At 43.4% G+C, this 144,179-nt stretch overlaps 1 protein-coding gene across 2 annotated transcripts; it reads right to left on the reverse strand.

Moving 5' to 3' along the window:
• Positions 1-7,867: 7,867 nt before the first annotated feature.
• Positions 7,868-49,852, reverse strand: HLF (HLF transcription factor, PAR bZIP family member). 2 transcript variants are annotated; one of them, XM_066585922.1, is made up of 4 exons: positions 49,585-49,852; positions 47,773-48,108; positions 13,789-14,009; positions 7,868-10,760 (listed from the first exon to the last, which is right to left on the reverse strand). In XM_066585922.1, exons 1-4 carry the CDS (start codon positions 49,697-49,699, stop codon positions 10,545-10,547), a joined length of 888 nt encoding a protein of 295 aa, XP_066442019.1. In that variant the 5' UTR covers positions 49,700-49,852; the 3' UTR covers positions 7,868-10,544. The 2 variants fall into 2 exon arrangements, with proteins under 2 accessions (XP_066442019.1, XP_066442017.1); XM_066585920.1 differs by having other exon boundaries at positions 7,868-10,763.
• Between the last annotated feature and the right edge of the window lie 94,327 nt (positions 49,853-144,179).

A 144,179-nucleotide genomic window follows, 5' to 3' on the forward strand; every position in this document is an offset into this window, starting at 1 on the left:
AACTACTTTTTAATCACTTTTTATTCCATTCTTATGAGGGCTTATTCAGATGACCGTATATCGGCTGGGTATTCACGCCTGGCGGATATACGGTGTCCATCTGTACAGGGGGAGGAAGCTGGAAGAGTCGGGAGCAGTGCTCTGAGCTCCCACCCCCTCTCCAGCTCCTCTACACCCGCTCTCCGCCCTCGGCACTATTTGCAATGGGAGGGGGTGGGTCAGGAGCAGAGCTATGTCACGGAACTTAGCTCTGCCCCGCCTCCTCTCATTGCAAATAGTGCAGAGGGGCGGAGAGGGGGCGGGAGCTCAGTGCTTCCAGCCTCCTCCCCCTGCAGAGAGGGACACCGTATATCGGCCGTCCGTGAATACCCCGTTAATATTCGGTCGTCTGAATAAGCCCTAAGAAGCAAAGTGTCTAAAAACAGCAATTCCAGCATTGTCTGTGGGACACAGCTGCAGTACCATACTGGGCCACTTCTGGCCAGATGCAAGCCACTTCACATTAGCTGATCGGGTGGTGCTAGACGTCAGACCTCACTAATCTGCTATGGATGACCTGTCCTGAGGGTGAGGGCAGGTCAACAACCTTCTAGACCAAAAAATCTCTTTAAGGGCTCCTGCACACTTGCGTTTTTTTCACATGATTTTGCTGCTGTTTTTTCACACGATTGTCAATTGGACTTTCTAATGTTAAAAATGCACCAACTTGCAAAGCGTTTTTAACATTAGAAAGTCCCATTGACAATCGCGTGAAAAAAATGCAAGTGTGCTGGAACCTTAAAGGGAACCTGTCACCGGGTATTGGCACCATTAACTTAGTTAGAGGGCTCATACGGTAGGTTCACTGAAGTCTGGGTAGGTATTTCTCATACCCCCAACTGTGCAGCCGGACTGCATACACTGTAGGTGCGCGTTCCCATTGATTGAACCGGCTGCACGGTTCGCACTGACATTTGGGGGAGCCAGGTAAGTATAGAAAATACCTCCCCGGACTCCTGTCCCCGTAGAAGTCTATATAGTAATGTAAACTAATAGCTACGGCACATATTTTTGGTGGTTTCTTGGCGACTCGTTTTAAAATCCATCTTCAGTAAAGAGACTTCTCCTTCTCCCCACGATCATACATTGCAGCAACACATGTTGTTTCCCAGGTCAATGTATCTTGTTCCATAGGACAACTATCCATTGCACTAAATCTCTGCGATATTTACAGCAACCTTATCTCCTGAGAGTATCAGCTGCACAACAGTGGTTGCAAAAATGAGTTTATGTGGTACCTTGTGTGCTTTCTATACCAAAGATGTACAGCAAGAACTAGAACTCCGCTACAACAATGTTGGGCCTCATTCACATTGCTGTCTGATTTTCCATTGTTTTCCATTAGAGGAGCAGAATAATGAAAATGACAGCAAGCATATGATAGACACCACTGACTATAATGGGTCCAGTAACTTAGCGGGATAAATAGTGCTGCATGCTATTCTGGTCATTTTAACCCCTTAAGGACCGGGTGTTTTGGTCCCACAGGACCAGACACATTATAGGGATTTTACCCATGTGGTGGTTTTACTGCCCTATTTTATTTTCTTCAGCTTTCAAAACTATTTTTGCAGCATTTTTTTCCGTGACATATAGGGCTATTTTTTTACTGACTTTTCTTCCTCGCTTTTTAGTTTTATTTGACATATAAGTTGTATAATATTGAACTATAGGGCGCATACGGCGGTGATTTTGGTTGGAGTCGGCGGTGGGTCGTTATCATCTTTGTCCCCCATGATGCCCTCTGGGCGGGGAGGTCATTTACATTGTCCATTTTTTTTCATTTCACACTTTTCTACTGTAGCTGCAGCATCCATAGGAGCCCAAGTCATAGGGGAAAACATCCGCCTATAGTGACATCAGTCACTAACAGAGCTGATCATGTCTGACAGAGGACCATCATTTGATCGCCGGATCGCATAGTGAAAGTAATACTTTCCCTTTTTAGTACATAGTGCTCTTTGAGCACTATGTACTCTGGAAAGGAGAAGGCAGAAGCGGTTAAAACCCCTTCTCCTCTGGGTTCTCAGCTCTGTTTGACAGCTGAGGACCCAACCTGCTCCTGCTTGATTACAGGAGTAGAGGCTTTAATCCCACGCCAATATTAAAGCCCAGGACCAAGAGCTGTAAATTTGTGGTAGTTGGTCCTTAAGGTGTTAAACAGGAAACAATAAGAAATAGGAAACATGTTGTTATATCTATAAGGTTCTGTGAGATGATGGTTACGTTCCGGCCAGGAGTTGCCCTTTTCCTGCCTTGTGAATATTCCTAGCGTTAATGTGAACGAGCCTTAACTTGTGTTTTGTGGTCGTTGTCAGTATCGGATGGTTCTCTTAGCGCTTGTTGTCTCTCTTGTTTCCTTTTTATTTTCCAGTATCTTCTTAAATATCGTATCTATAAGGAAATCCTTGTCAGATATAGCAGAGCTGGGGCTAAAGTATTGATAAGAAGAGGAGACCGTACATCCGCTTTAAAAGTTTATTATACCTTACAAATAAACAAAGGGAATGACTGGTGCCAACAATCAAAAGAATTCCGTGACGCAACATAAAAATACAATTAGCGGTAAGCAGTAATTATTGATGGTGTTGTCTGTCGCATACAATGGTTGATCTCGTAAATTCCAATATTCCTATACATTTTGAGTGAGGATTTCTATTACCCTAAAACTCATATGTCATTATATACAAATTAGTGTGGTAGCTTATGTGCCGGAAACACTCAGAAACCTTGTGCTACTAATACCGTGTTTTCCCGAAAATAAGACAGTGTCTTATATTAATTTTTGTTCAAAAAGGTTTACCATTTTTACATGTATAGCTGCCTGGACACTATTTAAATTGACTTTTTAAATTAACTGTTAGCAGGGCTTAATTTTGGAGTAGGGCTTATATTTCAAGCATCCTTAAAAAGCCTGAAAAATCATTTTGCATCCTCAAAAATGCTGGAAAATCATGCTATGTCTTATTTTCAGGGTATGTCTTATTTTCAGGGAAACAGGGTAGCATTTTCATAGAAAAATAGAAGATTTTATAACTCAACGAATGAACTAGTTCCTAGAGTCCTGCTATATTCAACATATAGAATATCTTCAAAAATAAATAAGAATTTGCCTCATAAAGTATTGTAAGTTGTCTAGTACCGTACATAAGCCAAAAAATCTTCAAAGACCTTTATACACAGCAAAAGGGGTTCGGGTTTCTAATGTCACTCTCTCTCCAAGCTGCTTACCATCTGTGGACACACAAGGCAGCTGCTTCCTGGCATTGAGAACAACTGCACTGACACCTATGATCTATAGGACATTGACCTTATCGATGGATCTACAGTTGAGTTGAAGATGCTACTGGATATGTATAGAAAAGGTGATGCCTACCTACAACTAGCCATACTTTTGACCCAGTAGAGCTGAATACATGATAAATGGGACATGAGAACCACAACAAATCTAACACACAATGCTGGCAACACCTTTAAGGGTTCTAAAAATGGAAATACCAAAAATTGTTCTAATTCATCCAATAACATGTTCAATTCATATGAAATAATGGTATTATGTGATGAGACTTGCAGACTGGCCACAGACAGCACACTGTTTCTGCCTGATAACTGAGTTGATATCAGCCCATTAGTGCCTTCCCATCATCTCAAAATAGATTTATATATCGTTGGAACTCTCTTAAAACTTGAGGTATCCTTCCTTACTGCATTTAAAGGGAAAGGTTGGACCCCGGCTGTGCCAAAGTATCACAAGGTACAAAAGAAATGTCAAGTAGCAATGATCATCTGAAGAATGCATCATGTATATCTCACTAGTTATATCTATGGATTAATCTGTTAGGTTATAGATGGTAATTAACTGTCATACAAAAAGTTCAGCCCTTTTTAAAAATTGCTATTATTACAGTAAAATTCCTTTAATCTGACATCCCAAAAAGTTTATATTCCATCACTTGTTTCCGTTACAGAAAAAGAATTGTGATTTTAGCTAAATCAAGGAGATTGGCAGAGACTACCGATTCTGAGGCTTCTCTGGGAAAACAAATGGATGGTAGCATATCTTATGTTAACAATCTGTTTTCGACTCTTTTCTGGACAGTCTAGATAGTCAGGCACATTAGATCTGAAGTGGCCAAAATTTGAGAGCAAAAAAAGAGAAAAACGGCCATTGCAGCCAATCAGAGCTCAGTTTTTTCTTAGTTAAATGGATCTTGAAAGTTAAAAACTGACTTATGATTGGTTGTTGTGGGATAGTATTTAAGGGGTTTTAGTTAGATTTGATAGATTAAATCATCTGCCGTTGTCAAGTGCAGGAGAGATCATCACCACTTATTGGCTGAAAATTGGGAAAAAAGTTGGCACAGGCAATTTCAACTGATATTTATCTGTTTTGTATAGCCAGCTTTACATGTAAGGTTTCCCATCATCTTTTATCACCATCCAGTTATCTGATAATTCATCATGCATCGACATTTTAGTTTTGACCCATTGATAACTGAATACTAAAAAAACTTTTACTGTATTTTAGACCCTGATACTTATTAAGCCTAAATACTTTATTTAAAGGGGTTTCTCCACAACTTAAAATTGCTCCACAACCCCTCTGTCCTTTCTGGTTGCTGCTGACCAGGACATGTGACTACTTCAGCCAATCACTGGCCACAGCAATGACCCTCTACAGCCAGTGATTGGCTGCAGTAATCACATGTCCTGGTCAGTAGCAACCAGGAAGGACAGAGGGGTGTGAAGCAAATTTTAATAAGTCATCAGAAAACATATTTAATTTATTATTATTGTTTAATTTTTTATTATACTTTGGCATTTTGATCATTGGAAGAAAAAGTGTCCTTATTGCCCATTCAGAGTTTTTCATTCATCATTTCAGTATAGAAAATTAAATCTGAAGACATAGTTTCTCTGATGTCCACCTGCTTCAGGTCCGAAAAGTAGAGCAGACCAAAAAAAAATTGCCTGTAGCTGCCAGTTATGACTCAGTTTCTAAACTGTATTTAGAAACATGATCCGTGGTCGGTTGCAACGCCTCTACTTTTTGTCTCTATGAGGCCTAGTATGCTTGATGTACTGATACAGACTATTCTATAAAGGACTATACCATTCTAAAGATCAATGCTAAATTTCGAATGTCTGGTTTCCACCAATATAAAGTCTTCTACAATAGGATATGATTGTCATTAGCATTGCACATCCCACAATGTATACACTAGGCAGGCGGCTGAGAGAAGTTAGGTCTTTACATGATAATAAAGCTGTGGCACCCACTATACCTGTCTATGATCACTAATACATATATAATGGTATATGGATGGTCTTCTGGAATCAATCCATGGCAATAACTTGGTATTTGTATGCAATGCTATAGGTGATAAGTATGCAGCATGCCAGTGTGATATCTAAAAGACATGCTGTGCCCCATTGTGACTGGCCGCCTTGTATTTGGCACTAGAGAAAGGACATTACTCATTAGGAATGGAGAAAAGTGCGGAGGAATCCTAAACGGTCCCGATCTGTACTGTACCTTCATTAATACAAAGCATTAAGATTGAAACAACACTGATACATTATTTAACATTACTTCAATTAGTAACCGAATAATAAGCAGACAGTTTATGGATCAAGTAGTAAATGCGATGCAAGAAAACAGCCTGCCTACTCTAAGACCAAGCCCGTGTATATACAAATGTAGCAGGCGGAAGTTGTAATTTAATATTTAGCATCATTTTGCATCAGCATGTCTTTGAGATATAAAACCCTTGTAATTTGCCTATTGGTGAGCAGATTAGAAACCCTCTCTATTAGCCAGAATGGGGAGAGTGCATCGAAATCCATTGTAATACTTAATATGTACTATGCTGGTGCTGGAATCCTCATTGATTACTGGTTGTCCCAATAGAATAATCTGTCATCAAGTTATTTTGGGGGATCCTCCTAACAAAAAGTGATTGTAAAAAGCAGAAAACCTTTTTGATAAAATGTTGGTGTGGAGAAACTGAGAATTTGTACCATGATGGGCAGCAACTTCATACAAGATATTTACCTACTATGAGATTGGGATGAGACATTGGCTTGAGTTTGCATCGAGGCTTCTTGAGACGACAATGAATAAAGAGATCAGTACTATTTTCTTCTATGCCCCATGATGTTTACCCTTGATCATGTTTTCTATGAACACTACATCAATGTCATCGGCATTTGAGTTTGTCTTTTCAATTTTCTTTATTTCAGACTTCCCATTTTATTTAGTACCCTGAGATACTCATGATGCGAGTATGAGTTGTCCACATCGGGAGGTGGCAGTCCATTTACCTGGATTCCAGTGTATGACCACATAACGCACTGGGATATTACTATGCATCAAATGACAACCCCAGCTTAGCTACATCAGAAACATTGCTATACAGCATACAAACACACAAAAAAGGACAATAAAGGTATCACCAGTGATGCCGTATATTGTTCCTATTGTAATAATCCAATTGTCACCTGAAGCTCAAGTACTTATTGATCAGTGCAAACAAAACTCCTTCCTACTATATCACTTGCCTATTGTCTAAAATCAGTAGCTTTCCATTCTTTTACCTTTAACATTCTTCAGCTGACCTACGCAATTACCCTACGAAACGATAAGAGACCATTGTTACCTTAACCCTTTGCAATCCAATTTTCGATTCAGGGTTTTCTAAGGGGCTTTCTCTTTCTGCTATTTCACAATGGTGCCATCTGCTGGCTAGAGCCAGTACTGTGGTATGGGACATGCTGGAGAGGCCCCCAACAACAGAGCGGCCAGTAATATACAGTAAGAATACCCTGCTGGACGTCTTTCGACATCGGAGCTGTACAGCCTTCAATCAGAATGACTTCAGACGTCAGACAGTGGATTGGAAAGGGTTAAAGGGGTTGAATCGGGACTCAAGTGGACAAGTGTGGTGCTGTTTCCCAAGGTAAAAAATAACAGACCAAGTTTTTTAGTTTTTTTTTTAAACCCCTTTAAATCCAGGTTTTACATATTTAAGAGACTTTGTACAATATTTTGACTATTAATATATTCAGACTTTATATCTCTTCTGTACTTTTATTAGAATGTATCTCCCGTGTAGAAGATGTCTTTCGAAACACATATGTAGAAGTCATTGTGCAAAATACTTTAAAACATATTAACTGTAATCTGTACATAGGAATAATATATATCTTACAAAGGTCTGCTGAAAAACACCAAATTATTTCGATGAACCACAGTATAAGACAACACCATGACCTTCCTTATATTACATGCCCCCTTTACATTCATTCCTTCAGAAAAGCAAACTGGGACCTGATGTACATATACAGTATTAAGAAACAAAATGATGGATACGTCCTATATTGGCTGTTTTTGATAGTCCATAGTCTGAGCAATGTATCGAAGAAAAGGGGCCATATAGTGGGGCCATTCTATTGGTAAAGGTGCATGGCATCATAGCCCACTCTATCCTGGGACAAGAGGGTTTGGCACTTATTTGCAACTCATACATGTCCCTTATAGGATAGAAGGATGATATGTGCCTTAGGACAGTTTGTCACGGTTGTTGGGTCTGCATGGAGAGGTGGAGCCCTGTCAGGTTACCATTAGAGATGAGCAAGCATGTTCGGTAAGGTCAGTTACTCGAGCGAGCCTCGCTCATCCCAAGTAACTGCCTTCTCCTCCGAGCGTGCTTGGGGGGGGGGGGGCGGCGGGTAGCAGGGGAGAGAGAGATCTCTCACTCTCCCTCCCCCCGCTCCCCTCCGCTCTCACCCACTGCCCCCCCCCCCCCCCCCCCGAGCACGCTCGGAGAAGAAGGCAGTTACCCGAGATGAGCGAGTCTCGCTCAAGTAACTGACCTTGCCGAGCGTGCTCGTTCATTTCTAGTTACCATCTCCCATGAAGAAAGGGCTAAGAATGATGTCATTTTCTAGCAGTCTGAATTAGCCCTCATTTAATCATAATTGAGCTTTCATACCCAACTGTAGAGTGGCCAGCTTTGAAATCTAGGATTACCAAGGACTATTATTAATATGACTACAGTAGTATTACCATGACATAGTTTAAACACTAATCTCCATCATAAAACATAAGTTCACAACACACCGGGGCACAAGTTTGCTTTTCTTTCCATTTACATTAAAAAATAAACTTGTGCAGATTATACGCGTTTCACAGCTAGCAGTTTTAAAATGACGTCACAAAAAATACAAAGAATCTGAAAACACTAAAATCACAGAGTTTGTTACAAAAGTGAAAACTGTACAAACAATTATTGTGAAATGCAATATGAAAAAGGCTTTGTCGAAGGCAGAAAGTGGAATGAATGTTACTTACAGTTGTAACCTATTTCTCCCATTTAATTAATGGACTTCTGTATGGGTTAATGTCTCTAATAGTAGGGCGTGCTTAGTGTATCTTCAAATCGTGGACTGCAGAATACACAAAATTACTTGGCTAGGGCAGATAAATGGTGTTAAATACATCGAATTTGACATTGACCACCCAACGATATTATTAACGATTCCTCAATATTCTGGCTTTCGAAGTTTTTTACTGTTAACATATAACTATAGGAAATTTACCCTCTGGCCAGAGTCGTCACTATACCCCCTACTCGATGCTGTAGACTTTATTCCGGTTGATAAGCTCCTTTCAGTTTACAAACATTGTCCCTATTATTGAACTTTAGGAGGTATTCTGGGACTAAATATTGATGATTAATCCTCAGACTAGTTCATCAATATCAGATTGGTGAGGGTTCAACTCCCAGTACCCTGATGATCAGCTGTTTGAAGGAGCTAAGGCGCTCAGGACAGTGGTTGGTGCAGCTTCTTTGGTGGATACCAGACACAGCACCATACGTGTTTTAGCCATTTTGTGACTAACGAACATGATGTTACAGGCCAAACAGAGGCTATAGCACTCACCCCTAGTTGATCAAAAGGGGTTCTGAGAGCCAGACATCACTGATATGATATTAGTGAACTTTCCTGAGGGTAGGCCACCAAAATCTTAGCTCTGCAAAACCTCTTTAAGTTTCAACTTGTTGTGTTTGGAAAACCCATTTTTACATTCTGTGTCATGGCATTCTGAGTTAACAGAGGTGGTGATCATTTGTTTCGGATCTTCATGAATTGAGCTGAGCAGACAATGCCTATGAAGAGCCATCAGGTCCAGGTTCTGTGTTACTTATTGATTTAAGTTGGTACAATGTAATACTTAATATGTACTATGCTGGTGCTGAAGGGTAATTAAGCCCTCATTGCTGAATTCCTCATTGATTACTGGTTGTCCCAATAGAATAATCTGTCATCAACGTATTTTGGGGGATCCTCCTAACTAAAAAAGATTGTAAAAAGGAGAACACCTTTTTAATAAAATGTTGGTGTGGACTTGAGAAACTGAGAATTTGTACCATGACGGCAGCAACTTCATTTGAGGTATTTACCCACTCTAAGATTGGGATGAGACATTGGCTTGGGTTTGTATTTTCCGTTGGGGCTTCTAGAGACGACCATGAATAAGGAGATCAGTACTATTTTCTTATACGCTCCCTGTTGTTTGCCCTTGATCATCTTTGTATGTAAACTACATCAATGTCATCGGTTTTTGAGTTTGTGTCCTCAATGTTCTTTATTTCAGACTTCCCATTTGAATTAGTACCTTGAGATGTTAACAAATCCTGAAGATGGTAAACCACATACTGAGTGGTATTAGGACACATTATCTTAAAGCTGTCCAAGAATGTGCAAATTAATACAACTACATAATTGGAGTCTGTATACTTTATGTAAATGGAGATTTGCGTGTTTAAGATTATTGCTTTAGGCATATAGAAAATGTAACAGTAGACATAGGCTCCTATGAGTCCCATGGATTTCACTTTGTTTGACCAAAAAAGGGCAAATAGGCTATAAAAATCAAATAATGGAAATGCCATAGTGAATATTCTTGCTAAACAATGGTAATACAGGCAGGAAAGGAAAAAAATATCATTTTTGACAGTACTTTTTTTTTTTTGTAAAATCACACATATATACAGATTTGTTGCCAACTTAAAGACATCCAGGGAATTATGGCAAGGAAATGTAATTCAGTGAACAAAATCTAGGATGGGGAATGTCTTGTGTAGTAGTCTATGCAACTCTTGATGTTAAGAGGAAGTTCTTCTTGCTCCAAGATTTTTGGGTGTCACCACAGTTTGAAATCAGAGCAGATGTTGACGGTACTGGAAAAACATTTGCTACAGCAGATTTTGACATAGTCAAGGCAAGCCATACCCTTTTATAAAGCGCTTTGTAGTAAGGAAAGTGCTAAGACCAATAAACAAATAGAAATGGAAAAAGAGAAATAATGGTAAAAAAGAGACATTGCAAGTCTTTATCTTCTTCCAGTAAAGTGCTGATGACAGAAGTAGGTTGGTAAGTGTTTAGTGCTACTCGGCAGGAATGAAGGTGTCCATGTGTCTCCATGGCCAGTCAAGCCCTTACGCTGGCCCGTGACGGGCTTCATACTTCGACAAAATGTTTTTGCATTTGCCCAGCTCTTTCCGGAGATCAGCGACCTCCAGCCGTAAGGCAGAATTCTCCTTCTCGAGGAACGAGGCTCGGATGGCAATCTGGTTCTCTTTTAGCCTTCGTGCGTCTCTTGATCTCTTGGCAGCCATATTGTTCTTTTTACGCCTTGCCCAGTATTTTTCATCCTGCTCATTTGTTCAAAGACAAAATTCAACATGTTAGATTTTGGGATACAGGGGGAAAAAATGACAGAAAACATGGAATAGGGGAAGCTATAATAGTGCTGCAGTTGTAGTGATTACATCTGGGTCCCAACATTCTAGTTTATCAGCTACATAGAAAGGTGTGTTATAAAAGGTGACACAATAATAGCCAGGTCTATATCACTATACAATGAACATATTTGGCTATGTAGATTTTATAGAATGGCACAATTAGGTAAAGTTAAGAGGCAGGTTGGGAAGAGAAGGCCTAGATATTACTTTTGCATTGGAGACCATCTAAGGTATGACATGGTAACCCCCTACTGTAGTAGGAACGGACGCTTCATTACATGCTTCCATAGTTCAGGACTTGCCATTGTCTAGCAATTAAAGCCTTTAGAATTCATTCATACTTCAGCCATTCTCTACTGTGAATAGCTATTCCCCATATTGTACCCCAAGTACAAGACCAACCTGAACTCAATCTTCTAGTTAGTATATTACTATATTAATGTTGTAGATGGACTGTTATGATCAGCAAAGCAATGTTGACCTTGAGTTATTCTCTGTAATAACTTCCATTATCATATGAGATATACACATATAATATACATGAATCATATTATATATATATATATACATATTCTATAAATCATATATAATCATATATCATGTTAATGTGCCTGTCACTGTTCACTATATGTAATTGCTATAAATCAATTCATTATGCGTTCACATGAGCCATGTCCATCCCTATTTTAACAAATTGCAACAGCAAATCTTTTAATCCTGGCCTGCGCCAGCCAAGGTTGGCAAGACGAGATCACGTGCCCTCCAGAGGCGATTGACCGGCTTAATCTCCTTACCCTCTCCCTAGAATCAAACCGCCAATCAGCCCGCTATACGGAGAGCCAGGATTAAGTATTCCAACAAGTGACCAGAGCAACTGATGTGATTAAAGCAAAACGGAGGCTCTTTGTTACATTGGCAGGGATGCTTCTCTGGCTCACTGGTGGTATAAGATAAAATCATTTTAATTAGCTTCTCTTTTCCTTATTGCAGCACATGAATCAATGTTGTTCCAAAGGAATTGGCTTCACGTGCAAACAAGAAGTGGAAGACTTTATGGAGACACATATCTGAGCACGTACTTCATGTATGAACCATCCTGAGATACAGTATGTCATTAAGGAGACTCTTCTGTATGTAGAGGTGTCTACATCAAAGACGTCCTACTAGGATTTAGTAACCTTATACCAAACAACAGTGTAATCACAATGTATCCCACTGCAAGCTTTATGCTATGGGGGTGCTGCTAAAGTTGGCCCTCTTCTTCATAGCTTCTGCAGTTATCCATCTGCAGATCTCCCGAAGCATAAGAAGAAGATCTCATCAAGAAAATGTGGATTGAGATGTCATTGCAGGAAGCCTGGATAGACCAGAGGGGAGCAAACAAGACTCCAGATGCAGAAGGTGCCCATCCATTTTTTAAAATTGATCTGTAATGGTACATCTGCAAGCACCACATGCTGCTGCGCCATTTCCTGTGGATCTCGAGCGAGTATTGCCATTTTCGAGCACATGCCCGCTCGTTTCAAAAGATTTTGGGGCCGGTGGGGCGCAGGGGGCGGCGTCGGGGGAGAGCGAGGAGGAACAGGGGGGGAAGATCTCTGTCTCTCTCTCTTTGCCCCGGTCCCCCATGCTCACTCCTGCATCTCACCGCTCACCCCCGTCAGCCCCCAAATCTTTTGAGACGAGCGGGCAGGTACTCGAAAATGGCAATACTCGCTCGATTAATTTGCCTTAGTGAGTACGCTCGCTCATCTCTATCAGCCTTCCATTGGATTGACTGCTACTAGAAAAATATTTATATCAGGATGGCCAACTTTATTACCACCCGAAAAACTGGGCATGATGAAAAAAAGAGTACCCTCCACCAAACTGGGTACTCATTTTACCAACCTTAGAAGGATGGAAGGCTGAGTCAACCTTGAGCTGGCTACCTGAACCACACGGGGATTGAACTTGCAACCTTCAGGTCGTGAGCGAGAGCTTAGGACTGCGTTTCTGTTGCCTTAGCACTCTGCTCTACACGAGGCATACTCATAGATAACGCTCCTTTGTGTCTCCATAGCGATAGTTACAGTCTGTATGATTATTAATAACTCCCGGGAATAATGAAGAGAATAATTCAAAGGCACCAGTGAGCATAAACTCCGGGGATTACAATATTCTGCTACAACACATGTGCCAGCTGATAGATATTTATTCCTTCATCAAATGCCCATCAGAGAACTCATTTGGCAATACATGCAAATACATGCATCCACAGGTTCATGATTGGAGACACAGTACAGCAGAGCAGAATGTTGTAAAATGGGACAGAATGGTAGATCTCGGGCTGTTCACAGTTTTTGCAGGAATTTTTTTTTAGCTAAAAACTAAACACAAACTTTTGTTTTTTACTTTTTAGGTTAAAACAAAATCAATAAAAAAAACTTTACAGCTCGTCTCAGGTTGCATTCAGATCTCCACAATATGATTCCATACAGACGTTGACTATTTAGTGCCAAGACTTAATTGGATCCTATTAGAAACAAAGCAAAAACTTTCCCAAAGTTTTGTGTTGATGAAGTTTCCTGCTTAGTCCTGATGGGATCCAGTCCTGTTTCTCATACTAAATATTAGCCTTCAAACAGATTTAACCCTTTGCAATCCAATTTTGGATTTAGGGTTTCCTAGGGGGCTTTCTCTTTCTGCCATTATACAATAGCTCCATCTGCTGGCTAGAGCCAGTACTGCAGTATGGGATATGCTGGAGAGGCCCCTGACAACAGAGAGGCCAGTAATATACAGTAAGAATACCCTGCCGGACGTCTTCAGACATCGGAGCTGTACAGGCTTCAATCAGAATGTCTTTAGACATCAGACAGTGGGTTGGAAAGGGTTCATATGGTTTTTTGAATGCAGCCAAAGTCTAACAATATCTTGTACACCGTTTCCAATTTACCTTCAAATCCTCTGGAATGAAGACCTTCCGGGCTTTCTTAATCATTGGCTGAGGCTTTAGCTCTTCGTCTGAAAACTTGCGTTTCCGAGGGTCAAACATCTCTTCACCTGGGATGCTGGACAGGGCAAGATCTGCTGGATCTGGCTCATATCGTACGGCCACTTGGATTGTTTCTGGATCTATTGGACTTGGGGTGTTGCGGTTTCCAGGCAAAATCTGACCTGAAAGTTATTAACCAAATTAAATAAATTAGATTGAGTTCTTTTTCAAAGACAATAAAAATGTTGTATATGTACCATTATTAAAGCAAATAACAGGTTTCCACATATTATATATGTAGTATGACTTGCTGTACTTTGGAATTTTAGTTCTTTTTTGCTCCTTATATACTATGGCTTAAAGCATACAGTCATTTTATAGTCCTGAGTAGTAATATGGCCACCATAGAAGTCTATGGGGCTTCTGAATTCATACACAAGCATAGGAAGTTTTTTTTTCCTTCTAGATCTATATTGAATTTGACAATAGAAAATGGTGCCATGATGCATCAGATGCCATATTTTGGCATTGTGTCTATGGCAGAATACTGTAGCTCTGTACATCGATGCTATTTAGAGACATTATAAAGGTGTAGTAGGAAACAGTAAGGACTCCTCATACTGCTGTAAGGCTTCACACATGTCTCCTACAGACCAATCTGCCATCTTTAATTATATTTTATGGAAAACATTGAGCTATTCTGTTGAACAATATATTCGGTGACACATTAAGCCAAACTTAACCTCATATTAAAGGGTAATTTTTAGATGAACCCTTTCCAATCCAATTTGTATCCTAGTTTTCCTAGGGGGCTTACTCTTTTTCTGCCATTATACAACAGCGCTATATGCTGGCTAAAGCCAGTACTGCATGATGTGACACATTGGATAGGCTCTGACAGCAGAGACTGGCAACGCACAGTAAGAGAACCCCAACGGATGTCTTCCAACATTGTAGCTGTACAGCCTTAAATCATAATGTCTTCAGAGGTCAGACAGTGGATTGAAAGGGTTAAAGAGGACCTGTCATGAGATAAAATCAGTCGGGCTGGCTGCATAGCTCGGCAGCCGCAAACTCTCTGGTTTTACCCATTTTTTCTTTTCGGATTCACCTCTCTTTGACCTTCTCAAGTCTGGCTTCCGGTGTCAATATGTCAAGTGAGTGATCCCCATGATCACTCTCAGTAGGTGGTATCCGACTGTCATCAAGTTCAGTATCACTCATTGACAGTGAGTGGTGGGAACCTCCCTTTTGACACAATGACAGTGCTGGGAGCCTGTCCAAAGAACTCCTCCCAGCAAAGGGGGGTGAGCGTGAAAAAAAGTGAGAGGGGCCTCGGCTGCAAAGTTATGTTGCCACACCCTCAGATTTTATTTTGTGACCGGTCCCCTTTAAATGTATGTCTTATAAAATATACTGCACATAGGCAGAAGAAACAACATGAATGTCATCACTTGTAAGTGGTAGACGTAAAATACATTCCCTTGTGATTTCCAAGAAAAGCAGCAAGCACTGTGACAAATAGAAGTCGGATGATAATGGTCTCTTTCGAGTCCGTCACCAGCTGAACAGCCTAGGCAATATGAATAATACGCAGAGTCTCAAAGTGCTCCGCTCGTCTTTACAGTACATTTAACCAGGCGGCTGTTCTATTTTCTACCTTGTTGCTATGGGATATTCTCCAGTCGGAAAATAGTCACAGCTGATATTTTTGTATCTATTCCGCTTTATTTTCTCATCCCCTTAATACTTATATGTTATGGCTGCGAATAATGTTCTAATTACGTTTTACACCTATTACATAAACCAGGGGAAATTACATTTCTCTGTGTTTTATCCGGGGTCAAACTGGCTCACCGGAGTACCGGATGTTCTTGTGCCAGGCCTGCGCCCCTAAGAAGACAGGGCTCCAAAAGTGCAACAGCTCCATTTGGTGCTGATTTTGCATCCTCTCACTTGCTGCTAGGTAATGATGGGTTGAACCACAAATAAAGCCCCTTTTACATGGGACGATTATCAAGCAAACCGTTCATTAGGTTGAGCGGTTTGCATAATAATTGGGCAGTGTAAACACATGCAGTGGAAAAATGGTTAGCAATAAATTGCTGATCAGATCTCCCATGCAGACCCTAAAATCATCATTGCATCTATGGACGACTTCCTTCTTACTGTGAATGACAGGTCTGACATTGACTTGCAGGGAGGTTGCCTTCCAATAGGTGGTGCTGTAGAGAGATTGTTCTATCTTCTCATTTGCATAAATTCCCCAGAAGAGCATGCATGGCTTGATAAGTCTCGTCACACCCTCTAGGTGCTCTCCCTAAGGTGAAACTATACCCTCCCTGACCTATATCATTGACCTTTCACCTAGCCAAGCCAAAAACTTTCTACACACTGATGAAAGGCAAAAGTCCTGAAATCATCTCTTTGTGCATGGTTTATCTTTTCCTTCTAAAAGAAGATTGAGGCTTGTTAAAAGTTCTGACGTTGTCTTGCAGGAATGCTGCCTTCCAATAGGAGGCAATGTAGAGACATTGATCCATCTACCTATTTGCATAAATTTCCTAGAGTAACCATGCTTGGCCTTGTAGGTTCCCTCACTAGGTGCTCTCCCTAAGGGAAACCATACCCTTCCCAACCTACAACTGTCCTGTCATGTGCCGTACTCCTGGAATCATTGCTTCGATCACTGAGCTGTGATGCTGATTGCCCAGCTTGTGACCACTATGGTCACTGATTTTGCAGTGGTCTCATGCTAGCCATTTCTAATGTAAGGACCAGTGGGGTCACTGGAGCTCCATTGCTGGATGACTTAGGAAGAGGCGAGTACTGCTCCTTTTACCGTTCTAGGACCCCTGCAGCTGGATACCCCTTTAATAAATGTTCTTCCAAGCTTTAAGGGTAACTGTATATTCACACATGACCAAAATTCCATTACTGATAATCAGTTGTATTGATTTGAATGGGGTTGCTTGGGCAGCAAGTGCATGCCACATACCGATGAATGGGACCACATCTGCTCTGTTTTAATCTAACCCTAAATATGAAGATGTCATATATACAATCTTACTATTGAGTAATCATCTTGTGAACATCACACCACAGAGGAGCGTTAGAGCAAGCAATACCAGTGTCTGCCAGTAGAGGACAGCAGTCAGTCAGCTTACCGCTCAGCCACATCAATGAGCAGAACTGTCATTAAACAGCTGAAAATCCTGATTAAAAACCCTTTATTCTGGAGGCAGCAATCAAACCGAAAGGGTAGAGAAAGCAGCCTGATTAAGGAGTCGTCCAAGTGCTTGATTGGCGTGACTCTGAAATTTGCCAGTGACAGAAATAGCTTTGATGAAACCACATGATCTCTTCAGAGATTGGATACATTTTATTTAATCCTAGTTTAACCCCTTCTACGCCACAATAATGGCAATTTAGAAGACAGGAAATGTATCTCGACACAACCAACGTAATGCAAAAGTATGGAGGATGCTGCCTTCCCTACATTGGCTGTATTAGAAAACTAGGATATTGAACGTATTGTCAAGACTGGGGTTAAGTAAGCGTTGGCGTTCCATCCATGGTGCCAATATTCTTCACTATTTTTTCCTCTTGAGGCGCTCTTCTGATTCTACCATCTCATAGGAATGTGGAAGACTGAACGAGAAGTGAACGATTCTCAACGATGATCTGCCTGTCTAAACAGTTCACAAAAGAGCGAATGAGTTAGCGGTGACGTCACAAATGAGAATCGTCTCTTCTAAAAAGGGGCATTAGTCTGGTTTTATTGGCTGGAACGGTGTGGCTAAATGTGGAAATCAAAAAGACGCATCACCAAAGATGGATCCAAAAACATGGATTCCATACAAAAGCCATATATACATTTATCTCCCTAACGGCATTGGTCGTCATGGCTCTTCCTTAGGTACGTCATGTTTCCTTACAAAGGACTACAGGAACAGCTGGAGCTCTCAATATACAATTACAGGGAGAATCCTCGTCGTTGGATTTAAAGGGCATTTCTCCCTCAAATAAAAACTCATTCATGAATATACAAAAAAGTTTCAAGTGAACTTTTTGGAAATACCTGGACTTCTACATTGATTACTAATAAAATATTGTCCGATTTAAAATGGCCAAGCCTTTAAAGAGGTTTTCCAACCTTGCAAAATTGATATCCCATCCTCAGACCTATTTACATCTGAGCACGAAACGGTTTGTACTCAGAACGCCATATTATTGATAATGGCCATTCTGAGTACTGCAGGCTTCTCTCATTCGCTTCAATTAGATAAGCTTGTAGTACCTAGAACAGCCGCTATCCATAATACGGTATTCTGAGGTACAAGCATGATTCTTCTCGGAAATAAACACTGAAGAAACAGTGGTGTTTATACAAGCATCATGGCCCTTTCAATCAACTGGCATTCTGAGTATCGAACCCCTGCTAATCAGATATTGATGGCCAATCCTGAGGATAGGATATCAATTTTACAAGGTTGGATAACCCTTTAAGCCCTATTGAGATGCTGTGGCATGATCTAAGGAGAACTGTGCATGCAAGACACCCCAGAAATATTGATGAACTGACAGAGTTCCAGGGAACAATAGTCTAAAACTCCTAATTAAAGGCATTGTCCAAGTTAAACCTTTTCTGTGAAAACAGCTTCCCCATGGCAAAGACATAATAAAGAGCTCATACTTACCTCTCTATGTTCCTTGCAAGTCTCCCTCCGGCAGGTCTGGATCTTCCCTGTGACGTATTCTTTACAGGCCACAGTCAGCCTGTAACGTCCCATAGATAGGCTGCTGCAGCCAATGACAGGTGAGTAAGAGCTGTTTGCTATGTTTTGCCATGGGAAAGCCGTTTCCACATAAAAGTTGTAACTTGGACAACCCCTTCAACATTCTGCAAATCGTATTTTTAACAAGAAGAAACATTTGGTGGAGGTGTTACTAAAGGAGGATTTATAGGTTATCACATTTGAGGGTTCACTTACTTTCCTCCCTGCACTGGGGTTGATAACTCAATAAAAATACATGACCGGTACAATTGTTTGTGCATCATTTGATTAGTTATATCAAGTTTTTTAGATAAGAATCAGGCCACATTTTATTAGTAATCAATGCCGAAATCCGGGGAATTCCAAAGGCTTCATTTACGATTTCTTGAAATTCTACCTCACTGAGTCATTTACTTTTCAGCCTTTTCTTATAACTACTTTTGTGAAAGTTAATAGACAACTGACATGACCACCATTACAGACCCCAAAGGGTCATCACCCAGTTTTCCTTAAGGGGGGATATAATCGTGGAAATGCCATATGATTATGATCATGAGGGTCGGGGGGATCTCAACTCTAGAATCGTAGTCAATCCAAAGAACAAAAGGAAGGCACAGTTACCTATCCCTAGCCTAAGAACTTTACAAGGAACCTTCTACTAAAGCTACATAGATGATTTGTTTTACCCTGCTTTTCCTAATAGAATCTAATCCACATGACAGAAGAAGACAACTCAGGACCTCTATGTAACCGAGGATTGATGTGTATGTTCTTGTGAAATATCTTAGAACGTGTCCATCAATTCAGGTATTGCGGTTTAGTTAAGAATTTCTGTGCAATGTAAGTGTATTGTCAGAGTCTTTTTTTTGCCGGGTCCAGTCATTCAGGGTGCAGCGGCTAAAAGTAGTTCGCAATCCTAAATTTAATTTGTAATCCTCTCTAATGTTAAATCTTTACATGCAGGAACAGGAGCAGCACAGCCGATAGGAATAGGCAGACAGGTGGCAGATTAGACGAAGCTTATCAAGAGGGTACATCCAGAGAAATGCCACCCAGCAGTGAGAGATCAGAGGGCCATGTGTCCAAATTATGTCCCGTCTTCACTGTATGTATATGTGCTTTTTTGGTGAATTTGTATGTTTTGTATGTCCGTGTTGCATCTGCACTTACTGTGTTTTTCATACACACAAAAAAAACCAAAAAAACGCAAAAGGCCCAATGAATGTCACTTTTTTTTCTACTGTCTCCTGGCAACATTTGAAAAAATACAGTGAATACACATGTAAATTTAGTTTTTATTGCCTTCACCTTCAATGGCGATTTAGATCAGTGGATACAAACTAAAATAGGGCATGCTCCGATTTGTTTTTTTTACTCACAGTAGTTTGTATACTCTGATTCCATTCAATGAGTCAAAAGCGACCCGACTGAATATGGACTAAAAATACGCCAGTGTGAATGGGCACCAGTTGGCATCAATTACTCGGGACATGGTGCCAATGCTATAGTAGTCAGAATGACTATGAAAACAAAGAGTGGGATTCATAGGAATGCACAAAACCTAATGGGCTTAATTCATTATGACAACCCCTTTTCAAAAATTAAGCAAGGATACCTGACACATACAAGCCTTCCCCTATGGCGCATAGAGGAAGTCCTGACAGGTCACTCCCCATGCCCCATAAAGTCCAGATGCTTCATTAGGATATTCTAATGTGACAACCCTTTTAATAGTTCTTCAAATGCCCCCTAAACTAGTAAATGACATTTTTTCACACAAATAATTTTTTTGATCTGCAGATCGGTAGGGATCCCAAGTAGCAACCCCCCGTAGATTGACTATTGATGACCTATCTTCAGTAACGGTTATCGATTGTTGAAGTCACGGACAATACCTTTAATCAGTACAAGTTGAATCAAGCATGCCCTTTTTGGTGCAGTGTTAGATTTTCATAGTTTTTTTAAAGGACTAAATAAAAAAAAACATGAAAAAATCTCATTGTCCTTTATGATCCTTGTCACCAAAACTGCATCAAACTGTATAATGGGACCAATAACTGTAATTTTATAGTAATAAACACCATCATTCAACAAGTATTTTTAGGAAGTCCTATTAGAGTTAACAGAACTTCTGCTTTGGAGGCACCTTATATAAATTAGTAGTAAATTATGTGAAAAAACATTTACCGTATATACTACTATTAATGCAAGTGTTCACACTGGGTTGAACAATCCAAAATATGGTAAAGAGAAATTGAAGAAATTTCAAATTCCCCGAAGTTGCCCTGAGTTCCTGCCAGTAAACCATAGTCAATACAGTGTGTAAATGAGACACAGAGAGTTTATAGCCTACTGATCAACTGGAGCAGAAGCCACAGAGATGTTAAACTTCTTAGTCTCAGATGGAGCAATTAATTACTATAGACTTTGGAGCAAATTAGACCTCTCTAGGAGCCAGGTAATAGGAGCTGTCAGATATCAATAGAGGAGCCTCCAAAAATATACATGCCAAGCAAGTTCCTAGGTGGATTGGGCACCTGGCTCATGGGATTCATCTAGGCCTTATCTAGAACTGCTTTTTAAGAATTATCTCTAAAGGTATTAAAGGGACAGAGTATACAGTGGTGCCTTGGGTTAAGAGTTTAATTTGTTCCGTGACGGAGCTCTTAACCCAAAACACTTGTAAGTCAAATCAATTTTCCCCATTGAAATGAATCGAAAATTACTGCAGGGGTTGCCGGTAATGCTCTTAATGGGGCCACCGGCAGCAGAAGGGGCGGCCCCATTAAGAGCAAGGCTTGTAACCCAAGTTTTTGCTCTTAAATCAGAGCAAAAATTCAGGAGAGAGCCTGCTCTCAAGTCAAAAAGCTTGTAAGCTGAGGCACTCTTAACCCATGGTATCACTGTATATGATAATGAATGAAAGAATATCTAAATATAAGCTTCTTGAAAGAGAACACTTTGAACTACCTCTGGTGCCCGATTCTGTAGCACCTGTCCTGTGTGTCTATGTCATTTTAGATGTATTTCTGTTCTTGTCCCTCCGCTCTATCTTGGTATCCATTATTTAGAATCAAGATAGAATACATAGACGCGGTGGCAACAAAGCCTGAACCGCTGGTACACTAATAGAACAAGCACGTGACTATATCCGAGGGTCGAACCTCCTATGATATCCAATACACTTAAGGATCCACATTTTACTAAACAGACTTTACTGCTTATATCCAGTAAATGGTTCTCAGACTGTTCCTCCAGAAATATGATAAGATACCAGGATGTTTCTGAGAAAGCAGATAAGGACGGCTCACTTACGCTACCTAGATCGCTTGCCGAGGCATCTATCAAATAAATGCCCTCATTTTGTCTTTTGTCAAAGATCCGGGCACGTGTCAAGCCTATGAAACTAGAGACGTGGATAGAGCATACATACAGTGATAAGAAGATAACTTATTATCAGGTGGAAGAGACAGGCCTCGGCTCAGTAAATCCGTGCTCTTCGACATATGGAAAATAGCAGCTGGAGCACCAGAATGCTCCACTTTATTCGTGGTCTGGAATCGCAACAATGGCCGTAATGAACGACTGCGGTGTATTTTCTATACTTAGTAGGATTGTCCCTAAAAAAAGATATAGCAAACTTGAGCTTGACGTTTAACGTAGCTTAACTACTAGAGATGAGCGAGCACCAAAATGCTCGGGTGCTCGTTACTCGAGTCGAACTTTCAGTGATGCTCGAGAGTTCGTTTCGAGTAACGAACCCCATTGAAGTCAATGGGCGACTCGAGCATTTTTGTATATCGCCGATGCTCGCTAAGGTTTTCATTTGTGAAAACCTGGGAAATTCAAGAAAGTGATGGGAACGACACAGAAACTGATAGGGCAGGCGAGGGGCTACATGTTGGGCTGCATCTCAAGTTCCCAGGTCCCACTATTAAGCCACAATAGTGGCAAGAGTGAGACCCCCCCCCCCCCACTGTCAGCATAAAGATCGTTCTCCTCTGCCACAGCTGTAACAGCTGTGGCAGAGAAGAACGATGTTAGCCCATTGAATTCAATGGAGCCAGCAATACAGCTGGCTCCATTGAAAGCAATGGGCTGCCGGCGATCGCGGGATGAATTGTCGGGAAGGGCTTAAATATATAAGCCCTTCCCTGCAATTCATCCAGAAATGTGTAAAAATAAAAAATATATATATATACTCACCTGGTCCCGGCAGACGGAGTTCAGCGCGGCCAGCGGCAGTCCTCCTGAACTGCTCTGAACAGCTGTGAGTAGTATTCAGCAGCCGGGGATTTAAAATCCCCGCCTGCTGAATGAGCTGCCTCTAATTGGTCACAGCCTGACCAATCAGAGGCAGATTCCACTCACACACCCATTCATGAATTTATGAATGGGTGAGTGACTGCTGCCTCTCATCTGATTGGTCCCGCTGAGCCAATCAGAGGCAGCAGTCACACACCCATTCATAAATTCATGAATGGGTGTGTGAGTGGAATCTGCCTCTGATTGGTCAGGCTGTGACCAATTAGAGGCAGCTCATTCAGCAGGCGGGGATTTTAAATCCACGGCTGCTGAATACTACTCACAGCTGTTCAGAGCAGTTCAGGAGGACTGCCGCTGGCCGCGCTGAACTCCGTCTGCCGGGACCAGGTGAGTGTATATATATATATATATATATATATTTTTTTTTTTTTTTTACACATTTCTGGATGAATTGCAGGGAAGGGCTTATATATTTAACCCCTTCCTGACAATTCATCCCGCGATCGCCGGCAGCCCATTACTTTTAATGGAGCCGGCTGTATTGCCGGCTCCATTGAATTCAATGGGCTAACATCGTTCTGCCGGGACAAGGTGAGTATATATAAGTATTTTTTACACATTGCTGGATGAATTGCAGGGAAGGGCTTATATATTTAAGCCCTTCCCGACAATTCATCCCGCGCTTGCCGGCAGGCCATTGCTTTCAATGGAGCCGGCTGTATTCCCGGCTCCATTGAATTCAATGGTCAGTGCTCGTTTAATCGAGACGAGTACCGCGTGGTGCTCGTCTCGAGTAACGAGCATCTCGAGCACCCTAATACTCGAACGAGCATCACGCTCGGACGAGTATGCTCGCTCATCTCTATTAACTACAAAGTATTACAATGCTGTGAATCAAGTTAAGATGCTCCAGTCGTGATTCCTACATTGGTATCTAGTGTTTGAAGGAACATCTCATAAGCAATACCTTAATCATCTTGTATCTTTTCCATTAGCTTGCCACTCACGTGGGACCAAGACCTTACATTTTTGTGTAAATGGGGAGAAATATGTTCTCTTCTAGAATCTTGATATTTTACTGTTAACATGCATTTGCTATTGCCCGTGGGTTGTACATCAAGAGTAGAAGGGCACAGAGAGCTGCTAGCGGGCTATCACCAACTGGAAGCTGGGAAGTGCGCAGATCTCCTGCAGAGCTGGTGATTGGCTGAAAGAATTAGCCTACAGGTGTGAGATATGATTGTGGAGCCTTGCCTGCAAAAATGAAAGTTGAGGGCTTGCCGTTTCCTTTGTTCTCTCCCTCCTCTACTTGGAATTGTTGGACTCGCTGTGAAAGAACACGGTTATCGGGTAAGCTTTGTCAACAACTTGTTGTATGGGAGACGGAGCTTGATTATAGACTATTGAATAGGCCCAATTCATAGGTAAAGACTCACACTGATGGCCCTGATAGCATCTGTCCGTGAGCATTAGCAACACTTTCCCAAGTTAATTGTACTTTTGCTTGCTTATCAGTTATTAGGGTTCTCATTTTCTCAGCAGAATGTCTGGTCCCAAATCATTTGCTACATTTCCTAGAAGCCTCTGCAATACCTCCACTGTGGGCCTACTTCAAGATGAGGAAACAATATGGCTGGAACCAGGCCATGAGGCACTGCTGGTGCCACCTACCTCCTGTATATAATGATCATGAAACAATGGTGATCCTCATGAAGCTGTGTCTCTCTTCCAGAGGTGATGCCCGGTGCCTCATGGACAGCCATACACCTCTATTGGGCAGGATGAATCTCCAGCCTGAGCCCATTGCCCTAATACATTTAAATGAGGTCTTTATGACCATCTTTCTACCCTCTCTTCTTCTATGAGTCCTCCTTTTCTTCAATTCTGCTCTCTTCAATGAGGAACATTATGAGAGTATCATCTGTACTCCACAACAACTGAATACCCAAGACCTAGTACCTCTCGAGTAGACCTGGAATAATCTGTCATTGCTTTATGAGACTTCTTGACTTCCTTCCTGTTCCCATTTTCCTCAGCATCCCTAACTCAGGTCCATTTTTTGTTGATTTTAACTTTGGTTAGAAAAATGCTAAATGTATTAAAAACTTGAAGGCAACTAATTCATAGGCCAATCAATGAACACACGGCCATGCTTAAACCTTCTGTCTTTACAACTGAGGTAGGATGACATGTAGCAAACGTAGCAGTGTAGAGTTAATATATGTGTAAAGATGTAGGTCAGAGTATGCTCCATTTACTTCAATAAATTCCAGAAAATGCCACTCAGGAGCTGTTTAGGAAGTCTGATCCGTTAAGCTGAAAAATTTGGGCTAAGTCTGTGCAAAAACAGCCTGTTATGAAACACAGTTTTTTTGGAGCATAGTGAAAAGAGCAGAGGCATGTAAAGGAGCACAGTTCGATAATGCAGACCACACGGTCACAAACAATTTTGGATAAAGGAACTGATTGACAAGTTGACTTTTCCACCCTCCATTATAAGGGCTTATTCACATGGGCGTATGTCGCCCACTTATTACACTCCTAATACGTGGTGCTAAAAGCCCATTGGCTTCTACTGAACAACTCACCCCTGCGATTTTTTTCCATGTGCGTACTATGCACCAATATAGGCTATGGAGATTTAACATACGCAGGAAATATGCATGTATTTTATGTGCAGGACTAGTACATGCATTATATGCGGGACACATGTGACTGCATGAGAGCGCCCCCTGGAGGTTGTGGAAGAAATTGCTATTGTACAATGAAAGGAAGTTATAAAATGGTATGAGATATTGTCAGTGTACTATCAAAATTTGAAGACTTTGTGGATATCAGTTGTGCTGCCACAGATCAAGGCAATGAGATAAATCACATATCCCCGTGCAGATATTGTACTGAATTTCATGCGCTTATATGGAAGTCCATATAATATATGGGCAACTCAAGTTCATGAGTTGCTATTTGGTGGTCCTCTGCTATGGATCATAGAGGAAGGTACCTAGTAGAGGAATCCTCATCTATTGCATCATCTAATAGAATGGATGAACAGATGTGGTCTTTTTGAGAAAATTCCTGAAAAACAATTCACCCATTCGGCCAATCAATTTGTTATATCGTTGACTGGCATTCATTGCTATGCAGATTGGTACAATTACAACAATTCCAATATCCTATTTTTTTTAGTTTTTCCACTTTTGCACAAAAAAAACCCTTTTTTATTATTTTTACTACATTGTATTCAAACTCCCATTTCTGTTTTTAGCTGTAGTTTATATATGGCTTTTTTGATTACTTTTATTATTTCTTTAGAAGGCGAAATGAAAAGGAAAGGGACTTGTCATTTGTATAGCAGCAACTTATTCCACAGTACTTACAGGTTATTTGTGAAAGTTGTGAAAGTAAGTTCAACTGGTGGTGAATCATGAAAGTAGACTGTTGGTGCCACTAATAGATAGGCTCTTATTTTTTAGGATGATGCTCCACATTATTGTCATAGAGAACCTTATAATAGTCCACAGCAAAACCGATTATTATGCCACTAGTCAAAACTCTCCAGTTTCCATGGAGACAATGAAAGTAGAAACATTTCCCAGACGAATGTTCAGCTTCTTTTGTAAAATTAGTTGCTGATAAACTTGACAATCTTTTCTTAACTGCTTGTTTGCCTACATTTTTAGGTACCCTGACCATGGAAATATCTGGTTTTTTATATACATAGATATAGCAAACTTTAACTTGACTTTTTAAATGGCTTTTTTTTTGTGTTAAAGGGGATTTTTAGGACTATGATATTGATGACAAATTCTCATTGAATTAATATGAGAGGGGGGGGGGTGTAAATCCCCGACACCCCCAGGTACGCAGTGATTCCTGTTTGCAGGAGTTGCTGTGCACCAGACCTAGCTCCATACTGTACAATATGCATTGGTATGGTGCTGCAATCTCAGGCCCATTCAAGTGAATTAGAGAAAGCTGCTCAGTGCCCCGAGTTGTGCTAGTACAATCAATATTCTACAGGTCTTGAGAAAGCGTTGGGTGAAGCGTAAAAAAAAGCGTTGACAGATCACTTGTAAGTTGGTTCCCCCATATATATACTTGATAGAGCACTTTAAATAAAGGTTGCTATTAGTTCCAGTTGGGAAATGAATTCTTTTATGGATTGCATAGCCTGCAAATAAGTAGACGATCGTATTGCAGAGGCAAATAAAAAGTTCAGTTGTTGATATTAAAAAAAAGTCTGAAAAACTAAAAATATAATAGCACAATTTATTCTTCACCTGTATAACCTGAGCAAGTACTTAAAGGGGTTAAGCCAACATGCACAACCCCTTTAAGAATGCAGGGCTCACATGATTGACCCAAGTCTTGCTCTGGCAAACGGATGATTTTGCTGGCCAAGTTTTGGCCAGCCTGGCACTTCTAAGATGAAAAAAAGTTTACAAAAGTCTACAGCTCCTGTGCAAATCTTTGCATTTCCATGGTAACAGACAACAAACTCTGTGTAGTCCGATCTTGTAGTCAGACTTGCAGCTATCTGTGCCTTAGTTTTTTCTAATATATATTTGATAGTTTAGCAAGACGTAGCGAACAGATAAACGGGAATATGATCACTAAAGTTGGGTTATACTTGACTGAGATGACCTTAGACAATGTAACAATTCCACTTTCCAGCCTATAAGGTGTATTGGCTCAAAAGTCTGATCCATTATGGAGTCGGGAAGGAATTTTGTTCCCCCAAGGGGTCTAATTGGCTTGAGTTTTTTTTTTTGCCTTCCTCTGGATCAACAAGGGGTTGGTGGAAACAGGCTGAACTAGATGGACACCGTCTCCCTTTAGTCTAACGTACTATGTTACTAGGTTACTACCATATGTTACTATTTCTGCAAATTGTTGAAAGTGCAGCCTGTGTGAGTCAAGGAAGGAAACAAGGAAGACCAAGGAAGAATAAAATACAGCAAGCCCTAAAGCGCTAAACAAATATATTGCATTGCTTCAGGGCTAGAGACAAGTCTGTGTTACCCTGTTACTTACTATACAATCGAGTACATATAGTGGTGTGTCTAATATACACATGTGGCCACAAACCTATCGATGTAGCGCACACATAATAAGCGGCAGAATAGGAATATCTTATTGGATTAAGAAAATTGATTGGACGGGTGAACTTTAACTTCAACTCCATATCTGTTCTAGAACCTACAGTATGTGGTGAAATAAATCCACTCAGCAGGCTGGACTTTGTCACATTTTCCAGCATTTGTATGAATACTTTTCGCCATGATCTATTTACCTACGCTCTGTAATTTGCTATTTCTCTAGACACAAAGACTAAAGAGAAAACAATAACTTTTTAATTAAAAAAGAGTTTAACTCTTTCCAATCCACTGTCTGACCTCTGAAGACATTATTATTTAAGCTGTACAGCTCCGATGTTGGAAGACGTCCGTCGGGGTTCTCTTACTGTATATTGCCAGCCTCTCTGCTGTCGGAGTCTATCCAACGTGTCACCTCATGCAGTACTGGCTTTAGCCAGCAGATAGCGCCGTTGTATAATGGCAGAAAAAGAGTAAGCCCCCTAGGAAAACCAGGATACAAATTGGATTGGAAAGAGTTAAAGCGTAACTAATCGTTTAACTGTTTAAATCCTTATTCGGCATATAAATAATTGTACCAGACTCTGTAAAACAATGGTCTGTGCAGCCAGAGGTGAATCTAAAGGCTTGTGGGCCAGGATGCAAAACTTCAGCATGGGGGCCCTCCCACAACTGTCCTTGGCATCATAAGACTTGATGAAAGTCTTGATGGGCTTGGCATCATAAGGCTTGATGGGCTTAAGAAGCCCATCAATACAACACTAGCAGGCGGGGACATTGCTAGAATCGTAAAAGAGGCTAAATGTAGGCAGCCCCAATGTAAAATCTGTAACAAGGCCCCCCAACCATCCATGTGCCATTTATACTACTTCTTATATGATAGAGAGGTCTGTGGGCCCCGGTAAGGTTCCAGGGCCCGGTAGCAGCTGCTACCTCTGGACCCCATATAGCTATGCCTCTGTGTGCAGTGTATGCATTACTTGCAAAAAGAGCAAGCAGTTTTTACAGAGTACATACATGTACTTTGAGAGGGAGCGTTGTGCATCACTAGATCTGTAGGTTTTGAACACCATTCTACAGTTTCTATGCAGATATAAGCTACATAAAAAGCTGACTGTGTAAATGTATCACTTTACTGTCCTGGCAGCAGGAATGCAGTCCTGAGCTCTCGCTCACAACCTGAAGGTTGTGGGTTCAATCCCTGCTTGGTTCAGGTTGGCGGCTCAAGGTTGACTCAGCCTTTCATCCTTCCGAAGTTGGTCAAATGAGTACCCAGCTGGCTGGGGAGTGAAAGATGACTGGGGAAGGTAATGGCAAACCACCCCACAAAAACAGTCTGTGACGTCACTCTAGCAGTCAGGCATGATTTGGTGCTTGCACCAGGGGACATTACCTTTACCCACTATTCTTTCAGGGGTGCTGTTTCCCCTTGTGGAGACTGGAAGTTAGCGTGAGGAATCTTATAGGCAATACTCAACGAGGAAAGGTTTGCAATTTAGTTCTTTTCTAGAAGGAAGACAATTGTCTATCTCGTGCCTTTTATATAACGCTAACTCATAAGTCAAGGTCCAACCCATTAAAGAGCCTTGAAATATGACTTGAGGTTTTAGCAGAGCCAGAGTCTCCTCTAAAAGGAAGAGACGCCACCTGAAGACGGGTTCTTCAGGTTACTAATTGGCTGGGTGAGAAGCTCTCTGGTACCGTTTCTTCTTGTGGATTTCTTAGATCATTCCGCAACTGAATATCTGTAGCAATTGCACAAAGATTCCAGCTGCACCTAAATGATGCGGATTTGGCCGTGTTTTCAGTTGTGGAACAGCTGCGTAATTCAATCCTTGTATTCCAAGGGTTGAATTCAACAGCGTGATTCCGTAGCATCAATAGAAACAATGGGGAATCAGAATCCGCAGTATTTTACAAAAGTGCTGCTGATTCATCACGGAAAATATCTGTACATGTGAAAGGATTTTATAAATCCCCTTCTCATGGCTTGTATCGTAGATTTCACAGCTTCCTTCACACTTGTCGTAATCGCTGTAAGGGAAAGCCTGCAGAAATTATACTGGAAGACGGCAGTGGCCACGTCTGCACCAAAATGGGGGCATTTGGCCACAGATTTTGTAGCAGATCTGCTGGGGATTTACCTCTTGTATATCAAGGGTTGAATTCCGCAGCATAAGGGTCTATACACACAAGACGGGTTTTCTACTGGATTTTCAAACTATTTCAAAAATCAGTCCAAAAATCGCATGGAAATAGAGCCTGATCATTTGAATGGGTTCATTCCCACCAGCGATTCTTCACTCGGACTGATTCTCGGAAGAATTCTCTTGTACATCAGACAGCGTATTTGTGTGCTTTCCCAAACGAGCTGCATCTGAGAATCTTGGAATGTAATCACAATTGTCCATGTCCATAAAGTCTAAATAGACAATCAACATGGCAGCAAGTGTTTAGTGTCCAAGGGGGGAAAAGTATTACATTGTGCCTATTGAAATATACTCATTGCCAAAAAAAGTCAAGCATCTAGAAGGACTTGTCGCTTTGCTTCAAAACTCGGCATGCAGGCAATTGGTTGAAGGACGCTTGATCTCTCAGCAACCATTACATGTACTGCCTTTGACACACATTTTTGCCTCCATTTACAGCTGTGTTGTGAATTACGAAACTGGACTGCTACGGAGTGGAACCAGGTTGTCTTCAGCAACCAATCCAGGTTTAGTCTTGTCACTGACAATGGCTCTGTTCATGTCTGGAGACCTCACGGTGAGCGCCTCAATCTGGCCTTTGCTGTGGAGCGGCACACTGCCCCAGCTGTATGTGTTGGTCTGGGGGGCCATCGCATACGACAGTCAGTCACTCCTAGTAGTGGTACAAGGGACAATGACAGCTCAGCGATATGTTCAGGACGTCCTGCAGCCACATGTGTTCCTCTCATGGCGGATTCCAAGAGGCATTTTCCAGCACGATAATGCTTGACTGCAAAGGTGTCACAGGAATGTCTCCACAACATTGTCACACTTCCGTGACTGCCCAGTCACCAGATTTATGGCCAATAGAACATGTATGGGACCATCTGGGATGTCAACCTTGACAGCCTACAGGTATACATGATCTAGAGGCTCAGTTACAGCAAATGGGAACCACTATGCTGCAGGATATCATACGGAAACTGTCTGCCTCCATGCCTGCCCGTATCACATCTTGCATCTAAGCTAGAGGCGGTACAACAGGGTACTAGAGCCTTCATGCCCGCCCGTATCACATCTTGTATCCAAGCTAGAGGTGGTCCAACAGGGTACTAGAGCCTCCATGCCCGCCCGTATCACATCTTGCATCTAAGCTAGAGGCGGTACAATAGGATACTAGAGCCTCCATGCCCACCCGTATCACATCTTGTATCCAAGCTAGAGGTGGTACAGCAGGGTACTAGAGCCTCCATGCCCACCCGTATCACATCTTGTATCCAAGCTAGAGGTGGTCCAACAGGGTACTAGAGCCTCCATGCCTGCCCGTATCACATCTTGTATCCAAGCTAGAGGTGGTACAACAGGATACTAGAGCCTCCATCCCCACCTGTATCACATCTTGTATCCAAGCTAGAGGCGGTACAACAGGGTACTAGAGCCTCCATGCCTGCCTGTATCACATCTTGTATACAAGCTAGAGGTGGTACAACAGGGTACTAGAGCCTCCATGTCTGCCCGTTTCACATCTTGTATCCACATGAGGGTGGTACAATGGGGTACTAGAGCCTCCATGCCCACCCGTATCACATCTTGTATCCAAGCTAGAGGCGGTACAACAGGGTACTAGAGCCTCCATGCCTGCCTGTATCACATCTTGTATCCAAGCTAGGGTGGTACAGTGGGGTACTACTATAGCTTTCTTTCAAGGGATCAGTCGTCCGCAATAAATTCTCCTTTTGCTCTGATATTGTAATCACTTACTTATATCAACGTTACAATCACACAGAGAAAGTTCACTCAATTCTGACAACTCCTTGTAGGTACATTTCTCGACAATGTACATAGGCTATCTATACATTGCAGTGTCGTTCTGCGTCCTCCAGACAGAGATGATCTTTGTAGCCCCTTTCACCTTAATGATTGCGGTCCGGCGCTCCAGCCCATTACTGAGGCACGCAGCGTAACTCTACATATTCTTTAGAATGTTTCCAAAGGTCAAGCTTCACAAATCCTGCTAATTTTCCCTAAATATCCATTTGTTCTTCAGTCTGGACGCACTCGCATCTGCTGTATCCAGCCAAAACCTGAATTCATTACTGATAGATTCTTAGCAGGGTTTTCGCTTGGCAGTGATATTTTTATAAGCATGGAACCATTTAAGGAGAGATGCGGCTGGAAGGTCTGGAATCGTGTGGTGTGCAGAATCAGTCAGACTTTCTGCAGCAATTAGTCTGAAATGAACAATCTTTGTGCTCCAGGCCAACCTGCCATGAGTTCTTGTACATGAATGATTTCCCCTGACCCAGACGGACTTTTTGGGGACCTTTCACACGGGGTAGAATTGTCCACAGGACGCAGCACAGATGTGGATTTTGTCAATTGCTTCACAGGACCGTATGCACACTGCAGCATATTTGCGCATGAAAGGGGTTTGAAGAGGTAACTGCTTTTTGCACATGCAGGGCCAGTTTACAGGCGCACACCCTCTCCATGGATTTAATGGCTATTTAAGCCCAATGAGGTCCACATATGTTCTTTTCCCCACATTTTGCGCAGTGTCACACCCTTTCCTTTGTGTATTTGTGCACCTCCCATAGACTTCTATGGGACTTTTGTGCACAAAACGCAGAAGAATAGAGGGGGTCTTATTTTTTGCCGTGCGTGATGGGTTCCATTCTCTGTGTTTAGTGCGTGAATATTTTCCACACGCAAACACGGTCGTGTGAAGAAGCCCTAAGTGTGGATTTTGTTGAGTTTTGAATTGTGGAATGTGGAATTTCTTGCTTTTTTCTGCAGACTTTAGTTGCAGAATTACATGTACATTAGAAATCTGCAGGGCCAATTCAGCATGACGTCCTTAATTCCGCAGTAGAAAGCTTGGGGTTTTAAAGTAAAGATGTACGAATTTTAACCCCTTCGTGGCAAGCCTATTTTGTGCCTTAAGGGTTAAAGAATTTTCATCATCACATTGGACTATTTTTTCAAGGGGACTTGAAGATGCAATTACTCGATCACTAAGATAGTACACTGCATTACTTATGATAGTACACTGCATTCTAGTTAGCCTATGACAGCAGTGTATTAGGCTCCTCAGGAGACAAGGTCTAATAGGTTGAGTTACATGGCAGACGTGGAGGCTGCTATGGGAACCCATTGGAACTTCGCGATCGCATTGCTGGGTGCCAATGGGTGACAGAAGGAGCCCACTGTCATCTGCGTACATGCAACAGTTGCTATTGATTGTGGCATGTAAGGAGTTAAACTGACAGTTTTGAGGTTGCTCCACTACTGGGTGCTAGAGCAGGAGACTGGCTGTCAGTAGTCGGCCAAGCCATCACCTTAAATAGATGTATGTGCAGGTTTAAAGCCCATTAGTGTGGTCAGTAAACAGGCGTATTGCGGTCTCTAATGGGTTAACAGGTGCGGATTCAAGCCCATAGGGCAATGTGACACAGGTATGTCCCTGCGGACAAATTCCATCCCGTGTGAAAGGTCCTGGTAGCTCTTTAGGGCAGAGTCATATATCTTAATCTGACCCAAGTAAACAGGTTTCCTTTTCTCGCTTCATTCGCTAATCTCCAATCAGTTTGAGTAGAGGATCAGATGTGACGTCTCGGTCTAAGTATCAGCGGCGGCCTGAGGTTCGCCCGGGATTTGGTCTTTGCCTGGATTTAGTTATCTTACACATGGCATCGTGAATATATCCGTCAAGTAGCTATGGAAAAACATCTATAATATCGATAGGAAAGACCTGCTATCAGTACTGATGGCCCCCGTGGAGGAGACCCCGCAGATGGGGATGTATGGGGCCCACATCGGGCCGTAAGGGTACTTTCACATAAGCAAATTAGTTTAAGGAATTTCTGCACCTCAGAAGTTCATTGCAAACATCTTCAGGTATCTTCACACGGGGGGTTGAAAATCTAATTTTGTTCGCCATTTTCATGCGCTTTCCGATTTTTCAGTGCGATTTCCATTTTTTTTTTTGCATGCGTTTTTCACGCACGTATAAAAAATGTTTCCTAATTCTCTTTTTTTCCCATTTATGGTCACTATGTTGCATGCAGTTAAAAAGGATCGTACTCCCATCGTGCAAGTGCGATCCGTTTTTTTAAAATGCAGCCACAGACATAGATATAGCAGAGGAGCAGATGAGGCCGGCGCTTATGCACTTCTTTCATCTAAATCTGATGGCTGGGATCCGAGTAGCACATGTGCACTAGCTTTTGGCCTAGCCACCAGCTACTGTTGTGTTCTGAAGAGGCGGTCTGTTGCCCTGGCAACGAGCAGTAAACAACCAGAGGACAGAGGAATCAACAGCTGCAAGATCAGGAGAACGGAGCATCTTGGAAATAAACATCTTATGGGTGACTGCACTGTTTAGCAATTTTGAACGCAATGAAATAGGATTCCAGAGATGATAACACCTCACTAACCCCTTAAGGACCTGGTCTATTTTGGCCATAAGGATGCAACAATTTTTGGGAAATTTTCACTTATTAATCGCCATAACTTTTTTATTTTTCCATCGACATGGCCGTATGTGGGCTCGTGTTTTGTGTGGCAAGTAGACATGAGCGAGTATACTCGCTAAGGCACATTACTCGAGCGAGTAGTGCCTTAGCCGAGTATCTCCCCGCTCGTCTCTAAGGATTCGGGGGCCGGCGGGGAGCGGGGAGGAACGGAGGGGAGATCTGTCACCCCCGCCGGCCCCTGAATCTTTAGAGACGAACGGGGAGATACTCGGCTAAGGTACTACTTGCTCAAGTAATGTGCCTTAGCGAGTATACTCGCTCATCTCTAGTGGCAAGCTGTAGCTTTTATTGGTACAATTTTTGGGTAAGTATTGTAAAATTTTTAAGAGAAAACACATTAATTGTGTTTTTTTCTTACAGTGTTAATCTTACAGCATAGATGCCATAATACAATTCTTCTGTGAGTCCGTATGATTACGACCATACAAAAATGCACATGTAAATGTGCTCCCAGTTCCAATATGCTGCCCAGCTCCATGAAAAAAAAAGGACATATCTGGAACCCATTAGGCAAATAGCCATTCAAGTTGGGGTGCGTTGTGTCTGCTGCGCACAAAGGACATGCCTTGTATGCGTAAAAAGTGCATTAAAATATGCAGATATGTGTGCCGTAGAGCTCTAGGGGTCCTTTTAGATAAGCGACTGTGCGAGTGATGTCATCGCTAGGCAGATACATGGTTGGCTCGTTCAAACAAGAATCGTTGAGCATCATTCCATCTTTCACATTTGCTGTATAATAGTGTTGAGCGAACATGCTCGCTTCCCTATCAATACATATTCATTGCTTTCATCGGACACATAACATTAACCCTTTCCAATCCACTGTCTGACGTCTCCCTGCATTCTGATTGAAGCTTGTACAGAAAACATCCGACAGGGTATTCTTACCATCTATTGGCAGCCACTCTGCTGTCGGAGCCTCTCTGGCGCACACACACTGGCTTTAGCCAGCAGATGGCACTGTTGTATAACAGCAAAAATAGAAAGCCTTTTAGGAAACTCTGAATCCAAAATTGGATTGGAAAGGACGCTAAAGGACTTAACGCTAAAGGACATAAGTTTATATCCCGGCTGGGAGATACTTAACGCAACAAGACGTAAACTTACGTCCTATGGATGGCGTGGGTTCAAAAGGAACCGAACTGCCACTTACTAGCTTCCAACTGCAACAGCGGGGATCGATCCCCACTCTTAACCCCATACATGCCACGATCAATGTACATTGCGGCATTTGAAGGGTCCGCAGTGGTAGTGCGCTTCTATGGGGACCCTTGGTGAGTAAATGCATGCGAAAATAAATAAGTTCTATGCTCTGCATTTTGTGTGTACGAACGCAACCGCAAATACGCCCGTGTGAAGGAGCCCTTAGTATTAAAACAATTAGATTGTAAATAATACCTTCTTCACATACTACAACTCTGTCTTAAGATCCGCGACTGTTAATAACTCACCATTCCTCGGGTTAAGTGCTTACTTCCCATCACATGGATTAGGTGTTTATAAGTGGCAGCATCATCGGCTTATTAAGTACATAAACATTTACTGTAACCATTACTATTACTGTACATGGTGTACTGTACAAGGTGTCTACTGTAGTCCTCCCGTGATTCACTCCTTACAGTGAAAGTTGGTTCTAGCACAAGTCATGCCACGTGATAGGAGATCACCAAGTTCACTCCCACACCCGGGGCACAGAACGTACCAACCTACTGCCAGCTAGCTCCTACTCGTACATCCAGATGTAGAACACAATCCGTAGAAGTGTTGGAGCTGGCGCCTTGCCGGGGCACACACTGTACAGGAAGTACCAGCGCTTCCTCCATGCTCCTCGTGCAGAAGCTAATTGCTACTTACAAGCAGAGGCCTGTTTATCTTTAATATACAAACACCCTTCATGCCAATAAAAAGTACACTGAGTAATAAATGTCTGCAGATATCAGCTATCAACAGCCCCCTGTAATAATTAGTGCTTTGTAGATTTATAGACCTGCAGCCAAATTACGGATTTGGACCCTCATTTGAGTTGTACATTGCTAATTAACATAATAAAGAGTTTTATGCAAATGAATAACAAATCTATTAAACTTTCTAATAAACTTTAAGCTTCGATTACTCACAACTTTCAAACTTTTTCTTGTAGTCATAGAATGGAAGCACTCTTGTTCATGTCCAGAGGCTGAAATTTTAATACTTTAGATATGTATTTAGAATAATTAGATCTCATCTACAGATACCCTATACCTACATATTGTAGGGGTTTTACTATTCATGAACTATCCTCAGAGTAGGTCATCAATAGTTGATCGATGTAGGTCTGCTGCTGAGGATCCCAGCTGGAAGCAGATAGCGCTGTGTGTATTGCAGTGGCCCGGTTTAGTACTGCAGGCACAGCTCCTATTGAATTCGATGAGACATGTGCCTGCAGTACCAAATTAGGCCACTGCAAAACGAACAGCGCTATCTGATTCCAGTGCTCTCCACACTGATAGTAGGCACAGCAATCTGCAGATCAGTGGGGATCACAAGGGTCAGACCCTCCAAGTGATCAACTATGGATGACCTATCTTGAGGACTCAATGCTCAGGATCAACAGCGATGAGCTGATTGCCTGGCCCGCTGTTACTGCAGCAGACTGGGCATGTATCATAGGGAATGAGAGAGGAAGTGGGCTAGCTGGTTTCACTTCCATTGAAATCAATGGGCAGAAGTGTAATAGCCGGCTTCAGCATCCACTGATGTCAATGGAAGTGAAACCAGCTAGCCCACTTCCTCTCCCGTCCCTTATGACACAAGTCTGGCGCGCTACAGTGATAGCAGGCAAGGCGATCAGCTAATCGCCAGAGATTGCAAGTGGCAGGTCCATGTAAATTAAATATTGATGACCTACCTTGAGTTTTTGGAAAACCCTTTAAAATAAAGCCTAATGGCTGTTAAAGCCTATGCTATCCAGATTTAGATATTATACCTAAAATCACGGCAGTGTCTGAGATGCTACCTTGATATTCTTGATGAGGGTAAACACACAATCTGCGTGCCAGGGAACAAATCTTTGCTGTTTTTCTCTCATTTTGTAGAACATTAGATACCATGGCAAAGGTTCAGTGAGAGTCCAACTGTGACTGACTGATTTCCCTTTAAGGTATTTGTTGATTATGCACAGACCAATGGTCATTAGAATAGATACAATCATAAATCACAGGGGGGAGGCACTCAAGCTTCTTCATGTTCCGCCAAGTTACAAGTTTTGGAACTGAACGAGCCGCCTTATCACATGCAAAGTATTAATATGCATCGTTACACAAAGCGTTACAGGGAATTTAGGATGTAGAGTACTTCCAGTGGTGCATTATGGGTACAGATTCAAATTAATATGCATACATGAATTTTGGGACCCAAGTTCTGTTATAATAATGGTTCCATTCACAACAAGGCCGTAATATTCTATAAGCAGAGTCTACAATGCTATCAACTAGGCTATGTAAGGGAACCTGGCAGCAAATGTCCAATAATCCTACAGCACCTCCACAGGGGAGATGAGGCATTGCAGTTCCAATTCAAGTCAATTGACTGTCTGTGTATTCCATGAATGTGATGGGTTCTCCACAACAAAAAATATTTTTTTCACAGCCTTTCTCCTCCCTGGCTAAGAAAAGCCCTAAATGGACTTTTTACTATTAACTCAGAATTCCTTAATGGTGTTTTTAAAAAATAGATTTTTGTATACAGGCCACCTCTTGAAAAAGTAGTTAAACTTGCGTTGAGCCACAGATGAACCTACATATCAGGGAACTGCATACTTATAGTAGCATTTCCATAATAAACTTCTGTTATTAGAATTCCCCTATTTATGCATTTAAGGGACCGGATAGTAGAAAAGGGAAACAGTCAGAAGACTGAAGAAAATCTACATGATTGTCAGATGAATATAAAGCCGTAGAGACCCGGGCTTCTACTAAAAAAGCACTAAATCTAATTTATTCTAAATTGTAAGCTTGTATGGCCAGCATTCCTACCCAATGTATCTGGTAAACCAGTGTTCCTCAACTCCAGTCCTCAGGGACCCCCAACAGGTCATGTTTTCAGGATTTCCTTAGTGTTGCACAGGTGATGTAATTATTGTCAGTGCCTCAGACATTGCTATAGGAGATCCTGAAAACATGACCTGTTGGTGGTCCCTGAGGACTGGAGTTGGGGCCCCATGTGGTAAACAGTTGTTTATTGTGCTACGTAAAGTTCTACGGAAGTTGAAGGCACCATACAAAAAATTCATAATAAGAAGATCCCAATTATTTTACATAATGCATCATTTTCCGAGTCAACGAATTACTAATGTAATTGAACAAGGCCTTTACTTATCATACATCAGCAACCAGTAGATGCTACAGTCCTAGCAGGGGCGTAACTATAGAGGATGCAGGGGATGCGGTTGCACCCGGGCCCAGGAGCCATGGGGGGCCCATAAGGTCGCTCTTCTCCATATAGGGAGCCCAGTACTGTGAATAAAGCATTATAGTTGGGGGCCCCGTTCCTGGTTTTGCATTGGGGCCCAGGAGCTTCAATTTACGCCTCTGAGTCCCAGTATAGAGTAATGACAGGTAGTAGGTTGCACATAACGTTATAGAATTAGACCTGCATGTTCTGTTTCTGACATAAAACTGACTGGTGTGTACAGATGCACAAACTCCTATCAGTGACCCGCCTTGGCTATAATAAGAAAGGCGTTATTGTTCTTTGAAGTATTTGTCCACGAGATGCTTGCTGCAGGATAAATTCACTTTTCTTCTACTAAAGACTAATTGAACTGAATGTACTGTGAAGGCCTTGTGACCAGGGTCAGACGCTTGTGACGCAACACTATAGCCCCAAGGGACAGGATTATTCCTTTAACTAAGTCTTGCTTGTTGATCCACCACTACAATAAAACTACTGTTTTGTATTCCAAGACTGATATGACGGGATAAAATAATAAGCTGAAGAATATGACCCCAACCCTTCGTACTGCGTTGGCAGGGGCAGGCTAGAGTTCTCTCCTTTGATAAATGGTTTTAATTTTTAACCAAGTCGTTACATATATTATATGACTATATGTCTCGATGTCAGATATCAAACTGAAGACTTTTCAACCTACTCAACGCATAATCTTTACATATAAAAATGAATTTCTGTTGGCTGTTCTTTATGCACGGCCAAACGACTGGACTAGTCTGCACCAAATTTGCCGTATAGGTAAATCAGGCACTTCTGAAAGTTTTTGGACAAGGTTTCAGCTGACTAGATTCTACAGTTTGCAACATTATCAGAAAAAATTGGAATAAAGCCAAACAACTGGACCAACCTGATTTGACTGGACCAACCTGAGCCGACTGGACCAACGTGCCCTAACTGGACCAACCTGCACTGACTGAACCAATCGGCACCAAATCTGCCACCCAGCTAAATCAGATGCTTCAGAATGCTTTAGACTGGGTTTCAGCTCTTTAGGTCCTACTCTACTGGACATATTCACAAAAAATTAGAATACAAAAGCAAATATGAAGTGAAGCTTGGTCTACAACTTTCCAATTTACTTTGTGGCTAAGTTAGTACTATGAAGAAAATGGCTTAACGTAAGGTACATTTGCAGTAGTTTGCTTGTAACATGGCTAAGAAAGGGGAAAAAGACAGGAACTGACAGTGTTGGTCTTAGAAGTCTTGGGAGTAGAGATGAGCAAGGTTTTCAAGATCTTGGTTGGAGGCAATGGTCCTTCTTCAATAGATGTAGCTCAGTGGTTAGTCCTGTTGCCTTACAGTGTTGGAGTTCTAGGTTTAAAATCTGACCAAGGACAACATATGTATGGAAATGGAAAACTCCATGCAGATTGGAAATTTGGACTCCAGTACTGCAAGGCAACAGTGATAACCACTGCACTCCCACCAATCAGCAAGTTATCACCTATGCACGTGATACATGCGTGTTCACTGCTTATCTACGGAAGAAGGCAGGAGAAATCCATTTGTCCTTCTTGTATTTTCCTTTTGTGTGCGTGAAAACGCAGCAAGGACTAAGTACGCTGTAAATACAAGCAGTTTTGATCCATGAAAACGCGTTTTTCACGGAACCGAAACTGCGTACCCCCGTGTGACTGAGCCCTAAGGCTCTCTACATCTGCAGGACTGTTAAGTAAGAGAACCTATATAAGCATACAAGTATTGTATGCCTCAGCATGAAATTGGAGGAATATGGATATCTGTGGAAAGTCCTATCACTGCACCATATAACATGCAATATTGCCTCATGCAATAACTCTGAGAGTAAAAACCATGCACAAACGCCAAAGAAGGAAACACATTCTGGGTTGTGAACTCAATGGAATGCTTATATGGATGAACAAAAGTTTTTATTTATCAAAATACATATTCTACATGGTTTTCTCTATGAAAATACAGAACCCAGAATGCATTGCTTAGTCTTCTAAACCGGGTATTGTAGTTTTTATTGACATATGACCCATCAAGGACCCCTTAGAATAACAATGCTTTGTGTGCCAGGCTATGCACATGACAATGGTAACAGGGCCTAGATGTGTGGGGAAATGCGGTTTCTGAAAATACTTTACAAATCCTTTGAGGTCATCTGCTCCATTGTATATGAACAATTCCAACAATAGAAGAGTAGTGTCAAGGGGATAAAATAATAAGATCAAGCGTATCTCAAAATAATACATTGGTTTGTTGCCAATACCATGCTGTATCCCTCGCTTATGTTAAATAATAACAATGGAAGTGCATCTTTTTGTGCGTTATGGTCGTGTTTGCTCTACATGACTTTAATATTTTTTTAGAAGCATGTCAAATTAAAGGTTAGCATTAGGGATGAGCGAGTATACTCGCTAAGGCAAATTACTCGATCGAGCAGTGCCTTAGCCGAGTATCTCCCCGTTCGTCTCTAAAGACTCGGGGACCAGCGCGGGTGACAGGTGAGTTGCGGCGGGGAGCTGGGGGAGAGAGGGAGAGAGATCTCCCCTCTGTTCCTCCCCGCTCTCCCCCGCCGGCCCCCGAATCTTTAGAGACGAGCGGGGACATACTCGGCTAAGGCAATACTCGCTCGAGTAGTTAGCCTTAGCGAGTATACTTGCTCATCAATATTTAGCATTCAATTTTTTTTGCATTGGAAGAGTTGGACCTCCTTTTTTGCATCCTTGCTGCGCCTGGTCAAGCGTGTCTGTGCTCTGTACTTGGGCGAGATTTGTTGGTGTTTTTCCTTTTTCTCTCTTGTTAATCTGCAATATATAGGCTAACTAGTTCCTTCTACGCATCGCAAACACTTTCATGCTGTATCAGTCTTATTAGTTCTGCTTTGATCTACAGGGAGCTTTCAGGAGGCGCTAATGAAAAAAGTTTAGCCATGGCTTGTGTGTTGCCTCTGCTCCGCGGCCGAGCAGGAGTGGCCGCTGTAGGACGCTGCACAGGGTAGAGCCATGTGTACCGAGCATGTAGTAATCCGTACTCACATGAGATGAAATGTGAGCAGACGTGTTTAAGAACTATGCGCTCACACATGTCTCAATTACAAGCTGGGAAAGTAAACAGAGGAGAGGCGTGTTAAGTGTGTGCATACACCTGTTAATTATCCTACCCTACAAATAAGGCTTAAAAAGGGAAGGTGTTTGGACTTCATTTTTTTTCCCGCAGCGATAATCTGTTTTGAAAATTTACAATTAATTGTTTCACTCTGTTGGACACTGGAGTATATTTAAAGAGAGATTTATATATAATCCAGCCATTCTTAGCGATGCATAGAGCTATACTTAGTGGTGATTAGTGAGAGTGGTATCTTGGCTCACAGCTCCGTTAAGCCTTGTATTGCAAAAGACAAAATGATTTTGCTATAAAGGACAATAATGTATATGAATACAGTGATTATATATATATTATATATATATTGGTCTCGGAGTGTTCGAAAATTGCCCTTGCAAAATTCTACTGTTTTGCCGATGCTAAAAAAATGAGTTGAGTTGTTCGAACACAATACTTAAGGGTTGAAGGTACTGACTTTAAGGGTGCTTTTACGCCAAACGATTAGCATTTAAATAAGTGAACAAGTCAGAGTTAGCTCGTTTGCGCTCATTCATCCTGATTATATGGACTGATACATCGTTGGCTCATTCAAACGAGAAATCGTCCAGTCTTTCACATTCGCTGTATTAGGGAATGAGAACTACTGAACGAGCGCTGGTTAAACTGAACAAGCCAACGTTGATTTATATGCCTACATAAGATGAATGATGAGCAAAAAGCCAACGATTATCGTCTGGCAGTTGGTTCACCTTTCGACTGAGCGATTATCGTTCACTTTCGCTCATTTGAATGACAATGGTTCCCTCTAAAAGCTCCCTTACTCACCTTCACCAGAGTCATCATTGTACTTTTCCTTAGCCAACGTAAAGATTCTGTTGACTGTGGCCAAGGTCGAGTAACTTGTTGGCATTCCCTTTGGTACCTATCTCAAGGGGACTTGTGCCTCACCAGCTTCCGCTAGGGGACTCGTGCCTCACCAGCTTCCACTAGCTACACTCCTTGATCCTCATTGCCCATAGGCATTGTCATTCCAATATTGACAAAAATGAAATTGTCATGGTTTAAGTTGTGCCTACAGTGTAAAGCAGTCTTTCCTAAACTCCAGTCCTCATGGACCCCCAACAGGTCATGTTTTCAGGATAAAGTAAGAACACCTGTGGAAATCATTTAGGCACCGACAATAACTACATCACCTGTGCAGGAAATCCTGAAAACATGACCTGTTGGGGTCCATGAGGACTAGAGTTTGGGAAACACTGGTGTAAAGGGAATCTCGAAATCCATTCAATATCAATTCACTTTCAGCTGGGCACTTTAACAAACTGGCTGTCAACCTCTGTAATGGCTTCCATTAGTGGTTGACACACAAAGTTTGTTTTGAAGACCAAGAAAACTAAGTTGTATTTCAGAACATTTCATATAAGAAGATAGCCCAGGGATTTATAGTTCCAGGTATTTATTTTATCTTAAGGTGAAATTTCTGTCTTGCCTTTTCAGGCTTTACAAAGATGATTCTCCCAACAAATACGCCAACACTCAATATACGATTAGGTTTTTAATAACGCTAAAATATAACTTCAACCTTGAAACACAGGAAACTTTCGACAAAAAATAAATTACTTTGTGAGCTGTTAGTTCCCATAGAAGCTACAGAACTACAGTTTATCACAAGGACAAATCACTTTGAAATCCATTCTAATGTCTCTGTACAACAATAAAGGCAACATACATATATCTAAAAGGTGCCAGATATACGTAGAATGCACAGTGGAGTTATACAATGCAGTCTACAGAGGTCACAGTCTTTATGGATGTATATTTCATATCAGCTCTAATTTCTGTATCTCAGACAATCAGCATTCATGAACATTTCTTATGATACTGTACTAAGAAGGGTGACAATTAGAGATGAGCGAGTATAGTCGCTAAGGCACATTACTCAAGCGAGTAGTGCCTTAGCCGAGTATCTCCCCGCTCGTCTCTAAAGATTCGGGGGACGGCGGGGGGCGGGGGAGAGCGGGGGGCGGGGGAGAGCGGGGAGGAACGGAGGGGAGATCTCTCTCTCCCTCTCTCCCCCCCGCTCCCCGCCGCAACTCACTTGTCACCCGTGCCGGCCCCCGAATCTTTAGAGACGAGCGGGGAGATAGTCGGCTAAGGCACTACTCGCTCGAGTAATGTGCCTTAGCGAGTGTACTCGCTCATCTCTAGTGACCATAGGACAGCATAGCCCTTTGAAGTTACTTCATCAGTGCCGATTCCGTGAGAAGGCTACCCTCTATCTGAGTGGGCAATAATGTGCTGCACCCAACACATTTGTAAATGATGTCACTGTCTATATGTTATATGACTCATAAATTGCATAACAACGTCTTAGTCAAAAGTGCACGTTAATTTTATGAGTGATAATTAGCTTATAATCGCAAGTCTCTGGGAGACCTAATGACTTGCCGAAATATCAATGCTTAGGTTTTAGGTTTGCATTTGATCCAAGAATTGTAAAGTTGGCAAGGGGGCATCATTTGTAGGTAAAAGCTTTAATCAACAGCGTAGGAAGGGATTCTTTACAGTAAGAGTGAAAAAGCTGTGGAATGTGCAATTGTAATGGAAAAGTTTAGTAGAAAAAAATGTAAATGACTGACTACATATTTATCTTATGACTGTTCATGCTGAGAGTTGTAATTAGTGATAATATTTGACTTCTTTGAAAAAGGTTTTGGCCGTAAATATATGGGAAGGGGAGATGGGTTGGGTTGGGATGGAAGGTGTTGTTTTGCCTTGCTCTGGATCAAATACGCATAGTGGATCTGAGAAAAGATACTTAGGAAATGATTAATATGATATCAGATATAGGCAATAATATTTCTTAACTATTCTGTGATTCGGCTATATGACAAGGGTAAAGAATTGGCAACGTTGTAACTGTATGTACATGTGACATCATTTCTTGCTCATTATTGGCACAAGCAGCAAGATGAATCCACATTTATCTATATTATATGACCCAACGGCAACTGTACATATTCAACACACATTTGAAACAAGCATGTCAAAGAGGAAATCCACTTACAAGTGACCTTCTGATAACTCATAGATGCATCTCAGAAGATCAGATCTATTATACTTAGAGGCTTTCATCACAGCCCAACATTCTAAATGCCCAAACAATTTACTTTAATATTGTGTCAGATATTTGTAGTGAGTGAAGTTTCAGAGAAGGGGTGTAGGCACTCTGTAGGGAATGCGAGTCAAAGTGGCGGGCTGCACTTGGCTCTCCCCACCTGCAGCATGTTGACTGACAGCTCTTTGCCCATACACATGTTGGGAGAGGAGCTGTCAGTCAACATGCTATGGACTGGGAGAGGCCTTTATGGCCCACCTGTTTGACTCGAGAGCTCTTTTCCAGAATAGCATGTACATAGGGACAATAGGCATATCTGTCCTGTTATTTGCCGCTCATGGTTTGTGCCACATGAACGTACTGACTGGTCCCCCTTTACATTCTTCCTGGATATGTTGCTTGCATTTTTCATTGCTTTCTGTTGACCTCTTGGAAAGCATGGCTAAGCCCTAGAGACATTAAAAACAACTACTTGTACGACAGTGTCCTAATGCTCAGCACATCTTGCCACCTCTAACTCAAAAGCATCTCTTGAATCCACTCTTCCCTTAATTTCGAGTCAACAAGGATACTAGTGCATGCCATTATCATCTCCCACCTAGACAACAACTGCATCCTTCTCTGTGGCCTCCAATCTAACGCTCTTGCACTCCTTAAAGCTACACTCAACTCTGCCTCTTCCACCTATACAAACTGCCAATCCATTAACTGGTTAATCATTGTCCACAGAATCTAGTTCAAAATATCCATGGCGTACAAGACTGTCCACAACCGTCCACCCCATACATATCTGACCTCATCTCCCAAAACCTCCTCACATAATCTCTGGTCCTCACACAACTTCCTTCTCTGCTCCCCTCTTATTTGCTCCTCACACGACTGTCTCCAAGATTCCTCCCATGCGGCCCCATACTTTGAAACTCACTGCCCCAAGTGATCAAATTCTCTCCAACCTTTTAAAATCTTCAAAACAACCTGAAAACCTTCCTCTTCAGAAAAGTCTACAATTTACAATAATCCTGCAACCATTCTACTACCCGATGGCCGGCCTCTACCTTATCCTATTGTCTCCTTCATCCTTCCCTTGTAGATTGTAAGCCCTCAGGGCAGGATCCTCTCTCTGCACTGGTCGGCCACTTATTTAGTCATACTTATTCTTGTTTTCTCTTATGTACTGAAGCCCTTTTCGTATGTGAAGAGTCCTGGGATTAGTGGTGCTTTAATATAAATCATAGAAGATATGATGGGATATTTTGCAGCTTTTAGGACACTAATGAGTAACAAAGTCCTTAATCTATCGAAGGACATCTCATAGATGTTGAACCTGATTCTCAAAGCCTATTCAAAACTTTTTTTCTGCTGGCATTTACTACATCGTTATAATTCAGTGTTGCATTACCCACAATGATGATAGTTTGACCAGCGCTTTTAGGATAATTGGCTGATAACACATTGTAAGTCAGACTATTCTCGGCCAAGCTACCGTATGTTATGAAAAGTCTAAATAGTCAAGTGATGCTTGAGTTGTTTCGATGCACACAGCTATTTAGAGTCATGTCTTTATAAGGACACGGTGCTTCAACAAAGCCTGGTGGTTTCTACATAAGAGTGTGGGTGCATATTCCATGGTTACCGACAGCCTTGAGAAAGATACATCTCTCAAACACATGGTCCTCAAGCTAAGAAGATGATTCTTTGTGAAAATCGACAGGTATAAATGGAGCGCAATACTTATCAGAATGGAAGAAGGTTCTAAGAACAAACAATGGCTTTTTTTTCTTCTTTGAAAAGTTACACTTAATTTTAGGAATAGTTAAGAGGCGCCTGGGTCAGTCTGGGAACAAACCACCATCGATTTTCAGAAAGAAAGGGCTTTATGGAATGTGTGATCTCTTTGGTACTGGTGAGAGATTTGGGGTATTCGTAATCGCACACAACATACTAATGGTCATTGATCTGTAAGAACCTTTAGTATGGTGCATGAGATTTTCAGTAAGAGCTCCAAAGGGGTTTGAAGACTCTATATAAAGTTTTTTCATAATGGTCGTCCAACGTCACAGACTTCACCAATGTGATCTTCTCAAGTAGGATTTTCCATAGGTTCATTTCACTGGAATCCCCTTTAAGTACAATTAAGCAGAGTCTCATTTTACTTCTAATCAGCTCTTGAAGTGATTTCTGCTATGACCTGCTCTTCATATAAGTGAGGTGTTGTATTTGAAGTAATATCAATGGCATAACATATAGTACCTTCTCTGTAGACATGTAGCCTGCACACATAGTGAGCTAATGAACAATGGAGCATTCTTGCTTCTCAAAGACAAATGATTTTACAATTGGTCAGAACCACCTATTGTGTTAGTGTCTTCTACAATCTCAAGATTAAGAAGAAGAAAATATACTTACCAGGTCTTACTGGACTGTGCATACAATTCTGGGGTACCAAGCCTGGTAATAATGATGTGGATGCCCGACTGCTAAGATCAATGACAGAAGGTGGTGTCACCGGAGCTTGTTGGAGACTAGGCTGATGAGAGCTCAGGTCATGAGAGGACTGGCTGGGTGGAATACCGTTCTCTGAGAGAAACTCTTCCAGGTCCATGTACTCCAGCTGGAAGGTATCTCCATCATACGGCAAGGTCTTATCCCAGAGCGTTGGCCCCAAGAAAGCCGACTGTGGGACAGTTGAACTTGTGGTGTCATCTTCAAGCTTCTTCTCTTTGTCTTTTTCTTTACAGAAGGCTAAGTGATAAAGATGGAATGATTTAACATGGGATAAAGCAAGGCAAGATGTCCAAATAATGGAAAAGTTGATACTTTCTCTGTTACATCATGTAAAGCAACTAACATAATGGACCATACTGGAAGACATAGAACATCTATGAAAACAACAAGAAACATAAAAATATCACAACTTCCGAAGTTACTTTTCTGACTCGGACTAAATGTTTTTGGGAGACAACTTTATCTGTCAACAACAAGACTGACATTAGGAATCCTAACTCAGAGATCAAGTCACACATCATTAAGATGTAATATAATTGTAGCATTCTGTAAGTACTTATTAACATATTTTCTGGGATACAAAAAACATAAATCCCCCTAAAAGGCTGAGAATGGAAGTTTTTGGGATTGTGTCCGCATTACTCTTCAGTGTTGATGGATGGCTAGCTAGAATCTCATTAAGTGATCGGTCAAGTGGAAATCATGTGTTTGCATGCTGCGCTTTACCCTCTTGTGTGAACTAAAGGATTGCTGTAGAGACCATGTAAGGTGAGGGTAGAACTATAGATATTTAGAAAAAGCAAGAACTAGAAAAGGCAGGTATGAAATTGGTGGCTATTTTCTGCATTCATTCGTGTAGCGTGTAACTTGTCAACTTTTAAGAAGCAAATGCCTTAAAACATGAAAACTCTAATAGAAAGAATATACAACATGTATTTACAAACATTCCTATTACTTTACATTCTGATTAACATTACAAGAGACACATGTCTGAGGAAGTGATATACAGTCCAGGCATATTTCATACAGATAATACTGAGATGAGTTTCTCGTTCGGCACAACTCATGATGATGCTTTACATTATATTAGCTTACCTTAAAGTTACCAAGATAAACTAGCAAAGCTGTCATAAAGAGTTAAATAACAAATTTAGCTCTGCTACATCTTTATCCTCTATATCTATTATGGCAGACTAGTTGGACCATGTGGATTTATTTCTGCCATCAGTCTTCTATGTTTCCCTTAAAGGCTTTACCCACTGACATTTATCCCTTATTCACTGAGTAAGACATTAATGTCGGACTGCTGGGGGTCTGACCACTGGGACCCCTGTAAATCCCGAGATCAGTGCACCCTGAATCCACCATGAGAATGGTGCACATGCGTGACCACCACACTCCATATACTTCTATGGGATGGAAGAAGATTGCTGAGTGCATCGATCTTCGTTGTATCCCCTAAGAGTGAATGGAGTGGTGGTCTTTATGTGCTCCATTCTTATACAGGATCTGGAGAGCAGAGGTTCCAGCCATCAAACCCCCAGCTGTCCAACTTTTATTCCCTATGCAAGTGTATAGGAGATAAATGTCATTAGGTGGAAAACCCTTTAACATTTAGTGCATTCTGCGACTGCGTTATTAAATCAATAGCTAGAATAATACAAGGCTAATCATAAATATTCATGCAGTTAACAATTCTTAAACTTTAGTTACCATCTTCGTGATGTAGCGGTAGTTTCAGAGGGTTCTCCAGCAGAGATTTTAGCACCCCGTACGCTGGTGGTATAAAAGTTGGGTTGAGCGGTAACACCCTCGACATCTTCTCCATCTTTGATCTTGTGCAGGGATTTCAAGGTGGTGAAGCCAGGAAAAAGCAGGCTGAAGTGGGCACTGGATAGTACAGATAGCTGTGCAGCCCGGTGACCCGTCACACTGCTGCTCCTGACTCTTCCACTGCCAATCCAGATCTGTGCTGCGAGGCTCTGATCATCCCCATCTCCATGTGCAGCAGCTGACAGGCGTGACATCACAACCCCTCCTCCCATCCTAAAAAGGACAAGTTGGGAGTGTTCTCATACTGGTCCACTTACTGTACCTGGATATCTTGCTTCTAGTTGCCAACTCATTGCTTTTTTCCATCACACTTGCTGCTACTGTACTTGCACATTGCAACTTCTATGATTGCTGCTGTCATGTATCCTGCACTGTTGTGAACATTCTAGACACAATGTATACAGCTTGTTGTATCGTATTGGCAACATTGTATCACTGATGGCCCGAAATGTGCCAGTTACTGCATGCCTCCTTATTGCTCTTAAATAGCATGATTTACTGTATGTTTCCAACCAGTGTATGTACTCCGGGGGTGCATGCCACGTCTCGGGGTGCGCTAGTACTGTCCTTAATAGTTGTGCCACAAAGAGCGTTAAAGCTCAAAAGGCGTAAAGGAACCATTGCTCTAATATACCTGAAGTCCAACAAAGAAGTTCTAGTAACAGGATAAGAGAGTGCTTAAGGGCGGCTTCACATGCAGCAGTTTTTGGAAAGCACACTTGCAGTTTTTTGAGCCAAAAGTGGGTTAAAACAGAAGAAGAACCATAAAGTACGGACTTCTGCTTCCCCTTCCTGCTGGATCCACTTCTGGCTTTGGCTCTAAAACTGCAAGTGCGTTTTCTAAAAAAATCATTCTTGTGAAGCCGCACTAAGGCCACTCTCCACTTGGTACTTCTGCACTGGGCGCTGTGTTTTTGCATGTGTGTGCGTATTTTACTGTATTCTATGGCCATACATGCCCTGCGTATTTGCACCTCCCATTGATTTCAATGGACATTTAAGTTTAATAATTGCACTATGTGTTATTTTCATGCGCAATACGGACAAAAATAGAGCATGCTGCAGGGGGGTTTATGTACAACCGGATTGCACGCACCTGTGACACGACTCATTGACATCAATGCTTCACATTTACAGAAAGAACAAAATTGTGTCTTGTCTTATGTGAGAAAAAAAGTCTTTTTTAACCAAAAATAGATTCTTCGGAAGCCGCATTACAGCCTGTTGTGCCGCAGCTCGGCTGATGTTTGCCTTTCTGGAGAGTATATCATCCATATTCGGTACGTGACGACAGTTAGGGGGGTCAGATTACCGGCAATCAATATCTGGGGATCATTTGCTGCTTTTAGCTCCTTGCCGCAGGTGAAAGGAATGCAGAAATGTTGCCTTGAAAAACGTGTAGAAGTGTCAGCGAGTGACACGGGTGAGCGGCACATGTTCTCCCTGCTTACCCCTCCCATGTTATAATGAGGACTGTGATCATGTATCAGGATACAAAGTGTACCGGACAAACTCCACCTGACTCACCGCTCGCTGAGCTGCACCTTCCTAGACACAACAAGCAGGACCCGAGCCACAGAAAACAGCGGAAGCACGGCTCGGAAGAGCTTACCTAGAGTGAACTGCCGTGGTTTCTGATTCAGGGCGCCTTCCTTCAAGCGTATTTGCGCACTAATTTTTACGCAAACAAAAATTGCGTGAGGGAACGGCAGAGAGTTGAATCCATTAAATTCAATGTGTTCGCTCTCATTGTTTTTTTTGCACATGCATTTCTTGCACGCACAAAAAAATAGAAGGGCTCCGCAGAAGTCTATGGGGGTGCGCAAATGCGTATGCCATATGCAAGGGATGTGCCAAACACAGCGCAAAACCACAGGGAAAGGAGAACACATTGAGGGCGCCCACCCACTGGCGTTTTTTTTCCCTGCGAAATTCGCAGCATTTTTTTTCTGCAGGGGTCTATGGGACTTGTAATGTTAAAATCGCGATCGCGCTAAATCGTGTGAACATGTCCTGAATGCACAAAAAAGTACTGCAAGTTGCGTGTGCAATATACAGAAAGTAGAAGCTATTGATTTTAATGGGTTAATTTCCATCCGCGTATTTGGCGCATGCAATTCGGTCACGCAAAAAAACTGCAGCATGCTCTATTTTCTTGTGCCTTTGCAGAGGAAAAGAACACATCCTGAACTCATTAAACTAATTGGCCATTTCAGTGGCTGAGAACATCGGTGGGAATTTATTTTGACGCGCAATTGTGCATGACTTGTGCGTGCAAAAAGTACTGTAAAAAATGCAGTAGCATACGCGAATATGCAACGCCCGAGGCGCACAAATGCAGGGCAAATGTGCTCACAAATATGCACACGCTTATAGGAATTAAGCCTGAGGTCTTATTTAGACGACCGTATTTGCGCAGTTATTTTCGCACATTTAAAAGTCGCACATAAAACGCAACCATGCAAAGCTTTTTATTTCAATGGCTTTATTAATGTTTTTTCCACTCAAAATATTCCTGCGAGAAAAATTAGGACCTACTGGGTCTTTTCGGACATATATTTTATATGGTGCGTGAGAAGATAAGTCTTGCACTATCTTTGTCCGTGTTACGCAGAAAGCTCGCATAGTCTTCTATGGCAGCTGGAAAAAAGGGAGGGGGAGAGAGTTACCATGCGTACAACACTGAGAAAACAAGACCACCGGCCCTAATTAGGCATTGATTGGCAATCTGAGCATTTTTTGACATCACAAGAAGCCGTGCGGATGTCATGGCAGTCGGGGGCCTTCTGAAAGAGTGGCTTGATACAGTGCCTTGAGCAGGGGAGGAGGCATCCGGCAGCACACTGACGTCACTGTGTGCACGTGGGATCAGCGCCAGCAGCAGTGCCGAGCTGCTATTACGACTGGAGCCACTGTGAGATGTCACTATTACTACTGGGGCCACTGTGAGATGTCACTATTACTACTGGGGCCACTGTGGGATGTCACTATTACTACTGGGGCCACTTTAGGGTGTCACTTTTACTACTGGGACAGTTGTGGGGTGTCACTATTACTACTGTGGCCGCTGTGTGATGTCACTATTACTACTGTGGCCGCTATGCGACGTCAATATTACTAATAGTACCATTGTAAGCTATCACTATTACTACTGCAGCCACTGTGGGCTGTCACTATTATTACTGGGTCCACTGTTGGATGCCACTATTACTACTGGGGCCACTGTGGGGTGTCACTATTAGTACTGGGGCTGCTGTGGGATGTCACTATTACTACTCAAGCCACTGTGGATGTCACTATTACCACTGGGGCCGCTGTGGGATGTCCCTATTACTAATAGTGCCACTGTGAGATGTCACTATTACTACTGCAGCTGCTGTGGACTGTCACTATTATTACTAGGGCCACAGTGGGATGTCACTATTAATGCTGGAGCCACTATGGGATGTCACTATTACTACTGGGGCCATTGTGGGGTGTCACTATTACTACTGTGACCACTGTGGGATGTCATTACTATTGGGACCACTGTGGGATCCCACTGTTACTACTGGGGCCACTGTGGGATGTCACTATTACCACTAGGAGTGCTCTGTGGGCTGTCACTATTACTGCTGGGGCCAATCTGTGGGCTGTCACTATTACCACTGGGGCCACTGTGGGATGTCACTATTACTAATGGGGCCACTGTGGGCTATCACTATTACCACTTGGGCCACTGTGGGCTGTCACTGTTACCACTGCAACCGCTGTGGGCTATCAGTATTACTACTGAAGCCACTGTGAGACATCACTATTACTACTTCAGCAGCTGTGGGCTGTCACTATTATTACTGGGGCCGCTGTGGAATGTCACTATTACTGCTGGAGCCGCTGTGGGATTTCACTATTACTACTGGGGCCGCTGTGGCATGTCAGTATCACTGCTGGAGCCGCTGTGGGATTTCACAATCACTACTGGGGCCACTGCGGGGTGTCACCATAACTATTGGGGCCGCTGTGGGGTGTCAATATTATTGCTAGGGCTGCTGTGGGGGGTCACTATTACCACTGGGGCCACTGTTGGGGGGTCACTGTTACCACTGGGGCCACTGTGGATGTCACTATTACTACTGGGGCCACTGTGGGATGTCCCTATTACTAATAGTGCCACTGTGAGATGTCACTATTACTATTGCATCCACTGTGGGTCGGCAGCAGGGAAGGAGGCATCCGGCAGGACATAGACGTCACAGTGTGCACCTGGGATCAATGCCAGCAGCAGCGCCGAGCTGCTCTTATGACTGGGGCCACTGTGGAATGTCACTATTACTACTGGGACCACTGTGGGGGGTCACTGTTACCGCTGGGGCTGCTCTTGGAGGTCACTGTTACCACTGGGGCTGCTGTGGGGTAGTCACTGTTACCACTGGGACTGCTCTGGGGGTCACTGTTATCACTGGGGATGCTGTGGAGGTTACTATTACCGTTGGGGTATGTTTACATGCAGCATTAATGCTGCAGAATGTCATCAGCAGAAATTTCGGTGGCAAATTCTGCGGCATTTCTGCCTCCAAAGAGCAGTCAAAATCTGCACCCTGTCTATTTTGAAACAACCCTGTCATTTTTCGAACGACGGGGTTAAAATCATATGTCGTGAAACACCCGCCCCCTGATGTGTTGGCACTTTGCGATAAATAAGTGGGTTTTAGGTTGCAGTTTGGGCTCTAAAATGTTTGCCATCACTGCCTTAGGAAGACTAAAAAACAAAGTAAATATAAAATCATTAAAGTTTTACTAATTGTAAAAAAAAAAAGTTTAAATAACCCCCCTTTTGCCATTTCTATAACAAAAGAATCTTAATCATAAGACAAAAATACTTCTTTGGTATTGCTGTGTCCGTAAAAGTCAAAGCTATAAAAGTAACTCCTTATTTACCCCAGATGGTGAACGTCGTCCGAAAAAAAAATAAAGAACCTCAGAAATGCACTTTTAGGCTGCATTCAGACGACCGTATATCTGCTGGGTATTCACACCGGCCGATATACGGCGTCTCTCTCTGCAGGGGGAGGAGGCTGGATAGCCGGGAGCAGTGCTCTGAGCTACCGCCCCCTCTCTACCCCCTCTCCGCCCCCCTGCACTATTTTCAATGAGGAGAGGCAGGATGGGGGCAAAGCTAATTCCCAGAACTTAGCCCCGCCTCCTCTCATTGCAAATAGTGCAGAGGGGCAGAGAGGGGGCAGAGAGGGGCGGGAGCTCAGTGCACTGCTCCCGGCTCTTCCAGCCTCCTCCCCCTGCAGAGAGAGACGCCGTATATCGGCCGGCATGAATACCCGGCCGATATACGGTCATCTGAATGCACCCTAAGGCTGATTTCACACAGGGCTGATTTGTTGCGGTTTTGCTGCTGTTTTTCTGTTGCGGTTTTGCTGCAGAAGAACTGCTTCTGCAGCAAAACTGCTTCAAAGGTTATCTTTGTCTTGCGGATTTTCCCTGCGGAAAAAAGCGTTTTTTTCCGCAGCGTTTTTTTACTTTTGCAGCGTATTTTGGTGCGGATTTTGCTGCATCCATAGAGGTCTATTGACAAAAAAAGCGCTGCGGAAAAGTCAAAAGAATTGACATGCTGCGTCTTGAAAAAACGCGCCACAGCAGCATTTCCGCACTGCGGCAGTGCGGGAAAAATCCGTCCTGCGAGAACAGCTTTTTGCCTAAACACATTTGCACTGCATTGCGCTGCAAACGCAGAGGTTTTGCTGCAGTGCGGATATACAACGGCTAACTGCGGCAGAACCGCAGCAAATCCGCCCTGTGTGAACCCAGGCGTAGGGTATGTTCATATGGAGCAGTTTTGGTGCTGATTTTGACGTGGATCCGCAGCAGAATTTCTCCCTTCAATAGTGCAGATTTTAATGCAGTTTTTGGTGTGGAATCACATCAAAATCTGCTATGTGTGAATTTACCATGAGGCGGGCACGAAAATCACCAACATTTGTACATTGCGAGAATGGGGTCATACACATAAGCGATGTTTTCCCGCATTGCATTGCACCACAAATAATCCCGCCACACCATGAATAACGTATAACCACCACATAGTGATTAATACCAACATATTGTCACTGGATAAAGCCCACTACAAAGATGAATCCTACCAATAATAACACTATATAAGGGCCAAATAATACCCCAGACTGTGACCACAATACCACCATAGTGTTACTGCACAAAACACACTTAACAAAACCAGTATCACCCCCCTTACAGTGACCATATAGCAGTATATACGAGATCCACATGGACACTTTACAAACTATATAAATGATTATAATAGCGTTATATTCAGTGATCAGAGGTGATTCCTACTCAATAATGATGCCCCATATAGGACCCCACTCAGTAATAATACCCAATACACACTCACACTTAGTAACAATGCCCTATGTAGGCTCCCATTCAGTAATAATCCCCCATTTAATCTGCCACTCAGTAAAAATGCCCCATACAGGCCCCACTCAGTAACAAATGCCCCCTTTAGGCCCATACGCAGTAATATTGCCCCATATAGGCCCCCCACTCAGTAATAATCCCCCTCACAGGCCCCCACCTAGTAATAACGCCCCATATCATCTCTCACTCCATATAATGCCTTATATGGTGTCCCACTGAGTCATAATGCTCCTACTCAGTAAACATGCCCCAAATAGTCCTCCACTCAGTTATAATGTCCTTTTTAGACCTCCACCTAGTAATTAGGCCCATCATAGTCCCCCCACTCAATTATAATGCCCCATGTAGGCCCTGATTTATTACTCATGCCACTCATTAGCCCCCACTCAATAATAATGCCCCATTTAAGCTCCCATTCAGTAATAATGCCCCATATGGTCTCTCACTCAGTCATTAACACGCGAGAATCCAAACCAAAACATTAAAATGAATGGCTTAGTTTTGTCACGTTTAGCAGATGTGATTTTCATGGCTGCAAAACAAGACAAAAACAGGCCCTCGTGTTTAAGGCTTGAGAGAAATATACCTATTCAGTAAGAGAATATTCATTTGTATGTGCATTCAAAAGGATAAAACTGCAGCAATAGGGCTTAAACAGATGGGCGTGTTTTAGGGCGGACGTACATGGGCGTGAGTGCATATACGCTCCTGATACAGTGACATATAAACGCTATGCAGGGTGTGCGGCCGCATGCTATCATGCCTGTATCAGCACTTTCCACTGTACTTTTCTGCGTTCCTGGGACCGATCATATTGGCGCAGTCCCAGCAGCATCATGTTTGGGTAGGTGGGCCAGCCGACTAGGTAAGCGGGTCTACTGACTATCTAGGTGGGCCAGTCTACTTAGTCCCACATGTTTTCGATTTTCCATGGGAAATCGTGAGGCATTTTTAACATAAAAATGTCGCTCATCTGCGGGGGACTCATACGTTGGTGAGCCTGATATCGGGCCTCGATCCACGGCCTGATATCGCATTCGCCCAAGTGAAATTAGCCTTGGTATACCTCTAAACAAGGCGAAACTGCTGCAGTCATTTGGAAATTTAATAGCTGCAACAATTTCAATGAGAATCGGCAGTGGCTAAATCCGCACAGAAATGGTATGGATTCGGCCACTTTTTTAGGCCTCATTCATATGAGCCTGGCTCACTGCGCTAAAAATCGATTGAATATATTATTCATATTTATGAGAAACAATTGAATTTTACATCCAGAGAAGAAAACCAGAAGTGACAATAACACGAAAATTCCCACTGAGCTATTGTAAGGGGACTGAAGAGTTAGAGAGAAAAAGGAAACTTTAATTTTATGGTGAAACATTTTTAGTAAGGGTAATGCTGCAGAATGAAATTAAGAAGCTCATGGGGAGCGGGGAGCGGGAGAGGGAGATGAAGGGAGTCCCCAGGGAACCCCACTTTATCACTGGGGACTCCCTTCATCTCAGTACAATACTGGCATTCCCCTGCAGTGGGGGATAAGGGATTCCCCAGCAGTGGGAAGAGAAGGAATTTCCCTGCATGGGAGAATGAAGGAATCCCCATAGCGGGGAGAGAGAGGGGCAGGGCGACAGGGCTTCCCTGAGAGATGGTGGGCTAAATGGAACCCTCCTCTAGTCCTGCCAATCAAGAATGCCCCTCTCTAGCCTCGCCCCCGGTCTCTCCACTATGGGGGACTCCCTTTTTCTTTCCGTGCAGCAGGGATATCCCTCTAGCTCCACTGCTGGGGATTTCCTCTCTCCCCGTGTAGAAAGAGAGGAGCAGGGCTTGAGAAAAGGCAGTGCTAGAGGGGTTCTCCCAAGGATTCCCCCATAGCAAGGAGAGAGAGGGCAAGGCTAGAGGTGTGGGACTAGAGGGTGGTTCCCTAAGCCCTGTTGCCCCACCCCCCTCTCTTCCTGCTACAGGGGAATTCCTCCAGCTCAGCTGCTGGGGAAAACTTTCATCCCCACTGAGATGAAGGAAGTCCCCAGCCATGAAGGAAAGCCCCGTGGGGCTTTCGTTCATCTCTCTCTCCCCTCTCGGAGCAGCAGTGCTCGTTTTAAGCGACATCCAGCTCCTGATCGTGTGAATAGGCAGTTTCACTGATAATTAAGCCCAGGACTTGATTACGGTAGGTCATCCATTCATGCTATTTTTTGTGCAGTTAGCACGATTTTTATGCACGCCGTGATTTTCCCTTTGAGAATTTTACCCTTATATTTCAAGGATTGAAACCCGCAGTATAAATAGACATACTGTGATTTTAAATTTGCAGTGTTTTTCAAAAACACTGCAGATTAATTGTGGAAAACTTCCGTACCTTCTGAAGGAGCTTTGTGAAACCTCCTCGCTTGGTCTGTACGGTGAATGCTGTGGAGATTCCAATTCAGCATTCGTAGTAGCTGATACATTCCGTCTAGTTGAGTGGTGGAGGCTGTAGGCTTCTAGTTAATGGCCATGATCTTCCCATGAGCGTCTTCATTTCATTCTGCAGCAATACCCCAAGTTTATCTCCTACTAACGTTTCACCATAGATGTAAAGTTTCCTTTTCCTCCCTGACTCCTCAGTCCCCTTACAATAGCTCTGTGGGCATTTTCGTGTCACTTCTGGTTTTCTTCTCCGGATATAAAATTCAATTGTTTCTCCTAAATAAAAAACATATTTCTTATTCTTATTATTACTGACCTGCAAATTACACCGACGATCACCAATGTCAAGTGCAAAGCACCCTGTAAATGCGGAACAGTAATTTGTCCGTGACTCATGGGTGCCAAGAGCTTGATGCTTTTCTTTTCAAACCCAGCCACATCCAAAGATGAAGAATAGAAAAAAGTTCCTATGGATCAAACCATACAACTAAATCCCAGTATTTTGCTCTGGAACAGGTGCATGAAATACCCAGCTGAAAATATTCAGAGTTTAAGTGTAATTACGAATCATTATTAGGCTTTTGAAAATGTAGTTGTCTGCTGAGATCTCCAATGCTCGATGAGAGATAAAATAGGAACCTTGGTGGTTCTAAAGAAACACATTAACCAGTAATTGGAGTCTCTGAATACAAAGCGTACAGTGGAGTCACAAACTGTAGGCAAATCTTTACTGATTACAGCATTTATTTATTCTGACTTTGTTAAAAGCAAATCAAATGGATACAGCTTGAAGACCTGGGGGTGAGTCTTCACTTCCTCATCAACTTTTACTTGATTTATAAGACGCGATTGTGAATACAAAAGAAGGTTCTCCTGCAAAGAAAAGACCACAAAAGGCAAAACACTCTGGGTTCACTTTAGAGAAGAGACTTTCATTAACAGATGTAATAGCAGGGAGTACGTGGGGCAAATTATTTATTAAATCGAGTGTATCAAAAACTATAAGGGCTCTACAGAATGGGGGCAAGACGGGAGAGTAGACCATTTCCTACTCAATGTGATGGAACAGCTCCCTTTTAGTTGGCTTGGAAATAAACATACTTTTCAAATCCGCACCATGCCGAGTCTCGAAATGTTACAGAATGATTTCACACCTTCAATATGGAGGATGAAATCCACAGCGAATCCACAGCACAATCCATGGTAAGGAATCGGCATGTAATGCACGTAGACCTTCAAGTTGAGCCACCTTTAGAAGAGCGTATTGTGACTCCGTCTTTGGTCCATGTTTTGTGGACCATAATATGGAGATAATGTGAAGCTACATATCTATTCATATGGCCGTATTTTTCATAGGCATTTAAAAAAAATGTTTTTGCCTCCATATTGGTATTAACCGCTGGACTCTTTTTTGGAGTACGGTGTTGGGTTTTGTACAAAGTAGGGTCGGAAGCCCATTCTGCTCCATACACAGCGGATATCTGCTGTCTTTAACAGCTAGCACCCACCAGCAACAGCCGTGATTAGCGCTGACACAGGTCACGACTGTTAACCCTTTCAATGCTGCTGTCAATTCTCACAGTGTCATTTAACCCTTTCCAATCTACTGTCTGACGTCTAAAGACATTCTGATTGAAGGCTGTACAGCTCCGATGTCGGAAGACGTCCGGCAGGGTATTCTTACTGTAGATTACTGGCTGCTCTGTTGTTGGGGGGCCTCTCCAGCATGTCCCATACCACAGTACTGGCTCTAGCCAGCAGATGATGCCATTGTATAATGGCAGAAAGAGAAACCCCCCCTAGGAAACCCTGAATCCAAAATTAGATTGCAAAGGGTTAAATGCCCCGAACCAGAGTTCGGGGGTCCCAAACACCTCTCTTCCTCACAATGAGTTGTCATGGCAGCCTAGGGTTCAGGCCCCAGGACTGCCATGTATTTCTGCCTGTGGCGTGGCTTTCATAAGTGTCAGCAGAAATACTATATATTGTAGTACTGATGCACTGTATATTATGGTGTAAGCGATCATACGATCGCAAGTTCAAGTCCTCTATGGGGATAAAAAGGTAAAATATGTGGAAAATAAAAAAATTTTTATTAGAAGAAATACATGATATTAAAAGTGAAACTTATTTAGTACCTCTGCATCTGTAAAAGTTCAGGCTATCAAAATAATGCATTATTTATCCTTCACGGTGAATATTGGCAGAAATAAAAAATACTCAACACCAGAAATGTTGCTTTCTTGGTCACGCATCCTCCAAGAAAAAATGTTATAAAAAGTGTTTAAAAATGTACTCCAAGCCTTCACGCAACCCTATCAACTGAAAGATAGAAAAGTTAGCACAGACCAAAGATGGCAGCAGAAAAAAAAAATTATATATATATATATATATATATATATATATATATATATATATATATATATACGCTGTTTTCCCCAAAATAAAATCTTATATTAATTGCCTGGTTACAATTTAAATTGACTTTTTTTTATTAATTGTAACTCGGGCTTAATTTTGGAACAGGGCTTATATTTCAAGCATTCTCAAAAATCCTGAAAAATCATTCAGCATTCTTAAAAATCCTGACAAATTGTGCTAGGGCTTATTTTGGGGGTAGGACTTATTTTCAGGTAAACAGGGGTATGTATATATGTATGTATTTATAAATATATATATACTGTTCACATACTGATGCAATGTCATCCGTAACACGCCCGTAATATGGATTTTTGTGTTACAGACGTGTACTATTCGCCTGCCTAAACTGGCCTTAGGCTGTGCATCTCCAAAGCAGAGACATAATTAATACTGTTATACATTGATATTCATAATAGCAGGCTCCATCCTACACAAACAGCATATCTACAGGAGGAATTAGCATGAGCAATCACTGTGCTAATGGGAATTCTGCATTTCATGTTTTCACTTTATAAATAGCAATAAAAAGAATGAGATTTCTCAGGAAATCATTGCTACTTGCAGTAGGGCAGCCATCTTCAAGGTAGCAAACATGTAGGGCCAGACAGAAGCCAGTTGCCAGGTTGACGAGAAAATGAGCCATCAGTATGCAGTGGCATTATTATGGATGATGGTTTATTTTATGGGTTCGACAGTTACCAACCTGTGACACATGGCACCAGGGGGCAGACCGCAGGGTCCACTTATTGTCAGCTTCCCAGATCCTGCACTTGTGCTAAATGTTGCCCAAATTGCACCCTGCACGGCCTAGCATGTACCAAAATGCCTCGCTACCACCATTGACAGTTTCTGACAAGCGCAGACATTGATAACACTATATGTGAAGTTTGTGTGTTGGTGAATTGTGTGTTTAACCCCTTAGTGACCAAGCCAAATTTTGGAAATCTGATGTGTCAATTTAACATAGAATAACTCCATTAAGGTTTTGCATATCCAAGCGATTCTGTACCTCATTTAAGTGGTAAAAGTAGACTGATAGAATTTGTGTATATTAATTAAAAGCGCCAAAATTGGGAACATTTTGAAAAAAATTGTTATTTTTTCACATTTCCAACTGTAATATCTCAAAAATGTGCAAGATACTATACACATTTTTTATAAGATATATATTTCCATCTGTTTACTTTATTCTGGACGCACATTTGAAAAACGTTTGGTTTTTTTTAACCATTTAGGAGACGTACAAACTTAACATTGATTATCAACATTTTGAGGAACACTTTGTTTTCCTACACCAAGCCAAGATTGCAAAGGCTCATAGGTGTCAGAATGATAGATACCCCCACAAATATAGTCACTGAAAAGAACTACACCTAAAATATAACCTTTATTAGGATATCATTTAAAATTATTGTGGCATCTGCATATATGAACAATATCATATAAAGATAAATATAACTGTTTAATACCAATTTTACTAATACACCTACAGTTGGCATAAGTGGGGGCACATGGGCTCCCCATTGCCGTACCTCTGAGCTGGTGGAAGTACTTACCGTCAGATAAAACATAATTTTGCTCCAAAACAAACAACAACAGTTGGATCAGTAGACGATTGTGAGCCCTAGAATGTAGACCCCGTTAATTCAGAAAGCAGTCTACAGCGTTGATCCCTCATGAGTGTGGAATATAACCATAGAGGGATTCAATGTCTAAGCTCGCCAATTTGACATCTGTTGAAATCAGGCCATCAAGGCGTTTTAATACATCTGTGGTGTCTCTAATGTATGCTGGAAGGGCTTCGAAAAATGGTCATAGAATAATATCCACGTATTCACTTATCCGTTGTGTGAGGCTGTCAATCCCAGATACTATGGGTCTCCCTTTTAGGGGAGATAGCCCTTTATGTATTTTTGGGAGCCCATAGAAGGTTGCAATTTGGGGTGTCTGGGGAAGTAAGGACTGAAATTCCTTACCTCCAATGAGATGATCTTCTTTAGCTAGTAACAAGATGTTCCTTAATTCACTAGTAAATTCATCAGTCGGATCACAAGGCAATTTCTCATAATTAGAAGTGTCCCTCAATATCTGAAGACACATCTCTTTGTATGCATCCTGATCGAGAATGACAATTTTGCCCCCCTTATCGGAGGGCTTGATTACAATAGACATATCTTTCTGGATGGATACAAGGGCTTTTTTCTCGGCAGACGTGAGATTTTGATGGTTATATTTCTTAGCATTAGACAATGTTTCAAATTCCTCCGTCACCATTGCTTCAAAGATGTCGATAAAGGGCGACTCTACAGATGGAGATGAACCACTACTTTTTGGCCGCAAGCTAGTAAATGGGCCCTCACCTATTTGTCGTTACCCTTCTTCAAACAATTCCTCCAACATATTCAGGTTATTAAGTTCCTCTGGGTCCATGCCAACTTCTTGGCATTTGTTTTGACCCTGAATGGCAAAAAAATTTATGCCATCTTAATTTCCTGAGGAAGAGTGAAATATCTTTAATCCACTCGAAACTACTGAATTTGTTAGTAGGTACAAAATATAGGCCTTTTTTCATAACTGACATTTTACTTTCAGAGAAAATTCTAGAAGAGAAATTAATTATTTGAAATTGATCATCTGACTCCAGAGGTGCAGGAGAGTCAATTTCCACAGCCCTGTTGATGTTACTCATTTGATGCTGTACTATATCATTCTTTATATCTCTGGTCACTGGGGGGCTACCAGTAGCATTCCTCCCTGATTTCTCAGCATATACTGAGGAGATATTATTCCTTATCTCCTCCCATCATTGTCTTTCATCCATTGATGAGATAGTAGGAATATTATTCTTTGACATTGAAATAGAATTCTAGATCAGCCTCAGAGCTGACTAGAAGCGATTATATGGAGAGAATTTTATTAAACACAGTTGAGTATGGTCCTGTGTTTGAAGTAGTCACAGGGTTATATCACTCCTGTTATGGTGTTATTGGGATATCTACTTTTGTTGGCTTGGATGACTGACAACCAACATAGATTTATTTTGTGGTATAATATACCAATCTCTCCGACGTGTTAGTAAAATTAGTATTGAACAGTTATATTTATGTTTATAGTGTTTTAGTCCCTATTGCACATTTGTAGAGCCCTTGAGCTACCAAAATGATGGAGAACCCCCACAAATGACCCCATTTTAAAAACTAGACCCCTTAACGAATTCATCTAGGAAATCTTTTGGAAATCCTTTTTTTCTAAATCACTGCATTCAAAGACCTGTAACTTTTTATTTTTCTATGTACGGAGCTCTGTGAGGAGTTATTTTTTGTGAGACGAGCTGTAGTTTTTATTGGTACCATTTTAGGGCGCAAACGGCTTTTTTGATCACTTTTATTGTGGTTTTTTGGGAGGCAAAATGCTAAAAATTCGAATTTTGCCTCAGTTTTTAAGCATTTTTTTATGCTTTTTGCAGTGCAGGATAAACTTATTGTACGTGTCGTTACAGACACGACAATACTAAATATGTGGGATTCTTTTTTTCATGCTAATATGAGAAAAAGCTCAAAATAGGGTTTTTTATTTTTTTGCACATTTTTATAATCTGTTTTTTTACACGATTTGTGTCCCTGTGGGGGACTTGCATCATACCACTGATGATTGCTATGATAAGGCATTGCAGGACTTCTCTCCTGTAATGCCTTATCGCTTCATAAAGCGATCATAGGCAATGGGAATACAGGACGCAGATATCTGGCGTCCTGTTGCCATGGCAACCAGCCGGGCTCTCTGCCATTATATTGCGAGTGCACTGCCTTTGTGAACCCTTCCCATTCTGCGATCTACATCAGAGTTGTGTCAGGGAAGGGGTTAACAGTGGGGGGCGCATCTCCGATGCTCCCCCACTGTTGCAGCGGGAGGCTGGCTATCCATGTTAGCCGGCTCCCACTGCCGGATAGCGCGACATCTCTTATGATCTCGCGCTATCCCTATGACGTAAGAGTACGTTTAGTTGTGGGAAGTACCCAGCCTCTAGGATGTACCCTTACGTCATATGGGGTAAAGGGGTTAAAAAAAAAAAAGAGATTATTTTCTTTTGCCTTTCAGTGCTGGGGTTCTAGGTTTAAATCCCATCAAGGTTAGCATCTGCACGTCGAGTGGCCCAGAGTTGGGCACTACAAAAGAATTTGTGTTACTTCCAGTTAAATGTGTGTATATGACTTTAAGACTGTTTATTTCATGTTGGTAACCCTGACAACCACCACTGTACTCTATTGGCTGACAGGTGCCTGATTCTCATTGGCCAAAGTAACACCCAGCAACAGGTTATTGATTGGAGGACAGGATAGTTAGGAGACAGCAGGCCTATGATTGGTGTATTGGTTGCTTAGCAGCGCCAGACCCGCATGGGAAGACAATTTTAAGTGTACATAAGAGACAGTTGGCAGTTAGAGAAAGACCAGTGGGTGGGAGCTTTGCAATGAAGGAGAGAGGCAGCAAAGACTAAAGCAACAGGAAGTGGCTAGAAGACACAGTAAAGGGGCAGTATTTAGTCAAATGGAGTGGTAATTGTACTGTTAATGCAGAAGGGGGTCATCACAACGTCAGAGCTAGTTGTGATGGAATCCCAGGATGTGGAGCTGGATAATAAAGTTGGTGTACATTAGATTTACACTATTTTATACACTCATTCCGGATATCTTAAGAGAATGTAGTCAGGTATATGAGGGGTGAGTGTATGTTCTTAGGACTTGTTACAATGTATCTTCTGAATTATTATGTAATATACTGTAGTTATTTTAAAAGAATGTGTAATTCGAGTAAGTGTTCAAGTGAAACTTTTTGAATAAATCATAAGTAGGAAACTTTCTTTTTGTTAGTCATATTTTTTCTAGTACTTCGTTTAGACCACACGGCTTTAGAGTGTTCAAACGGAAAATCTAGATCATCTCCTTCGTTTTGGAGAAGTTTTCAGCTGGAATTTTCTCTAGTGGGGTTATGCGCATGCCTGTTGCATCTTTATCATGGTACTGTAGGAAGTGTTTAAATGGGCTATGAAGAAGGTAACCTCTTTTGATGTTTGATCTATGCTGGTTTGCCCGAATCCGGAGGGTATTAGTTGTGCTGCCGATGTATTGTTGGTTACACGGGCATTCTATAGGATAAATCAGATAAGCCGTTCCGCACTTCAAGAATTGCTTAATGTGGAATTTATTCCCTTTACCTATATCTATCTCCTTTCTACCAGATTGGATGCTTTCACAACACTTACACTTACTTATCCCACATTTGTAAACCCCCCCGGGGATTTGTGTATGGGTAATGAAGGCGGTAGATGGAGTTTAGAATCTCGGAAGGGACGGGCTAGAATATTTTTCAAATTCCGGCCTTTATGAAAAATGATTGTGGGCTGGTTCGTGATTGCTTCTGTCAAGAAGGGATCTCCCTTTAGGATGTTCCATTGTTTGTTCAGGATCTTTTTTATTGCATTTTGTTGAGAGTTGTACTCAGTCAGGAAGAGGTTTCTTGAATCAGTCGTTCTTATTTTTCTTTTGTGGGTGGATATCTCTTGGTTGGTTCAGAACCTTATTGTAAGCGGATTCAATTAAAGCTTTAGGATATCCTTTCGTCTGGAACCGATCAATCAAAATTTTGGATTGTTCTTTGAAATCTTCAATGTTGCTGCAATTTCTCCTTATTCTTGTGAGTTGGCCAAGAGATATGTTCACTTTCTATGCTTTGGTATGACAGCTAGCAAAATTCAGGTAGCTGTTTGAGTCGACTTTTTTGAAAAAGGTTTTTGTCTGTATGTTGTTTTTCTTGACGAATAATTCCAGATCTAGGAAGACAATTCTCTCTTTACTGAAATTAGTAGTGAATTGTAATCTCCAGTTGTCTATCAGAGCCGTTCGTACCCCGCGCCATCACGACAAGACAGACAACCCTCCATCAGAATCCTTCCAACCCATCTTGTCTCTGATACATAGTTCTATATGGAAATAGTCACACACACATTTGGGGAAATGTATGTCGCTGTGTATGCCAGTCTAAATCCAAAGTGCACCAAATCTATTAAGAGGCGATCATATCTTACTAAATTTGTCATATCTCTGGCCAATCTGTGCGCCAGAATGTGGAGTCTATGCCAGCTGTCAGCTGCTGCAGATTTGTTTCATAACTTATGCCAGGTTTTGGCATAAATCATAGTAAATCTCTCAGGCAGTTGAACTTCCCTTTTGCTAGTCTCATTTTTTTCTACAAAAGTGGGGAAAAAATAAAAACATCGCAATTTTTGATTGATGATAAATTTATACAATAAGCCCATTGGAGATAATTCAGTACTTACACAGTGATGCTATCGGAGGTTTCCATAATGATGTAATCCTCGATGCCGTAAGGTTCATATCCATCTTCCTCTTAGTCTTCTTCTTTGTTGTACAACACATAACATTATATATATATATACAGTATATATATATACACACACACGTTTAGTTTTGGCAGCTAATGGGGTCAGAGGATAATATAACCGTACATATAAAAAGAAAATCTACAGGTGGTAGGGTCAAACCTTTCAAGACCGGTGTATTTTAGGTTTTAACGAAGCAGTGACTTTTGATAGTTTTGCATCTCCATGTTCTAATAGCCAAAACTTTGTAATTTTGCCATCAGAGGTCTCACATGGGGTTTAATATAGTGGGATAATTTAAATAAGTTAAGTGCCCCATTTTGGGGTAGATGGGGGTTACTAATGAACTGTCACTCCTTTCTGTCCTTTTCTTAGGAAGAGAATTAAGGCCCATTTAGACCCAACGATTCGCGGTCAAAAATCGCTCAAAGCCGTCTTCTCTTCTGAGCAAGAATCGTTGGTTCTAAATGGGCCTTTAGAAAGAAAAAAACAGCAATTTCAATAACACTAGAACAATAGGGTCATCATGCTAGGAGATAATTACCGGTAATAAACCACGCTGCTGTTGTTCGGCCTGCCATGGCCAGTCGGTGATATCGGTTTCTCTCTCCTTGAAAGAGAACAATGAAGAAGAGTAACATGATAATAGGGGCTCCTGGGTGATAGCTGATATTTGCGTTATATTTCCTTCTACATTCCCGCTTTTATCATTGTGTTATCTATGGCCCCTTGTCCCTGCCATGTGATTATCTAATGAGTGTGAAGAATAGCACAAGATATTGCGATAACAATCTCTATCATGGGGATCGTACATTGAAATTCTTTCATCTGTTGTACAAAGTTTATAAGCTCTTCCTGTGGCTCCTCATCAGCACGCAGATCATAGTAGGAAGGTTCCAGGGAGATCCCCGCCACTTCCTCCTCCTGGGTCCTATTGGAGAGTAAAGAAGATGGTGACAATCTAGGACATCGTCTCCCTACTACAGGGTGTATAATTCAGCGACATCAGCGCCCGCCATCATTTTTCAGATACAGGCAGCACTTCTGATAATGATGGATGAATAGATGGACGTTGGCATGTCAGATGAGAAACATCAGAGAACAAACACCCTGCAACCACTGCTGGAAGAACACAAGCCGGTGGCGGCAGAGTTACAGTCTGGGGAATTTTTCTGTGGCATTCTCTGGGCCGCTCATCTGTGTGGAAGGCACTCTGGACTCTTTGTTTTTGTTGCCATTATCATGCTTCATGCCATAAGTTGGTTGCACCTCATTACACTTGTTTTCATAGTGTCCATTTATTTATCTAAATATCATCCAAGGGTCATACAATACTTATATCCTAACTGGATATGCTTGCTTTAACTCTTGCTCAGTATTCAGCTTGCTCTCTATCTATCTCTCTCAATACTTATTATTCTATAACAAAACCATCCCCAACCTCTACCTTCACCTCAAGGAAAGCTATGGACAAGCTAGAAAATAAAGAAGGACACAAAGGCGCTCCAGATACAGAGAACATACTTCCCACCAACTACAACCCTCAATGCAATGTTGCCTCTGCAGCTCCTTATATAATATACATGATGTCATACTATGTGGGGGAGGAGCCAACAACATTTGGTGACATCACAAGCAGCAGCAATAAGGGACAAGATGAGGCCGTGCAGGAAATCAAATTTCATATACATAAAATAGTCTCTAAATTCTTCCCCCAGCCTCCAAAACCTTGTACATGGGGCGACATTGTCATCTCTATAGAATGTAATTGTGGAGATGATGGATGGTTGGATGATGGATACCAAGATAATAGATACACATCAGGTTTATAGGACTGTACATTATAAATAATCCTATTATATAATAATTCATTACGGGCTGTTATCTTTTTTGTGTATGCCCCTTCCAGACATTGATGACCTTTAAAGCCACGAAAATCGCATGTTCAATCTTTGCAATACGATAAAAAGGAGGCTTTATAGGAAACATGGGAGATTAAAAAAACCCTCTCAAAACGCAGAAAGATAGGACAGGCTGCGATTTTATTTTCTCGCAACATCACATGAGTAAAAACATGGCAAATGTGAAGGAAACCATTGAAAATCATTGATTTCATAATTTAGCGTTTTCAGTCACTCTCGCATCATACAAAAATTGTGCGATTTTATCGCCAGTGTGAAGAAGCCCTAAGGGTGGTTTCATGCGGGCGAGAAAATCTCAGGCTTTTTGCCTAATGCGAGACTGAGTGAAAACGCAGAATTATGAAACCAATGTTTTTCAATGGTTTCCTTCACATTTGCAATGTTTTCACTCATGATGTTGTGAAAAAAAAAAATCATGGCATGTCGTATCTTTCTGCGTTTTGCTTTTTTTTTAACTGCCATGTTTCCTAGTGGAGGCTCCTTTTTATCGCATCGTAAAGAACGAACTTAAGATTTTCATGCGATGCAATACGTTTTGTTTTTCCTATGAAACAATTTTTATTAGTATTTTCTATTAAATATTATCACAACATTCTTGTCACAATGAGTAGCATAATAAATCAGCATAATGACAACATCACATTGGGGAATGGCGGGGCAGGCAGCTGAATCTGCACTAAACATAAGGAAGAGAAGAAGAGAGCAAATCCCCATTACATAAAAGAAACGTATATACGAAAACAAATGGTCAGAAAGCACTGAGTTACTGCAAAACCCCAAAACTGAAAATGGGTGGAAGACAGGTAAAATTCAATTATAGGAGATACAGGGAAAGAGGGCGGGGGGAAAAGGAAACGAGGTAAGTAGGAGGAAAGAAAGTGTGCACACATCAGCCAAGAATAGAAAGATCCAAAGACAACCCCGTTGAGTAAGAGGCCTCCTACTAGAACTAACTCAAGAACTAACCCAGCCAATCATATTCTGCATAGGTAAAATGGTCTCTAATTTCCCTGCCCCTGTGTAATGAAACTAATAACACACATCTGTATCGCGCAAACATGAAATTTGGCACGTGCATTCTTTAGGTCCAAAATAGGAAAAGTAAAGCGGTCGCAGCTTGATTATTCATATCTAAGTGCAAAAGTAAGTGACCCCCCCCCGCATGTAAGCGAACTAATAACACACATCTATACCGCACAATCTTGAAATTTGGCACGACTATTCTTTAGGTAGTAAATAGGAAAGGTAAAGGGGTTGCAGCATGATTATTCAATTCTAAGTGCAAAAGTAAGTGCACCCCTATGTTATGTAACTAATACACAACTTTATCGCACAAACATGAAATTTGGCACAACTGTTCTTTAGGTCCAAAATAGGAAAAGTAAGTACAAAAGTAAGTGACCCCCTATGTAATGTACCTAATCTAATTCTCTAACTTCCCGGTGTCATACAAGCTTGAAATTTGACACCACCAAGCTTTAGGTCCTAAATAGGAAATTAAGGGGGTCGCAACTTGATTATTCAATTCTAACTGCAAAAATAAGTGACCCCCCATGTAATGTAACTAATAACACTTATTAGTACTGCACAAACTTGAAATTTGGCAAGACCTTTGTTTTGGTCCTAAAGAGGAAATTAAGGGGGTCACAACTTGATGATTCAATTCTAAATGCAAAGGTAAGTGACCCCCTACTGTATGTAATATAACTAATAACACACATATGTACCACACAAACTTGAAATTTGGCACAACCATTCTTTACATCCTAAATAGGAAAAGTAAAGGGTCACAACTTCAGTATTCAATTCTAAACATGAAAAACTGTGCAAAAATCCACAATACATGACATAGTTCATGTACTGTGTACCGGGTCGGGATAAGGCAAGACAGATTTTGACCAACAAACTGATAAACCAGAGAAGGAATTATATTTTTAAAAACTACCAATTATGATAAAGATAGCAGAAGTGATATTTCCTACAAACTACAAATACATCCACCTTATGCAATTAAATGCTTTTGATGCATCAAGTGCAAGAATTGAACAGTCACCCTTATTGCAGAGAAACAAGTGATACCGCAGATTATCGCCAACCGATGTATCTGGCGTAAAACCACATTGCTCATTATGATCATTAACCTTATTAAGCCTTGCTCGCTCACTGGACCTTTGGCAGCAATTTAGAGGGTTTTTCTGAGACTAAGGCCCAATTTCCACAGGTGGGTTTCATTTGCAGAAGATCAGAAAATCAATCCACCCATAGGGAAGCATGGATGTCCGCAAATTAATTCAAGCATGTGGATTTGTTTTGCGGACCTTTTGATCTGGAAAACAATTCACAGCATGCTACATTTTGCTGCGGTTCCCACACAGACAGCTTCCATTAAAGTCAATGGAAGCTGTCCGATCCACACACTGCGGATCCCATGGGAAAGCAGGAAATTTTAAAGAAAACTGCACTGCACATGTCCAACGGTGAGCCGCGAGGACTATGCGCAGTACAGCAATCCCAGAAGTGGAGACGTCTGCGCGGATGCCGCAGATGGGAGAACACAGGTATGCAGGGTTCACTGACTGCAGGCAGGGCTGGATTCCTTGCGGGAATCCGACTCGCCTGTTGACATGAGGCCTAAGATGTTGCTCACCTATCCTCAGGACAGGTCATTATTATCAGATCAGTAGGGGTCTGACATTCAGGACCCCACCAATCAGCTGTTTGAATTGGCTGTTGCATTTGGGTAAGCACCACAGTCATGGCCCTCCATGCCCAAAACTTTATGAAAACAATATACTCATCATGGCCTCATCGCCACAGCATTTGACAGGTGACCTTACCAGGTCTTCTGGTCTCCCATAAATGTGTCACATGGGTTTGTAATTTAGAAGCCCCGGTAGGTTTACAGAACACCACTGATGGCATTCCTGTTGGAGCCTTCTAATCAACCACATGACTCCCCCCCCCCAACCCCCACTGCCACCAATGTCTTATTACTTGTAAAGCCCCTTTAAGAACTCTTATAGAGGAGGTCCCTGAGGAAGTTCCTCTCTGATGTCCATAACCTCCAGATTTAATAGGTTGTAGAGGTTGTTGAGGAGAGACTGGCGACAGTGATGAGCCATTCTTGCTTTGTCATATCAGGTTCTCTCTCTGTACTGTGATTGGCGCTGGTGTTCTCTTCCTCTCTTCAGGCTCTACTGACTCTTTGATGTGTCGTGCTGATCATAGTACCCAAATCTTGGATCAAATCTGGGGGGGTACAAACACAAACAACGTTACCATACATGCTATCAGGCTTGTAAGTGGAAAACCCCAAGGTGGACTCAGACTTCAGTTCACTCCTCGAAATAAATACAGACGCCATTCCAGACTCCAGAGGGGTCCTTTAATAAATGATTACATAGGGTAATCTGACTTTCAATGTCCCTAGTGGTTATCCCTCTGTCTAGAGAAGTTGGTGAGGGGCACAGTATTGCTATATAAGTCCTGATATATAAAGGTACAGACTAGAGGGAGGGGGCACTTGCCTTTCCCCATGCTTGTGTGTACATTATAGCTCAGGTGATTATAGATGCACTATGGCCAACAATCACAGAAAATGGCCGTTACTTACTGACTGAGGAGTGCATATAGATGCATCCTCCTCTCACCATGCAGGTAGCTGACTACCAAATGGAGGAGCCAATAACACCTGTGAGGGCACCGATGAAACACCCACTCACACTGCCTCCTGATAATGAGGGGGGTGGATGCTTGGTGTACACTCCCACACATAGTGGATACAGGGTGTCAGACCATTCTGATATATGTAGTTCACCATGCAGACCAGCAACCTATTAATGACGCCATGATAATTCGGCGGGTTGCCCTGCATATCCATCAGTGAACCACATAGGTACTGCCACCCTGGGCTCCCCCTGGAGTCTTAATGCCACACTGCATGTGAATGATAGATTATAAATGCAAGGCATTGGTTGGATGTTGGCCAAGATACATGAGCCCACTAACCACTTCACGGTTCCTTGCGTTGTAGTGGGTCCCTATACTAATATAGATGCACTATGGCGGACATTATTATAGAATATTACGTTATGCATGAAAACACTCCAAGTCCCCACTCACACTTGTATATTTTGAGCTGTGTATCATCCGTGTTATGCCCCCATTATACGCCTATGAGGATATGCACATTGATGATTTTTTACACAGACCAATAGTTCACATGAAAAAACTCATGGTATGTCGTATTCCTGTCCGTTCTACAGATAAAAAAATAGGACATATCAATGCAAGTCAATATGCTGCCTGAGAATAAATTGGACAGCATCTACAAAGGTGAATAACAAGCCATGAGGGGCATTATTATTTAAAAGAGCATGACCACTAAACATGACCATGAGGGGCAATATTATTAAATGGGGCCAAAAGTGGCAATATCACTTAATGGAGGGATTTTTTTGAGCAAATAGTAGTGATGACCTACCCTCAGGGTAGGTCATCAATAGTTGATTATCTGTGGTTAGCTGCTTGAGACCATGGCCGATCAGGCACCTACTGTCAACGCCACAACATACAAGGTTACAGAATAAAAGCTGTTAGCTCCAACCTCTGTGTAGTGACTGGTGCTGGTAATTACTGGTGCATCTATAATTAAAATCAAGCTGTGTGCCAGCTGATCGGCCTGGATCCCAAGCAATGGTTACCAGTGGATCCACTATTGATGATCTATCCGGAGGATAGGTCATCAATAGAATTTGCCGACCCTGAGGGCATTATTACTGAGTGGAAAAAATAAAGAAGGCATTATTACTGATTGGGGACATTAAAGGGGCTTACAGGGAGCACACAAAGAAGATAATAATACTGGGTTAGGAACCATGGGTGGTATTATTTCTAACTGTGGCATGGATGGGGACATTGTGTGCAAGTTTGAAAAATAAAGCCAGGTGGTTGGGAAATTGAGAAGTCAAAGTTGTCTGAGTGTCAAATTCTGTAGAGACAAGTTATAACTGCAAGGAGTCATCATGATTGTCTAGTCGAATGGCAAGGAAAATGGTCTAGCGGGCTGGTCATAAATTAGCAGGAGAAGAAAAATAAGGGCTGAAAACGAAGGGTCAGACTAATTGACAGATTATTGTTGAAGTTCTGCTTTGGTTCAAACTAATTTGGACTGAAAGTAACTTTTTGCCGGAATTTGACAAACTGGCCCAATTGAACTTCTCAATACTACTGGTGAACCAAAGATTCATTTAGCCAACAGCTATTACTTCCAACTTTGCATACATATGTATGCTCGGCTTGGCTAAGTGTTTATGTGTCCTCAATAGGTAAAAGAAGTAAGCTGCTGTGTCAGGCATCTCTGGTGGCAGCTTATCTCCCTTGAGAATAAATGGATTAGGCATGTTGAAATCCACCAACCAACCCTTTCTCCGGACAGCAGATAAGAGGGGAAAGTTGTGACACAGCCAACGCATTATATTATCAGCGGATTCAACTACCATTAATCATGTGTATGACCAACTTAAAGAGCTTGTGCCAAGATTGAACGTCATCCCCATTCGAAGGACTGAGAACTGACAGAGGTATAGCTGAGCGCTTGAACTTTGCTATCTCCAGCGGTTCCATCAAACTTAATGAAACAACAGCGTGCATTAAGAACTGCTGTTCTGTTCATTCCTGGACGCACTGGACCCTGTTCTCAGAATTGGTGGCGTTCCAGCAGTCAGATTCCTAGGGATTTGAAATGTATTCCCTATCCTGTGGACAGAGGATAACTTTCAATCCTGGAATAACGCCTGTAAGCGCTCGTTCCCATGGCCATATGTGTAAAACACTTTGTCTATCACATAATAGCCATTGCTGGTTGCTGGATTCAGTGGCGGGCCCTGGCTTACCATATAGCGAGCTATAGAGTTGGTTTGGCTCTTCCTCTTTTGCCATTCTGCTCTTCTTACACATGAATGCTCGGTTTGACCACAGCAGACAGTTCTGGTGACAACGTATCTCCAGGGGGACAAAAGGATCAGGCTTTAACATTTAACATAACTTATCCTTCATTCCTCAACATCATCTGTTGGGAGATGATCGAAGGGTCCCCATATAAAGGTCATCCCACCAAAATGGTCAGGTTTGGATGTAAACTGTAGTCCACTGTGTATGGGGACCTTAAGGATCACATGTCCTAGTCAACAACCAGGAAGAACTAAGTGGTTGTAAAGCAATTTAAAGCCTGCGCCACACAAATATATGTGTACAATACATAGAGAATAGAACCAGTTCATTTCGGTGGATTTGTTCACATGCCTGTATTTTTTCTGCACATTTCGGTTGCACAAAAAAAAACTCACTGTGCTTTTTTTTCTGACACATTTGCACACTAAAGGCCTCCATAGAAGTCAATGGGGAGTGTGCAAATGCATCAGCAATAAACTAGGAGATGTGTAAAACACTGTGTAATTTAACTGAAAAAAGAACTAATTTGGAACTTCAGTAAACTAAGTAGCCATATAAATCAGTGCGACTCTGTTTAAACAAATGAACATGATTTGTGGGTACAAAAAGAGCAGTAAACTACACTGATGCGCGCGCAAAAAAGCATAGTTCATTCATCAAAAACGCTATGCGTGCAAATACACATAAGCTCATGTGATGCCGGTCTGAAGTTGTGGGAAAACCCCTTTAAGGCATTTAACAATTTAAGGGCTTATTCCCATGAGTGTATATCAGCCGCAGTTTTCACGGCCGGCCAATATAATAATAATAATAATCTTTATTTGTATAGCGCCAACTTATTCCGCAGCGCTTTCAGGCATGGATAAATGCAAAACAATACAACAATTACAATATAAGGTACATTGGGTTAGACACAAATGGGTTGAGGGTGATACAGGAGGTGCAGGGGGTGGGGAACACAGGCAATAGGAAATTTTATGTACAGATCATTTATCAGAAGGCAAACAGGGTGGAGCACCATAGGGAGGGGCGAGGGACTAGGTCAGGAGATTTGGTATGCTTCCCTGAAGAGGTGCGTTTTTAAGGCACGTCTGAAATTTCGTGCATCGGGAATTGTCCGGATGCCTTGGGGTAGAGCATTCCAGAGGATGGGTGCTGCTCTGGTGAAGTCCTGTAAACGAGCATGTGAGGTTCGTATTACAGGGGTGTTTAGTCTGAGGGTGTTAGCCGATCAGAGTGAGCGGGCTGGGTGGTGTACTGACAGTAGGGAGGCGATGTATGGTGGCGCAGCGCCATGCAGAGCTTTGTGAGTGAGGTAGAGGAGTTTAAATTTAGTTCTGCAGTGGATGGGCAGCCAATGCATCGACTGGCATAATGCAGAGGCGTCTGAATAACGACTATATACGCTACCATATGAACTGTCTTCCCCTTCCCTCCCCTTCGCCAGCTCTCTGCCTCTCTCCTCCCCTCCGGCTGTTTGCAATGGGAGGGGTGGGGGTGGAGCTAAGCTCTTCCCCATCCCACCTTTCCCATTGCTGGCTACAGACAAGGGGCGGGAGCTTAGCTCCGCCCCACCCCCTCTGATTGCAAACAGCCGGAGGGGAGGAGAGAGGAGATGAGACGGTGAGGATGAGGGAAGGGGAAGACAGCTCAGATGGTAGTGTGTATCCGCTGGCCATAAAAAACGGCGGCCGATATACTCTCGTGTGAATAAGCCCTAAGGAGCCTTGACACTGTATTTTAAGGCTAGTTTCACACGATCGCAATTTTGCCGTGATAAAATCGCGGCAACATGGCGTCTTGGTGCATACGATTCTTGAGTACCAGTGATGCTTTTTTTTTTGGAGAATAATCTTGCATTGCTGCTGCCAGCGATACAGTCGCGCAATTTTTTATTGCAAAAGTCAAGGGGACTTTATAATGTTAAAATCGCATTGCGAATTTGTTGCGTCGTGATGCAATAAAAAGAAGCCTCCATAAGAAAACATGGGAGATAAAAAAAAAAAAAAAAAATCGCACATCGCAGAAAGATAGAGCATGCTGCGACTTTTTTATTCTCTCTAAACTGCTTTTTTTCTCACTATCGCATCAGGCCAAAATCACACGATTTTCTCGCTCGTGTGAAACCACCCTAACAACTAACATTTTTCACTATATGTTGCCATTTCTATCCACCATTTTTTAACCCCCACTAAGGGCGCCCACCCACTGGCGTTTGCGTTTTCCTCGGGGAAAAAAACGCAGCGTTTTCGCCGCGTTTCCCGCGATTTTTCCGCGCGTTTTTCGCGGCGTTTTCGCGGCGTTTCCGTTAATTTCCATTGACATTCATGGGTGCATTAGGAGAAAAATAAGGACACATATGCAACTGACAGTTCCTATGTTAAAAACGCAAACGCAACCCAAAAAAAACGCCAGTGGACAGAAACACATGTTATCTCTATGCCTGTGCAGGAAAAACGCAAAACGCAGGTAAAAAAACGCCAGTGGGTGGGCGCCCTAATTCTCCAAATGTTAATTGGACATGAAATATTAACCCTCTACGGGCGCCCACCCACTGGCGTTTGCGATTTTCATGCGTGAAAAGCGCCGCATTTTCGCGGCGTTTTCCCCGCGTTTTTCGCGGCGTTTTTTGCCGCGTTTTTGCGGCTTTTCCATTAATTTCCATTGACTTTCATGGGTGCATTAGGAGAAAAATAAGGACACATATGCAACTGACAGTTCCTATGTTAAAAATCCAACGCAACGCAAAAAAACCCGCCAGTGGACAGGAGTACATTCAATTCTAATTGCTCTTGAGAAAAAACGCAAAGAAAAAAAAATCGCCAGTGGGTGGGCGCCTTACCAGTGACATAAACTTGTGGCAGGTGTTTAGATGCAGCAATTCTGACTATTGTGCAGCATAAACTCCATTCAGCCCGCTAATAACTCGCTTTCACCTCATTTGTTACAAAGAGTGAATGAATCACTAATACTTAATGAAGACCCTTAATTATCCAGCTTTTGTTATAATCACTCATCTGTGAAAAGCAAACCTAATCATAGACAATACCCACCCACAGGATGATTGCCACTAAATAAATGGAGAGAGAATGACGTACACTCAGAGAACATGATATATTTGCACCCTGCTGGATGGGCTGCATACAGATACAAAGCATGGGCCCTATATGGAGACCTGAACCACAGAGGGAGGGAACATGTGCAAAGCTTCCCCCAAATAAACTGAGCATTGAATGTTAAGGTATGAAGTTGCTGTGAGATACTATCGGATGAGCAAGGAGCAGGTTACAGGATGGCGCAGAAATGATGGCAGGCGGAGGCAAAGTTCTACCGCGGCAGACTTAAAATTTATACAGCAAAGTTTATGTTCTTGCAGTCTATAGAAAGGCCCTTTTCTTAACCCCTTAGTGACCAAGCCTGTTTGCGCCTTAGTGACGGAGCCAAATTTTGGAAATCTGACATGCGTCGTTCAACATAGCATAACTCCGTAAAGGTTTTGCATACCCAAGTGATTCTGACACTGTTTTTTCGCCACATGTCGTACTTCATTTTGGTTGTAAAAATAGACTGATATAATTTGTGTATATTAAAAGTACCAAAATTGGAAAAAAGTTTGAAAAAATTGTCATTTTTTCACATTTTCAACTGTAATATCTCAAATATGTCCAAACATACTGTACACATTTTTGATAAGATATATATTTCCATCTGTTTACTTTATTCTGAATGCACATTTGAAAAACTTTCGTGTTTTTTTAACCATTTAGATCAGGGGTCCCCAACTCCAGTCCTCTGGGACCACCAACAGGTCATGTTTTCAGGATATCCTATAGTAAGAACACCTGTGGCAATGTCTGAGGCACTCACAAGAATTACATCACCTGTGCAATACTGAGGAAATCCTGAAAACATGACCTGTTGGCGGTCCCTGAGGACTGGAGTTGGGGAACACTGATTTAGATGACGTACAAATTTAACATTACTTTTTAGCATTTTGAGGAACACTTTGCTTTCCTGCACCAAGCCAAGTTTGCAAAGGCTCGTAGGTGTCAGAATGATAGATACCCCCCACAAATGACCCCATTTTAAAAACTACACCCCTTAATGTATTTACTGAGTGGTGTCATGAGTATTTTGACCCCACAGTTTTTTTTCAGGAATTAATTCAATTTAGAGGAAAAAAAATAAAATTTCATATTTTTGCAAATATGTCATTTTAAAGACATTTTTTTTTCTTATAGTGCACATGAAAACGAGGATTGACACCCCAAAATGGATACCCCTGTTTGTCCCGTGTTTAGAGACATACCCATTGTGGCCCTAATCTTATGTCTGGATGCATCACGGGGACCAAAACGAAAGGAGCAGCCGGTGGCTTTCAGAACCTAAATTTTGCTTGAAGGGGTTTTAGGCCCCATAGCACTTTTTGTAGAGCTCTTGAGCGGCCAAAACCAAAGAGAACCCCCACAAGTGACCCCATTTTGAAAACTAGACCCCTTATCTAATTTATCTAGGGGTGTACTGCCCATTTTGACCCCACGGTTTTTGAAGGAATTCAAGCAAAGCAAAAGGAAAAAAATTGTGATTTTTTGCTTTCTTGGCAATTCTGTCATTTTAAAAACAGCTTTTTTGGTACAGAAGAGAATCCAAATAATGGGAACGTGAGGATATGTGCAGTAAAAAACTTCTTTATTAAAGCTGTGCATATTAAAATCACACGTACAGAGGACGCGTTTCAATCCACTTGGGGTCTTTGATCACCTTGGTACAGCACACACATGAATGAAGACTTGCACCCCAAAATGGATACCCCTGTTTCTCCCATGTTCAGAGACATGTGGCCCTAATCTTATGTCTGGATGCACAACGGGGCCCAAAATCAAAGGAGTAGTCGGTGGCTTTCAGAACAGAATTTTAGCATGAAGGGGATTTAGGCCCCATTGCCCACTTGTAGAGCCCCTGAGCGGCCAAAACGACAGAGAACCCCAACAAGTGATTCCATTATGAAAACTAGACCCCTTAACGAATTTATCTAGGGGTGTACTGTGTATTTTTACCCTACAATTTTTAATAAATCTAAGCAAAGCAGTAGCAAAAAAGTACAATTTTCATTTTTTTGGCAGTTGTATCAATTTAAAAACAGTTTTTTTGTACAGCACACATAGGAATGAAGACTTTCACTCCAAAATGGATACCCCCGTGGCCCTAATCTACTTAAAGGACACATGGCTAGGCCTATAATGGAAGGAGCACCCGTTGGATTTCAGGGTACAACGGAATAAATTCCAGGCCTCATTGCCCACTTGTAGACCCACAGTATTTGAATGAATCTAAGCAAAGCAGAAGGAAAACAATTACGATTTTCATTTTTTGGACAATTTTGTCAATTTAAAAACTGTTTTTTTTCTACAGTGTACATAGGAATGAAGACGTTCACCCCAAAATGGACCCCCCTGTTTGTCCCATGTTCAGAAACATACCCATTGTGGCCCTAATCTACTTATAGGACACATGGCAAGGCCGGTAATGCAGGGAACACCCGTTGGATTGCAGGGCTCAACTGAATAAATTCCAGGCCTCATCGCGCACTTGTACAAAATGCAAATTGCCACATTAAAAAAATCCCCCCCCCCCCCCCGCGCGCCCTTTTTGGCATTCCCCAAACCTTAGATAAAAGTAATAATGTGAACTGTGTGGTATTTCTGAAGACAGGGGTAATTGCGGAATCTGTAATTCCTATCCGGTCATGTGAGGCCGGCCTAAGGTAGATCGCTACCTTTTTTTCACGTGACCGGGGACCGCTCAATGAAGCCACTGTCACCGCTCCAGGCTCTCGGCGACCGTTGGTCGCTGGGAGCAAGGTGATTTTACGTTTCCTGGGCTCCCCGACTCCTGCGCATGTGTCCGGTGTTTTGCCGGCGGTCGCATGTGCAGAATCCGGGAAAGTTCACGGAGGAAGATCGCGTCGGGGTGCAAATACGGAGGCCTCCGGAAAAAGTTTCAACTCCTCTCACCGATCGCATCGGTGAGGGAAGATGAACCTTCACCTTTTTTTTAACTTTTACGTGATCGCCATTATCCATTGGATAACGGCGAACATGTGATCAGGAACCGCTTACCGCAGCCCCCCGTGAAATCTCCAGGCTCTCAGCTAAGTTTTGTAGCCAGGAGCAGGGAGATTTTAAATTACCTTGGCAATCCACAGCTTCTGCGCATGCGTCCGCCATTTTGGCGGTGGGCGCGTGTGCAGCAGCTGGGGTAAGGTCCGCGGATAAATCCGTAGGCCTTAGGTACGTACTTTCATCCTCCCCCACAGATATGATCCGTGGGGGGAGATGAAACGTAAGCTTTTTTAACTTTTTTTTAACTTTTTAAAACTTTTTTTTTACTTTTTACTTTTTTTTTTTACTTTAAATGATCACTGTTATCTATTGGAGTTAAACTAATTTCTAGACAATACGTATGACGACGGTGTTAAATATCTCATTGTAAAGAGGAACGGACAATGTACCCAGTAACAAGAGTCTGACGTTTTCAGGTGATGCAATAGCACCGCCACCATAAGAGACTAAAATTACTGTGCTGCGCAGCTAAACATTAGTGTAGCTTTTTGGGCAGTTCCGTTACTCTGGAGAGGCAAGTCCTGCACGGGTTCCAGTAACCCAATAGAAATGGAGGTAAAACTAAACTTCACTGGCCCTCTCTCTATGAGCCCCATAGCATCAACATAGTTGGCCTTTATGACATGAATGCCCTGGTGCAGTGAATCGTTTCCACAGAGAATTTGCAGTGAATCTCCATGGCAAATCCTACATGTGTTAATGAGGATTTTGTGTCAGATTTAATGTGCATTTTACCCTATGTTATGCAAAAAGTGAAATTTGAGGTGAAAATCCTTAACAATCAAGTAATTTCACAGGCAAGCAGAAGATTTAACCACAAAACTATGCGGGTATTACCAACTAATTTAAAAACTACTGTAATGGTTATTTCAGCGAGATAGTGTATTATTATGCATCACAGTCACCCAGAGGTTGCTCTGTGGGGTGTTACCCTAAACCAGGAGTCACTAAGGATGCACTGGGTAGTCATATCTGGGTGCCCTATATATTAGGACAAGTACTAAGGTTGCACTATGTAGTCATGTCTGGGCCCCTATATATTAGGACAAGTAGTTAGGGTGCACTGTGTAGCCATGTCTGGGTCCCCTATATATTAGGCCAAGTACTAAGGGTGCACTGTGTAGTCATGTCTGGGCCCCTGTATATTAGGACAAGTACTTAGGGTGCACTGTGTAGCCACGTCTGGGCCCCTTATATATTAGGACAAGTACTAAGGGTGCACTGTGTTGCCATGTCTGGGTCCCCTATACATTAGGACAAGTACTAAGGTTGCACTATGTAGTCGTGTCTGGTCCCCTATATATTAGGACAAGTAGTTAGGGTGCACTGTGTAGCCATGTCTGGGTCCCCTATATATTAGGACAAGTACTAAGGGTGCACTGTGTAGCCATGTCTGGGCCCCCTATATATTAGGACAAGTACTAAGGGTGCCCTGTGTAGCCATGTCTGGGTCCCCTATATATTAGGACAAGTACTAAGGGTGCACTGTGTAGTCATGTCTGGTCCCCTGTATATTAGGACAAGTACTAAGGGTGCACTGTGTAGCCATGTCTGGGCCCCCTATACATTAGGACAAGTACTAAGGGTGCCCTGTGTAGTCATGTCTGGGTCCCCTATACATTAGGACAAGTACTAAGGATGCACTGTGTAGCCATGTCTGGGCCCCCTATATATTAGGACAAGTACTAAGAGCGCACTGTGTAGTCATGTCTGGTCCCCTGTATATTAGGACAAGTACTAAGGGTGCACTGTGTAGTCATGTCTGGGTCCCCTATATATGAGGACAAGTAATAAGGGTGCACTGTGTAGTCATGTCTGGTCCCCTATATATTAGGACAAGTACTAAGGGTGCACTGTGTAGCCATGTCTGGGCCCCCTATATATTAGGACAAGTACTAAGTGTGTACTGTGTAGCCATGTCTGGACCCCCTATATATTAGGACAAGTACTAAGGGTGCACTGTGTAGCCATGTCTGGGCCCCTATATATAAGGACAAGTACTAAGGGTGCACTGTGTAGCCATGTCTGGGTCCCCTATATATGAGGACAAGTAATAAGGGTGCACTGTGTAGTCATGTCTGGATCCCCTATATATTAGGACAAGTACTAAGGGTGCACTGTGTAGTCATGCCTGGGCCTTCTATATATTAGGACTAATACTAAGGGTGCACTGTGTAGTCATGTCTGGGTCCCCTATATATGAGGACAAGTAATAAGGGTGCACTGTGTAGCCATGTCTGGGCCCCTATATATAAGGACAAGTACTAAGGGTGCCCTGTGTAGTCATGTCTGGGCCCCTATATATTAGGACAAGTACTAATGGTGCACTGTGTAGCCATGTCTGGGTCCCCTATATATTAGGACAAGTACTAATGGTGCACTGTGTAACCATGTCTGGGTTCCCTATATATTAGGACAAGTACTAAGGGTGCACTGTGTAGTCATGTCTGGGTCCCCTATATATTAGGACAAGTAATAAGAGTGTACTTTGTAGTCATGCCTGGGGCTCTATATATTAGGACAAGTACTAATGGTGCACTGTGTAACCTTGTCTGCGTCCCCTATAAATTAGGACAAGTAATAAGTTGGCACTGTATAACCATGTCTGGGTTCCCTATATATTAGGACAAGTACTAAGGGTGCACTGTGTAGTCCACTGTATGTCTGTCCCACTGTATATTATGTAAGGTGACCAGACATCCCAATTTAGGCGGGACAGTCCCGCTTTGGGACCCTGTGTCTCGCTTTCCACCGGGATCCCAAAGGGACACCAATTTGTCTCACTCTCGGGACGTCAGGTCACCATTAAAGTGATTATCAGCTTCGATGCTAATTACGTTTAATGGAGAGCAGAGGAGCAGTGGCTCTTTGAAGACCAGGTGTAGGGTAAGTATATCAGTTTCAAGTGGAGATTCTATTACTATGGAGGCTACTGTGGGGGTCACTGTTACTACTGCGGTCGATATAGGCAATACTATTAGTGGTAATAGTATTAGCACTAAGGCCACTGTAGGGGTCACTATTACTACTGGGGCCACTATTACTACTGGGGCCACTGTGGGGACAGTATTACTACTGAGGCCACTGTGGGGGTCACTATTACTACTGGGGCCACTGTGGGGGTCACTATTACTACTGGGGCCACTGTTTGGGTTCACTATTACTACTGGGGCTACTATGGGGGGGGGGAGGTCACCATTACTACTGAGAAACATAGAATGGTAGAGTTGGAAGGGACCTCCAGGGTCATCGGGTCCAACCCGCTGCTCAGTGCAGGATTCACTAAATCATCCCAGACAGATGTCTGTCCAGCCTTTATTTGAACACTTCCATTAAAGGAGCACTCACTGGTACTGTTGTATCTTGTCTCCACCGGAAGCTAGGGGCTGGAGTGAATGCACCGCGTCAAGCCCCTAGCTTCTGATTGGGTGTTTGTGTGTCTGCTGTCCTGTCCCCCCACCTATTCAGTGCCCACAGTTTCTTGCCGGATTGCATCCATTCTCAGTGCCCACAGTCACAGTGCTGCAGGCAGGGAAGATGGTAGTGTGGCTTGGGGGGAGCAATGTCACAGCAGAGCTGGTAACGAGGCGACATCTAAGTTTCACAGCCGCGGCCAGCAGTAGAGGCTCCGGTTATGGTCAGACTGACTGGAGCACAGGGCCGGGGACAGTCTCAGCCACAGCAGGTGGTGCACAGTAACAGCAGCGGAGGGTCGGAGTACATCAGCGGGGACAGTGTTTTGACAACAGCGCCGGGGTGGTGACCTCACTGTCTCCCAGGGCACTATGCGCTCCTGGCTGCCTCCTCTCCCCTGGGCATTGCAGTGGCCTCAGTAGTAATAGATGTTCAGGGGTGGTGGGGAAACAATGGAAGAAACTAACAGGGAAAGGAGAAAAAAAATCAGTTTAGTAGCCCACTGCGAATACAGTTCTACTATTCCCAAGACCTGACGCATTCAGCTTTGCTGCATCACTCATTTTGGAATAACAGAGCTGTAGCAGCAAGACTGCCGAGTACGCTTTTTCGGCTACACAGCCATTGTGAATACAGCTCTGCTATTCCCAAGACTGACGCATTTAACTCTGCTGCGTCAATCAGTTTGGAATAGCAGAGCTATAGCAGCAAGTGCACCGAATACACCTTTTCGGCTACTCTACCTTTGCGAATACAGCTTTGCTATTCCCAAGAACTGACGCATTCAGCTCTGCTGCGTCAATCACTTTGAAATAGCAGAGCTGTAGCGCAGGACCGCCAAGTATGCTTTTATGGCTAAACAGCCATTGCGAATACAGCTGTACTGTTCCCAAGACATGACGTATTCAGCTCTGCTGCGTCAATCAGTTTGGAATAGCAGAGCTGTAGCAGCAAAACCACCGAGTGCGCTTTTTCTGCTACTCAGCCATTGCGAATACAGCTCTGCTATTCCCAAGAACTGATGCATTCAGCTCTGCTATTCCAAACTGATTGACGCAAGACCGCCAAGTACGCTTTTTCGGCTTTTTCTGCTGCGTCAATCACTGTGGAAAAGCAGAGCTGTAGCAGCAAGACTGCCGAGTAAGCTATTACGGTTAAACGGCCATTGCGAATACAGCCGTGCTATTCCCAAGACATGACGCATTCAGCTCTGCTATGTCAATCAGTTTGGAATAGCAGAGCTGCAGCAGCAAGACCACTGAATACGCTTTTTTGGCTACACGCCCATTGCGAATACAGCTTATCTATTCCTAAGAATTGACGCATTCAGCTCTGCTATTCCAAACTGATTGACGCAAGACCGCCAAGTACGCTTTTTCGGCTACAGGGCCATTGCGAATACAGCTCTGCTATTCCCAAGACATGACACATTCAGCTCTGCTGTGTCAATCAGTTTGGAATAGAAGAGCTGTAGCAGGAAGACCACTGACTATGCTTTTTTGGCTACATGCCCATTGCGAATACAGCTCAGCTATTCCTAAGAATTGACGCATTCAGCTCTACTATTCCAAACTGATTGATGCAAGACCGCCAAGTACACTTGTTCCGCTACAGGGCCATTGCGAATACAGCTCTGCTATTCCCAAGAACTGACGCATTCAGCTCTGCTGCGTCAATCGCTTTGGAATAGCAGAACTGTACTAATTAATCAAAAATACACATTCAAATCACATATGCAAAATAAGTTACAACGACTATATTTAAAAAACAAACAGCATACATGAATTACGACATTATACGTACGCACGCGTTCCCGCTGTGCGGCTGAGATACAGCATCCTCTCGTAGTTCAGGTCTCTTCTCTTGCGCTTCTCAGAAGACCCGCTCTGTAGCACAGACGTAAATTCTTTTCTGAATTGCGCTGCGCCATTTGGTTTTTATATCGTCCACTGTAAAAAAAAAAAAAAGATTAATATCCAGCTACACATAATAACCGCCTCGGGGCCACAATACTTACTGGGACCAGTCTAGGAGGTTGGGTCAGCAGACGTCCATTTCGGACCATAAACTTGGGCTGCAGTTCCTCCCGTTGGCGCTCTATCAGTAGCTTGTCACTATACTCATCAGAGACCGTGTCCCAGGTAGCAGGGTAATCCTCCATGAGGACAACGAGGCCACCCATGTCAACCAGGTCTTCTTTTCTGGTGTCTTCCGTCTGGCACAGAGTTCAGAAGCTCACAGGTTCTTCCTCCACTCCCCCTTCCTGGTTGTCCTGGCCACAAAAACAAGTTCACGCCTAAAAAGGCGGTAAATACGCTTTGTACAGCGTAAAAAAGACGCATCCATTGAACTGATTGGAGCTCTCCCGTGGCGGGTCCGCGATAAATTAGGACGTGCTGCGGTTTATTTCCCGCGGCGGAAACACACGGCGAAGTACCACTTGTAGGCATTGGAAGCCGGAAAGCTATAGAATCTAATAGCTGAGGATTAACGCGGCGTATTTACGTCGCGGTAACCGTGGCTGAAATCTGTCCGTGGGCATTAGCCCTAAAGCATAGTTCCCACATGCATAATGATGTATATTCCTTGTACTTTGCGTTGCACTGTTTTAAACCTGCAGAACTCTGCATAACCCCAGGCGATACAGAGATATAAGGGTTAAAGGTTACAGATGAGATGTCATTTTGGGTATCAAGCAGAACTTCAGCAAATTGTGCAGATTGCATCAGGCTTTGGAAAACCGAATTGTATCAGTTTTGGAAGGGATCTCCCAGAATGTGGGAGGAGCCAGACAGCAGCCAGGCGGCCAGGGTTCCGTTTTTGGAATGTTGAGTGAGATAGAAGGAGTGCAGCCTGCCAGCTCAATGAAAAAGAACGGGAAAGAGCCCCTGGAGTCTTCACCCTGTGTCCCCTATATATTAGAACAAGTACTAAGGGTGCCCTGTGTAGCCATGTCTGGGTCCTCTATATATTAGGACAAGTACTAAGGCTGCACTGTGTAGCCATGTCTGGGCCCCCTATCTATTAGGACAAGTACTAAGGCTGCACTGTGTAGCCATGTCTGGGCCCCCTATATATTAGGACACGTACTAAGGCTGCACTGTGTAGGAATGTCTGAGAACTCTATATATTAGGACAAGTATTAAGGGCACACTATGTAGTCATATGTAATTCCATATATATTAGGACAAGTACTAACGATACACTGTGTAGCCATATCTGGGCCCCCTATATATTAGGAGAAGTACTAAGGGTCAACTGTACAGTCATGTCTGGGCCCCTATATATTAGGACAAGTACTAAGGGTGCACTGTGTAGCCATATCTGGGCCCCCTATATATTAGGAGAAGTACTAAGGGTCAACTGTACAGTCATGTCTGGGTCCCCTACATTTTAGGACAAGTACTAAGGGTGCACTGTGTAGCCATGTCTGGGTCCCCTATGTATTAGGACAAGTACTAAGGGTGCACTGTGTAGCCATGTCTGGGCCCCCTATATATTAGGACAAGTACTAAGGGTGCACTGTGTAGTCATGTCTGGGTCCCCTATATATTAGGACAAGTACTAAGGGTGCACTGTGTAGTCATGTCTGGGCCCCCTATATATTAGGACAAGTAATAAGGGTGCACTGTGTAGTCATGTCTGGGTCCCCTATATATTAGGGCATGTACTATGGGTGCACTGTGTAGTCATGTCTGGGTCCCCTATATATTAGGACAAGTACTAAGGGTGCACTGTGTAGTCATGTCTGGGCCCCCTATATATTAGGACAAGTAATAAGGGTGCACTGTGTAGTCATGTCTGGGTCCCCTATATATTAGGGCATGTACTATGGGTGCACTGTGTAGTCATGTCTGGGTCCACTATATATTAGGACAAGTACTAAGGGTGCATTGTGTAGCCATGTCTGGATCCCCTATACATTAGGACAAGTACTAAGGGTGCACTGTGTAGTCATGTCTGGGCCCCCTATATATTAGAACAAGTACTAAGGGTGCACTGTGTAGCCATGTCTGGTCCCCTATATATTAGGACAAGTACTAAGGGTGCACTGTGTAGCCATGTGTTGTCCCCTATATATTAGGACAAGTACTAAGGGTGCACTGTGTAGTCATGTCTGGTCTCCTATATATTAGGACAAGTACTAAGGGTGCACTGTGTAGCCATGTCTGGGTCCCCTATATATTAGGACAAGTACTATTGGTGCACTGTGTAGCCATGTCTGGGTCCCCTATATATTAGGACAAGTACTAAGGGTGCCCTGTGCAGTCATGTCTGGGCCCCCTATATCTTAGGACAAGTACTAAGGATGCACTGTGTAGTCATGTCTGGGAACTCTATATATTAGGACAAGTACTAAGGGTGAACTCTGTATTCATGTCTGGGTCATCTATATATTAGAAGAATAAAGTCTCTTGGCCGGTTTGGCGCTCCAGAAATGTATGTATGGGTTAGAGGTATGGTGTATACATGCAACTCTCTCTGTTGTAGTTTTTGGGGTGTATGAAATGCCAAGCTATTACCCAGAAATCCATCATCTACAATAGAGAGAGCCACATGCAGTGTCTCCTCCTCTCTGGAGTGCTGATTGGTGTGAGGGTGACCCCCCATTCTCCATATAGGTGGGAGTCCTGGAAGACTTTCAGGCATAAACTTATAATATACCATTAATGTCTCAGATGGAAATTCCCTTGTGGTCCTTGGAAGTGGTTCAGTATGGCAATGTGGCCCTCAGACTAGAAAAAGTTGTGCCCCCCTGCCCTTAAGTATTAGGGCGGGGGCGACCATCTGAATCATTGAATTCCAATGCGTTCATTCAGATGGCCACTTTTTAGCCGCGCCAAAATATTGCGCCCACGGTAATAGGACATCGTGGCCAGATACGCCGGCTGATGTTTTTACACAACCGGAAAAGATAGGTCTTGCTCTGTCTTTGGGCCGCGATTAGCTCTTGGCTCCCATAGGCTTCTATGGAAGCTGCCTGCAAAGGGAGGGGCAGGGAGTTTAGCAGCGGCTAGCACTGCTAAACCATGTCAGCTGATTCTATTGAGCCATGCTGACATTTAATGCGGCACCCAGCCTGTGAATTGGTGAAAAAACAAGAGATTTAGACGCAACGTGGTCACAGCCTTTTCTCATTTATGACGTCGCCGGCTGAAAAACACATTGCCCATGTGAAAGAGGCCTTAGGCTTAGAACATTAACCCCTTTAGCACCTTAGACTAGCAAGGTAATTGCTATTCCTCACCTTTACTGCTCTGGTCCACAATAAAGATAAACTGCATTTGCATTCATCATCTGTTAATTAGCAGGAAGTTCCAATCATGCAGCATATCGTTGGGACATTCGTTCCAAATAATGACAATTTTTTTATTGTGGAAAAAAACCAAATCTCTGATTTCTGCAAGTCTTTCTCACCTTGATTACTGATTTGTCTGTCCCTCATCAAACCTGCTGTCGATTTCCTCCATGAATGTATCTACCGTGTGCCGGTCACTGCACTGATTGCCCATTCCTTTAAGAATGTAGCTCTCCAGATTGTTGCACTCCTCTACCTCTTCCTTCCTTTCTAGCGCTCTACCTGTGCTCTACCTATTGCCAGCAATACACAGCTCCATACTAAACCTCCACAATCCAGTCCACACAATCTGCTGGTAACCCTTTACACGCCGCGATCTAGGTAGAGGAAGCGCAATGTAATCGCCTAGAGCCAACGGGTTGCCATGGCAACAGGACGCCATATTGCCATTGCTTATGATAGCTATTAGAAGCGATAAGGCACTGCAGGACTTCTGTCCTGCAATGCTTTATCATATTGATCATAGGTTTTATGGTGCAAGTCCCCTACAGGGACATAAATAGTGTACAAAAAAATGTAAAAGCACTTTTTTGTGCTTTTTCCCCTATTAGTATAAAAAAAATTACAATCCCACATATTTGGTATTGTTGGATCTGTAACAACTTGTACAACAAACTGAACACACTTACTATCCTGCATGGCAAAAAGCGTAACAAAAACCCTGAAAAACTGAGGTAAAATGCTTTTTTTCGTTTTTTCATTTTGCCTCCCAAAAAAAGCAATAAAAGTGATCAAAAAAAGCCGTATCAACCCTAAAATGGTACCCATATAAACTACAGCTCGTCACGCAAAAAACAAGCCCTCACAGAGCTCCGTGCACGGAAAAATAAAAGTTATAGGACTTTGAATGCAGCGATTTAGAAAAACAAATAATTTCCAAGAAAAGGGTTTTTATTGCAGAAAAATGGAAAAACCTAAAAAAAATAAGAATTTTGGTATTGTTACAAATGTACCGATCCGTAAAAAAATGTATTGTCATTTATGCTGCACAATTATGCCCGAAATATGCCATGTCTTTAAGGGGTTAACTTTTAAAACATTCTAAGTAGAATGGAAAAAAGAAAAAGCGCACAGTTCAGCCATCTTTGTTTCTGCGGCGTACACACTGCAGCAGTAATGACATGATAACGTTATTCTGTGGCTCGGTACGATTACTACCACACCAAACGTATATATGTATTTTTTTTTTTTTTTTGCTGTACTACTTTTAAAATCTAAAATATATATTTGGGTGAAAAAATCTAAATACTCTCTGCCGCCCTCTTCTGACAGACATAACTTTTTCATTAATTTTGCCGTCATGTTGGTACGAGGGCTCGTTTTTTGCGGGACGCCCTGTAGTTTCTATTTCTACATATTTGGAGCACATATGACTGATAACATTTCATTTACAGTTTTTCTTGGAGATGGGGTGACGAAAAAAGGGTAATTCTGGCGTTGTGTGTTTTCTGACGCCGTTCACCATGTGGGATACATAATGTGCTACTTACACGTAGATGAAACGCCGCGCCCGTTGTCTTCAATAGGACCTTAAAAAACCTCGCATGGCACTCGACACCCTGCGCTGCACATGCCAGTGCGATGCAATGTTTCCCATTGAAGTCAATGGAAACACTTGCGATCCTATTATTATGCGCACGAGGATCGCAATTTCACAGGCGCAATGCGATTTTTAATCAAAAACACTTTGCATTGCCAAGAAACTCGCACATTAGCAAGCGCGAATCGCTGGAATGAATGTAGCCTAAGGCCGATGTCATACAACCGCGAGTGCGTTTGTGCTGTGAATTTGCGCAATGTCATTGCTTATTTGAGCGATCAAGTGCGTGTCTTACTGTGCTTTTGCGCGTGCAAAAAAACACGCAACCTAATTTATTGAATTGGGCAATTGGTGTAATTAGTTCAATGTTCTTACTCTGCGCAAATACACAAGAAAGCAGAGCACGCTGCGTATTTTATGTGCGCAAAATACACCCATTGTAATCAATGGCTTCTATTCACTACGTATTTTGTGCGCACAAAGTTTTATGTTTGTGTGAATACGGCCTTAGGCTAGTTTCACACAAGCGATCAGGATATCATTGCAAGAAAATCGCAGTTTTGTTTAGGTGATTTTAGAGTATCAGCGATGCTTTTTCTTTTTAAAAAAAATTGCACATCTCATTGCCATTTTCTCACGGGATAAAAATACGCTTATTTTATCGCAAGTCAGTCAGTAGGCATTTCTAATGTTAAAAACACATCGCAGGAAAATCGTACGTTTGTGCGTTGCGATGTGATAAAAAGGAGGCTCCGTAGGGAAACATGGGTTAGGAAAAAATTAAAAAATTTAAAAAGAAAATTGCAAAATGCAGAAAGATAGGGCAAGTCGTGAATTTTTTTCCCACCACTTCACATGAGTGAAAATCAATGGTTTCATGATTTTGCGTTTTCTCACACTCTCGAATCGCACAAAAATTGCCTGTGTGAAAACAGTCGTGGGCTACATTCACACGAACGTATATCGGCTCGGTTTTCACTCCGAGCCGATATACGTCGTCCTCAACTGCGGGGGGAGGATGGAAGAGCCAGGAGCAGGAACTGAGCTCCCGCCCCCTCTCTGCCTCCTCTCCGCCCCCCCTGCACATTAGGACGACGTATATCGGCTCGGCGTGAAAACCGAGCCGATATATGTTCGTGGGAATGCAGCCTGAGACCGATTCACACTGGTGAGAAAATCCTGCGATTTTTGAGCGATGCGCGAGTGCAAGAAAATGCAAAATTATGAAACCAATGATTTTCAATGACTTAATTCCCATTTGCGATATTTTCTGTTTTGCGAGATGTGGAAATCGCTGCCTGTCCTATCTTTCTGCGTTTTCCTTTTTTTTCTCGCCCATGTATCCCTATGAAGCCTCCAATTTCTCCCATCACACGAACTTGCGATGTTCGTGTGATGCATTGTGTTTTTAACATTAGAAACTCCTATCATTGTCTGTTGCGCAAAAAATCCCAAGCGGCAGCGATACAATATTATTTTCCAGGAAAAGCATCACGGACGCCCCGACATCGCATGAGCACTTATCTGATATTACCGCAATTTTCTTGCGCTGATATCGCACTCGAAAATGTGAAGAAGCCCTTAGGGTGTGTTAACACGTAGAAACGCTACGGAAAATCCGTAGTGGAAAAGTCTAGTCAGATGGCCTAAACACCTGGCGTGTTTTAGTCCCGTGAAAATCGCGTCCGTATAATAGGATGGAACGAAACTGTTGATTTCAATGGTTTCGTTTCCACTATTTGGATTCCGGCGCGTTATTACTATGCGTGAGAAAAGATCGAGCAAGACCTGTCTCCCACTTTTTATTTCAAACTCACACACACTAGCACGGAGTTTGAATAGTCCGTAGCGGCGAGCGTTTTAGCACGTGCGCCCGTGTGTTTTTGGTCTGAAAGTGATTGAGATTAGCGCAAATCCTGTTCCCATGTAGAGGGGAAAAATATGTACAAATTTTCTACCGTAACTCTAACTCGCTTATTTGATGCGGATTCGCTGCGGAAATTCTTCAACAAATCCATAGCATTTCTGCAACGTGTGAACGCGGACTTATTCGTCTCTTTTCCTTTTTACGGAACGCCCTCTGGCAGCGATTCGCACTGATGTTAATCATACGATGGGTACTGATCCGATATTTGCCCCTGCGTTTCATCCTAGAAAAAAAAAACCTGCCCTCCCACTTCACTTCATCTCTGCTTCTCAACCACAACCTCAAGATTTACCTGCTTTCCTAGGTCACGTTGCACAAAGCGCGGCTGCAAGACTGTTCTGCTGTCATGTGAATAGGCGGAGCTGACCTACATTCAACCAATCAGCAGTGAGAAGACGACTAGATGAGATTTGTACCCGCTGCAAATCGTCTTTCCTTGAATCCAGCCGGCAGCACATGTAAAGAGTTAATCCTCCTCTTGCAACAAACTAGGAGAGGTGTTAGCATTCAACTAAAACATATATCAAAAGTGCCATTAACTCTTTGTGTTGCTGCTGGACTCGGGGAAAGGCAATTTCTGGTTGATCCGACTGTATAATTGGAGCTTTAAGAGGTACGCTTCTTACTGTCCCTGGATATCCAGCTTGTCGTGTCTCATAAACAGGGGCGCTCGCTCCATGCCTTAATGCTGCCTGAGATGAGGTGGGAGATGTCCCCCTGCTAATAAAAAAAACTCATTTTACAGACATCAAACAAGTCTTGTTACTTGTATAGTTTTCAGGTAATTTATTTATTACCCCCCAGCAAGCTGGGTGCTCATTTTACCAACCTCAAAAGGATGGAAAGCTGAGTCAACCCTGAGCCCACTACCTGAGCCAAGTGGGGATTGAACCAGCAACCTTTAGGTTGTGAGTGAGAGTTTAGGACTGCATTTCTGCTGCCTTGACACTCTGTGCCATATAAGACATGGTAGTAGAACAGGTTGGCTGTGACTGGGACCATACATTACCTATGTTTCCCAAGCTTTAGTGCAGCTGGGGTTTATTTTAGTGCTCAAACAGTAGGACTTTGTACTGTAAAAGTTGCATCGCATCGCATGAAAACCGCATTTTCGTGCGATGCATTGCAACAGAAAATGAGGCTTCATAGGGAAACATGGGCTACAAAGTATCACAAATCGCGGGTGTATAAAGCATGCCGCAATTTTGTATTCTTGCAATGCTGCATGCTACAAAATATCGCTAATGTGAATGAACCCATAGGAAAGCATCAGCTTCACATACATGCGATCCGTAGCGCTGTAACATTTCGAGAGAATCGCACAACTTTTTTGCCCGCGTGAAAGCGGCCTTTAAGCTCAACAAAAGAATCTAATAATGCAATATGTGTCCACCGTCAAATCATCTCCTTTTCCTTTATTCACCTCAGTCTTCTTTTCACTTTTATCTACTATTTCTTTCATATAGCATCTGCCATCTTTAGGCATTAGAAATGTAAAATTATGGAAAGTTTTTGTAATTTTGAGAAATAAAAATAAGTGGTGGGCTGGATTCACACGAACGTATATCGGCTCGGTTTTCACGCCGAGACAATATACGTCGTCCTCATCTGCAGGGGGGGGGGGGGGGAATGGAAGAGCCAGGAGCAGGACCTAAGCTCCCGCCCCCTCTCTGCCTCCTCTCCGCCCCTCTGCACTATTTGCAGTCAGGCAGCAGGAAATCTCGCGCGGCAAACAAATCGCGGTATGCTCTATTTTACTCACCGGCCGCCGACTCTGCTCTGCACCGGCTGCCCGGCATATGAAAGAGCTGGGGCCGTGGGAGCAGGTGAGTGTCACGCTGCTCTCTGCAGGGGCTCGGGTCGGGTCCCGCTGCTAGAATTCTCGCAGCCGGATCCGACACGGCCGTCTGCAGGCGGCCTAAAGCAGAAGAATGACTAGAAACCCACCTGTGTTGTTTCTGTGTCGACTTCTCCAGTGTACCACCCATAATTTGGTTTCTCTAAATTATAAGGCTTCGATACCTCTTGAATATCACCTAAAAGCAGCTAAATACTATAATTGTTGAATGCTATGAAAATCCACGCCATAGTTAATATGGTGCTGATGTTTCCGCACACAAACTGTGAAACCTGCTTGGCGGAAAATAGATTAACATGTCAACTACTATGTTTTCTACATGTAGATTTGCAAAAATGCAACCCCCCGCAGTATATGCTACGCCGCAGATTCCCATTAGAAGCAATATGGCACACATTTGATCCATACCAATAATCTGCAAAAAAATGACATGTGAAGTGGACCCTACTATTATAGTGAATTGATAGCTGCTGATGTATTATGTCGCCACCAGAAGTATGTCGCCACCAGGAGACATAATACAGCTGTGCTGACGCCCCCATTTTCTGATTGGCTGTGCCCCGCTGCCCTGTCGGCTGTGATGCGCAGTGCAGGCTATCGCCACCCCTGGCGACCGCGACGCTGGCAACACTGTTCTTCCCTACTGCTGTAGCGGTGAGATCACCCCATCGCCGACCACACTGTACCCCCCCCCCCCCCCGCCCCCCTCTGTGTCGCCGAGATGTGGACGCTCACAGATAGTCCGCTCCCCTGGGAGTGTTTCTCGCTGCCTGTCGGCATCGGCGCTCCTGACAGCTGGTGAAGGCAGCACGGGGAGATACGGCCACTGATAGCTATTCCACTCCCCATCATGCTCTCGGCAGCAACACCCATGACAGCTGCTAAAGGAAGCGCAGGCAGGGGAGCGGAGTAACCGTCAGCGGCCGCATCCACTGAAACTGTGGAAAGCGTGGCACGGCCTGCCACACACTGGTCAGCGGCGCAACAGCAGGTGGGAGGACAGTGTTGCCGGCAACTGAGTTGCACAGGGGGGGGGGCAGTGTTGGCGGCGGTTCGGCGATCGAGCTGAGCACGGCACTTCAGAGCCGAGAGGGCAGCATGGAAAGGCCGTCACTTCAGAGCTAGAGTGCAGCGGAGAGAGCCAATCACAGGCTGGGGGTGTCACTCTGCATGTCAACCCAACTGTATTATGTCTCCACCCCTAACTTCCGGTAGCGACATAATACAACAGTACTGATAGCGGTACAGTTAGCTAAGGGGGAAGGTGGTGCATCGGGGGTTAATACAACAGGCTAGCAGGGTTATAGTTATGTCACATAGTAGAGTGGTTTCACTAAGGCCTAATTCCTACGGGCGGATTTCTGCTGCGTATCACGCAACGGAAATCCGCTGCGTTGCCCCACAGCTATTGAGTTCTAGTGAACCTAATAGCGCAATGCTCACATTGCAGTCAATGGAAGCCATCCATCACGCTATCTTCCGCTGTAGCACAGCGGTAGATAGCGTGAGAGCTCTTCCCCGCCCACCGAAGCCCGTGTCATATGAGGCGGCCGGCGCGTAATGTGACGCTGCCGTCGCGTCACATGACACTGCAGGCACGTCATGCGCTGCGCATGCGCGCCGGCACAGGATGCAGGACATCGGGCAGCGAATCCGGAGGTGAGTATGGCTGCGGAATTCTGCCTGCAGAGCCCGTCACGGTCGTGGGCACTATACCTAAACTGAGGTTCCCGGGCCCCGTACCGTACCTTTTGTCAAGGGAGCTGTTCCAGTTATACGGAGTGCAGGATGGACTTTTGACACTGACATTTTGTGAAACAACTTTAAATTTCACTGTAAGTGGTTCTGCGCATGCAGGTTACAGCAGTCCATTATAGCATACTCTGAGGTATTATCACACAGCAGTAGATAAATGATCATTTGGTTATCGTGACTGTAGAGGTGACTGCTCTAGCAGAGTTAGGCCTCCTGTCCACGGGTGGGTCGGGCCCCGTATGCAGGATTCCCGCAGTGGAGTTTGACCCGATGTCCAGCCGGTGACCCCTGCGTGGCGGCCTGCACACAGGTGGGTCAGACCCCACATGCGGGATTCCTGCAGCAGAGTTCGACCTGGTGCCAGGCCTGTTTACCTGTCTGGCATCTTCTCCTGTGCTGTCAATGTGCCGAGCAGCAAATGTGCAGAAGAGGGGCCGTCGCTATGGTGACGACATAGCCACCTCTGCTGCGAACGTGCCGGCCACCGCATTGATGATTGCGGAATGGTTTCAATGGAAGCTGGCTGTGCATAGCCCGCGGCAAATCGCAGCATGCTGCGATTTCTTCTCCGCGAGTGGAAAATCACAATCGATTTCCGTGGGCAGGAGATCGCGTTTTGCCATACCATGCATCCGCTCCGGATTTCGCAATGCAAATCCACCCGTGGACAGGAGGCCTTACAGGGGTGACAGCCTATAATGCTTTTGGGAAATTGATACAATTTGGTTTTGCAAAAACTGATGCAACTCTGCAAACTTTGTTGAAGAATGTGTCTGATAAGCAACATCACATTTCACCTGTACAAGTTAAAGGGGTTGTCCCGCGCCGAAACGGGTTTTTTTTTTTCAATAGGCCCCCCGTTCGGCGCGAGACAAACCCAATGCATGTGTTAAAAAAAAAAAACGTTTAGTACTTACCCGAATCCCCGTGCTGCGGTGACTTCTTCCTTACCTTAGCAAGATGGCCGCCGGGATCTTCACCCACGATGCACCGCGGGTCTTCTCCCATGGTGCACTGTGGGCTCTGTGCGGTCCATTGCCGATTCCAGCCTCCTGATTGGCTGGAATCGGCACACGTGACGGGGCGGAGCTACGAGGACCAGCTCTCCGGCACGAGCGGCCCCATTCACCAGGGAGAAGACCGGACTGCGCAAGCGCGTCTAATCGGGCGATTAGACACTGAAATTAGACGGCACCATGGAGACGAGGATGCTAGCAACGGAACAGGTAAGTGAATAACTTCTGTATGGCTCATAATTAATGCACAATGTACATTACAAAGTGCATTAATATGGCCATACAGAAGTGCTGAACCCCACTTGCTTTCGCGGGACAACCCCTTTAACCCTTATATCTCTGCATAGTCTGAGATTATTCAAGGTTTGGCAAATCTAAAACAGTGCAATGCAAGGTACAAACAATATATATATATATATATATATATATATATATATATATATATATATATATATATATATGCTTTATACAACCACACAACAACTTTGCACTGGGGTGTAGCAGGAACTTTGATTCTGGGACACTACAGGGGGGAGCCAGCTGAACTTTTACCAGGGCCAGTTAGCTTGTAGCTATGCCACTGAGCACAGAGCTCATCTACATGTATTGTACTGGTGAAAGGAGGGAAGGGAGTATTTTACATGGGACTTTATATTGGAACGGGCAGAACAGATGATTACAGATGTGTTTTATGTGGGACTGTATATTAGACCTTCTGAAAGAAGGGGGAGAGATATGTTGAGACAGTATGTCGGAGCGGTATGTTGAGCAGCTGAAGGTAGGGTGAGGGTTGAATTTTTTACATGGGACTGTAAGAGGAGATGATGGGAGGGAGAGTGTGGTGTTTACATGGGACTGTAGGTTGAAGTTGAAGAGAGGAGTGATCTTTGTTTGCATGGGACTGTATGATGGAGGAGATGAAGGGAGGAAGGGTGTGTTATTTACATGGGACTGTATGATGGAGGAGATGAAGGGAGGGAGGTAGGGGGGTGTTTTTTTACATGGGACTGGAACACGGAGGAATTAGTGGACTGAGGGTGCTATAACCAAAGGGGCCCCAGGGGATCACTATAATTAAGATCCACAATTGGACACTATAAGAAGGGCCGCAGAGAGTTACTAAGAGGGACACTGGGGGATGGCGGCAGCATGGGCAAAATGTACAGAGATGAATCATAACCGGCTATGGCGGTCTGGGTCCACATAGAGAAGTACGACAAAAACAGACAGCACCAATACATCACCTGTGACCACTGGAGATAACTGCAGTGTACTTTACTTCGATTAACTCCCAGCACTCCTCAGGATTTTTAAACCTATTAAAGATGACTAACAAGTCAATAGGATGCACGCCAAACATGCAGGGGTAAGAGCTCCAGAAACCCCAAGAAGATATACTCCAATGTCTCAATAAAGGAATGGCAGCATCCTGGGCGTAATGCAAAGCAGTAATTTATTCCTCCAAAATCTTGCTACGTTTCGACCCCATTGGGGTCTTTGTCAAGCATAAGATAACTGCAGTGTAATCATTCTCACTATATAGAAGTAGTATCCCCGGCTCATAAATGTTCAAATTCCATTTATGGTGGTAGAAATTAAAATATCAATTTATTCTGTAAAAAAAACTATTCCTCATACAGCTCCATGGTGGGAACAGAGAAAGTGATGGCTCTAGGAATATGGCAAGTGAGATGTTCTACGGTGCAGAATTAGTAAGAAAAACACCTATACACGGATGTTATCACCTTAATTGTACCAAAATGTATACATGATTACAGTTACATTCCTTGTTTTAACTGCCATTATCCAGGTTTGCCGAACTTCCATCCGACAGCAGACCCAGGTAAATGGACCGTTAGAAAAACTAGTTGAGTACAGCTGATAGAGTCTGGTAGGCAACCAGCAGATTGGGATGAATGGGTGTATTTCTGAGGGGTCCTGAGTTGACCACAATAAGATGACTTGTCTTTCATCGCTTTCATTCTGGATCACAAAGTCATTAATCAAAAGGACAAATTGGCGATCTGGGCTTCTGTCGTGATCTGTGATCTGGGCCTCTGTTGGTAACGTGTAACTTTACAAGCGTTACCAACCATCTGACAAGGGCAGACAACATTCAGCAAGTCATATGAGATTCTTCACAGATCTGTCTTGTGAGTGTCTAGCAAAGTCTATCAGTTACTGACAGCAATTGGTCAAAATCAGTCATTTTGGATAATAGAAATCACTGAGTATGCTCAGCTATACTTCCACTATGAGGACCCCTGGACGCCTCAGTTTTTGTTTCTGCTGTCAAGCTGATTGGTACGTTCTTCCCTCCTCTGCTCCAATAAATTAGTTTTTTGCCATAAGACATTAATATGATCCAAATATGCTGCATCTTGGAATATATCTGTGGAAAAAAAGACACAAAAATCATCATATCAAAACATTTTGTCAAACTATCTGGGGTTCATCACTTAGTCTGATGACATTTGGTCTCATAGGCACTGAATGAAAAGATTAAGGCTCATCGCACATAAATTTGGATTTTTGGAGGTCTGGCTTACAAGTAGTTAAAGCGTCTTCTAACCTTAAGAATTAATTCATCTATCAGCAAGAATTCATCTCCCGTTGTCTCGCTGCTCCTCTCTGCCGGCTCATAGCACGTAAATTAGCAGTATATTTGCAAGGTAACTGTACCATTAGGCAGTTAAAGGGAACCCCTCACCAGGTTCATGCTCCCCGGACCACGGGCAGTGTGAACTCGGGACAAATATGCCCATTCAGACCATTTATCTTTTTTTCCTAAACATTGCTATATTTTAGACACAACATACTTACGAGATTCTCGCTCTAGATTTGCAAAACACATGAATATGAGCCCTAAAATTTGCTGCATGTCCTTTCTTTGGGTGTGCCCTCATATCACATCGCCGATTGCATTCAATGAGGCCAGCGGCCGCATCACACCACGTGCTAGGTGCATGCGATGCGAGGTTTCCCATTGAAAACAATGGGAAACTCTCCGCGATCCTCCGCAGCGGCTGTCAAAAATTGCTACATCCCAAAGTGATGTAAGGCAGTTTTTATACAAAACGTCTTGCATCCATGGTGAAACCGCATGTTGGTGAGCGCGATATTAGGCAGAGTTTCATATCATACTGAAATTAGCCTTAGAAGTTTGACTTGGAGCTCAAGTGGAACAGAGCTACGAGTCAAAGAGCATGTCATGATGGGTTGTCCCTACCCGCAATGTCAAGAAGTATAGGGACAAGTGCTGTCAGTTTGAGGACGTGGGTGCGGAAAGCCAGCATGGCCCATGTCTTTGACTTAAAGCTCTGCTCCAGTTGAGCTGCAAGTCAAACTTGTAAGTATATTTTTTTCTGAAATGTAGCAGTATTTAACAATAAAACAAACTTTGGTTGATTGGACATATCTGTCCCGGGTCCACGCTGCCCACAGTTCCGGCAACACGAATCTTGTAACGGGTTCACTTTAACTGTGGAGCTGACAGGAAGGTTCAATAATAGGGTACTGGTGCATCTTGTCTCCACTGAAGGTATGGGTGGAGGCATGGGCTGGCGAGTGTAAGTGACAGGGAATTTCCAGGGCACACGGCCCCCTCTGCTTTCACACAGCTGACTCTCTCTTCCTGCAGGACTCCCAGCTCCACCCCTGGGGCAGCTGCAGCCGGGAGAGCTCCCACTGTGGGCTCTGCTGCTCTCCCCACGGGACTGCCATCTCCACTCCTGTTCCCCCTGTGGTGGCTGCAGCCGGGACTGCTCTCACTGTGGTCCTTGCTCCTCTCCCCGGCAGACTGTGGTGTGGTCAGGTGCTCCTCCTCCGCTGCTGAAGCCGGCTCTGCTCTCGCCATGGCTGCATGCTGCCGAGGAGCTGGATGGCCAGCAGCACTAGCGGGTGCAGAGTGCCAATGCTGCTCCCAGCGGCATGTTTCCCTGCTCCGCGAGGGGAAGGTTGGTGCAGGACAAGGCCGGCCTTCAGAAGTAGCTTCAGTGCCCAGAGGATGAGGCAGGAGGCAGAGCTCAGGAGGGCACATCTGCAGCAGCCAGTCAGCCACTGGGGGCATTGCCTACTACTGAGGACTGCTAAACCATGTCTCCACCCATTATTGTGGTGGAGACAAGATGCACCAGTATCCAATAGTAGTAGGACAGATTGAAAAAGGAGGGATAACCAGCAAGACCATTCTGAAGCCAGAATCACACATGCAGTTTAGCGGCAGTTTTTGAGCCAAAAAAATAAGTATAAGGGCCCATTCACATATGCATTCCAGGGACAGCACACGGCCCCATAATAACCTATGAGACTACTCAGCAGAATGACCAACGGTGAGTATGAAAAGAATTGCTGCATGTGCTACTTTCATCTGAATTCACAGACACAGGACATGCAATCTGCTGTCGGATGTGAGGTGCACAATACGCATAGAACCACGTAAGTCCGGCCTGAGTCCATACTTTATATTTCCTATTCCTTTGAATCTACCGCTGGCTTTGGATTCAAAAAATGCATTAAAAATCATACGTATGATTCCAGGGCGGCCTCACACGGGAGAATTGGCATGTGCATTTGTGTGTGCAATATGCAATAAATACAATCCATGGATTTCAGTGGGTTCATCACATAAGTGTATTTTATTGGTGAATTTCGGTTGCACTGAAAAAAACACAGCATGCTCTACTTTCTTGCGAATTTGCGCACCAAAAGTCCCCATAGAAGTCAATGGGGGTGTGAAAATGCGTGCGGAATATGCAAGGAGATACGTGAAACACTGCGTAATTCTGCTGGCAAAAGAACACAATTAATTAGACTAAGTGGCAATTTATTATTCGGTGTTTTATTGTCTGCCACACGCAAGTGTACATGTCCTGCGGGTGCAAGGACTATAGTAAAGTCCACCGGCAGGCACGCAAAAAATTTGTTCCTAGCACAAATATTTTGTGCTGAGGCGTCTACAATTGCGCATACACCCAAGTGAAGCCGCCATTATTCTGAGAATATATCCAAATGTCCGGCTGCTATTAGTCTAAACAGCGAGCAACGATAGAACGTACAGATAGGCAGGAGAGGAACAACAGGACATAGTTGTTGCACAATGAGAATTACCTCCCGACATGTAAGGAAAAGCTTCGAATCTCCTATAGGAGCCAAGTGGGAATCACGCTGAGTGTGCAGCGTCAGCTCAGATTTAACAGCTCACCTCTGACCCCTACCCGCAAAAAGCAGTACTGCATGCTTCATCTACTCTATACAGTCATCCATGTACAGATACATCCATGTCCTTATAAGTACATTCACTACATATGAAGGCACACATCTAAATAGACATGCATGAACATATAAGTGCCTAGGGGCTCATGTCCACAGATGGAGCGGGATACGCCCACGGTTTTACGCCGCGGGGATAAACAAAAAAATCCCTGCGGTGATAGCGGAAAAATGCGTTTTTACTGCGGTCTCCATTAATACTATATTAATGGAGACCTCCCGCCATGGAAAAACACAGTAAAATAGAACATGCCGCGATTTTTTTCCCCGTGGCATAAATCCGTGGCAAAATCCCGCATGTGAGGACCAAGCTATTAGGTTCAGTAGAACCTAATCGCTGCGTTATTCCGAGAATAGAACCCATTGATTTCAAGGGGTTTGTTCACATTTCTGTATTTTGCAAGCACATTTCAGCTTGCTCTACGTTTCGCACCAAAGGTCCACATAGAAGTCAATGCGGGTGCACAAATGCCCAGCAATACGCAAGGAGATGCATGGCCGCTACATAATTCCACGACACTTGGCAGTCATGGATAAACGTGGTGACTTGAGTGACTGCATGCTGATTGTTGGTGCCCAGAAGTGTTGTGCCAGTATTTCTGGAACAATCGCACTTGCTGGCTGTTCCCGCAGTATCAAGAGTGTACCAAGACTGGTTAAATCATGGGCAGACAGCTGATAGAAGATCGCACAGTGGACTCCCATATGTGGTTGATTCTAAAGATGAGTGTTGGGTGGCACATCTGGTATCTCGGCAGTGATGTGCCACAGTGGACCAACGGAAGTTAGACAAATTTCCACTATGACCACATAATACGCTGCATATTCAAGGAGTGAAATACCCTACACCCATGTGAATGAACATATGACTGTAGTTGGTGCTATTCAAATAGAGATTCTTATTATTATCCAAGTAAAATGCCCAGGTATTCGTTAGGGCATAACTAAGGTATGCAGTAACAGGCACAACTACAAGTCACCCCACAAATAACAAGCCCTCACACAGCCCTATCAACGGAAAAATAATAAAAAGGTATGGGGACTCAGAATACATAAAGCAATGTTGTTTTAAAAAATAGTTATTTTATTTTTTTAGTAGTAAAATATAAAAAACTATAAATTTAGTGTCACTCCATTAATACTCATCCACAGAATAAAATGAACAGGTCATTTTTGCTGCACCATAAATGCCGTAAAAACAATACCTAAAAAAACAATGACGCAACAGTGTCTTAACAAACAGTTGATTGATGGGGGTCCAAGGTGACCCTGTCAATCAACTATTGATGACCTGTCCTGAGGATAGGCCATAGTTTACCACTGGACAATCCCTTAAAAAAATGTTTAACCAGTCAGGTCCCTATTGGGGTCTATTTACTCAATCCATAGCAGTAACCCTAAGTGAATTCATATTTTCATTATGTAGGGCCATGAAGTGCTTGGACCCCTCCCCAGTAGGCCATTAACCCTTTGCAATCCAATTTTGGATTCAGAGTTTCCTAGGGGTCTTTCTCTTTCTGCCTTTATACAATGGCGCCATCTGCTGGATAAAGCCAATAACGTGGTATCGGACATGCAGGAGAGGCCCCGACAACAGAGCGGCCAGTAATCTACAGTAAGAATACCCTGCCGGACGTCTTCCGACATCGGAGCTGTACAGCCTTCAATCAGAATGTCTTTAGACGTCAGAAAGTGGATTGGAAAGGGATAATCTGTATACATGGGCAATGGCACCCATAATATGTCCCACCATTCGCACTTTGATTTTGTATGTGGTATAACCTACATTGTAACAGAACATGTTCATACCAATAAATATGAGTTACAGCTCATATATGAGGGATACAATAAGAGATAGATATTGAACGGGATGTGAAAGTCGTAGCCTTTCGCTTATATTTTCATAGCCCACATGTACCCCACCACGCATGTAATAACCTTTATGGAAGAGCCTACTAGGCTGAGTTCACACGGGGCAGAATTGCTGCAGACCTTCTGGTCGGAAATTCCGCCAGCAATTTTTATCCCAGGATAAAGCAGCAAAGTGGTGAGATTGGCAAAAATCTCGCCAACAGACTATGGCCGAGCTGTGCTGAAATTGCCATGCTGCGCGGAATTCAAAGCCACGGCTGTCAATTTTATCACCATTTCCGCTGCAGCCATCTCTCCTCTCTATGGGGAAGAGCTGGCCACAGCGGAAAAGCCGCTTGAAAACCTATGGCAAAACTTGCGAATTTCTGTGCAGTCCCGCTGCGGACATTCCGTGTGATTTCCGTCCTGTGTGACCACAGCCTTGGGCCGCCTGCACACGGGCGGAAATCCCGCGGCGGTATTTCCCGCGGGATTTCCGCCGCTGAAAGTCTGCATAGGAGTGCATTACAATACGCACTCCTATGCAGACGGCCGCGGTTTGGCCGCGCGAAATCTCGCGCGGCAAACAAACCGCGGCATGTCCTATTTTTGTGCGGGGCTCGCACTCACCTGGCCGCCGGCTACGGTCTGCGCATGCGCCCGCTGCGCGGCAGCCCGCACATGAAAGAGCCGGGGCCGCCAGGCGCGGGTGAGTACGCGCTCGTCACTGCAGGCTCTCGGGTCGGGTCCCGCGGCGAGAATTCTCGCTGCCGGATCCGACCCGCTCGTCTGCAGGCGGCCTTAGAAATATTAGTACGGGCTTCAGATAGAATAGGTAATACAATATTTCCAATGGATACAGTTTTTTTTAGCCACACACTGATACCCAGACTGCAGTATCCGATTGATTACTGGATCCTGTTATAAATAGATAAGTATATATAGAGTATACTAACTTTTTCAACACCATGTAGTATTGAGAACTACACGGTGTTGAAAAAACATTTTTTTTGTTACTTTTATTCATATTGAAAAAAAGGAAAATATCCCGTTCCCTAGTTTTAGAATCAAAAATAGAAGTGGCTTGATTTACAAGAGGTCTGGTATAATCATATCGGTGAGGGCAGCTGGCTGTAATACCACATTCACGTTCATAAGCATCATCTGAAGAACCATGTGTGGTGCATGGCAGCCATCCCCATGTAGGGTCGTATTACCTGATCTTGCTTTCTGTATATTTTGGTATGAACCTTTAGTGCTGGCATGTCCCCAGAAAAAGAAAAGAAATGCTGCTTCTCATGATGACAAGGAAATTGCATTGAACAGGAGAATCCGAGGCACCGGAGACATCCAGAAATGTAAATGTGATCTTTTGCTTTTAAAAGGCCCCAATATTTATACAGATGCTGTGCTTGATGGGTTTTGTACCTTTTTGCTTGACAATAGCCCTGCATGGCTGACATGTACATTGCATTTCAATGGAAGAGAGAAATACTGATTACTTTTAACGTCCGGGATATTTCTGGTGCCTCGGATCTTCCTGTAGCATTTGATACCTGCGGATTTTTTGGACAGGCCACACTAGTGTAGCATAGAAGGAACAACAAGTGATTCATGGGGCTGCAACAATCTATTTTACAAGTAAGTTTTAACCCTTTCCAATCCCATTTCTATCCTGGTTTTCCTAGGGGGCTTACTCTTTTTCTGCCCTTAAGCAACAGCGCTATATGCTGGCTAGAGCCAGTACTGCATGAGGTGACACGTTGGATAGGCTCTGACAGCAAAGGGGCTGGCAATATACAGTAAGAGAACCCCGACGGACATCTTCCAACATCGGAGCTGTACAGCCTTAAATCATAATGTCTTCAGAGGTCAGACAGTGGATTGGAAAGGGTTAAGTTATCATCACTACAATTGATATAGTCAGAAGTGGTGTGAAAGTCAGACTATTACACCAGGAAGAGGATGTCATCTATATAGTGGCCATATTACTCTCTATGATGTAAAAAGGGGTTGGTGGCTACATACAGATGATGCTAATCCCACATAGTTATGTACAAGTTGGGCAATGAAGAGGAAAATTCTGCCCCTATTGGACAACTGGAAGTCCGAAGATAATATACATGGTTAAAAAAAAGTATCCTTTCCTAAAAAGTCAGTTTCTGAGTAAATGCCATTAACTGGGAGAATGTTTTTTCCATTCTTCAACAGAATCTTTTTAATGATCTTTGAAGGGTTTCTTCAATGCACAAACCAAAATGTTTATTTGCTAAAGTATATTAGTTTTCTATTCTCTATTCCAATATATTTATTCTCTATTCTTGAGCTAGGTCTTAACTAGAGATGAGCGAGCGTACCCGGAAAAACACTACTCGCTCGAGTAATTGGCTTTATCCGAGTATCGCTGTGCTCGTCCCTGAAGATTCGGTTGCCGGCACGGAGCGGGGAGCTGCAGGGGAGAGCGGGGAGGAACGGAGGGGAGATCTTTCTCTCCCTCTCTCCCGCCCGCTCTCCCCTGCTCCCCGCTGCGACTCACCTGTCAGCCGCAGCGGCACCCGAATCTTCAGACCCGAGCACAGCGATACTCGGATAAAGCAAATTACTCGAGCGAGTAGTGCTTTTCCGAGTACGCTCGCTCATCTCTAGTCTTAACCTAATCAAACACATTGTCACATAGTTGTTTGAAGGATATTTTAACATGACCTTGATCCGTACTAAAACTATTATATGTGTGTGTCTGGATATTCTAAGGCTTGATTATGGAGTTACGCTTGTCTTTTGCCTATTTCTTCCTGTAACATATCAGTTAGCCATGTCATACTAACTTTATTGATTTGGTTTGACAGCATGGACGTATAGTTATGTATTTCATTATAAGAACTTTAGTAAGCAGGATGCATGGATTAGGCAATTGGCTAAATGTAGAGATGAGCGAGCACCCAAATGCTCGAGCCCGCGTTATTTGAGTCGAGCTTTTCGTAAAATTCGAGAGCTCTACTCAAGTAACGAACCCCATTGACTACAATGGGAGACTCGAGCATGTTTGTATGTGGGACACCAGGTCCCGAGCTTTTTTTTTCTAGGTCTCTCTCTCAAGGCATCAAGCTCGACAGAGTATGTTCACTCAACTCTAGATAAATGTTTCATACAATTTATACGGTCCTGCGAGACCTACTTGCTGCTGTTTGTGTATATATATCAAAATAAAATAAACTTTAATAAAAAGTGATTAAACATAAAAACTTTATTGATAGGAATTGAGCTCGTATGTAGAGATGAGCGAGTATACTCGCTAAGGCACATTACTCAAGCGAGTAGTGCCTTAGCTGAGTATCTCCCCGCTCGTCTCTAAAGATTCGGGGACCGGCGGGGTGACAGGTGAGTTGCAGCGGGGAGCAGGGGGGGGGGAGAGAGGGAGAGAGAGATCTCCCCCCCCCCCCCCGTTCCTCCCCGCTCTCCCCCGCAGCTCCCTGCCCCCCTCCGCCCCCCAAATCTTTAGAGATGATCGGGGAGATACTCGGCTAAGGCACTACTCGCTCAAGTAATGTGTCTTAGCGAGTATACTCACTCATCTCTACTCGTATGTAAAGTTGTTCCCTTATATTGAATTGAATGGGATTTAGGGAAACTTCTGTGTCTAGGCAAGTAGAAAAGAGGACACATATCCAGCATGAGCCGCAGGAAAGTAGTTAAGATCTATTTTACTTTCAATCATTTTTTATTGGATTTTATAATAAACAAACAAAATAACAGAAAGTTGACATATTTGTTGCGTTAGAATACAATTACCGTGACATAGATATTTTAAACATGCAATGCGTTGCTGAATAGTATTACAAAATATAAGGAAGTAGTTACCAGGTTGATGTAGTTCGTCATTTGAGTACCAGATATCAACTATCGTCACTGGGACAGGGGGGGTCCTTTAAATGAAATACAATTTCACTGTGAAAGTGCCCCAGAAATATTAGATTAGATACTCTGTTCTATTATTAAAATATAACTTTTATTATAGGACTTTATTTAAAATACGCTAAATCACACCACCAGATGGCCCAGCACACATCAGAAAACTAGACGAACATAAACATACAAACACCCAAAGAACATACAGGACAGGGGATAGGTATATCACCTTATCGTGGTGATCCGCTATACCGATGTTAATTACCGTTCCCTTAATAGATTTACAGGTACGGTTATATTGCTATTTATACAGTGGTAATAACGGTATAAATGTTATTTCAGAAGGCTAAGGATGATAGACAAATAATATTTAATCGACGCGTTTCTACGGCCCTGATGTAATAAGTGAGCCGATTCATCAGGATCAAGACAAATAGCCTCTGTCTTTTGTACTCAAATGCCCCAAATGAAAAATGGTTCGTAGGGCTTATAACACTTATATGTAGTTAGTTCGTGATTATTTCTATTGTCCTTCTAGAGGTACAGGTGGTCGGCGCCTGCGACCGATAATACCACTGGTTTATACTGTATTTAACATGGTGGTATATTTGCCTGGGCACAGAATTGCCTGAAGTGTTTCTAGTACTTGTGATGGGGTAGTTCACAGAATTGCCTGAATTGCCTGGGATGTCAGTATGGGCTAAGACGCCGTGAAGTGCAGACATAGAGGTGTTTGAGGAGTGCAGGGCTCTTGCTGGAGGCTACAATCAAGTATAGTTTCTACCAACTCTAGGGCGTGAATGCACGTCCGGACTTCCAACTAGATAAGCACAGATTGCCCAAAACTGAGAGATATGTTATCTGAATTTCTCAGGGCTTTATCTGTACTATCTTAAGTGGATGCTCTGATGACTATCAGTCCTCCTAGCCTAAAACCAGAGCACTCTTAGGCCGCCTGCACACGAGCGGGTCGGATCTGGCAGCGAGAATTCTCGCCGCGGGACCCGACCCGAGAGCCTGCAGGGACGAGCGCGTACTCTCCCGCGCCTGGCGGCCCCAGCTCTTTCATGTGCAGGCTGCCGCGCAGCCGGCGGTTGCGCAGACCGGAGCCAGCGGCCGGGTGAGTGCGTGCCCCGCAGAAAAATAGGATGTGCCGCGGTTTGTTTGCCGCGCGAGATTTCGCGCGGCCAAACCGCGGCCGTCTGCATAGGAGTGCGTATTGTAATGCAGGCGGCCTTACTCTGATATATTAAACAGTGCGATCTTTAGCCATTGGGCATAAACACTTTGGAGATGTGTGTATAAGCATCAAATACCACATCATCCACATATTTGATGCAAGTGCCAACATCAGCTCTGATCGCAAAAAGAGGGGATATCCCCATATAATTGAGTTACACTCCTTAACCCTCTGAACTACTCCATCACAAGTACTAGAAACACTTCAGGCAATTCTGTGCCCAGGCAAATATACCACCATGTTAAATATAGTATAAACCAGTGGTATTATCGGTCGCAGGCGCCGACCACCTGTACCTCTAGAAGGACAATATAAATAATCCTGAACTAACTACATATGTGTTATAAGCCCTACGAACCATTCTTCATTTGGGGCATTTGAGTACAAAAGACAGAGGCTATTTGTCTTGATCCTGATGAATCGGCTCACTTATTACATCAGGGCCGTAGAAACGCGTCGATTAAATATTATTTGTCTATCATCCTTAGCCTTCTGAAATAACATTTATACCGTTATTACCACTGTATAAATAGCAATATAACCGTACCTGTAAATCTATTAAGGGAACGGTAATTAACATTGGTATAGCGGATCACCACGATAAGGTGATATACCTATCCCCTGTCCTGTATGTTCTTTGGGTGTTTGTATGTTTATGTTCGTCTAGTTTCCTGATGTGTGCTGGGCCATCTGGTGGTGTGATATAGCTTATTTTAAATAAAGTCCTATAATAAAAGTTATATTTTAATAATAGAACAGAGTATCTAATCTAATATTTCTGGGGCACTTTCACAGTGAAATCAGATATCAACTATAAACTAAAAACTATGAGGCTGGGTTCCCACTGGGCGTATTACCGTCGGAAATCCCGCGGTTTGGCCGCAGCAAAAGACGCGAGATTTCCGCCGGGAAAACCGCTGCGGAAAAACCCGCGGCGGCTTTGAAGCAGCCTGGCCGCTCGCTCTTCCACTGTGGCCGGCGCTCCCATAGAGGAGAGCGCGGCACGGCGGAAAGAAAAAAAAAATAGACATGTTGCATCTTCTGAAGCCGCGGCGTTCCAGCCTGACTTACCGCAGCGGATTGGCCGTCCCGTGTGGACGAGATTTCTGAGATATCTCGTCCACATGGCTGGCTAATCCCGAGATTAGCGGCCGCAGGCGGATTTGCCGCGGCGAAATTCCGCGGCAAATCCGCCCTGTGTCAACCCAGCCGAAACTTCCCATGTTGTTTATAAATAAACAAGTTCCCCAATACAGAGAATTGTCAAAGAAAACACTTGAAATATAGCTTGTCTTGTAAGAAAATGTTCAATATGCATTTTGAAGGTTCCAAGCCATAAAAGCCCTAGAGCTGACCAATAATACATACGTTCCTCTATTCTGCGCAAAGTGCTGAATGAGATGTTATTTCTCTGTTTCTCTCTTGCAAACAAATAAATCTTACAAAAGTTTAGGTCAGCTAAGCATAACAGATGACGCTGAATCACTTGCTCTAGTTGCCGTCCTTCCTATCAAACTAAGATTTATCATTCTTTTTTTCTTGCACATCTAAAAATGGGAATTTTGCACATTGTTCCTAATAACCTTGATTTAGCTGTTTTTAAGCCAAGATTTTGAATGTGATGACCGCAGCTAGTATTCTGGTCTGCATTCGAAATACAGAGCTGTGTGGCATATCCTGTACTTAACAAGATCCTGTCACCAACTTTGTGGAGACTAAAGCGTAATAATAATCAAAGGGGGCCAAAATGGGCCGTGACCTTGAGTAATAATTGAGGTAACTCATAGTCTACACTGTGCTGTGTTTTGTAATAAGTAGTCCTCCTGTTACCAGCACATGCCTTGTAGTCTCCCTTGACTGACAGCTGTCCCGCTGTGATGCCAACAGTAGGGCTTCTGCAAATCTCGCTCATTCGTGGCTGTGCATAAACATGGATATGGATGTTCTTACCACCAAGGAAGTCATATACCTCAGGAGACACACAGTGATGTATTGGGGCAGAATAGATGCATCCAGTGAGGGCTGTAGAGGAACTGGAAACAGCAGAGGCAGAAGTAAGCCCCTTCACATAGGGTTCAGTTTCCACAGTGCATACCTGCACAATTTCAAGGCAAGTCTTGCTCGGAGAGGGGGCTCAGGTGGGCCACAAGCAGAGTATGAATATTTATTACAAGGGTAGAGCAGAGCGAAGGAGTGGAGATGATGATATGAATGATTGACAGGAATATTGCCGACTTATTACAAGCCAATATGGATGCATACAAATAAAAATAGTCCATTGCAATACTCCTTGTCCTTCACATCACTACAGGGTTAGTGCAAGTTGGAGAGATAAAACTCGATGATTGATGGACTTTAACTAATACATCTACAAAAGTAGCGGGACAACATACCGCAAGTAATAACACAAGGTATATTAAATATAATATTACACCGGGTTTACTGTCTACATAGTATAAGGCTGCGCTATATTCCCAACATAACCAATAGTAAAAAATGGGCATCATACTAAACTATTGAAAATGTCAATAAATCTTTATTAAAAATGTAATAAAATGTCTTTAAAAAATTGATGTACCACAATATAACGAAGCTAAGGGTGAAATGTGCGCGTCGGGTCGCTGGGATTTCCAGACCCCCAGTCACAGGTAACACTTTATAATGTGCATGACATTGAGCTTGGTTGCTCCTACTGTACGTTGATTTTCTTTAGGAACCTCCTATATGAGTGACCTGAGGTGATGGATTTCCCTTGTATTGATGATGCATTTCCCTCATGTTCTGTTTTTTATATATATATGTAGTTTTCAATAAATATTTTTTAAGGATTTCTGCAGTCCCGTCTTGGACATTTTTGGGGGTTGTCATATTAATGAATATGTAGGACTGACATTTTTGGTGGAATTATAGCTATCTTCAAATCGGATTTATGTGCCGCAGTTTAAGAAACACCGCATCCCAGGAAAATATATATCACCAAACAGGTCACAGATTCTTACAAGGCCTCATATAGTATACTGTATAATTTCCACTAATTACATTCATATAAAGTGCATTAAAAGTGCATAATGTGCAATATTAGGAAGAGTGAGAACTAGAGATGAGCGAGCATACTCGCTAAGGACAAGTACCCGAGCGAGCATTGCCCTTAGCAAGTATCTGCCCGCTCGGAAGAAAAGATTTGAGAGCAGGGGGGAATGGAGGGGAGATCTCCCTCTGCCTCTCCCCCCCCCCCCCCCCCCCGCTCCCCCCTGCTCACTACCGCAATTCACCACTCACCCGCGCCGGCACGCAAATCTTTTCTTCCAAGCGGGCAGGTACTCGCTAAGAACAATGCTCGCTCGAGTAATTGTCCTTAGCGAGTATGTTCGCTCATCTCTAGTGAGAACCATAAATAGTACTTAACACATATAGGCAAATGAATAGCCTGGGATGGCATCCGACCTGACGCATGCTTTGGCCTTTGTCCGGGGATAACCTTCTGGAGTTAGCGAAGAATACCTACATAAGTCGTCTGATGGAGTATATCATCATCTTTTTCGGTTGGAATTCAACAGGAAATAAATCTCTGTATGCTGGATGAAATCTGAGGCATAAGGAGATACAGTAGGGGTCCCAAGAAACCATATGGGAGCCCTGTTACTGCTTCATGCAAAAGAGATCCCTAATACAGCCATATGTAGGAGCACTTAGTGTGATGGACACTTTCTTATATAGATGATGGAAACAACTTTTGTGCACAAATAACAGAAACCCCTTCCTAGTAGATCGCACTGCTCTTTTTGACATTACCAGATAGGTGTATATGACCACAATGTTTGTACTTATTCTATATACTGAATTTGTCTAATTCACCCTTATTTAGCATTTCATTGATTATGTTTATATGTCAAAACAATAGTTTTTGGGTTTTTTTACTGCAATTTTTATTAAACTTTTATTTATAAAGATACAATACCAATATATATCTGTCAGCTAGATTCTCTAACATAGTAGAAGAAGGCAAGAAACAAAAGATGAAAAGAAAGCTCGCACTGATAAGGGTAAAAAGAGAAAGATAAGACACATTGAGTCATTTCTTGTTCCTTTTAAGGCCAATTTACACACACAAATATCTGTCAAAAGATCACTGATCGTTTTGCATAAAGTACTAATAGGCACTAGTTGCTATTAGTACTTTATTAGCTTTATTTGCATGCAAAAAAGAGCTTCTGGGAGCTGTTGCAGAACTCAGCAGGAGGTTTGAGCTTTGTAATTAGCTCCATTGTTCAGCCAGGGGCTCCCCGTGGAGAATTCAGCACCATGGACAGCAGACACAGCATGTGGTTCTGCTTATCAGCTGTTCTGCTGGTGGGACTGAGAACTAAGAACAGCTGTAACAATGTTATCAGCTGTAATCAGCTCTCCATGGGCAAAACACAGCATGCAGTCCTACTTATCAGCTGTTCCACCAGCTGGGCTTAGACCTGAGAACAGTTGTAACAATGTTATAAGCAGAACTGAAAACCGTCGTTCGGCCGAACAGTGAAAGATGGGCACATTTAGACACAATGATTATCACTCAAAAAACGGCTTTTGAGCGAATTTTGAGCAATAATCGTGTCTAAATTGGCCTTTAGACTGAACAATTCTGAATGAGAATCGTTTGCACGGATGAACGAGCTGGTGACGTCTTGTTCAGCTTGTTTAGACTGGCAGATCATCATTTAGAATCATTCAGCTCTCATTCAGTGTTTTACATTCCTATGAATGGTCAGTGTTTAAACCAATGACAAGTGAATGAGCCAACAATGATTTTTTTATGCCGGCTGAAATTGAACGACGAACGAGAAGCAAACGACTCTTGTTCGTCATTCAGTCATTGGCTCACGTTTAGACCAAACGATCATTCCCTTTCACTCATTTGAATGATTTTTTGAATGATAATCGTTCCGTCTAAATGTTTTGCAGACCATACAGTAACTACAGTACTCAGACAGTCAGATGCAGAACAACCACTTATATTTAGTGCCTCACAGGTGATGTTATCTGTAACTGAAGTCTTTGTCTTCCTTTTCTACTCCATCTTGTCCAGACTGTCATGATGACTACCACGAAACGCCTGGGCAGTTTGCCACACATACACACACTTTGCATCTGAAAATCACAATATCACATATAGGGCCTCCTGAAAACAAATATGCCTCACAAATATACCCTGTGTTTGAAGAGATTATCCCACCTTGTAAAATTGATGGTCTACTTGCAGAATAGGCCATCAGTATCTGATTGTTAGGGTCCTCTGCTTGGGATCCCCACTGACCAGCTAATTAAAGAGGTTGAGATGTTCCTATGAGTGTCTTGATCTCTTTAATGTTTGCATCTAAGCATATTTGTGCTTGCACTGCGGAATGCCGTTTTGAGTACAATGTGATTGTCCCATTAAGGTAAATAGAATGAGCCTGTAGTACTCAGAATGGCCACTATCGATAATACGGCATTCTGTAAGACAAGCACTATCGTACTCAGGTGTAAATATTGTAGACAGTTAAAGGGGCATTGTAGTTGGCTCTGTTGTAATATATGCACTAATTCTGATATGGCTGAAACAATGAAGACAATGCAGTGCTCCTAAGAGATCCATGGCTCCTTCAATCAGCTGATCGGCAAAGGTCCCAAACAGTGGACCCCCAACAATCAGATATTGATGCCTATCCTGAGCATAGGCCATGAATTTTGCCAGGTTAGAAAACTCTTTTAACCCCTTAGTGACATGGCATATTTTGGATCTAAGGGTGAAACAATTTTTGGGGATTTTCATCTCCACTTTTCAAAAGCCATAGTGTTTACATTTTTCCGTTGATATGGTTATGTGCGAGCCTGTCTTTTGTCAGCTGAGCTGTAGTTTTTATTGCCAAATCTCAGTAGAAGAGGCCTAGTAGCCTTAAACATTTGTTGGGGACCAGCCCGGGCGGCTCATGTCTCTCTGCCTCTTTAATATTAGATAAATACCTCAGATAAATGACAATAGCTAACAAATTGCACCGTGTCATTATTTAACAAAAACTAGGCCAAAATGCAGAAGCAATGAGTGAAAAATGAAGTACACCCCATGAATCAATAGCTTGTAGAATCCCCTGTAGCAGCAATAACTTGAAGAGTTTTCTATATGACTTTATCGGTCTCTTACATCATTCTGGATGAATTTATCTCCACTCTTCTTTTCATTACTTCAGTTCATTAAGATCCGTGGGTGTTTGTTTATGCAGAGCTCTCTTAAGGTCCTGCCACAGGGTTGACATCTGGATTTTGACTGGGCAACTGTAACACCCTGATTCTTTTCTTTTCCAGTCATTCTGATGTAGATTTTCCATATGCTTGCGATCACTGTCCTGTTGAATGACCCAGCTTTGGACTTGTTTTAGCTTTTGGATAGATGGCCTCACATTTAGCCCTAGAATAATTTGGTATATAGAGGAGTTTATAGTCAACTTTGACTGGAAGGTGCCCAGGTCTTGTGACTAGAAAGGAAGCCAAATCATCATCCCTTCACCGCTGTACCCAATAGTCAATATGAGGTGTTGGTGCTGATGGGATGACACTAGGCATTATGGCCAAACATCTACACTTTGGTTTTATGTTTCCAAAGGACATTGTTTCAAAGGTCTTCTGGTTTGTTCAAATGCAACTTTGCAAACTTTAGCCATGCTGCCATGTTCTTTTTAGAAAGAAGAGGCTTTCTCCTAGCAATGCTTCCAAACAAGCCATATTGGTTCATGCTTTTTATAATTGTAATGCCATGAGCTTAAACATGTAACATGCTAACTAAGGCCTTTAGAGTCTGGGATGTAGCTCTTGGATCTTTTGCAAGTTCTCTGAGCATTGCACCGACTGACCTTGGGATGAGTTTGCCGAGTTGTCCACTCCTGGGAAGACTGTCAACTATTCTGAATGTTTTCCAATTGTGAATACATTTTCTCATTTTAGAATGATGGACTCCAAATTGCTTGGAAGTTGCCTTATAACTCTTGCCAGATTAATGGACAACAAGAATTACTTCTCTAAGATAATTGCTGATGTCTTTCCTCCTTGACATTGGGTTAAAACACTCCTGAATGCTCCAGACCAGCAAATTGCCAAAATGTCTGCTTTTATAAAGGTGATCACAATTGCTGATGATCAATTAATCGAGGGCATTTAACTACCAACACGTGCCTACTACTTACCCTCTTAATTCCTATGGAAGTATTAGGGGTGTATTTAATTTTTCACACACTGCTTCTGCATTTTGGCCTAGTTTTTGTTAAATAAATAATGACATGGTATCATTTGTCATTTGTTGTTCATCTGAGTTGTATTTATCTAATTCCAAAACCTTCTAAGGTGTTTTTTTCATTATGTCCTGATACGTTAACCCATATGTACATAGCTTTTCTCATGAATGTACACACAAAAGCTCATTCTGAAAAGTTACTTTAAATGACAGGTACACTTTACCTCTTTACATATACCCTATCAGGACATGTGGATGTAATCATACGGAGATTCTCTCTGTTAGTATGGAGAGAAACTCCAGAAAACACCTCTAGATATAGACATGCTGGTAACATCATTGCAGGAGAAATGAAGACTAGCTGGCCTCTCCCCAAATGATAACAGCTGAATCAGCTCATTTTGAAGGACCTTTCAGATGGATGTAGATGATCAAAACCCCTTTACACAACCCACTCTGTCATTTGAGGATGAGCTTTAGGAAAGATTTTGGCCATGTGTACAAAATCAGCATTGGCTTTGGATAAGGTGTGGAACAGATGCTTTCTGTGAGGGACTCCTGGTTCAATCTAGAGTCACATTTAAATGACTGTTCTATAGATTGGTGTTTTACAGATCCATATCATGCTATACTTAAATCTCTCTGTGCCTATAATTTAATCCTTGAGGGAAATAAATTGTGGCGTATCCAATGAGATGCACCTCCATAAGGCAGCATTCAGAGTGCCTACAGCATGGATGTACATAATCTATTTATTGGGATTACTTTTCTTTGCCAGAAGAGCTGTAAATGGCGATAGAGATGCGGATGAAGGCACTGTAGTTAAAAACTTTCCAAAGTTGACAAGTTTGAAAAAGTATTTTTCTATCAGAGGTGTGCGAGGCTTGCTCTTCACGTGCCTTAAATGCGCACAGGAGCTGCTATTGTAATCTTACACATTAACTGTGACCTGAAACGCTGGTGTGAAATATTCTTCACTGCGAACCAAACACAGCCTGAGAGGTCACACAAGTGAGAGCTAAAGAAGCAAAGACATAGGTGATAATTTTCAACACTACACTGTACTTTCTTGCAAATTCATTGTATTATCGTGGCATGAATGTAACCTTAAGTGGATGTCTTTTCAAAAAGCTCGTATTATAATCAGATCTATATAATGAAGGATGGATTTAATATCAGTAGTTGGAGACCTAAGAAATATCTTATTCAAGCACAATGCAGATTTGTAGCTAGGCTCTTCTTCCTCTGTAGGAAAGAATTAGTTGGCTCTAAAGCCCATTATCTTAATATCCTGGCCAAGGCAAAGTGACCTTTTGTTCCCTCCACTAGAACCCAGGACCAGAGCACTTGGCCCATAAGCCCCCACCATACCTCTTCAGTGCACTAGATATCAAATAGGAATGAAGGGAAATACAATAATATTCAGAAAGGAGATGGGTCTTTTGTAATATTGCATTAAATGCCTCGGCTGGTACAAGTGCATGGACACTCTACTGGCTGGCATATTCTTGGTATTTGTATAGCGCCAACTTATTCCGCAGCGCTTTCAGGTAATTATTACTTATTACCCCCCCACCACGCTGGGTTCTCATTTTACCGACCTCGGAAGGATGGAAGGCTGAGTCAACCTTGAGCTGGCTACTTGAATCATGTGGGAATCGAACTTGCAACCTTCAGGTTGTAGGCGAGAGCATAATATTTCTATTTTGCACATGGAAAAACGTTAAAAATGCTCCTGTGTTTACAAAACGCATGTATGACCATCAGGAATGAGCACATTAGTTCTAAGAGGAAGCAAAAGACAAGAGGCATTAGTATAAACTTTTACTACAGGAACAATGCTTGTGGGTATGGAAGTTAGGAGATAGTTTCACTGTCATATTTAGACTCCTTTTCTCCCTATAGGTGGAGATCAGAAAGAGCTATTCTAATTGGAGCCTGGTAGCTCACCAAAGTTGACATCGTGATTGGACAGCCTTGAGTCTTAAAGGGGTTGTCTCGCGGCAGCAAGTGGGGTCATACACTTCTGTATGGCCATATTAATGCACTTTGTAATGTACATCGTGCATTAAATATGAGCCATACAGAAGTTATTCACTTACCTGCTCCGTTGCTAGCGTCCCCGTCGCCATGGATCCGTCTAAATTCGCTGTCTTCTGGCGTTTTTAGACGCGCTTGCGCAGTCCGGTCTTCTGCCTGGTGAATGGGGCCGCGCGTGCCGGAGAGCTGGTCCCGCGTCGTCATCGTAGCTCTGCCCCGTCATGTGTGCCGATTCCAGCCAATCAGTAGGCTGGAATCGGCAATGGACCGCACAGAGCCCACGGTGCACCATGGGAGAAGACCCGCGGTGCATCGTGGGTGAAGATCCCGGTGGCCATCTTGGAGAAGGAAGAAAGAAGTTGTCGCAGAGCGGGGATTCGGGTAAGTAATATATATATATTTTTTTAACCCATCCCTTGGGTTTGTCTCGCGCCGAACGGGGGGCCTATTGAAAAAAAAATAAAACCCGATTCGGCGCGAGACAACCCCTTTAAGGTACTTTTGACAGTGCAATTATCTCCAGAGTTCTTGCTAGGAACGAGGTGATGAACATCCCATGTCTAGGCAGCCACAGACGGTGCTGAGCAAGAAATCGCTGACTTGTCAGTCTCTTGGTTTTCAGTAGAAATAAAAACCAAACAACTGTCGGGACGCATAAACAGGAGCCTCTCAAAGTTTGAGCGACTCCTATTTACTGCAAATGTAGGCGACCAAGCAGAATGATTCTCGATCGTTGCACTTTCATGCACTGGAACGACTATCACTTCTATGTAAAGCACAAAAGCGATAGTAGAGCAGGCGTTTATGCGCTCGACAGTCATCCTGTGTACAAGTATACTTAGCAAAGACCGAGAGTTACCAACAAATCATTTCTATTTTCTGTTTTAATAGTTTTTATTACATTTTCCATTTTCCAAAGAGTACAACATGCTTAGTAAAGGTCATTCATGTACCAAAAAATGTGACATTTGTAAAGAGTCCTAGAAAATAAAACATGGCGTGCTTCATAACATAAAAAGTTGGGGAATAATTACCCAATAAACATAAAGCAAAATAGAAAAAGTAGGAAAATACCAGGTATAAAGGAATTACTATACTCCAAACTCTGGAAATCATTTTTTTTCATGTAGAAAGAGGTGGCCAGCTGTTTACTAGAGAGAGAAAAGAAGTTGCAATCATCCCGTAACATAATAACTAATCTCTTCTTAGGGCTTCATTCACAAGAGCGTATATCGGCCGCGTTTTTGGACGATATACGTTGCCCATCTGATGCATCAGTTCAGATTGGCGTATTCCCGCAGCGTAAAAGGCTTTTACGCCTGCCAGGAAAGATAGTTCAGGAACTATCTTCTGGCCGAAATACGGCAGTGGTTTCCATAGACTCCTATGGGAGCCTATGGGAGCTGTCAGAAGGGAGGTGGAAGGGAGTTTAACAGCGTGTCTGCTAAACTCCCACCCCCTTCCCTCCTCCTCTCCGCCCCTTGCCGGCTGTTTGCAATGGGAGGGGGCGAGAGCTAGTTGCTAAGCTTCCGTCCCACCCCCTCTTATTGCTGGCAGCTGACAAGGAGCGGAAGCTAAGCACACTAGCTCCCTCCCCATGCTGAGACCCGGAAAGGGAGTGGCAGTTTAACAGAGATAAACTGTCTCCCCCTGCCCGATGGCATTCCGGGCTAGGCACAAATGAGCAGGACTGGCAGTCTAACCAGGCGCACAAACGGCAGTTTTTTGCACCTGTTCACGCGATTTTCGGTCGTGCTGTGGCCATAACACGGCCAACCAAAATCACTACACTTGTGGGAAAGAGCCCTAAGACATAGGTTACTGCCAGTATGCCTAAGGCCGTATTTACACAGCTGAGAATAATGGGCAAGTTCTGTGCAATTGTGAGATACTTACAACTCGCACGTTGTAATAACATATTATTTTCAACGGGTTAATGCATATGAGCGATTTTTTTCGCTTGCACCGATAGAGCGAGATCGAAAAATCACAGCATGTCCTATTTTTTTGCGAGTCTCATGCAAGAATAAGGGCTCATGCCCACAGACAGAGCAGAATATGCCCGTGGATTTACGCCGAGGGAGTACCGCTGTGGTAAACAAAAAGTCCCTGCTGGTGATCGCAGAAAAACGCGTGTTTTTCCGCGGTCTCCATTAATACTATATTAATAGAGACCTCCGCTGTAGTAAAAAAAATGGTGAAATAGAACATGCCATGATTTTTTTCCCACAGCGGAAATCATGCAAGTGAGCACTGACAGGCTATTAGGTTTTATAGAACTTAATAGCTGCGTTATTCCGCCGCGGAGAACGCAGCAGAAATCCGTTTGTGGGCATTAGCCCTAAGGTTTGAAATGTGCAGTTTCCCGCATATTGTCCAGCACACAGATAGGGTGTCCAAATTCTGTGCAATGCGAGTTGCGCCAGATAAATGCGTAATAACATTGTTTTTTAATATTATTTAAAATAAATAATTCATTAAGTACAATAAAATAGAAACAAACACATTTCTGAATGCTATAAAATGCTGCAGAATGATTGACAACTTTTCCAAACTGCACAGTATAAATAATGGGTTAATTTTATTATACGGATTGTTACGGTTCTGTTGATACTATGTGTCATTTCTTTTCAAACCCTCTTCAAAATAAAGCAACTTTCGGGGGAAAAAAGTTTTTTCAAGTTTTTTTTTTCCATGTAAACACCTTTTCAAACTTTAGTGAATAATTGTTTTGTCCCACTAGGGGGCTTTACAATGTAATCTGCTGATACTCAGTATGCCAAAGCATTATTTCTTCTTAGGAATAAATTGACAGTCAACTCATTAGGCTGTGCCTTTGGCAAGGTGGGCCTCAGGCCATGGTGAGGCTTTGTAAGGCTGTGTTCACATCTGCGTTGGAGGCCCCGAAAGGTGCAGATCCATCCAAAGATCCCAGATAAAATAGCACAGCATGCCAAGAAAATGAAGGGCAGCAAAAGGGCAGTCATTGAAAATTGCTAACGCTGACATCATTCACTTGTAAAAATGATTATCCTTTGGTGTAAAAGGGTCCTTAATTCTTACTCACATGAGAGCGTCTGCGCACATTGCACAGAGAATAGAGCCCATTGTTTTCAATGGGTCAATTTTCGTTTTTGCTTTTGCGCAGAAAAAAAAAAAAGCAACATGCTCTATTTTGGTATTCATTTGCGCACAAACGGCCCCACTGGAGTCTATGGGATGCACATAAATGCGCACCCAATCCCCGTGTAATTGTGCAACGTACTCTGCAATTTAGCAGGGTAATTGAAAACACTGCGACTAATTAGGCAGTACAGCCTTTGAAATCATCACGCGGGTGTCTCCGGTGCTGATGTGAATGGTCCCCAGCAGCACAGAAAGTACAGTAAAACCCCCACTACACACCCGATAGCGTGACCTTCACAACGCAAAAAGTAGCACTATCACGACTGTTTCTGCGCTTACGCTCGTCTGCCTTTAGGACAGATAATAGAACCCATTGATTTCAATAGGATCATTCACATTTCCTTTTTTTGCTCATTCATTTCTCATTCATGTATGTATTTTTGAGTGGAGTTGCGCACCAAAGATCCTATAGAAGTCTATGGGAGGTGCGCAAATATGCACGCACAGAAATGCAATACATGGCGCAATTCCATGAAAAAAACCCACATTTGGAACTCACTAGGCTAAAAAGCCATTTAAATCAGAGCGTGTTCCTCTTTCATGCAAATGAATGTGCCTTGTGTGCACAGAAAATACAGTAAAATGCACTGATACACGCATAAAAACGCTTCATATATACAAATACATTGCGCTAAAGCATGCACAAAAACGCATATGCCCTTATTCATAAATTTCCAGGAGGGGTAATAGAAAAACAGCACCAACACAGGTATTTACTAAAACACTCATATCAGGAGGACTGATGAGTCTTTCTTAAAGGCTGGTTTAGACACAACGATTATCGCTCAAAAAATCTTTTGAGCGGTTTTTGAGCTATAGGTTTTTGTGTGCTTACAGCGCAAGGCGATCGCTCCGAGCAGGGGACACAGAAGACAAGCAGGGCTGCTTTCCTCTGCATCCAGCAGTTCTCTGCTCGGAGCGCCCGGCTGTTATACAGCCGAGCGCTCCGAGAGGGGGATGCAGAAGACAAGCAGGGTAGCCCCGCTTGTCTTCTGCATCCAGCTGTTCTCTGCTCGGAGCACCCGGCTGTTATACAACCGAGCGCTCCGAGTGCGGTATGAAGAACACAGCTGGACTGTTCTGTTCTTCATACCCCGGCTGTTCACGGAGCGCTCAGCTGGTATACAGCTCTGCGCTCAGTGCGGCGTATGAAGAACACAGATGGACCGCTGTGTTCTTCATACCCCGCCTGTCTTCAGGGAGCGGGATACAGCTGAAACAATAGTATCAGCTGTATCCTGCTGTGAATTCCTGATAACCGGTCGCTGATCTTTCAGCACGCTGAAAGACAACGATCAGCGACTGGTTAACGAAAACTGCACGGTCAGTTACAAACAATAATTATCGCTCAAAAGATGGCTTTGAGCAATTTTTGAGCGAAAATCGTTGTGTCTAAGGCCTTAGTCAGACGGGCGTTTTTAGCCGCGATTTGCGCATGCGCATGCGTCCGGCGATTTTATAAAACCATTGCTTTGCAATGGTATCGGACACATGAGCGCTTTTTATGCGCTCGTCCGATAAATTATAGAACAAAAAATCGCAGATCGCACCTATCTGCGATCTGCGATTCCTGTTCTCTTCTCTATATGCGCTCAATGGGGCCGGCGGCAGCAGCGCCGACCCCATTGAGAACATATAGAAGACAAATCATTCTTCTCTGCCACAGCTGTAACAGCTGTGGCAGAGAAGAACGATGTTTGCCCATTGAATTCAATGGAGCCGGCAATACAGCCGCTCCATTGAAAGCAATGGGCTGCCGGCGTGCGCGGGGTGAATTGTCGGGAAGGGCTTAAATATATAAGCCCTTCCCGGCAATTCATCCTAAAATGTGTTAAAATAAAAAAAAATTGTATACTCACCTTTCCGCTGCAGCCGGAGTCCAGCCGCGGCCGCTGTCAGTTCTCCTGAACTGCTTCTCGGCACTATTCAGCCGGCGGGGCTTCAAAATCCCCGCCTGCTGAATGATCTGCCTCTGATTGGTCACAGCCCTGACCAATCAGAGGCAGGTTTCACTCACACACCCATTCATGAATTCATGAATGGGTGAGTGACTGCTGCCTCTCAGCGCTGAGCCAATCAGGGGCAGGTCTGACTCACATCCATTCATGAATTCATGAATGGGTGTGAGTGAGACATGCCTCTGATTGGCTCAGCGCTGAGCCAATCAGGGGGCAGGTCTGACTCACACCCCCTTCACACCCACTGCAGGACGGCCGCGCGGAGCTCCGGCTGCCGGGAGAAGGTGAGTACATATATATTTTTTATTTTTACACATTTTAGGGTGAATTGCAGGGAAGGGCTTATATACTTAAGCCCTTCCCGACAATTCATCCCGGGCTCGCCCGCAGCGCATTGCTTTAAATGGAGCCGGCTCTATTGCCGTCTCCATTGAATGCAATGCGCTGGACAGCTCCGGCCCGTTTCTAATGAAACGCGGCTAGGAGCAGATTTTTGGGCGATTTGCGGGCGACTTGCGCGCACCGGTCACGCGATTTGCGGATGCGCATCCGTCATGCGATCCGCAAATCGCGCAAAAAAATGCCCGTCTGACTAAGGCCTAAAAGGGCCTTAAGGGGTTACCATAATAGAACGAATTCCTAAAAAGAATGGCAGCGCCGGTAAGATGATACATAATTGCTCATTAGGCGTTAAGGCAAGACGGAGGGACGGAAAAGTGAGGTTTAAAACTTCTCATCGGACTGATCTACTTAAGAACATTTATTTTTCTTTCAGCTCAGCATTGCTACTAAATAATAAACCTCCCAACAAAATGAAACCCCTTAAAATGGCGCATCGCCTGTAATTTTATTTTGAAAATGAATTCCTATATGCATTTTCCATGTTATTAGAATTTTCTTAATGTGTCCCCATTTGTATTTAGTTGCAAAAATTATCTTTACATCAGTTAAAATTTAAGATGATCCAAGAAATATTATTTGCAGCCGAATCCTGTACCTTTATTATATTCTCCTCCCAGTAGAACAATTTACGGTACATTTAAATAAATAAATTTTATCTCAATAAACGATTCAGCAGATTTGAACGCCAGGTGCTGAAGTTTTGTGATATCCAATATGTTTTATATGCTTGTTTTTCACAGGGTGCAGCAATTAGATGGTAATGGTTACATCTTACATGCAAAATAAATAAACAATTTAAATTGAGACTCTGCAAATTTAAAGTGCTCTGTGTCAGGTATATTGTGGCAATTTCATCAGGCATGGAAAATAACTTTCTTGCCGTAAATTACTTATCTTTTCATTATTAAGTTATTAAACGTACTGTATTGGCGTTTTTTTTTCAAACTTTTCTAGTGAACCTTTTTTCTTAAAGGGATATTAAGGTAAAAAAACAAACAGAAAAACAAAAAATAACATAGACCTGCCATTATTTTTCATGTCATTCAGAAAGAAGCAGCTATCTATCTATCTATTTATCTATGTATACCTTCCATCATCTATCTATCGATCCATCTCATATCTATCTATCTATCTATCTATCCATCTCATATCTATTAGAGATGAGCGAACACGTTCGGCCCCGCCCCTTTTTCGCCTGAACACCGAACTTTGCGAACACTTCAGTGTTCGGGCGAAAAAAGTTCGGGGGCCGCCGTGGCAGCGCGGGGGGGTGCGGCGGGGAGTGGGGGGGAGAGGGAGAGAGAGAGGGCTCCCCCCTGTTCCCCGCTACTGCCGCCCGCGCCGCCGCGCATCTCCCCGCCCCCCGGCGGCACCCGGACCTTTACGCGCGAACACTGCAGTGTTCGGCAAAGCCGGTGTCCGGGTGCGGATGTGTCCGTAACGGACATGTTCGCTCATCTCTAATATCTATCTATCTATCTATCTATCTCATATCTATCTATCTATCTATCTCTCATATCTATCTATCTATCTATCTATCTCCTATCTATCTATCTATCTATCTATCTCATATCTATCTATCTATCTATCTCATATCTATCTATCTATCTATCTATCTCTCTATCTATCTATGTATACCTTCCGTCATCTATCTATCTATCTATCTCATATCTATCTATCTATCTATCTATCTATCTATCTATCTATCTATCTATCTATCTCTCTATCTCTCTATCTATCTATCTATCTATGTATACCTTCCGTCATCTATCTATCTATCTATCTATCTCATATCTATCTATCTATCTATCTATCTATCTATTATCTATATATCTCTCTATCTCTCTATCTCATATCTATCTATCTATGTATACCTTCCATCATCTATCTATCTATCTATCTATCTATCTATCTATCTATCTATCTATCTATCTATCTATCTATCCATCTCATTTCTATATATCCATCCATCTCATATCTATCTATCCATCCATCTCATATCTATCTATCCATCCATCTAATATCTATCTATTTATCTATCTATCTATCTATCCATCCATTTATCCATCCATTTATCTATTTATACAGACCATATGTAGAATATTGTACACATTTTGGACAACAGTCCAATGTAGATCTGAAGTTAGTTTAAAAAAAAAGAACCCAAACTGATAAAATGGGCGGACTGTAGTACCCAGATATATTAAGATCCTGTTCACACATATTTGTGCCCTATGTTTGACTCCTGATGTCCACGCTAAATGGGTCCATTGAGTTCAGTCATTCAGATGGAGGTAAAAAGATTTGTTCTTTTAGCCTCCATCTGGCCAGTATACATTAGTATACCACAGAAAAGTAAGTATACCACAGAAAAGAAAAAGAGTATGGGGCAGCAGAGTAGACTACTCTATTCCATTTCGCTGTTTGCTATAAAACACATATATGTTTAATGGAGATCATTACCGATTATGGATGATGGAAGCCACTGTATGGCATCCTGCACTGGCCCCCATTAAAGATTAGAGGGAGATCTAGTTATGTCACTGTCCATATATGGATATACCACTGGAGTTTAATAGGGTATAGATAAAAAGGGGAATGCCCTGGGTGCATGTTGGTGGCTCCTCCTGGCAGATTACCTTTAGTATCCTCCCACCCAGCAGACTTCCTTCATTACTTCTCCGCTGGAAGACTCTCTACATTACTTCCACCCCAGAAGGTTTCCTTCTTAATGGCCCTTAATAGCCACATGAGTATGAGCTGTATTAAGTGTGAGGTAGATCAAGTGACTCACGCAGTTAGAAATGGCAGTTCGACAGGACAGGAGACAGGTAGGCCACAAACTCTGCCTAAATGCCTTGCACTTCAAAGCTATCACTAATATCATCTCTGTTCTCATCTTTGCTGTTAGTTTCAGAACCTCTTTCCAATGCCCAATTCTGGGACATTCTACTTACATCAGCCCCTCTCTCCTATCCTCACCCATGCACAGTTCACATGCACTCTTTACTTTCTTACTAAGCCTCAAATCCCCTAATGCCACTGACAAACATAACAGTCGCTCTCAAAAATCTCCTAACCATCTGCTCACCCTCGCTATCTTGCTGCTACTAGCAGCTGCGGATTTCTCTCCCAATCCTGGCCTACCCTGCCCCATACCTGACTCACTTACACACCCCTCAAGCCCAACTACTAGCCCATGCATACCCCCCCTGACTCCTTTAAATGTGCGCTCTGGAAAGGCCAGTCAGCAGGCAATAAACTCACCACCATCCACGACTTTTTTACTGTTAAATTGCTAAATCTGCTAGCTCTCACAGAAATGAGGATACTGCAGTCTGACACAGCCTCCTCTGTTGCATTGTCTTATAACAGCCTCCAGTTCTCCCATACCCCAAGACCGGAAAACAGGCATGGTGGAGGAGTAGGTGCTCTTCTCTCCCCGAAATGTATCTACCAGGTCATCCCTCATGTACCCTCACTGACTTTTCCATCATTTGAGGTACATATGCTATGAGTTTTCCATCCGTTGTCCATGCTAGTAGCAGTCATCTAACGACTACAGGTGCTCCTTACCTGTTTCTTGACCACTTTGCCACCTGGCTCCCCCCACTTCCTATCCTGCAAAATTCCAACCCTCATCTAAGGTGATTTTAACATCCCCATAATTGACCCCATCTGCCTCTCAGCTTCTATCATTCACATCCTCCCTTCGTTTCTCACCACTCACAGACTCTCCCACTCACAAGGATGGCAATACTCTTCATCTGCTCTTCCTCCATCTCTGCTCTGCTTACAACTTCACTAACTCCCCTCTCCCACTCTCTGACCATAACTTCCTCTCTTTCTCTGTCAAGCTTCCTAGTATCTCCCCAGTCCCTCCTACCTACTGTACGTACAGGCCGTTCACACCCAAAACTTTGCTGAGTCCCTTCAGTCCTCTCTGTCCCCTATTTCTCTCCTCCCCTACCCTAACCTGGCTGCTGCACACTACAACACCACTGTCAAACAAGCCCTGGATGAAGCTGCGCCCCCATAGCCCAAGCTATTCAATGCAGACCTCAGCAACCCTGGCTCATGCCTCAAACGCGCTTCATCTGGCGGTGCTCTATATGTGCTAAATGGCTGTGGAGAAAGTCGCAAATGTCCACAGACTTTCTCCATTACAAATTCATGCTCAGAATCTACAACCTCGCCCCCTACTATCCAAACAAGTCTGCTTCGCCTCTCTCGTCTCCTCACTGTCTCACAACCCTAGGCGGCTCTTTGATACTTTTCGTTCCCTTCTCAGCCCTAAACTTCAGCCACCCATGACAGATCTCAGTGCTGAAGAGCTGACTGCTTACTTCAAAAAGAAAATTGACGACATTCGTCAGGAAATAATCTCCCAATCCCAGACTAGCTTACCTTAGTCTCGTCAGTACCAGCTCCTGCTCATTCTCTGTACTCAGACCAACGACACAGAAAGAAGTCTCCAGATTGCTTTGCTCTGTTCACCACATCACCTGCCCTAGCGACCCTCTCCCCTCACATCTCCTCTGATCCCTCTCCCCTCATACCTCCTCTGGTCCCTCTCCCCGGTGGTTATCTCCCATCTCACCACTATATTCAACCTCTCTCTGACCTCTGGCATTTTTCCCTTCTCTTTCAAACATGCCATCATATCCCCACTGCTAAAGTAACTGACTCTTGATTCAACTGATCCTGCTAACTACCGACCCATCTCAAATCTTCCCTTCATCTCCAAACCACTATACTCTCACCTTGTAAGCTATCTAGCAGAAAACTTTCTTCTCGACCCCCTACAGTCCGGCTTCCACCCCTTACACTCGACAGAAACCGCCCTTACAAAGGTGTCAAACCTCCTGAGAGTCGAATTGAGGGGCGATTACTCCCTACTGATCCTCCTCGACCTCTCTGCAGCATTTGACACTGTTGACCACAAACTCCTCCTCAGTATGCTTCGCTCCATAGGCCTAAAGGACACTGCTCTCTAATGGTTTTCCTCCTACCTATCTGATCGCTCATTCAGTGCCTCCTTTGCTGGCTCTACCTTCCCCCCTCTTCCCCTTGCTGTCCTCGGCCCCCTCCTTTTCTCCATCTACACAGCCCTGATTGCACAAGCTATCAGGAGATTTGGCCTCCAATACCACCTCTATGCTGACGACACCTAGTTATAGGTCTCTTCCTGTGACATCTCTGCGCCTTTCCTCCGGGACATCGCCGACTGTCTGTCCGCTGTCTCTGACACTATGTCCTTTCTCTACCTAGGGCTGAGCCTTTCAGGAACCGGCCTACTGGTGTTCCCACTCGCTGTGCTAGCCGACTGCATCTTGGCATCTCCGTCTCAGTGTGTGGCGCCACCATAACTCCCAGACAGCACGCCCGCTGTCTTGGGGTTATATTCGACTCTAATCTCTCCTTTTCCCCCTACATCCAGTCTCCGGCTCGAACATGTCAGCTGCACCTCAGGAACATTACAAGAATCCACCAGACTCCCCCCCTCTCCAATCCATCCTGAATACAGCAGCAAGGCTCATCTTCCTGTCCAGCCGCTACTCGGATGCCTCTGCTCTTTGCCAGTCACTGCTTTGGCTGCCCATTAAATAGAGAATTCAATTTAAACTTACTGCGTTCATCCATAAAGCTCTCCATAGCATCTCACCACCCTATATTGCCTCCCTCATCTCAATCCACCACCCAACCTGGGCACTTGGCTAATTAAATCAAAGTGAGTGCCCCTTTAATTCGAACCACTCATTCCTGCCTCCAAGACTTCTTCAGAGCAGCACCAGTCCTCTGGCAGCGCTACCCCAAAGTACCCAGGCGATTCAGGCTTGAGAAAGACCTCAAGGTCGAAACGTTGCCTGGTCTTTTTTAACATGGAGCAATAACGTTTTTGCTTTTATTATTTGGATACACCGTTGTTGCTGACATTGCTTAACTTTGTGGGACTTTGGAAGGAGTTGGAAGTCCATGACTCCTGATAGTTGGCTCCGCAACTTATATTTTCTCCTTATATAAGAGATGTGCAAGTGAGTGCTGCAGGATTTCTACCTCTTCTACAACATTTCAGGGGCACTCTAAAAACGTACCTCTTCAGGGAGGCATATCATATCTCCTAAATCAAACCCCTCTGTACTCCGCCTGATAACATACTTCCTGTCCTACTGACTGCAATTCCTGCTGGCCATCATAAACCGCTCCTGCAGTCATACCGATTCAGCCACCACACGGCTTAAGTCTGACCATTGTCTATGTGTATAGCATCCCTCACTCTCCACCTCGCCATACCGCGCATATCTCCAGGCCTTTACCTTCTGTATCACCCCATTATCTCTAGTATATACATTTACTACATGTAACCGTGGTTTTTGTATTTTTGTACTTTTGTCTTTCTGTATTCCCCCTGTCTATGTAAGCGCTGCGGAATATGTTGGCGCTATACAAATAAAGATTATTATTATTACTTCCTACTATGACGTAAACAATGGTAAAGTAGGATGAGAGTTGTCAGTTCACTAACAATAATGTTACTACTAGAGATGAGCGAACGTACTTGGTAAGGCCGATTTCGCAATCGAGCACCGCGATTTGCGAGTACTTCACTACTCGGGTGAAAAGATTCGGGGGGCGCCGTGGGTGAGCGGGGGATTGCAGAGGGGAGTGGGGGGGGGAGGGAGAGAGAGCTCCCCCCTGTTCCGCGCTGCTACCCCCCGCTCCACCATGCCACGCCCTCCGGCGACCCCCGAATCTTTTCACCCGAGTAGTTAAGTACTCGAAAATCGTGGTGCTCGATTGTGAAATCGGCCTTACCGAGTACGTTCGCTCATCTCTAGTTACTACCCATCATTACTCTACAGACCATACAATGACTACATGACTGATCAGAGGCAGCCAGTGGCAGAATAAACAATGCAAATAAGGAAGATACCTCTGCAGCACCACCTATTGGATGGCAGCATTCCTGCAAATCAATGTCTGACCCTTTATACAAGTCTTTGGAACAACGATTGGGAATTGAAAACCAAGCAGGACCCGTACACAGACAGCTATTTTGGGGTGTTTGCCCCTCATCAGTGTGCAGTAGGATTCTGGCTTGGCCTGTGACGTGCCCCTAATGGAGAGCACCTAGAGGGTAAGCAAGGAGATTAATGAGGCCATTCATACTACCTAGAACAAACAATGACACTGTGCCTCACACATGACGTCATCTCTGATTAGGGTTATTTTCTTCTCCATCCAGTCCGACGTTACAGCTTCTCCTTGACACAACTTGTCTCTTAAGAGGCTGCCACACAGTTGTCTTTGGCTCTTTGCTTTTTCATATTGTAGTCCCTATATTGAGATAAATGTTTAAGGCACACTGGATTCTGCATGCAGGAGGTCCTCAGCGGATTCCGGGCGATCACCCTGAATACCTGTTTTTTCTGTAATGCAGATTCTGTAGTTGGAATGCACCCCTGTGAGCCTGGCCTAATAGTGCCACACATGGTGTCCTCTAAATACTGTACAAGTCACGGCACCCCATGAGTAATGAATAACAAGCCACACTGTGCCCCTGCAATGAACAATGATCAACACTGTCCCCCTGATAAGGAACTATGCTGTCTCCTATAGTAACGTATAGTCAGTAATCCTGTAGTAATAAATAGCCATACTGACCCTTGTAGTAATAAATGTCCATAATGTCCCCTGTAGTAATAAATAAACATAATGTCCCCTGTAGTAAAAAATAGTCATATTGTGCGCCTTTAGTAATATAAAGCCATACTGCGCTCTGTAGTAATATATAGTCATAATGTCCCCTGTAGAAATAAATAGCCATTCTGTCCCCTGTAGTAATATATAGCTATAATGTCCTCATGTAGGAATATATAGCCAAAATGTTCCACTGTAGTAATATGCAGCTATACTGCCCCTGCAATTATAGCCATAATGTGCCCTGTAGAAATATATATCCAGAATGCCCCCTGTAGTAATATCTAGCGATACTGTTCCCTGTGGTAGCCATAATGTCCCCCGCATAATAATAATAATAAAGTCACTTACTTCCCGCACACTTCCACGGCGCCTTCCTTCCACCACCAGGCATCCTCTGTCCGACATGCTGTGGAATACCACAGGTGACACGATGACATCATCGCACCACCTCTATCATAGAGAACATGCTGGGCGGCGGTGCAGGGAGTCCAGTGTGGCTTTTGTCACCAACGCTGTTAATTGTATCAGCTACTTAAACATGCAGATACAATTAACTTCAAACTCTGCCATAGAGGACCAGTGGGCGCTGCTGGCAGCCCATTGATCCTGGGCAGCAGTGCAGCCCATATAGAAAGTATGGGCCAGTATGCAAGTAGCGGCTATAAATTGCCACCGCCTGAGGCAGCATACTCAACTCACCTCATAGACAGGGTGTCCCTGTTTACATGGCAATGTATCTCACTCTGTGCCTATAGGGTGGGATACCTTGCGGCCTTCCTTCGGAGGTACATATCAGGAGTATATTTTCAAACTTGTTGTGTCATAAATAACAAAAAGGGTCTTGAGACATCATTAGGTTAACGGCATTATTTTGTCGGTGTAACTACTCACTACTATAGCTCTGCTTCTTCAGGTAGGCTGCCCACCACTTACTCATTTCTCAAGCTCACCACTAGCCCACCAGGACATTAGAGCAATGGTAACAGAAGACAATGTAACAGATACATTACTGCAATTCCTGTCAACAAACTTCGAATATCTCCTAATGTGGACCAGGTGGCCACAATATGAACAGCTATTTTTATGTCTCTTTCCGAATGTAGGCGTCCTTAACTACCCCTATGTTTTTGGAAGCAGTTAGCTCTGAAATTGCAGTTCTTGAAATAAATGGCAATCACTAAAAAGAAAGGATTTTGAAATGCATTTTTATTTTAGGACATATAAAAGGTTGAGTAAATTTAGAACACTGTAGAAATATTGCACGCCAGCTATGTTCTCCCCTGATAGGAAGCTGCTACCTCGGAAGAGTTTGCACTTATCTTTAGTTGTACGTGCAGCAGATGTTCAGCCAACAGCTTTCTCGTCACCATATATTGGAATGTAAGAACCGCACCGTTTCCATTGGCATGTGTATTCAGAGTTGTCAACCTCCTCTTTAAATTTTAATGGACAACTACAGCAAAAAAAAAAAATCATATATGGCCCCTAATCTTTATGAACATAGTCAACTCCTCTTTTATAGATAAAAGCCCCAAATCATGTCCTCAGTATAATGTCATTAAAGGGGGTTTCCTACTATAAAAAATTAATTCTTTCAATGGGCATGACAGAAAATAAAACCATATTCACCTGTTTTCGGCCCCTAGGACAGAGCTGAGCAGCTCCAGTGGCTCTGGCTGTTGGTATGTACGTCTGGCGCTGATTGGCTACAACAGTCACCTGACATCTGCCGGCTGCGAAGCTGCTCAGCTCTGTGCTGAGGGGTTGAAGACGGGTGAGTATAGGCTTTTTTTTTATTTAATGCCATGCTCGGCTGTTGGAAAAAAGAAATTAAACTTGGAAAACCCTTTGAAAAACAAAAAGTTCCAAGATGAAAGGGGTTGTCCAGTAGTTTAAAAATAATTTAGCAGCTGCATGTGAAAAGAGCCCATAATTCCCATCTGTTACGTGCCCCACTGCTCCAATGCCAATGCTATGTTTGCACCGTTGCAGTGTACTTACTGGCATCATCACTACTGACATGTAACAAAGATTAGTGGGGAATGACTGGGGCATCGGTACTGGAGTGGCAAAGGTATTTTTTTAACTCCTCGACGGTCCCTTTAAATCAGACCCCATCATCAGAGAGTGGAATAGATCAATTAGGCCGGCTTCACATGAGCATAAGCGCAATTACTTCTCACCTTAGCGTAGCTTTTTATTGTTGCTATGAACAAGGCTTTTTGCACGTGTCAGCATATTTCGCAGCACTTTTTCTGCCCGCAGGGCATGGTTTTTTTTGCACATGGGACACAAACACACGGCAATTTAAATGGCTAATTCATCTAATGAGTTCCAGATGTGTTCTTTTTCCAGTGGAATTGCCCTGTTTCACGCATGTCCTTGCGTATTGCACGCACATTTGCCCACCATATTGACTTCTATGGAGACATTTGGTGCACAAATACATTTATGTCCTGGTTTTGTGGGCTTTAATCCTCAGGGATGTAAAAACATGCACGCCCTGAGGATTAAACCCCCGTGGGCTGTGGACCTGACAGCTCTATGGGCATGAAAACCTGGCCAATATACACCCGTGTGAATCCAGCCTAACACTTAGAAAAGTCATCACTGGAACTACAGAATCTGCATGTAAAAGTGCAAGAGTTTACCACTAGAAAGAAGCTGCACAAATTAGATTTAAAAGGAAGGTGTGCCAGGGGATAACTTTTACTCTTTAAGGCCTTAGTCACACGGGCGCTTTTTCACGCGATTTGCGCATCGCATGACGGATGCGCATGCGCAAATCGCGTGACCGGCGCCGAAAAATCGGCCCAAAAATCGCCCGAAAATCTGCTCCTAGCCGCGTTTCATTAGAAATGGGCCGGAGCTGTCCAGCGCATTGCATTCAATGGAGACGGCAATACAGCGGCTCCATTGAATGCAAGCGCTGCGGGCGAGTGTGGGATGAATTGTCGGGAAGGGGTAAAATATATAACCCCTTCCCTGCAATGCATCCTGAAAAGTGAAAAAATAAAAAAAATGTATGTACTTACCTGCTCCCGGCAGCTGGAGATCCCGGCGGCCGGCCTACAGTGGGTGTGAAGGGGGTGTGACTCAGGCTTGCCCCTGATTGGCTCAGCGCTGAGCCAATCAGAAGCAAGTCTCAGTCACACCCATTCATGAATGGGTGTGACTGAGATCAGCCTCTGATTGGCTCAGGCTGAGCCAATCAGGGGCAAGCCTGAGTCACACCCCCTTCACACCCACTGCAGGACGGCCACGGGGATCTCAGGCTGCCGGGAGCAGGTGAGTACATCCTTTTTTTTTATTTTTTCACTTTTCAGGATGCATTGCAGGGAAGGGGTTATATATTTAACCCCTTCCCGACAATTAACCCCGTGCACGCCGGCAGCCCATTGCTTTCAATGGAGCGGCTGTATTGCCGCTCCATTGAATTCAATGGGCAAACATCGTTCTTCTCTGCCACAGCTGTTCCAGCTGTGGCAGAGAAGAATGATTTGTCTTCTATATGTTCTCAATGGGGTCGGCGCTGCTGCCGACGGCCCCATTGAGCGCATATAGAGAAGAGAACAGGAATCGCAGATCGCAGATAGGTGCGATCTGCGATTTCTGTTTTCTAATTTATCGGACGAGCGCATAAAAAGCGCTCATGTGTCCGATACCATTGCAAAGCAATGGTTTTAAAAAATCGCCGGACGCATGCGCATGCGCAAATCGCGGCAATAAACGCCCGTGTGACTGAGCCCTAAGCCCTCGGTCTGACAAGCAATTTTTTTTGCATGCCTATGTGCGCAAAAAAATTGCGTCTATTAAAACCATTGGTTTCCTATGCAATGTTTACATGTCCGTTTTTTTAGGGGCGCAAAATACTTGCACCTGCAAGAAATAGGACATGCGTGCCTAGAATTCGCGCCAGTGAGGTCCGTGCTGCGTGTAAAGACATCTCATCACTGAACACTGTGACAGCACTGTCACAGTGTTCAGTGATGATGGGACTCCCCGCAGGGATGAAAGAATTCCCTGCAACAGCTGTGGCAGAGGCACTGCTGCTGCCCCATTGAGAGCAATGGGATGAAGGCAACGCCCACAGCAATGAATTTTGGGGAAGGAAGAGGGGAGGGGGGTGATTTAAAATATAAGCCCTACCCTGAAAATCATCCCAAGCTGTTAAAAAAAATTAACTCACCTAGAAGTGCTGTCCGGCGCTTGTCCCCTTCCTCGTCAGCCTTCATCTGTATTCTGGTAGCCAGGGGTTGAAAAATCCCCACCTCCAGTAACCGCTGCCTCTGATTTGCTGAGCACTGTGACCAATCAGAGGCAGTGCTCAGCTATTCATTGAATGACAGCCGAGCGCTGCCTGGAATTCCTCACAGCGCTCAGCCAATCAGAAGCAGTGCTCAGCCATTCATTGAATTCCATTTTACAACTTTCAGACCTCTGATGTAACTAAATTGGACTTCGATCACCATAGAGCCCTATAGTAACCTTTCTTTTGTTCAATAGAACTTTGGGTGTCTTTCCATCATTGTGTCTATAAGTGTCTTGGCAACTTTTTTTAAAGTTATATCCTCGATATTTACATATAATAGAAGGAAACAAAAGCAATATAAAATATAAGGAAATACATAAAGTAACCTGATGAGCTGAGAGCAGAGGGTGAGACCCGGCAATTCTCTTGCTTCGAAATACACATATCAGTACTGCGGAGTACTTAGTTTGCTCCTGCCCTAGCACAACATGACATGTCCTAAATGATGTCTCCAGAAATAATTTGGCTGATAAATGCACTAAGCTACTTTAACAAAGTGTGCCAGATGCAGCTGGAAGGTGTTAATCACTTCTTGACACTTCTTGTAGTGTGTAATGTTCTGATCAGCAGCTTTTATCATAAACAGTTACCTACTGTAGCTTGTCAGGTGTATCTCAATGTCCTCTCGCCTCTGTGTCTCAGGCTTTTTATGGTATAACTTGGACAGCCACTCTAGCAGAGACGTCTGCAGCATGTACCTGCCATCGTGGTGCGAAAACAAACACTCTCCTCAAGCTAAAAATGTGTATTTCTTGAGCTTACAACAAAAGGAAACATTTTATGCCTCCAGAATTTGCACAATTCTTGCTAAAGACCTTGTTTTCATTCACGGGTTTTGGTATCATGCTGTGAAGTTGGAACACTTTATAGACTCTTTATCAAAAAAAGTCAAGCACCTAGAAGGAGTTGTCGCTTTGCTGAAAAACTCAGCATGCAGTTGCATCTCAAGCAGATATGCAAATGATCAGTTGTGTTGTGATTAGATGAACGGTCTTGTCACCTGAGGCTTTAAAAGTGGTTCCACCCTTGGCGTATAAAAAGGCGCTGAGAGGCTCCTTGTGTGTAGGGACCTCTTCTTGTGTAGAGCTTGTTGACCACTAAACGCCTCTACAAGGTAGAGAAGAGGTTTCATCCAGTTACCAGAGTCTGAGAGGGGTGCATTATAGGAATGTGAGAAGCTGGATGGTCGTATCAACAATTGTCCACCACCTGGGCGATTCTGACCAGACTTCTAAGAGGTGTTGAGAGCAGTAGGTGCATGAGGGCAGTCACAGAAGGCGACTGGGCTCAGAACACCGTCAACAGACCCCCAATAGAGAGGATCGTCTGACAAGCATGAGCAGCTCAAACTGTTTTGTTGTCCGCAATCCAGAGACAGCTGGCGCCATCGTTACACCCCGGTGTCTGTAGGAACCATTTTCAGGTGCTTGGCTGAAGGACATTTAGTCTCGTGGCACCCATTACATGTACTGTATTTGACACCCACAGACCATCACCTCTATTTGCAGTGATGTCATGAACAACAAAACTGGACACTACGGAGTGGAACCAGGCTGTTTTGAGCAAAGAATCCTGGTTTAGTTGGCGCACTGACAACGGTCATGTTGGGGTTTGGAGACCTAGTGGTGAGCGCCCCAATCCTGCCTTTGCTGTGGAGTGGCACACTGCCCCCTGCTGGTGTGATGGTCTGGGGGGGGCCATCGCATACAATACTCAGTCACCCCTAGTAGTGGTACGAGGGACAATGGCAGCTCAGCGATATGTTCAGGACATCCTGCAGCCACATGTGTTCCTCTCATGGCAGCTTCCAAGAGGCATTTTCCAGACTGGCTGTACACACAAGGGGGTCACAGGAGCCCCCACAACATTGTCACACTTCTGTGGCTGCCAGTTGCTAGATTTATCCTAAATATAAATCGCGAAATCTGTTTGTTTGTGTCGTATACAAATCCACAGTTCTGTTCCAATTTGAGTGAAATTTTGCATGCACGTTCTTCAACACCAGATAACGAATACTGGCATAACTAAAAATCGAGAGCTCACTGACTTCCCCTGTAGTTTTCGTTGTCAGTAGCAACCAATCACAGCTCAGCTTTCATTACTTATACTGCTGAGGTAAAATTAAAGCTGCGCTGTGATTGGTTGCTGTTTCTTATACTGCTGAGGTTAAATGAATGCTGCACTGTGATTGGTTGCTATGAGAAACACACATTTGGACAGCTTTCATAAGAGTGTGATGCTCGGCTCATTTTTGTGGCGCCCTTTGTATATTCCAAGATTGCTATTCATAAAATCGCCATGCAACGCACTGGTATATCACCTAGTTACTAAGACAACATGTATGGGATCATTTAGGATGCTAACTTGGACAGTCAATGAATTTACATGATCTAGAGGCTCAATTACAGTAAGTGTTGACCGATATGCCACAGGATAATATGTGGAACCTGTATGCCTCCATGCCCGCCGGTATCACATCTTCTATCCAAGCTATAGACGGTACAGCAGGGTACTAGATCCTCCATGCCTGTCCGTATCACATCTTGTATCCAAGCTAGAGGCGGTACAACAGGGTACTAGAGCCTCCATGCCTGCCTGTATCACATCTTGCATCCAAGCTAGAGGCGGTACAACAGGGTACTAGAGTCACCATGTAAAGGCCCATTTACATGGAGCGATGATCGCTCAAAGATTGCTTAAAGGACAGTTTTAGTGACACACTTTGAGTGATCATTTAGCATAAGCTTTTAAGTAGCTACTCAGCTATTTAAGAGCAATTAAGTGTGCAAACGAAGCCTTAGCTGAAAGCAGTTAATAGCCCGAGGGCTCTTATCAGCTTTCAATTCTTTTGTTCATCGGCGGGACACAATGCTATCAGCACTACCCGCGAAAACTGCTGATAAGAGAGAATGACGATTTTTAGGTTGGACTGAATTTAACAATCAGCTAGCTGTGCAAGAATAGTGTACGAGGGCCGTGCGTTTAGACGCAACAATTATCGCTCAAACGGTCGCTTTTTAGCGATTTTTGAGCGATCATCACCCCGTGTAAGTGGGCCTTTAGTGTTCAGTTTCCTGAAATAAATTCTCCTTTTGCTCTGATATTGTAATCACTTATATCAACGTTACAATCACACAGGGAGAGGTTCGTTTGATTCCAACAACTTCTAGGGGCTTGATTTTTTTTTACAATTAGTGTAGTTGAAAATCAGAAATGCAACTGTAGCATTTTTTATGTCTTGAACATTCCCTTTTATCTAAGTAAAGTTCCAAGTAATTGACAAAGCCCCATGCAAGTACCCTTAAGAGTGGCAGATTGAGTCTCTGTAGGTTCATATTATGCCGCAAAAGCCTTGCTAAATTCCCCTAAGAGTTTATTTATACCAATAGCATTTTGAATTTCAGTTCTGGGTTCAAAAATGGTCAAAATAAAAGAATTGCTTGATTGACAGTCTTATATCACCCATTGCCATTGAGCTGTGGGGACCACCCACACTGACAGCTTCTGGAGCAGGATCTAAGAAGAGCCTACCTAGTGGAACAGAGATCAGTATGAACATAAAATGGGGATAGAGTTAGCAGGGCCATACCTGCAAAGACATGCAGCCAGCCCCGCTAATTTTTTTCTCTTGACAGGTCCTCTTTAAGTTACACTACTCTTCTTCAGTTACTTGCTTAATTCTTGAACTGAACTGGATTAACCCTTTCCAATCCACTGTCTGACATCTTCCGACATTCTGATTGACGACTGTACAGCTCCGATGTCGGAAGACATCCGGAAGGGTATTCTTACTGTATATTACTGGCCGCTCTGTTCTTGGGGCCTCTCCAGCATGGCACATACTGCAATACTGGCTCTAGCCAGCAGACTGCGCCATTGTATAATGGCAGAGAGAGAAAGCCCCCTAGGAAACCCTGAATCCTAAATTGGATTGCAAAGGGTTAATGAACCTCTAGCCAATCGAAAGACAGATGCATTCTGCATTAAGAAACCAAGTTATGGTTTTAACATCGTTGCTGATTAACAGCTTGCAATATGTGATTAACCCCTAGGGCTGCTCTCAGTGTATCAGGCTCGCTGTGCTGATGATATGGGGAGTCCATGGTGCAACTTCTGTACTCGGAACTTGTCTGCAAGAGAGAAGGAATTTAATTTCATTAGGGAGAAAAAGCAGCCAGCTGATTCTCCTGCTGTGTCACAATGATCTGTAAATGGCTGACCCATTTAATCTGTGAAAGTATATTCTTCCTTTTAATTCAAGTACTGAACATATTGACCTATAAACATTCAATAACCAAACCGCCCTGTTAATGTGATGCCGCCCTCCTTCATCAGTCTTATGACAGTAACTTTCTCAAACATCTCCAGGACATTATTTCAGCCGCCTTTTCATTAACACACACTGAAACATATTCCAAAGTTAGTAGGAAGATTATTCTTATTATTCATACATTTGTGAAGTTTCTCTGATGAAAGTATGGCCTCTACGCCTGTAAGACCTTATGGGCCCTGACACATATACGCCAAGGCCACAATGCCGTTGCCTCACCTTCCCTCCCCTCACCGGTTCACCTCCTCTCTCCTTCCCTCCGGCTGTTTGCAATGGGAGTGGGTGGGGCGGAGATAAGCACACGCCCCTCCCCGTGCCTTGTCCATAGCCAGCAATAGGAGGGGTGGAGCTTAGCTCTGCCCCTTCCCCACCCCCTCCCACCGCAAACAGCCGGAGGGGAGGAGAGAGGAGTAGAGAAAAGGGAGGAATGTTGGCAGTCACCCTGCTAAACTCCCTCCCACCTCCCTTCTCCGGCCGCTATCATTGGCTCCCGTAGGAGTTCATGCAGCGGCCAACGTATTCCGCTTGGAAAGATAGTTTTAGGACTATCTTTTCGGCGCAGCTTGAAAGCGCCCGACGCTATATTGGCCCAGCCGGGCGCATTTACACCGCAGGAATATGGCCATGTGATCTGATGCATTGGAATCCAATGCCTCAGATCGCAGCGTATATGTCAATACTTACTGACCAACTGTACATTTAATTATTACAGTCTGTAGATATGTCAGTGTATATATCTGATAGTGCCCCCAACATATATACCACATGCACATCACAAGTCATGTCCTCAATGCCTGAACCCCTTATCACAGAGTCATAGTAATTGGGAGTATGCGGTAGCAGTAAGACCTGGGCCCTGCCACTTAAGACGTCACCAGTATTATAATTGGCGCGTGATGGTGGAGCTCCAGAGTTGGCATCGGAGCCTCAAGTTCCTTCTCAGTCAGTGATGCTTTTATTTAGAAGAATCTCACACCGCATCGCTGCCGCCCGCGATACTATCTCACTTTTCTTTTATCATGCTAGTCAATAGTCTACTGTTAAAAACGCATCGCAAAACAAGTTTGTGCTTTGCGATGCAAAAAAAGGAGCTCCATAGGGAAACATGGGGGGAAAAAAAATCGCACATCGCAGAAAGATAGATCTTTTTTGTTCTTTCAATATGAGTGAAAACATCGCAAATGGGTAGAAAACCATTGTAAGTCATTGGTTTCATAAATCTGCATTTTTATTCACTCTCGCATCGCGTGAAAATCGTGTGATTTTATCGCTGGTGTAAAACCACCCTTAGGGCTCATGTCCACGGGGAAAATCAGGCCCGCCACGGATTCTATATGTAGAATCCACAGCGGGTCCCTCCTGCCCCGCGGGCATGATGCCTAAAAAATAAGAATAAACTCACCTGCTCCGGGCAATGCGTGTCTCCCCTTCTTCGTGGCCGTATCTTCTTTCTTCGGCCCGGCGGATGTGCTCGGCATGCCGGCAGCGTGCCGCGCGCATGTGCCGGGCACATCCACTGGGCCGTAGAAAGAAGATCCGGCCGCAAAGAAGGGAAGACACGCATTGCCCGGAGCAGGTGAGTTTAATTATGGTACGGGTTTCCCGCGGATCCGGACGGCTTCCATAGGCTTCAATAGAAGCCTGCGTGAGCCGTCCCCGCGGGAGACCCGCACTAAAATGGAGCATGTCCATTTTTTTTCCCGCACGCGGATCCGCGCCTGACGGGAAAAATGACATCCGCAGGTATTTAAGTACCTGCGAGTGTCTAATGCATCCCTATGGGGCGCGGATCCGCGTGCGGGAGAACCGCTGCGGATTTAAAGCCCGTGGACATGAGGCCTTAGGGCTTTTCCAGGCAGTTACTCCCCATCCTTTCTCACTATTGGCTGTTTAGGATCAAACCTCTGCCCAATCTCCCAGTAGCTGCTACTATTGTCTATGCACACACTCCAGCTAGAGGTGCCAAACACATGGTTATATGGGTATAACTCAAATTTCACTGACAGGCATTGTGGCGCAGCACCTATAGCACTGCAATACCCATCGTCAGGTCAGACACGGGGCACCAACAATGCCCCCTCTAACTGACACCTCCTCCTCTTGATGGATGACATCTAGGTGTTATCCACTAATATAGGAATGGCACCATCATTGAGACAATAGTTGACCAGCTCCTACTGTAAGGCCTCATGTCCACGGGGAAAATCAGATCCGCTGCAGATTCTACATGTAGAATCTGCAGCGGGTCCCTCCTGCCCCGCGGACATGAGCGCCGAAAATAAGAATTTAAAAGTATTTACCATCCGGCGCGGGCGGAGAAGATCAGCTGTTCCTCACGGCCGGATCTTCATTTTCGGCCGGCGGATGAATTCCTGACGCCGGCGGCACGTCGCCGGCACGTCGCCGACGTGCCGCGCGCATGCGCCGGGCACATCCGCCGAGCCGAAGCAAGGAAGATGCGGCCGTGAGGAACAGCTGACCTTCCCCGCCCGCGCCGGATGGTAA

The sequence above is a fragment of the Eleutherodactylus coqui genome, chromosome 13 (genome assembly GCF_035609145.1).
Source record: "Eleutherodactylus coqui strain aEleCoq1 chromosome 13, aEleCoq1.hap1, whole genome shotgun sequence".
NCBI lineage: Eukaryota > Metazoa > Chordata > Amphibia > Anura > Eleutherodactylidae > Eleutherodactylus > Eleutherodactylus coqui.

Excerpts from the sequence above, each read along its gene's own strand:
- HLF (XM_066585920.1), bottom strand. The coding sequence starts at position 49,699 with ATGGAGAAGATGTCGAGGGTGTTACCGCTCAACCCAACTTTTATACCA. Across the intron at positions 14,010-47,772 it reads GCACAGTCCAGTAAGACCTG|GTCAGATTTTGCCTGGAAAC; the intron begins GTAAGTATATTT and ends AATAACTTTCAG. Across the intron at positions 10,764-13,788 it reads TCATTCCAGAGGATTTGAAG|CAGGATGAAAAATACTGGGC; the intron begins GTAAATTGGAAA and ends TGAACAAATGAG.